Source organism: Rhea pennata, chromosome 11 (genome assembly GCF_028389875.1).
Source record: "Rhea pennata isolate bPtePen1 chromosome 11, bPtePen1.pri, whole genome shotgun sequence".
Taxonomy (NCBI): domain Eukaryota; kingdom Metazoa; phylum Chordata; class Aves; order Rheiformes; family Rheidae; genus Rhea; species Rhea pennata.
Genome location: NC_084673.1, coordinates 780,100 through 910,745, shown reverse-complemented (window position 1 = coordinate 910,745; position 130,646 = coordinate 780,100). Strand labels below are relative to the sequence as shown.

The 130,646-nt window shown below is 45.8% G+C and overlaps 2 protein-coding genes across 5 annotated transcripts; one reads left to right on the top strand and one right to left on the bottom strand.

Moving 5' to 3' along the window:
- Nucleotides 1-22,061: 22,061 nt before the first annotated feature.
- YIPF6 (Yip1 domain family member 6) lies at nucleotides 22,062-28,781 on the bottom strand (the record flags this gene model as incomplete). Its single annotated transcript, XM_062585022.1, has 7 exons — nucleotides 22,062-23,678; nucleotides 24,329-24,486; nucleotides 24,583-24,708; nucleotides 26,840-26,882; nucleotides 27,303-27,381; nucleotides 27,914-28,042; nucleotides 28,686-28,781. Coding segments are annotated over 7 exons (750 nt in total), but the record flags the coding sequence as incomplete, so codon positions are not given.
- Nucleotides 28,782-32,263: 3,482 nt separating this feature from the next.
- Nucleotides 32,264-120,687, top strand: OPHN1 (oligophrenin 1). Of its 4 annotated transcripts, none has more exons than XR_009959567.1 (24): nucleotides 32,264-32,456; nucleotides 67,708-67,803; nucleotides 73,873-73,934; nucleotides 76,531-76,602; nucleotides 84,525-84,626; nucleotides 85,677-85,787; nucleotides 86,554-86,658; nucleotides 87,721-87,850; nucleotides 90,138-90,238; nucleotides 92,344-92,435; nucleotides 94,592-94,670; nucleotides 96,704-96,737; nucleotides 99,142-99,204; nucleotides 100,437-100,511; nucleotides 103,873-103,957; nucleotides 104,315-104,373; nucleotides 106,272-106,377; nucleotides 107,969-108,128; nucleotides 113,351-113,498; nucleotides 114,920-115,228; nucleotides 117,491-117,656; nucleotides 118,708-118,788; nucleotides 119,602-119,652; nucleotides 120,065-120,687. XR_009959567.1 is itself a non-coding variant. In XM_062584557.1 (24 exons), the coding sequence occupies exons 1-23, from the start codon at nucleotides 32,303-32,305 to the stop codon at nucleotides 119,642-119,644; spliced, it is 2,403 nt and encodes an 800-aa protein (XP_062440541.1). In that variant the 5' UTR covers nucleotides 32,264-32,302; the 3' UTR covers nucleotides 119,645-119,652; nucleotides 120,065-120,687. The 4 variants fall into 4 exon arrangements, 3 of the variants coding, with proteins under 3 accessions (XP_062440541.1, XP_062440543.1, XP_062440544.1); XM_062584557.1 differs by having other exon boundaries at nucleotides 118,708-118,758; XM_062584559.1 differs by lacking the exon at nucleotides 67,708-67,803 and having other exon boundaries at nucleotides 118,708-118,758.
- Nucleotides 120,688-130,646: the final 9,959 nt, after the last annotated feature.

Sequence of the window (130,646 nt, the reverse complement as noted above, 5' to 3'; positions counted from 1 at the left end):
GCTGAACACCCCGACCGAGCCAGATGCAGAGCCCAGGCTGGAATAGCAAGGTTTTGTGTGTGAAAAATATGCTGATAGACCAGGAAGCAGGCAAAGGGATTTATGTGCATGAATGCTCAGGTGGGCCCCAGATCTCCTGTCCTCCAGTACAATCTCTGTACACTAGAGGCACATGAACTCATCATTTCTTTTTCAACCAATACTAGGGGTTAAGCTAATTTTCTAAAGGAAGGATTCCTTGCACAGAGCAGAGACAATTCTGAGCTGGCTTCCCTTCTGGTTTCCTCTTGGTCTGGTCACTTTTTCCATTTGGGGTTATCTGGTTAGCAGCTGCACTATGCTTCAGGAGGCAAAGTGCTAGCAAGTCAGGTAGTCACACTTCCCAGACAGCTCATGCAACCCATCAGGTGCCGACAGGCATTCACAAATTAACTGTGATAGACTGATAGAGATATCTCTGTGCCAGCTAAAAATAAATAAATAAATCCCTCCTGAAAGGGTGAGAGCCACAAAACTTTAAGCACAACCGTACTGGTCCACTAGAAAGGCACGAACAGAGAAGTGACACAGCAAGCACTTGGTTTCATAGATTGCTCGGATGGGAAGAAGTCCTATTCCCATTTTCTAATAAATAAATAAATAATCAGTGTAAATATAAGCAAGTTGTCTCCTTCCCAGGGCCTGGGAGATAAACCACAAAGACTTCTGCATATTTTTGTAGCTTCTTCCTATCTAGTCATCCCAAAAGCATTCAAGTAGTTTTAAATCTAGGATCTATCTTCTGCATACCAGGGTATTATCCTCAGTAAGATTAGGTCTTGAGTACTGGATCCACTGCAGAGTGGCTGAAACATGTACACACAGCTTTCCAAAGTTGATATTTCCTGCAAAGTGATGTCAGGACACAGACTCCCTTGTTGCACCTCTCTTTACAACATTCCTAACGTACTTGCTCTTTAGGTATCTACCCTACTGAAAAGACAAAAGCAATTTCTGTGAAATAAATAAAAATACATATACACACATGTATATGTATATACACACATATATACACATACACACACATACCACCAACACCTTCAGATTTACGTAAGAGTCCTTTTGAGTCAATTTTAAATGGGACATTCTAAAAAACTGACATACTATACCAACTTAAGAAGGTTCCATGCAGTTAAATACCAGCTGTACTTCAACTGCTGCCCACACTGCCTGAACCCAACCTGGTCCACCAAACTGCTCACCAACTGAGCCTAATACTGCAAATTGATATCTTGCTTTCTCCTTTATCTATAGGACAGAGCTGGTATTTTGGAGGACAGGTACAGCATATTCTCACAGCGGGTCATCATCCAGGGGATCCGATGTCACCTTTGAACACGCCTGCAGCCAGCGAGCTATTCCTATCCCACTGATGAGCTATTATCATTGATATCGCTCAACAGCACTTAGGCATCATATTAATAACGATTAAAGGCTGGTAGCCTTCCAGATAATGTCCCTCTCTGGCAAGACAAGCAGCTGTCACTGCTGGTACTGCTCCCAAAGGTCAGCTCCACTTCTGCTGGTAAACATGGGATATCTGAAGGTGTGAGCATTAGGCACGCTGTTCCTTAGAAGCAAACAGTTCCAGCAAATTATTAACATGCAGTGATTTTCCACTTTCTGCTATGAACAGGCATTTTCCAGAGGTCAGGAAGAGAGCAGCTACTTGCAGAGCAAGCATTTGCCATATTAGCATAGCAGGAACAGTAACCCTTTTATTTTAATAATGCTGAATTGATAGGCGGGTGCTGAAAGACTCCAGCACTAGAAGCACAGAACATGAGGGTGTGACATGGGATGGCGAGAGAAAAAGGGGGTGGAGACATGTAAAACTCACTGCCCACATGAAGCATCACCCCCATGGAGTTGGTAGAGAACATGCCTTTCCAACAACAGCGCTTAACTCTTCCTGTGCTGGATAACTACTCCCTCTATCACAGCAGATGAAGTAAGATGCTTTGCAGACCCTTCTCTTTTCAGCAGGAAGATCTGGTGTGGGGTACACCTTACTCCTTGCTAGTCAGGTGGTGAAGCCGATTCAGGATTGAGCTGCAGTGCCATTCCCAGCACTGACCAGAAGATGCTGGCTTCCTGGCCAGAAAGGCCAAAGTTCTCCATTTAAACTTCACAAGAGCAGTAATGGTTTTCACACAGATACACATACCCCAATGGAGATGTCTCTGGGGCCACCAGCAGTTTAAATTGGTCTCTTATAACTTTGGCCTCTTCTCTGAGTCTGCAGACAAGGCAGTTAGCAGTGGTTTCTGTGATGAAGGCACTGGGAACATGACTGAGCTCCTCTTTAAGACAGTCAAAGTCTTCTCAATGTTAAGAGGAGGGAGATAGCCCATCACTTCACACAACTCCTTGAGTTTAAGGGAGAAAGGGGGAAAAAAAAGGCAAACCTCCCAACACTAGGATTTGCACACTAGTAGTATTGAAGAAGCATAAGACACCACAAAAAGCCTACTAAGATATGTGAAAGCTGAACAAAATCAAAAGATATTCCCTTGTTCCTTGCCATCTCACAACAGTCCTGCACCACTGGTGACTCAATGTGCTCCATCTATGCATGTCACAAGTGTTTCCAAGCTCAGTGTACCCTCTGCAGCCTGAGGAGCCAGCCTCAGCAAAATGGCCACCCCCTCGGAGGTGAGGCAGGAGTGAGTGTCATGCTACTCCATAAAATGCCAGGCACTAACTCACAGCCACGTACTGTTGATTTTCTAATTGACTTCTTGGAAATAAATATCCTCCCTAAGAGGCAGATCATCTTGCCAAGTCCTTGAACCTTGTCTGTAGACTAGAACTGACTTAGCTCTCCATCCCCATAGCCTTGGGCTATCCTGGGCTTTCTGTAACATGGTAGAAGAGGAACAGAGTTCTCCAACTTGTGAGTGTTTTTGTAGACGATACTTGGCCAAGAAAAGTTAAGCATAGCATCAGAGAAACCTCAACTCCCTTGAGACCCAGTGCCAGAAAGGAAGTGAACCACAGAATTCATGCTTAGCATCTTTAACATCCATCTTAATTCCTCCCTCTCCTGATGATCCATAGCAAGGACAAAGTTTCATAACCATCCATCATGAAGGACTTGCTAGAAAGCCAGAATTGCTCTGGACACCATCTAGCCTTCTTGCAGGAATAAGTCTGGGTGCAGGGTAGCCACTCAAACAAGTTACCCAAGTTTGCACTTAACAGCTACCCTTATGTGCAGAGAGGCCAAGCAAGATACCAGAGGAAACAGATGAGGAAAACAGTGGCAGAAAGTTAACTGCAGTTCCACAAGGGTTTTTTCTCAACTCTATGTGCCATAGTCTTTCTGGATATTATTTTTATTTGTACGTACCAAGGTAGGCAAGAAGTTAAGCAGATTAAACACACACTCAACTTTCTGGCAGAGATTTGCAAAGCTGTTTACAAGATACAGCCAAAATGCTCTAGTTTCCTCAAGTCCAGCTCCATCTGTCCAGGCATTTAGCTAAGATGCCTGGCCACAGTTCATCATGACAGGCATGAGTAGCACAGCTGCATAGTATGCAGCACCACTTCCAAATGCGAGATCTGCACTCACTCACTGAGGGGGTTTCACCCTTCCTCATATTTTAGTTTTTGTTTTGAAACAAACACAGGCCTCTTTCTCCACAGAGGCCTCCTCATCTTCATGGGGATGCACAGATCTTTACCATAGAATAATAGAAGTTTAAGATCATGAATTTTAGATTCAGCTTATTAGGTTGATTTACCAAAACCTAATTTACCTAAAATATATTAAATAAGCAGTTTGCCCATCAGATTTTCCATTTCACTCTAATCCTTTTCTTTTAAAGTTGCTCATTAAAAATAATCCCAACATACATGCTTCAGTCTCCAACACTGCATTTCAGAAACACAAATAAACCATTTGGGGGGTGGGGGGGGATTAGATGACAGTCTAAACTGTTTGGTTTTGATTATGTGACCAAACAGCAAAAATGAAAGTGTTATTTCTTGGAATAGGTATATACCTAATCTTGTCAATCATAAGGGGCGCTCTGCTTTTGTGGCTCAGTTAGAATTTTTTTTCTACCGCGATCACTGGTTCCTTAACCCAAGCAAATAGTACCTCCACAGCTTTCTTTTTCTGGGACAACCACTTTTCTAGAGGAGCAGTTAAACCGTTGGTCACCAGTTAGTACCTCCCTGAAAGAGAACATGCAGCATCAAAAGAGAACCATGAAACGACGATAGTAAAGAAACGGCTTTGGCAAATCGAGGGTCCATTATAAAAGATTATGATCCAGTGAAATCAAGCATGACATACATTCACGTACAAACAAAAAGGCCATTTATTGATAAATGAATGTTATTTCCAGCGCAGCAGTTGCTGCTCCTACTTTGAAGGATGATGGGCAAGCTATTAATACACCATGGGGCTTGTGCCATGATCAAAACAAGGGAAAATACCCTGGCCTTTGCCAATGGGGCACAGCGAATCCCTCCAGCGAGTGACCCAGGCCTGTATTCGGCCACTGCTGTACACAACAGTCTTTTGTGCCAGGCGACCGCAGGGGGAAGCGGGAGAGTGCGGGCGCCCAAGGGGGCACGTTCGCCCCCGCGGCCCCGGGAGCCGGCAACGAGAGCGTCAGGCTGAACTTCGCCGGCTCCTTCCCACCCCCCAGGAGCTGCCACCCCTGCAGCTTTTCAGGTGCTTTCCCCCCACAGCAGAAACCAGAATCCGCGCCCCTCCACCGCTGCAGGCTAGCCCAGCGCGTTACGCGGGGCCCAGCGCGGCTGGGGGCTCCCCGCGGGTGGCTCTTGCCGGGGCAGGAAGCCACGTGCAGCCCCCCAGCAAAAGCATCCCTCACCAGGGACCGCTGCCTAACCCCCAGGAGCCTGCTCCTGCGGCAACTCCGCTTGGGGGACGACTCCACTTTGCATTAACCCCCTCCAGGTGAAACGCAACCCCGAGGCAGCAGAGAAAATGAGTCCCGAAGGACCGTCCTCAACGGAATAAGCCTATTTTTAAAGGCTGAGGCAAACAAGCGAAAAGCAGGACCTTATAGACTCACAATATTTTATCTGTAGCATTAACGTTCCCCTGATAACTTCAGTTTCAAATGCTGATAACATTTTCTCTCAACTCTAAAATGCCAAATACCAGATTAATGCTGAACTTGATTGGGGAAAAAAAAAAAAAAAAAAAAAAATGCAATTGGGATTTTTCAGAGTCTCGGCGAGAACTATTCCTCTGCAAAGTTTACTTGGCAGTAAAAAGATAAATAAAGCAGTATTTTATTTGTAAATAATGATGTATGTATTTATAATTTTTTGAGGAGAAAAATACAGATTTAGCCTTTGGCAGCACCTTTGTGGGGACTGTTCAGTGTAGGATGTCTTTTTGCAAACTTCAATTCAAAAAGAGGCCATAGACTTTACATTTAAAAAAAAAATCTAAGACTGAAGATGACATTACTGAAAGTTTTAGTCAGTGAGATTCCTGTGGAATTTATGATGTACAGTTTGGCAGGTGCTCTTGCTCCATTGCCCCAAGACTTCTATGAAACTATAAGCCTGTAGGTAATACTCAGAAACTTGGGGACTCAATAGCTTGAGTTTTGAATCCGCAAATTCTGTTGAAGTAAAAATTGTAGCCTTGTTAATGAGATTCTTCTGTCTTTCCCCCTTAAATGACTAGCCTTAGCCTTCTCCCCAGCCTCGGCCATCCCCATTTCTGCCTTCAGTGGGCAGCACAGAAGAGGAGCAGCACCAGGGGCAAAAATAACACCCCGGAGCCACCGGGCGAAGCAAGAAACAGAGGGAAAACAGTGCACGCCGCCGGCCCCACGAGCAGGGTCCGAGCAACCTCCAGCCTTTTTCCACCCGGCGGGTTTCAGTGTGCCCGCCCAGCCACCAGCGCCAACAGCTTGCCTTTCTGCAAGCTCTGTCCTTGTCACCCCAGGGAGACCTTCCTTCTCCCTCCTTTGCAGCACCCTCCCCCCAGGAAGGAATCTGCATTTTACTCACATTATTGGTTTGTTCAAGTTTATGTTTGACAAACACTAGCAGAGTGTGATTTGAAGATGACAGTTTCTAAAAGCCATACATAACACCTTTCTTTTCCAAATTATCACATATAAAACTGTCAGAGTATAATTTCCAGAATGGTACAATATCAGAAGCCTAGGATTTAGGACTATCCTAAATAGATATATAGTGACCACAGGTTTAATTTTTAGAAGAGGAAAAGCTGAGTTCTCCCTCTTCCTTCCCACAATGATATCCCCAGAAATGTCATTAGGAAAGCTAAGAGTCCCAGGCTTTCTTCCTCCTCCTCTTTACTAAAAAAAAAAAGAAAAAAGAAAAAAAAAGCAACGCATTTTTCCCAAAACCTCTACAGTACTGAGTAGAATAGATCTGTTTGGAAAACAGAAGTTCAGTGAAACAAGCATTTGCAGTGAAAAACTGTATTTGCAGGTTCAGAGCAAGTCAGATAAAGCCACTATCAAAACTGTTCCTTTGCTCCGAGCAAACATGAGCAGCACTTACTTACACTGCCATAAACTTATTAGAAAGCATTAAACTACCAGGAGAAATGCTTCCTTCTGAGAAATACGCACGTGTTGCTGCTGAGGCAGACGTGGGCAGCTGCCACGCCAGCACACGTTGCGGGAAGCGCACTTGACTTACAGCCCTGACGAGCATTGCCATGAAGCTCTTCTCCAGCTTCTCATGTCACAAACATGGACATCTTGCGCAATATTCAGTGGCAGGAGCTTTTCAACCATATTAAGCAACTTGTTTTCATCATCTCATTTCTCATTGAGAGGCTGTGTGCTTGACAACTGCAGTAGCTAATACTTACAGGAGGACATTTGGTCTCAGCCTTTAAATTATTTGCAAACCAACTGCACACGACCTCCGGCAAATCATTCGTCTTTATGCACGCCTCAATTGGTCTATATTTGAAGTTGACCGGTTTAAGTTTGTGATCTTGCAGTAATTTGAGGCTTTTGATTGGGCTTTTGATGTGGGGGCGTCATTATTTAAATACATTTAAAAGAACATAACTGGTGTGGCGACTTTTGCAGGAAATTACAGACAAGTTAAAGAAATCAAAGAGAGCTAAGTGATACAGAAGGGAAACAGCTTTTAAGACTGCTTAACATGCATAGCCATAAATCATTTTAAGTTCGTTTAAATTCAAGCACCCAAGACTACGTAGCCGAGAAGAGAGTCTACAACGATTTGTACCCCAAGCGGACCTGCAGCGAAACACTGCTATTATACTATAATTAGGTAGAGACATCTTTAACGTACACCTATATATATATATATATATAAAAAACACAGGCCTGCGCTATTAACGGCCAAACGACGGCCGAGCCCCGGGGCCGAGCCCGCGACCCGAGCTCGAGCGGCCGCGCTCCACGCCGGAGCTCGGGCGCGCGCTGCCTTAGCGGGAGGCTCCGCGGCGCCTGGGGCTCGCAGCCCGCCCGTCCGGACCGCCGGGGCGGGCGAAGCGGCGGGCAGAGCTCCGTGCCGCAGGAACGGGACGCTGCCGCGGGGCCGTTAACGCCGTGGGGCCGGCGCCGCGCGCGGGAGGGGCCGAAAGGCGGGCGCCGCGCGCGAGGGGCCGGCCGCCGCCGGCCGGGGCGCAGTCACCGTCGGCGGGAATTAAAAACCCCACAAAACGAAAGGAATCCCACGCAGGTGGTGGAGACGTTTGTCTTTCAGGTTTTCACGACTAAATACCACTTAATAAACCAAATTTGACCTGCTCGTGTATTTTATCACGCAGTTCCAGCGACGGCGGCCCTGCCCGGGGAAGATCCCGGCCGCGGTTTCGGCCTAAGGCGAGGCGCGGCGCCCCGTCCCGCAACGCCGCGGGGCTCGCCCCGCGCGCCGGGCCCGGCGCCGGCCGGGGGCCGCTCCCGTGCTGCGAGCCGGCTGGGGAAGCGCCGGCGAAACCCAGAGGCAGCTTCAGAGAACGGTCCCTGCAAACGCTCACACACACACACAAAAGCGTCGTTATTTAACGGCAGGTTCCTCTCGCCCCCGGCCCCCCGCCGCCGCCGGGGCTCCGGCTGCCGGGCTCGGCCCGATGAGAACGCGCGGCCCGGGACCCGCGACGGCCCGGGACCCGCGACGGCCCGATGAGAACGCGCGGCCCGGGACCCGCGACGGCCCGGGACCCGCGACGGCCCGATGAGAACGCGCGGCCCGGGACCCGCGACGGCCCGGGACCCGCGACGGCCCGATGAGAACGCGCGGCCCGGGACCCGCGACGGCCCGGGACCCGCGACGGCCCGGGACCCGCGACGGCCCGGGACCCGCGACGGCCCGGGACCCGCGACGGCCCGGGACCCGCGACGGCCCGGGACCCGCGACGGCCCGGGACCCGCGACGGCCCGGGACCCGCGACGGCGCCTTCTAGCTCCCCGGCCAAAAAAAATCCAGAGCTACACGAGGAAAAGCAAAGGAATTGGAGATATAAATAGTCAGAATAGAAATTCTGCTCTTTAAAGACTGAATTAGCAACCCAGCTTCAAAGAGGGAAGAACGCTGAGCCTCGCAGTTCTGCATTTGTTATTTGCCCTTCTGCTCGGCAAAGGAAAGGATCCCAGTGACATTTACATGACGAGTAACAGCAACATGAACTTGTTTCTCAGATTCACACCCACCAGCTTGGAAACATCCAGACCTGACCGTGAAGGTTTGGGTTACAAGTCTCTTAAAATACATCATCAAAACAAAAGCACCTTTCCTTTTCTAATTGTAAAGATGCCTTGAGGCACTGAAGTGTGAACCATCTGCTAGCACCGAGCGAACTCCTGCTCCATCTTAGCACCCCCGTCTGGTTCCTATTCCTGTCTCAGCGCCTTTTTCCCCCAGGACTCTTCCACACTGAGGGCAGGATGCCAGACCACGCCGGTTACAGTGCTGTTGCAAGTCTGCACTGCTGTGGGCTTCTGTCGCTGCTGCTGCAAAGAATTCAGAAGCCCTGGGAAAGAAAGAGGCAGCAACCACGGCCCAGCTCGCAGATGCATTTGTTTCTCTAAAGAAAGACAGAATTATGGGGAGAGGGGAGTTTTAAGTGCGTGGTATAAATAATTGCAACGTCTGTTTATGATCCTAAGACAGCGATGCAACATGCCAAAATAAGACTTGAAAAGAATCAGAAAACACAAATCAAGTGAAATCCAGCAGTTCTTGCTGAGCTCTGAAATTTACTTTCAGCCTTTTGCTTATAGAAGCTGATGAGATCATTACAGATTCTTGCCTTGTGTTGGGTGATTCCAGTTATTACGGGAGAAACACAGGGGGGGACTAGTAACCTAGTCCCTCCAGGCAGGAGTGGCATCTGAGAGAAAATCAAATATGGAACATGATATCAAGGAAAGGATTCTTCATCTCTTGGGTTGCATGGAAAAAGCAAGGACCCGTCATAGGATAGGGGAGGGAGTTTGGCACCACTGCTGGGAGCCTGTCCAGGAAGGACAGCACCAAAGCGACAGCCGCCTTTCAGCCGGGCCGCGCGGAGCACCGCGTGGTGGCCGCACGCCGGCACGGAGCTGCTTCTGCCCGGAGAGCCGTAAGGGACGGCGCGCGGCCTCCCGCTGCCCGCTCGACCAGTCTAGTCCCCTCACCACTGCCGTCCTCTCCAGTGGCGGCAGCACCGAGAAACGGCCCCGTCGTTTGCCAAGGGGCCCAGCCCTTCACGTGACATCTTTACCAGCATTAACACAAAGGCTCAGAAGTCCATAAAGAAGCTGAGGAGATCAGCTGGGGCCAAGCGAGAGAAGCACTTAACGTGGAGCAGGCAGCGACGACGACAGCAGCGGCTGAAGTATCTTACCAAAGCAACAGCACCTTCCTGCGCGCGCTCTGCGGTACGCATGGGTAACCACCTTCTTCCCACTCTCTCCGCACCCGCCTCCTGCGTACCTTTGCTCTCTCAACTGCTTCCCCCCCTCAAATCACCTCACCAAGCATTTGGGATGGAGTCCTCACTATCACTCTCATCCAGATGCAGGTCACTCTGCACTCTGCACCAGCCTCCCCAGAACCAACCCCCTTCAAAAGCTCTCCTCTGGACCAGGCCAGGCCCTCGCCACAGTGGAAGTTCTGGGAACCTCAAAGCAGGCATTTCATGGCCAGCTTGCCTGTAGCAAAAAGACATCATCCTGAAGTCTTTCCCTTGCAACAAGTCAGATCACTATCAACAAATACACAGAAGAGGCATTGGACCCAAGTGTCTGCAGGCAGATCTTTTAGGATGCCGCTGCAGCCTTTGAGGCAAAAAGCACAGCAGCCAAGCAAGTGGTCAGGAAAAAGAAAAGCAAACCTAGCAGAAAGTCATACTGCAGTGCTCAGAAATTCAGCTTGAAACACACCTGTTCCTCACAGCTCAGTCTGTACTCGCATGAGTGAGATAAGTACTGTGAAAGCAATCACCTGCACCACACTGAAGAGACACTCACTATTAAAATGGAAACCTATTCAGATCTCCTTGCAAAGGGTCTTCTACACCACTAGAACCAAAAACATGGTCACCTAGAGTTTGTGAAAACTAAGTATCCAAGAATTACAGGTCTGAAGCTCAGAATTCCCCACAGATTGCATTTATTCCCTACCAGAGATATTTCTTCAGCCTAGATTCATGCACTGACAGCAGCGCTTTGCAGCCAAAGATGAAAGTCCAACGCCTTGGTGGAACAGAGAAAATAAAATATTCAGTGGGCTAAGAAATTTCCACAGGGGAAGGAGAGAGGGAAAAAAGTTGGCTTCTGTAAGCAAGGCAGTTAGATATGTACCTTAGGATAACAAGAAAATGCTTGTGTTGGGAGACCCAGCGTTGTCATTCCACTCTCCCTCCTCAAAGGGGGAACAGAGCTTCAAAGAGCCACCTGCTATGGGAGAGGCTGCAGGGAGGAGAGGCTGCAAACACTGCAGGTGAATCAGATCAAGCAGATCCTGGATCATCAGCCTTTTGCAGCCACTTCAGTCACTGTAAGCTGCCCTTGCTGGTCCTCTCAACTGAACCAGCTGCGGTACCAACGAGCAGTCGGAATGGGAATGCTCTGCACACTTGTCCAGCCTGGAGTCTGAGAAGTCAACTATTGTATTACGTTGTCAGTCACACATGGGCCTGAGCCCATGCTCACCCCCAAATTCAGCTATCATTTTCATGAAGATGCAAACATACACACAGGCATGGACAAACTCCAAAATACTCTTGGGGGAGAAAAGGATATATGTTCTTGGCTTCTTAGCCAAGCTTCTCACAGGACAAAAAAAGGACATGCGCTTCTTAGCTTGGTCCGAGCATTTGGGGCATCGTGGGGAGAACACAGATGGGGTTCTACACAAGGTGGATGCATCAGAGCCTCTTGGGACTAAGCATGTCACATAGTGCTCTGGCTGTGTCAAGTCAAACACACTCTGTATGCTTTGAGCACAGCCTAGAAGCCTTGAGTCAGCAAATGCAATCAGGTTACAGTGATTGGTATATTTAAAGCCACACAGGCTGAAGCTTAAAGTGGCTTGCAGGGGCCCCAGGAATCATGCAAGGCACCACAGTGACACCCGCTAGCAGGAGGAGATGAGGAAATTGCTAGAAATATTATAGTAAGAATCCATGGCAAACCACCTCTCAACAGCTAAATGCTTTTGATTTCTCCTGGCTATATCAGGAAGCTGCTCTGAGGCTGAACGCAGCACGATTCTAACACGAAGACTGACGGCATGCAGTGCTAGCACCAGAGTTCATGCTGCTATGCTCCACCAGCATCGTTCTCTTAACAGTGGTGTTCTTTTACAAGGACTCTCGGGTCACTTGAAACCTCATTAAATCCTTTAAGAGATAGCTATTATTATTAATTTTCTCCTCAGTGAAACGAGAAAGTATGAACACTGATAAGCAATTTGTTCTGGGCAAGGAAAAGAAACAACAGCTCTAGAGATCTATAAATTTAAACTCTCTTTATCCCTGTAAGTTTTCCTTAGCAGCACCCATCTTGCTTGAGCAAGAAACGGAGCAGAGCATGTACACATAATTATTTTAATAGCAGGAAAAAGCATCAGATGCTAGAGAGCTCAGCTTGTTTTCAGAAATTACTTTTCTGCAAGTTGTTTAGCCAATCTAAGGCAGGTTCATACGAAGTCCACCATATCTGTACAAACAAAAAGATCTAGCACCATGCTGATTCCTGGTTGCCCACTGCAATAGACCCAAACACAGGGAAGAGAAACAGACAGTCTGAAAATCAGTGCAAATTAACTCCTGGCCATATACAAGTGAGGAGTGAAACTATAACCAGTTCCCTGACCATTACTAAAACCGATTGACTCGGCTCACGAACAGACACCTCAACATAATCACGGCACAGGAAGACACGCTGCTGCCGAACAGTAATGCTACAAAGGAGCAAAAGGTGAAACAAGGGCAAGGCTGAGAAGAAAAACTGCACAACGCTCAAGTAGAGTGGCTGGCTCAGCAATGAAAGAATAGTCCTAAAATCAGCAGAGTCCAACAACGACATCATAGTTTGTTACAAGAGAAACAAAAGTGTTTTTTCATACCCAGAAAGTACACCAAAACTCAGTCTGGAATACAACCAAATCCAGTAGTGGCTGGGTTGGGAACTCCTTTCGCAGAGACCCTGACCCCTTCTACGCATTATCTGCATAGGAGCTGTTCTTAGCTTGGAAAACAGCTATAGAAACAAGGCGGGGGCTGTCAGTGCACGTGGCTTTAAGAGCTCCGGAGCCCATCAACCACTTTCAAGCAAACAGTAGTTACAAGTTTATTGTGAACAGGGATTTAAAGAAGGGGGGGCAGAGATCTCATCAGGACCCCAACAGACAGAAATGCTGCAGCAGGAGCACAAATGTTACAAGTCAGAGAGTCCAATCGAGGGTTCGCTGGTCCTACAACCACAGGAAAAGCTTTAAGTGAAGCAAAAGACACAAATGTGTAGGAAGCCAGTCTTAAGCTCTGTGAACTTAAGGGGCACATATTTTGCCCACAGACCCTTGATACACCTCTGGTCCACTTGAACCACCTCTGCATGGTTAGCAGGAAGCTAATCCCTGTTTTGCAATGAGAAGTAGAAATCCTGCAGGGCTTAAAACAGATTATAAAAGGGTATGGAGTCAACTCCATACACTGGATTTGAACTGCACACCTTCACTGGCCTGAAATGGGTGTTAAGGATATAGAGAAGATAAAAGACACTCAAGAGTCTGCCAGAGTGCCCAAATTTCAGGAGCAATCAAACGTCTCGAGTGAGCCTTTCAAACATTTTTGGTACACAGATGAGAGGCACCCACAATCACCAGCCCCTCTGGAATGCCTCAGTTCTAGTTGCAAGTACACCATAAAGATAGATAAACTTACCAGACAGCCAGGTTGTATATTCATTTCTCCAGGAGAGAGATAACAAATGTTAACTTCTGCTTCTTCCCTGTCCAGGCTATAGCAGTCTCTCCTCAGGTCTGCCCAGAGTGACTCAACCTGACACCTTGGATCTTTTTCAACCTGTTCAAGCAGATGCCTATGTTTTGGCTGAGAAAGTTCATTAAAGACCAACACTTCCTCACTGCCAAAAAATTTGTTCTTGTTCGTGACATCACCTTGGTGCCACACACAGTCCTCTCTGAAGCTGATAACACTAGGGTGGTGCTCCAAGAGTCTGATGGGGAAAGGTGAGGAGTCATCTTCTATTGATGCACAGTTGGGTTCCTCCATGGGATTAGGCTCACTGCACTTCAGACAGGAAAAGCCACAAACAGCCTCTTCTTCATTGTGAACTGAAGAATATAATGTCAGAAACTCATCCTGCTGGCCTGGAATAAAAGGCAGCTTTCTTCTGTATTCATCATTCTTGGTATCCATTGTCCATGAACAGAAATCACTGCCTGATGAAAAAACTGGTGATGCAAAGAACAACTTCAATTAGTTCTTCCTTAGGAAAAAACATTTAGTAGAGGCATTTATTTTGTTTTTCCTTATTTTCTTGCTCCCTGTCGCCATTCCATTCAATTGTTCCCTGTGTGTTTTCTACACTAACACTTCTTGCAAAAGATGACATACATGCAGTTTCACTAGGACCACTGTTTAGCGTATCACCCATAATTTTACTTTACCTTGCTCACTTCTCTCAAAAATAGGGAACCATTCACCATTTTAGAATGAGCTTGTCTTCCAAACCATACTCTTTATCCTGCCAGTGTCACAGAGCTGAGGGAATAGATAGGGTCTGGAAAAGTCTCACTGAGATGTTTCACTTGGATACTGTCTGAAATTTTGTTTCATGGCAGCGCAGCACGGGAGGCTTCACATGATGAGCTGGGGCAATGTCTTCTACATGTGCAAAAGACAAGTTCAGCTGAGATAGGTATCGATTGCTCCATTTTATCCTCTCCCAGGTATGAGTAAGATTAGCAACGCTGCATTAAAAATAGTCTCTCCCATCGTGAGTCCTATGGCAAGAAGGAAGTATTAGTGTGGCAGAAGTTTGCCCAGATGCTGCCCTCCTGCATCTGTCTTACTGAAAGAAGATTTCAATCCCTAAGGCTCTTATTGACATTCAGTTCCCTTCCTTCAGTGTAAAATACAAACAGCAGATTTATCAGAAACAGATGGCTTTGAAAGCCCCGATGTATAAATGTGCCAGGCACAGTAAGGCTGTAACAAACTGAACAAAACTCTCCCTATTCATTTTCCTGTGTAATTGAATAGCTTTGAACTCTGAAATACACATATGCAGAGGGTGACAAGGTTCAAGGAAAATAACCAAGGTGATAATAATGAAGCCATATTTCCCACATTGGCAAGTACATTTTTATAGCTTCTTATTAGGGCTGAGAACAACATCTAGAATAAATCCTACAAACAAGGGTCTCCTTTCTTCCACCTCTCAAGGTGGTGTCCCTTGGCACATGCACACAGCCTCCCACACAGCACTCCAAGTTCTGCCAATCCCTGCCTCCAAGACAAAGACGACGGCAAAGCAATGCAGTGTCTCTTAGTTCAGTCAAAGAGGGACAGCCACAGATATATTAGCTCCCTATCACATTGTTCTCTTCTGTGATTTTATTCTATGATGTCTCTATTCAAATACCTACTTTGCTTAATGCAGTTTGCCAGGTCCAGCTTACCTTTGCTGCCCTGCAGAAAAACTCTCCCTGCCAGCACTGTCCAGTGGTTTCCGAAGTGAACACCAAAGAACACAAAACCTTCGCACAGAAGAGGGCATGCAGTCTTTCCCCTAGGCTGAATAGGGACAGCATGAAGATGTAGCAGTCTCAGGCTTGGCTTCAAACTCCTGCAGCCATTTCATCAATCACCTGTCAAGAAAGCCAAAGGTCAGAAATTATGGGTTTGCTGTGCCAACAGGCAGTGATCTTACTGGAAAAGTCATCTGTCATTCCTCAGTTTTCAATTGTTACTAGAATCATTCATGTGCCCTAACATACAACTCAGCACACAAAGTATTAGCCTTAAAAGTTAGCTTTCAGGAGAAGAGAATGCTGAATCTAAGCTTTATCCAGGTAGAGCGTAATCACTAACCACCAAGCTACATATATGAATGCCTTCTTTTGGAAGGAAGAATTGCATTTTCAGTGCGGGGTTGCACTGCAGCACGCAGAAGGACCCAGAGGCTAGATCCGCTACCCTGGACAACAGCCACGCCACTATTCAGAGCTGTGTGCATCAACAGCCGCCAAAGGCGAAACCGCACTCCTGTCTGCCAGCCTGCAAGCAGGCTGCCGCTCCGATCCGCTAACACCAACCTGCCACGAGGCACCCCACGAGCACAGAATCCTCTCCCTAAGCACCAGCAGCAGCATCTCTGAGCAGGGATTGCAGCTTTGCCCTCTCCTGCCAGCCTGGAGCGCCCAGAGTTTCCTTGCCCAGCTGCTTTCCCATGGAAGGGCTCTAACTGGAACCTTTCAACTTTGCCCAGGTTGTGAGCTTGCTCTGTCTGATAGCAAGGGCTTATCGGGGTCAGGGGGAGGGGAATAAGAATACCCACGCACACACCTTTCGTTTCCAGTCTGTGGAGCTGCATTTCATAATGTCTGGATACATCGGTCAGCAAAAAACAAGAGAAAACACACATCACCCCTCCCAACCACCCTGAACATGTCAGTAAGAACTGAAGCCTCCAGCTTCTGGGGCTGCAGAAGGTACCCAGATTTGCTAAGAGGCTTCAACTACCACTGCACGCTGCCCCAAACACTTACCCCCTTGGAGCAGCTGCTGAGCCAAAGGAAGCAGGATGTTTCCAGCCTTGCCAAGGCCCAGCTGCCCCAAGCAGCTTTGGCAAGCAGAGGACCTCCCTCCCCTGCAGCACAGCTGGGGTCTCCTCCTCCTCCCCCCCACAGCAGCCCACCCACGCACCACCCTCCTGGGCTCCGCAGCCTACCTGTGGAAGAGCTGCGCCTGCAGGCGGGCGGACCACTGAGCAGGGAAGTCACACAGCCTCCGTCACCTGGCCCCAGAGATGAGGGCTTGGGCTGCCTCAGTTTCCCTGTCTGCTACGGTGTGTATGCAACACGGAAGGCTTTCCGTGCACTCATCTCCCCACTGTGCTGGAGGAGGGCAGAGTCATTCTTAAGCCTTCATCGCTGGGTGTAGGAGTGCAAACTTGACTTCTTCCCAGTAGCAGACAGTTAAGCACATTTGACTGCTTTTGGCATCAGGTAGAAACTAATTTTCAGCTGCATTTTTCTCTGCTGCTGCTGTTTTGCAGGACGATAAAGCTGGTTTAAGAAACCAAACATAATTCTTGTAAGGGGAAAGGTAGAAAAAAAGAGAGGAAGGATTCACTATGGAACAGATTTCCCCCACTTTCACAATCTACTTGCTACCCTCAGAGCTTTTTACTAGATACCTCCACTTTAGGCTAGGATAAGGCCAGAAGAAAAGACCACTTTTGATGTGACGAGGCTGAACAAGTTTTGAAATACCTCCTGTTAATAGCTAGAAAATTATATGAAGTTCTCTTCAATTGTCATCTTATCACTACACAAATACTGATGCTGGTGAACCCATACACTCAGTGCTCAGCAGATCTACGTTAAAGAGGATTTTGATGCTGATGTCAACCGCATTTCTGTTCTCCCGGCTGCAGCTGCCATGACTGACTTGATGAGGATTTGCCAACTTCAAAATCCACTGGCATCTTCCTGTTGTCACTGGCACTGATGGATTAAAGTTACCAACTCGTTTCATTTGTTTGATCTCCAGAAAAGATAAAACTCAACCCACACCAGCAGCTTTTAGCAGCTTTAGACTAAAGCTGAATTTGAAACAGTAACCTAGAAGCAAACTTTCAGTTTTGGGATGGGATAGGAGATAAAACCCTAACACATTCTTTGTTAAATTTGAGCATCATATTCCTCTGCATAATGAAGATCTTCTCAGAACAGTTCTTTTTGGAAGCAAAAATGTTGCACCTAAGGTAAAGCTACATAGATAGCAAACACTACTTTTTGCAAAAAGTCAAGTTTTTGACACTTTTGATACCCTTGATAACATCTCTTTTATTAATATGCAAGACAAGTTGCTTGGATTACTCTAACATTGCTCCAGAAACAAAATTTACTATGCATTTATGTAAGACTAATTTTAAAGCACTGAGGATCTAGAAGTATCTAATAACACCTGCTTCTGGGTATTTTAAAATTTTGCTCAGTTGGTCACCTAAAAATAACTTAGGCAAGGGTAAAACTCAATTGCACTGAGCAATTTTTTCAAGATTTGCAGAACAGGCCACTGTGATTTATAGCATAAACACACTAATTGACTAATAAATGTCAATAATGCAAAAAGCCTTAGTGATTTCCTACGCACAATTCTAAATGAAGTTATTCAAATGCATATGTTGATAGATATCATCCTAGGGAAGATATTAAATAATTTCCCCATTGCCACAGTAAACAGCCCTTAAAAAAATGCCTTGTTAAATGAAAAGCAATAGTCTTGCTAAAAATGCCTTGTTAAATGAAAAGCAATATTCTTGCTAAAAATACAATAAGTATTACAAAAAAGGCAAACTCAATAGAGACTTTATAGCATAAAACAAATCAGACTCACAATTGTGAGTATCGTCTAAGAAGTTGGCTATGCCCCAACTCGGAACTTCAAAATTCATTTCCTTGAGACTAACTAAAAGCAATTATTCTCACTAGGGAGAAAAAAACTAAAAAGCAGGTTGTCACATCTTAAGTCTCTTTCTATGGAAATAGAAAGAGTAAGGAAGAGGAGGAAGGAATCCCTTTTTCCTAGATTAGTTTAGTATTTTTAAGAGACTGCAAGGTCCTGCTGCCCTCTTGTGACCAACAGGAGATTTTTTTTTCAGCTGAAAAACTGACAGCATTTAAAGGTGTAGTTAGTTATGTACCTTTTGCTTCTTTGAGTGACAATCCATCTGCAACTACAGAATATTTTTGGCACATTAAAAAGTGAGTGAAGAGGGCCCCCTGAAATGCTGCCACCTTCTTCAAGCAGGAAGTTCTCCAGCAAGTATGCCAAGTTTCTGGAGAAGAAAATGCCCTTAGTAGCATGAGGGAGCAATGGAAGATTACGAACATACCTTTAGGTTACTGCCTCAGATTCCAGTACTAGTCATTAATATTTTTAAATCGACATTTATTAAGCTACCTTCCCATCAAGTTTGTTCCCTCTTTATCCATACACCTTTAATTTAGTTCCCTCACCTTTAATCACCTAATCACTTTAGTCACTTAATATCAGTAAGAATCTTTCATTTTTATGCGGTTTGGAGACCTTCCTCCCCTGAGGCAGCAGGCAATCGTAGCAAGGGACTGCCTGCATGAACAGAAGTTTAATTTAAGGGCAAGCCAGCTCAGTGATTTATTCAGCCAGCAGTCTGGGTAATCAGAAAGGAGCAAGACTTAAGCATGAGCAAACTGCTGCCACTGCTCAACCTCACAAAATTCTGGAGTACCTGTCTGCCTGCTGTATTCTGCTCTAGGTCTACAGGCTGCTAGATACTGGACCAGGAAGAAACAGCGGGCAGGGACTTGGAGAAATTTTCACCCTTCTATCTTGTTGGGCTTACCAACACAAAGCTCTTCAGAGGCTTGTCTTTGCAGAACCTGAGCATCACTGACACTCCGGCATACCTTGTCATGCACCTGTAATAAGCATTTTAAGGTGCAATTTTCTCCCCCCCCCCCCCCCCCCGAATGCTAAAATGCTGGATTCCCTACTGCACATCAAGGTGTATTGCAAAAGCCCAATATATACAGATAAAAATAACGGTCTCATCTCCTAAAAACATTACTACAACTGTGTAAACCATAAGAGCATCAAATACACGTATGTCTGTAACAACAGCTATGTTCTAGGAGAGGGGGGAAATAAGGATTTCCACCTTGTATTGGTGCTTCTAGTAACAGCTAACACCAATGTGCATACACACAATTTAAATGCTTAAAAAGCACTCCGTAAGTACAAGAGTAGAGAATCCAGCAGGTTTTCTACGCTATCTTTTAATTCACCTCACATTGCTCAAAGGGCACATGAAATGCCTTCCTGTGGATCAACTACTCATAGGAGTCCTTTTAGAGTGTCTCAATTCCTTGGAGGAGGGAAGCTCTGAACCCTAGAACTGCCTCCCACACAACACAGCTAGACCTTGGTAACTCAGGATACATAATGGACAATGATTTTAAAACTGATTTTGAAGATTAACACCAACATAGGCTGCCAGAAGTACAGCATACACAGTACTTTCAATCCACACATAGGATTGTCCACATCCTTTTCAGAGTATTTTAACTTATCAATACTGAAGTTAAAACAAGTTATTTGCTTTTTCATTGGTCTTCAACAGGTCCAAATGAAGCTCAAACACATACAGCAACTGCAAATAATAAATTGCATCAAAATCTCAGTGGGAAAGAAAACCTGGTTTATGAATCGTAAGATCATCTGCTTACCCTAGAGAAAACACTTGAATACTTCATTAAGGCAAGAAATCTGCTTTTCCCCTTCCTACTCTTCCCTCAGGCAGCTTTAAAACAAAAACATTTACCTTGGAAAGTATGACAACTGAATTATCACATACGCTTTTAAAACATAAATTAAAATATGGTTGTGGTTGTAAGGATGCATTTTGGAGAAATACTAAAAAAGTAGTCATATAGTGGATATGATTTACATTATGTAACCAGCTGAGCAAAATAAAGCACCATTCAGGGAACAGGCACTCTCAGCTCTTGCATACAATATCATTACTTTAAAGGAATATCATAAACATGAATTCTAAGCAGTCTGAATATCAAATGGGCTTCAGGTTTAGGCAAGTGAAGTACCTCAAGTTTTTCAATCATTTTTTAATGTGCCTATATCTAGTTTGCTGTGGGAACTACCTGTTTGCTAAGGGGCAAGGTGATTCAATAAAAGCAGCGGCTCTACAGAACATCAAAGTTTGGGTGAGGAACAAATTCCAGTTTTGGCTTCTTAAATAAAGTCACACAAGACAGTCAATCCTCAGTCAATTTGCACTCATCACCAGAGACACTTGCTCTCTTAGTCTTTTTAAATAGTAAGACTTTATCTACAAGACAGGGTAAAGTTTTAAATAAAAATGTTCTCTTCTTCCTCAAGTGGAAAGGCCAAGCCAGTTTTAGTGAAGCTTCACCAGAACTGATTATACCACTGTAGTGGGAAAATTATTTTCAACAAGATATACTTCACTTTTTAAGCTTATTGACATCAAGCACATTCCACAAAATGCAAAGTTCAGAGAAGCATGGTGAATCTGACAATGAACTACAGCAATTAGAATTCCTGGCTGAGAACATAAACATTATCTTCTCTAGAAAAGTGAGTAGAGAAAGAAAAACAAATAAACAAAAACTCCACACAAGACACGTAACTTTATTCCTCTGGAGGCATGAAGGCTCAGGGAAAAAAAAAAAAAAAAAATCTAGTTCCCTATTTGCATCCTGCCAGCTAAAACTTTACGACAAGTTGTCTCTAGCAATATAAATCTATTTGAAGATTTTACTGCTTTAGAAAGTGATGTTTTCCAAACTAAAGGACTGGCTTGAGCCAAAAAAAATCAAACCTTCACTATCCAACTGGTATATTTCTACCTACTCTTTCACATTTAAAACACCTCTCAACTAAAAAAAAAAAAAAAACTCAACAGCCAGTTTAAAAATAAATCTAGTAAATATAAAAATAATTCCCTCCCCTCAACATAAGCCAAGAGCAGCACATTACAAAAAAAGCCATCATGAGGCTTGGTTATAAGTCAAAAAGAAGCAAAGAAAAAGCTGATTATTTTTGTTAATTCCTCCTTCAAAATCCTCTTCCTCCTTTTCAAAAGGATGTTGGATCAATTAAGTGTTACTCCAATCACATCTTTCAGATAAAACATCAGCTTAAGTCACAAGACGTGCTGGAAATTACATACTACAGAAATGGAATTCCAAGGGCACTTACAGAGGCAGGGTTCAGTTCTTGTACTGCAGCAGAAAAGAAGAATTTGGCTCAAAGAATCCAACTGTATTAGCAAACAGCTTTTCTATCCTCCTTTTTCCCTTGACTATTTCTTTTCAGCTTCATGAAGTTAAATGAATGTTTAGATGAACTGACAACTGCACACTTAAATTCACATTCCGTACTAGTAATAATTTATGCAAGTTCAAAAATTCCCCATTTCCATTTTATATCTAAGTATATGAAAGGCTACAGCTCCTCTTGCAGCAGCGAAGAACAGATACATCTCAAGGTGTAAGGACAGCAGCTAAACCAGCTTTCAGCTTCACACACTCACTGATAACAACTGTTTGACATTAAACAATGGTCCCTGCAGAGAATAACTCTTTTTTTCCTTTCCTTCTTCTTCTCACTCCCAGAAATGTAAAATGTACTTTTAAATCTACACATTTAGCAATTTTCATCCCAGCTAAAGCATCTGTAGCGTTTACAGCAGAAACTGCACTTTTATATTTAAATACAAATCAAACATATTTACATCTCAACAGGATCCACTTAATTTCAGGTCTATTTGCACTACAACAAGAGAAAGGAAATACGATGCTCATTTTCAGAAAAAGTGACATTTTAACAGCAGCTTTTTCACCTTCAGATATTCCAAAGCTCTTTCCTTGTATTGCTTAGTGAAAATAATAGGTGAGAAATAACTTCTGCACAGTCTTTAAAGAATAGCTCTCCAGGTCTCAATTTCTAGGTTTGAACACAAACAGCACACATGTACACGGTTTTCCAGGCGGGTTACATAGGTGTACCTACAGTGTCACAGAAGAAAGCTTCCTCTCATTTTATAAAAAGTATTAGACAAAAAGTTCATAGTAAAGTTTCTTATTTCTCTCTAGAGAGAAGAAACAATTTGAAAATTGTATAATTTATGTGAAACACTGTCCATGTTTTAAAAAAAGTCACATATAAGTAGTTAAGACCAGAATTTATATCCTACTTCATAGCAGCCACTACCTTCAAACTAACTTATTTTCTGTCTGCAAGTCTGTTTTTAAAACTTCTGGGCTTAAGTTCTTGTTTGGTATGTTACCATCCAAAGATGTCATGTTTCAAAACCTAAACTCACTTCACAAAAAAAAAAAAAAAAAACTTTTTGTATACATACTACTTTATACTCTCCAGATGCTCAATTTTCCATTGTAAATATGCAGAGCAATAGCTATGCCCCTGTTGCAGAACAGTCTTGAGTGCTCCTCTAGGACTTTGACTCTCTAATCTAGGGTCACAAGAAAAAATCTGCAACTATCCAGTGTAAACACACTCCCTTCTCAGAAGACATATAGACCAGTTAGTTTAACTACAGTGTTCAAGGCATTTGGTTAAAACACTATCTTGACCTGTGAAGTGGCTGAAACATAAATATACAATACATTAATATAAGCAAAGGCAGTTCCCTTCTGCCTAGCTCCAGTTAAGTGCAAAATGGACCCAACTTACTCTTTAGTAAAATCCGATCTCAAAGTTTATGGTCCTATGATGCACTTAATATACATCCCACCATTCTATACATGAATGAAGAAAAAAGAACAGGAGTCAAACACACATCTTACCCACCCCAACACATAACAGCAATTAAGTTATATTATTTCATAAGGCATATTCGTCTTCAGTGAGAATCCAAGCACAAGCAAGAATTCTGTTAAGTCATGTGATCCTATAACTTCATCTTCACCTATGAAACTTCAAGAAGTTTCAAGGTCTCCCCCTTCTATTCTTCAGGCAGAACAGTCCCCTGTCATAGTGGGTATTTTTTATTTAAAACTTAACTACAGAACAGGGTGAAATAAAAATCTCAGTAGCTGGATTTCTGTATCTTTCAAGAAGAGGGACAAATGACCAATTTTGCAGTTCTCAGGCTTTATCCCATAACCTGTCTTTTTTTAATAGCTATCTATACATATATATAAATTAGAGATAAAGCCACGATTAACCTGCAGCATTCATGAAAACCTTCAGTCTGTATTACAGTCTCTTTTGATCTGATGTCACTGAGGTGTAAAGGTGAGAATCATCCAGCTGATAACAAAGTAGAAGAGGAAGATGGGGTAAACAACAAGAGCTTTGCGGTTTGGAGGCTGACTGTCTGCCAGGAAAGCCGTAGATGCTGATGACAAAGAAAACGAAAAATACTTGAAATGTGAACAACACAAAACTTGAAATATACAATTCACTACAGATCTTAACAATTTTAAATTAGCATCTGCATTACAATACTAAGTTTAAAGACAAAAAATAAAATTGAGTAATCCATTGCTCAGTTCCAATGGTCTCTAATGACCAGTTAAAACTTCCTTTATCATATAGGAAGATAAATGCTAACTGACACTAACAAGGTTAAAATTTACAAATTAAGAACAAGAAATAATGCAAATGTACCTGTATCAACCTAGTGTTTTCTAATGGTATTTATAATACAGATTATGGAATAAGATCATCACTAGGTTCACACAGAGTTGAATATTAAATTACTGTCTTTCCTCCAAGGGCAATTTGCATATGACCCTCCCCCCTTGAAAAAAGAAAAATGAAAGAGAGGAAGAAAGAAAGAAAAACAAAAATCAGTGAAAGCAGAGGCTGAATCTCTGCCAATGCAAGCACTGGAAGAACTATTTCTACAATACTTTGCCAACCTAGGAAACAGTCTTTCAACAACATCATCCTCTGGCTTTATATAGCAGAATGCATGCAGATCTACCTCTAATCATCACACTACTCAATGCACATCACAGTGTTACAATGCTAATAGGTACTTACCTAACGTTGACCAGCCAAACATAGCTAGTACTACAATAAGACGTACAATGAAGCTGACAGTCCCAGAACCTGCTAGCAGTACCAGCCTGCACACCAGCATCGCAACTGTCAGGGGCAGGACACAGTAACCCAGCACACACAGGCTCTGAAAAAAAGAACTAGAAACAAGCAACAAGAAAAAAAAGTCAAACCAAAGCACCGCAAAAGTTCCATGAACTAAATAATTTTAACTGCTACTATAAACCAGCACTCACATAGTTCCTCCAAGTAGCTTTGAGTTTAGTGTGATAACAACTGCACCGAACCAGATGATGACAAAGACCTCAGCAAACTGGGGCCCTCCATCTTCTTTGCTATCTGCTGATCCACCCTGAAGCATCCTGTTGAAGGTAATAGAAACAAAAAGTCAACTACAGCTGATGACTGGGTTTTTGCAGACTAAGAATAGGTGACAGAATAGGAATCTGATATATTGATTCCCAGGTAAGTTGCCAAACAGTTATTTTTCATCCGTTTTCTAATTTTTGGTAGCATCTTCTATTTTGCATAGAAAAGAAAAAAATGTTTTTGCTCAATTGAGGGCATTTCAGTCCACTTGTTTTTGTGGACTCTAAAGGAATATAAAGGAGAATAAAATCAGAGACAACAGGCTAGACAATAAAAACTAAGTACAAAGATTGATAAACTCTCAAAGCCGCCAGTACACTGCATAATAAAACACGTAAACCTTACAGAAAGCTTAACATAACCCCAGGTTATATGCAGCATGTATAACCTATAAAAGTGAGCATGTGCTGATTTGAAGATTTAAATTACATTGTACACTGCAGATACTGCTACAGCATTTTGCTAGATGTTTTTTGTTATGTTGAGTATGTATGCAGGATGCAGATTTATTGACAGATGTAATAACATTTGCTAGATGAACTGGCATAGCTGAAGTACTAAACATGCTTTTAACCATGCCAACTTGACAGCACATCCTTTCACAGCTTAGCAAAAACCAGCCTTGAGAGGCTAATTCCCTTTTGCTTCCCCTGTAATCAGGGGGAAGACAGAGGGGCTGACAGGCAGACACACCTCTTCAGAGGTGCTATTCAGAATGCCTTAAATGACTCCTTCGGCTGGTCTCAGACTTTCCTCTTCTTCGGGAGGGTAACAAACTTTGCAAGAAGTACAAGAAATAGCAGTAAAAACTTTGGACCTCATTCATTTATGAATATGCTATCACTTAAGCATTGGGAAAAAAGAGAAAAAAAAACTTTTGTACCTATTTATTAATCCCACAAAATATATTTTTTTCCAAGTGCAATGACAATAGTTCCATGTGTCACTCAAACTCCTCCACTCTCCATCCTGAGCAAAACTACTGCACTGAAAAATTTATTTTAAACCGTTCCCCAATGTTCAGTTTCTCCATATGTGAAGAAAGAATTCAAGGTATTGAAGAGGAATCTCCCTTGCATGCTTCCAGGCTTTGCCCCCCCTCCCCCCCCCCCAAAAACACACACACACTTCTTTCCCTCCCAGGTCCTTACCATCTCTGTAAACATTTCGCATATAAAAATTGTAAACAACAGGAAGAACTTAAAGCTCAATGCAAAGAAAGAAGGAAAAGAGCAATGTGTACCTTTTTAAAAATATATTTCTCCTAAGGCAAAGTAAATATTTACTCTTATGTTTTAAGATCTGAACATACCCTACATCTTTTCTCTCTGGATGATGCAAGAGCTAAGTAAGCAGATAAGCTTACCTGAGTTAATTCAAATTTTGAAATTTTTATGATTGCAAAAGTATCAGACAAATGGTTTTGCTTTTTTTTCCCTGAACATTGCATATGAAGCATAAAACATTTCATTTGAATACAGTAAGGAACAAATATTGGAATACGATGTCCAATCTGTAGCTCTTTAGGAGTTCACATGCACCTCCCATGTGCAAGTTAAACCTCATGCTGGGCAGACACCAACACAGCCTCACTGCACAGAGGCCAGTGGGTAACCTGAACCTCTGCTGCAGCTGCAGTGACAGCACATGTACTGAGATCCTGCCCTATCCTCCTACACATCTGCCCAGCAACCCCAGGGTCACAGTCACCTTCCACCTATGAACTACTCCAACAGCCTCTCTTCTTACATCAGTTTCCCAGGGTACCTGGTACCTACACTGCAGCTCCTAGTTAAATGAACGCTTTGGTACACAGCTCAGGATCAAGGAAGTTGGCCAAATGTGTTAGAATCAATAACAACACGAATCAGGAAAGCTTTCAATAAAGTCATTCCTAACATAGAGGATTAAGAAGAGTTCACCCTTAAATTCTTATATTTAAAGGAGGAAGGTCTTATTGGGATTTAAGTATCAGAAATGCATTTTGTAAGAAGATCTGTTTGTAGAAGATCAGACATGCATCAGAAAAATTTAACTTCAACACATGCAATCAGAAACCTTTAAATTCTCATTTCCCCAATGTAAAAGACTATAAAACCAAATCCACCCACTGCAGGTACTTACAGTGCAAGTGAGACACAAAGCACCAAGGGCCCCCAAAGATCCCCTGTAGGTAAAGTGGAAAAAAAATATATATATATATATAATGACATCATAGAATGACATTCAGTTGTATTTTCCTTGGAGTGAAAAAAGCATCCTTTTCCAACTCCTGATACATCATTTTCCATACTAAACTTCCTTATAATTTTCTTATTTAGCATCTTACATCATATTCTGTATATAGTATATATATTAATTTATTCACAACCTGCTAACATTTAAAGGCTGTTCTATATATTGATACATGTCCCCTTTTAAAAGATCCTCAATAGTCCAATTTTTCATTATTCATCACTCCAAAACAACAGAAAGAACATAAAACGGACACTTGATTTCCCATTCTAGTGAATTCTTCCTTTTCAACACATGCAAAGCCTATAGACAATAAACGCTTTCAAGATTATGAAAATCTTCTAATACATACAGTCTCTAAGAAGTGCACTGCTCTTTTTTGGATACATGACATGCACAAATTTCTTCCCAACAGCCTTTAAATCTCTCATCTGAAATAAAGGAGAGGCAGTTTTAATATATCACTTAATTAAAAAAAAAAAAAACAAACACAGATCACACCTTAAAACAAACCAGAAAGAAGTGATGCAGTATCAACTTTAAATCAAGATAGGATCTAACCCCAAATTTTCCATAGCATCCCCTGCAGCAAACAATGCCTGCATTTTCTACACTCCTTAAAAACCACAATAATACACTATCCTTTAATAACACCTAATTAAGAACAATAACTTGTTTGCTCCTCTGGGAAAAGAAAAATCACCAAGAAAAATCCTAGTAAGGCAGTTTTCTCCCAAGCACCATCTAAGACATCTACATCTGCAATCATTTTCAGATCACAGAGAAACCTGGGGTTTGTAATTTAGATCTTTTTTTATTCACAAGAATTTGTTTTTCAATGGCACCCCTCCAAAAAAAGTAAAAGTCAAGGGAAAAAAAAGACAATTTTTATGTAACATTTAGCACATAAGATCAGTAAAACACATGTGTTACTACAGATACATGCAAAGAATACAAACTCACAATGGTATCCCTAACGGGTTCATCCAGAGTGGAGTAGTCTTCATCAGGAGAGTGAGATCCAACAGGAACAGTAATTTCCCCTTCCACTGGAATATCTTCAGATATTGACACATCTGAGAGACCTGCAAACTAAATGTTTATGAAATCCTTAAAAAAAAAAACAGCTCATACTTACTTCAGGTGTTTTTCAATGGCATTTAAGATAAAAACGACTGGTCAGAATTATAAGATACAACATTTCAACATCAAGCTGAACAACAGAGCCCAGCCACAGTCTGGCTCACAGTCTAAAACAGCGTTCTGTAACATGCAAACCGTTTCTGTTTTCTTCAGCAACTCCTGTGTCTTTGCAACTTGGCCTTCCCTCATTTATTTAGATAGCAATAACTGAGGGAAACTGGAGAGCTTGCACGTGTGTTACCGTAACAGAATTAATGCAATGCCAGAGAGTTGTACAACAACAGCGACACGTCGAAAACACCTGGCACCTTCACGGCCTCCAAGGGAAACCACTCAACGAGGAGCTGCACGCATTCGCCCTCGCAGCACAAGCCGACACTGTGCGGCGCCGCTTTCCTCCAGCCGAGCCCCGGCGTGAACGGAGAGCAGCCGGGCCGCTCGGGGACGGCGGAGCCTCCGGGGGAGCGAGCCCCTGCCGCGGGCCCAGGCGCCGCCTCCGCTCTGCACCCTCTCCTCTCCCCGGCCCGGCCCCAGGCCTTGCCCCCCACCCCCGCCGGAGCCCGGAGGGCCCGGCCCGGCCCGCGGCGCTCACCAGCGGCTTCGCGGCCCCGCCAGCCCCAGCCGCGGCCCCGCTCCCCTCCGCCACCGCCGCCGCCATCTTGGCCCCGCCGCCGCGGCCGCCGTCCGGGCGACGTGGAGACGGGGGCCGACGTCATCAGCAAGCGCGCGGCGCGTCACCGACGCGCAGAGCGTCCATGGCAACGCGCGGGCACCGCCCCGGCGGGGGGGGGAGGGCCCAGGCCGCCGCCGCCGCCGCCGCCGCTCCGGTCCGGTCAGGTCCGGGGCGGGCTGCGGCGGCCCCGCGGCGCCTCCCTGCGCCGCCCCGGCCGGGGGGCCCAGGGGGGCGGTGCCGCCGCCGCCGCTCCGCTCCGCTCCGGTCCGCTCCGGGGCGGGCTGCGGCGGCCCCGCGGCGCCTCCCTGCGCCGCCCCGGCCGGGGGCCCAGGGGGGCGGTGCCGCCGCCGCCGCCATTCCAGTCCGCTCCGCTCCGGTCCGCTCCGCGGCTCCTCCCTGCGCCGCCCCGGCCGGGGGCCCATGGGGGCGGTGCCGCCGCCGCCGCCATTCCAGTCCGCTCCGCTCCGCTCCGCGGCGGGCTGCGGCGGCCCCGCGGCGCCTCCCTGCGCCGCCCCGGGCGCCCCGGCTCCGCAGCGCCCCCCGCCGGCGGCCGGCAGCGCGGGGCAGCGCGCGGAGAGGCGCGAGGCTACGTGGCGGGGCCCGGGAGCCGCTGCGGCCTCGCTGGGCCTCCGCGCCCGGAGCAGCAGGACGAGCCGCCGCCGCGGCGTCACTGCGGGCGGGCGGCGGCCCCAGGCCGCCCTCCGCTCCCGCAGTAATGCTGTGGAACCGAGCGGCGTGTGCTGAGCAGGAAGCGGGCAGAAGCTGACACGGCAGCCCGCAGCGAGGCTGGAGGAGCCCGAGGCCCCGGCGGTTTGAAGGCAAAGCAGGAGCGCGAGGCCCGGCACCGGGGCGGCTCCGCGCGCGCCGTCCCCGTGCGCCGTTGCGGCGGGGAGCCCGCTGCGGCGCGGCGGGGGCTGCGCGGCTTGGCGCTGCTGGGACGCGCACGGTTCCTGCGGCGCCAGCCCTCGAGTTCCCCAGGCGCCCTGGCTGCAGCTCCGCCGTGTGCTGTGCCAGCTGCGCCCTCGGGTAGCACGGCCGCAGCGGAGGGTGCGCCCGCTGAGACCAGGCACCGCGTTAACGAAGTGCGCCGTGCAACCACAGGCTGAGTCACTTGTCAATACCTTTCTTCTGGGAATCCTGCCATTTTTCAGGGCTGTTCTTCAAACCCTTGTTTCCTCAATTCTGTGGGAAATGATAGGAAGAAACTTCAGAAGTTAAGCTATATTGCCTCCAGCTCTAAACCATCTTCTGCAGATACTGCATCATCAATCATGTTGGACAAGCAACATAATAGCTGAAGAACTGAAAATGAGAAGGGTAGCCCAGGCCGTCAGTTCATTAGTTTTCATAAACCAGACCCCACCCTCACTCTGATCACTAGGCGATCGTGGCTAGCTCTGAGCCTAATTGTTCAGCTGAAAGGCAAGAAGACACTGGTTAATTGGGGAATAGCCCCACCTCCAGCTTGGTAAGCAGGACAATTTGTAAAAGTCTCCTAAACATCTCACTCTGGTTTTCCCACCCGTAATCCTGGCCTCTCCCAACACTTCCAGGTCAACCAGAGGATGGAGAAAGATACTGCGCACGACCAAAGCAAGAGGAGCCCTCATCCCAGGCCTTGCAGTGGATTACCTACAGAAGTCCCCTGGGTGCTGTAGTTCTTGGTTTTCCCAGTGCCAGCCGAACCTCCATCTTACACAAGCCTCAGCTATCTCTTGCAGGTGTGCTTCTTTCAGGTCGTTTAAAAGAGTTTTTCTATTGCTATTATAGGGCATGACTAATCTTTGCATAGCTATGATAAAAGGCCACAGCAGGGAGCAAAACTCAGATACATGAGGCAAAAATACATGTGACTAAGTTTCTTGGGAACAACCTGCACTATTCCATTCCCTTTTCGGAAATGGAAGTTGATTTAGGTTACAGCAACATGCTATTTTCCATTTCATGTTTTTCCAGCTTGACCAAATCCTGCAGTTTCAAATACTATTTCTTCATCTCCAGCCAAACTGATAGCAGCTATATTTGATTCTGAGTTCAAAAGGGAATTTTCTTGTAGAGCCAAAGATTATTAAAGTTACTGTGCAGAAAGTTGATTTTGGAGATGTCTGCTGCACTGGAAGGGTTGGAGATGATGTTTTTCTTTACTAAAATTAATCCTTGGGAATAAGTGTTTTTGAGAAATCAATTATTTTGATTTTATTTTCTGCTATGTGGAGCACACCAATGATTACAAAACCCGAGCCACCGACACTGTGCTTTCAATTTGCTTCCTTGGGCTTCTCTTGAGTTTAACTTTCTGAAAAAAAACCCTTCCACATTTGATCTGAAAGTTTTTGTTCCTGACTGTAGCTGGCAGAATTCAGGCCAAAACCCAGGCTTTGCTAGACTGTTTCCATGTGTTGAAATGAAGCCACCCTTGGGGCTGCTCGTTCGCAGCCAGGGCTGGGAGGAGGAGGGGGCAGGCCGCCCCAGGCCCTGCAGAGGGGTTCGGACGCGGACTGAGGGGTGGGGGCTCGCCCGGCCTGGCCGCGGGCACCGCTGGGGGCGGCCCAGGCCTGAGGGCGGCCGCGGGGTGGTCTTGGGTACCTTGTGGAGAGAAAGCGGCGGTAATTACTGTGGAAAGGTGAGTGATGACAGAGGGCAGCAGAGCAGGCGACAACCTTAATGACTTGATTGTTATCACATTAATGTACTGAGTCTCAGGCTCCACAGCAACTCTTATTAAACACGCAAAAATGCAACACATCTGCGAGCTTTGTAGTGATAAATAAATAAAAATTGCCTTTTCATGACCTCTGAGAGCATTTTAAAGCGATCTGTTATCTACTAATACACTTTATGTAATAAAACCTTTAAGAAAGTCTCTTTCAGAAACTCTGTTTTTGCCTAAAAAAGACAAAATTAAATATATGTATTTTTAAATTTCTACGTTAAGCCTGAATTACAGGCCCCGGGGAGAAACGCGGCGGCTGTAAAAGGGGAGGCAGGGAAGCGGCCCGCGAGCGGTGCCCGCCGGCGGCGGGGCCGAGCTGCCGGCGGCGCGGGCTGCCGCGAAGGACGGCGGCGGCGGGCGGCCTGCTCCCGCCCGCCCCGGCCAGCCGCGTCCCCCGCGCCGGGCGGAGCCGCCGCGCTCGGCGGAGGCGGCGCGCCGCGGGCGGGACGACACCGTCCCCGTCCGCGCCCGCGCCCGCGCAGCGGCCCCCGAGCGGGCCGGCCCGCAGCGCGCCGCGGCTCGCCCGGCCGAGCACGGCGGGGCCGCGGTTGCCGGGCGACGGCGGCGCGGCTGCCGGGCGCGGGGGCGGCGGCGGCGGCGGCGGCGGGGGCGGGGCCGCGCCGGGCCGGGCCGCCCCGGCTGGGCGCGGCGGGAGGGAGGGGCCGCGCCGAACCGCGCCGAACCGGACCGGCCGGGGGCGGGCGCGGCGCGGGGCCCCGCGGCGGCAGCGCGCCATAACCCGCCCCGCCGCAGCCCGCTGCGCTCCGCTCCGCGCCGCGCCGCCGCTGCCGGCCCGAGCCGCGGCGCCCGGGGCCGCGGCGCCATGGGGCACCCGCCGCTGGAGTTCAGCGACTGCTACCTGGACAGCCCCGACTTCCGCGAGCGGCTCAAGTGCTACGAGCAGGAGCTGGAGCGCACCAACAAGTTCATCAAGGAGGTCATCAAGGACGGCAACGCGCTCATCGCCGCCATCCGCGGTGAGGGCCGGGGGCGGCGGTGGCGGGGCCGGGGGCGGCGGTGGCGGGGCCGGGGCGGCGGGGCCGGGGCTGGGGCCGGGGCCGGGGCCGGGGCCGGTGCGGCCGCCCGCGCCCCGCCGCCGCCGCCGCCGCCGCGAACAATGGCGCGGGGGAGCAGCGGGCCGCTCCGCCGCCCCGGCCCCGGCCGCCCCTCGGGACGCGGCGGCCCGGCGGGCTTGCGGCGCGGGGCGGCCGCCTGCGGGCCGTGTCCGCGGGCGGTGGCCGCCGTGGGCGCCGTGGGCGCGGGCGGGGGGACCGCGCGCGGCAGGTGCCGCCGGCGGGAGCGCGGGTGCGGGACGGGCCCTGCCGCGGGCGCAGTCGTTTGCGGGGCGCTGCGCGCTGCCGCGCGGGCTGCCCCGGGCCGGTCCCGGCGGCCTGGGCTCTGCGAGGGGCAGCGGAGCGGGGCCGGCCGGCGCGGCGCGCACCCCTCCTCCCGCGGGGAGGCAGGAGCTCCCAGTCCAGAAACGCTCTTCAGCCCTCCAGTTAAACATACGTGTTTCTGCCTATTGACCAGATCTGCCGGTTAAATGCGAAGGGACTCGCTGGTTTGGAAGTACCGACTGAGACCGTCAGGTCTTTCTGGACTGGATTCTGCTGTCCCCTGAGGCTGCGCAGCCCCGTGCGGTTTAACAGTTCACCAAACTGCCGCTCTTTCCTAAGAGCTGCAGATACTCCTTCCCTGTGTCACTTCTTGTATCTTTTCAACTTTTACACATGTACCTTAAAATATGGTCAAAAACGTTAGCTAGCACACTAGTGATAAGTGCTATGATTGCATCAGCCTAAGCAAAGACAAAAAAAAATGTTGTGCAGGGTCTAATCATTTACGCTAGTTTTGTTGGCAGCTGGTTGATTTAGATGGTATTAATGGGTTTAGCTTCTTTGTTGCCGAAGCCAATGACTGGAATAGCCTCATCTGGATGACTGTAATGACGAAAACTAATATGAATGAAATGGTAGGCACCACATACCTCCAAGATGTGAATAGTCTACAAAAAGATGAAAAATTCTGCCAAGTCTAGCCAAAAAAAAAAAGGCAAAAGAGATTTTAACAAGCTCCCTTCTTAACATAAATGCTTTCTCTTTATTCATCACTTTGGTCAAAACCATTTCCCTTTTCTAATCAGTATGAATTCTCGTGTAAGCGCTGCAAATACAGGAGGTAATGGGATTTTGCTGGCTCAGCAGACCTTTCCTAGAAAAACTAGCTGGCAAAGGAGGAAGGGAAGAAGTAACCAGAAATTGCGTAAACTTCCAAAAGCACAGATAACTCCCCAGGAAGCTACGGAAACACAGAGTATCTTGTCTGCAGTGAAGGGTTTTCCTTGTGTTTTGTTTAAGACCAGGGCTGTCAGCACCCTCTTGTAGGAACCAACGAAAACGGAGCCTGATGGGCTGAGCGCTTCCTCTGGCAGCCGAGGTCTGGAGCTGTGCGGGGCAGCGTGCGCCTTGCCAGCGTGCCCACCAGCGAGTCCTCGGGGTGCTGACCGGCTCGGGCACCACGCTGCCTCCCGGGTCCCGTTGGCGCTCCCCAAAGTGGCCATTATGCCCCTGCACGAGGTAGCTCTTGATTCAGTTCTTGTGGGTGTACTCAGTCTGTTTTTGTCGTTGAAGAACCTAAAACTCTAGGCCTTCCTCTCCAACTCCTATTCATACCGGAATGTAGATAGGAAATTGGGACAACTATCTATCTAGTTGCCTAAATACCTTTAATTTACATCATCTAGGTGGCCCTGCACCATCACTGGTACAGCAACAGCTGATGAATCATTTCTGTGGCTCAGCAGTGTTGTGGGATGTGCCTGAAGCAGCTGAGAAGTGAAGGTGATGGGGGCTTTACCAGGAGAGGGAATTTCCTTGAGTGCGAACCATTCGTTATGGTGATTGTCTGTTTAGATCTTGTCTGTTATCTAGCAGCTCAAAGTTGTAAAGTCTCATCTTGGAATAATCATTAACAGTCACCATGGGCTCACAGTTTGTAATTGCTGTAGATGCAATGGGTTTTCTCTTGTCTATAATCGACAAAACAACTTGAGAATATAGAAGAGGAAGTGATAGTATGGGGTTCAGATAAAAGGGAGAGCACGCTCGCGAGAGGAACGCGGTGGTGCGGGTGACTCGACTGCTGAGGCCGCCCCGGCCGCGCTGGGCCAGACCTCTGATCCGCAGGTGCGGTCTTGCACATTCATCTTCTTGGTGGGTGAGGCACCCTGGCAAAAATCAGCACAGGCAGCAGGACTTCAGACTTAACTCTCAGCCGTGAAACCACTGAGCCTGGGCCTGTCTTCTTGTGCCGTGGAAATTAGAAGTGTTCTTGTTCATTTCCACAGTATCAGCTAACCCTTGTCAAGGCAAAAGTCAGAAAAGTGAGGGGTTGGATAGGCTTTTGCAAGTGGTCTTTTGCTTGTGCCATGTGGCAGTTACCTCTGCTGAAATTTCCCTTGTGTCCTTTCAGAATAATCCCCCATTTCAGAGCCTGCCTGATACATCCTGTCTGGAATATTCCTGAAATGCCTCTTGGAGCATGTTGGGGGATAGAGTTAATTGCCAAGCAAGGCCACAGGTATCTGGGCGGTTTTGAACTGTCCCTATGGAAAACTACCTGGTCAAGCTGGATCAGTGTAAAGCTGGAGGAAAAGTTGTGGAACAAGAGCTCCCTGCTTTGAACTGCTCGCACTGAATAATGCTCCTGATTCAGCTCGGCTACTGCATTGCAGGGGCGCAGCTTTACCAGGGTAAAATCAGCTGCTCGGGCTCCAGCACCGCCCGGCGTCAACACAAAATTTGCTAGCTGTGCTGGTAGGAAGGTTGGGCTGGAACTGGAAAATCCAGTGTAATGATGCAGTGATTTCATAGAAAAATTGGGATATTCTGACGTTATTTCCTTTTATATTAGTGAGCAGTGTAAATCTTGCAAACCCAAAGTTAGCCAGCATTAGCTAAATAGCATAGTTCTGTAACTAGTCTTTTTGTGATTCTCCACTGCCTTTTATCATTTATCTTGTGCAAATGTTTAGAAAGCTTTCTGGACACACGGTAGAGAACTCTCCAATTCAGGAGCCTGGGTATAAATAACAACAGAAGGGGGAAGACTGTAGAGAATCCTAGAGTATCCTTCCTGGACTTATCAAAATTTTGTTTAATACTCTCAAGTTCTTGGCATTTTGAACTACTGAAATGTGTGGAAGGTTAACATTGAAGAGTTTGCTGAATAGGTACACTAATGTAAGTAGATACTAACATTTTTGAGGAGCAGGTATAAATGGGAGAATAGTGCCTTCTGACTTTAGTCTATTGTGGTGAAGCTCAGTCCTTGACTGGTTACTTTGGTTTTATGCTAAAACATAATTCGTCTCTAAAAGTAGATACGTATAATGCATTCCTCAGCCAAATTGTGGCATTTAGTAACTTTGGTAGATGCAGATGTTTAAAAAATATACAAGTAGACATGCTGTATTTTGGTGTTTAAACCTTTGGCTCCAGGATACTGATTCACTGTACTGAGTATAGTATTCTGGTGGCTTTATATTTTTCTATATTGGCTATGTGTTTGTTGATCTGTAATTGAGTAACAAATAAACTGAAACATAAGGTTTAAAGCAAATCAATTTAATTCCCTGTTTGTGCACAGACTGTAGAAATGCCAAGCACCTGCTTTCTCAAAATGACAGACTGTTCAGCCTGATACAGTGGTGGGAAACTGCAGAAGGCTTGGATGCAACACAGTACATCTAGAAATAAATACATGTAGCCTTTTAATTTATGCAAGCACAGCATATTTGTGCAACTACCAACAAAAGAAGTGCAGTTCCTTATTAAGGGGAAATAGGATCTGCTAGGCTTCTACGTGATCTACCATAAACAAATACCAGGTTTAGACTTAAAAACCTGAACTACCCTGAAGTTGTCTTTTATTTTCCATTTGTCAAACAGTGATAATAATAATAAAATTGTAAAGCATGACTTTATATACATAAAGTTTATGCAACTATCGGTTCATGTGTTGGGTGAAACCTTGTCGTTTTGAGTTAGAAGTCCATGATGCAAAGTATATATATGTTGTTTTTTCTCTGATAGTGTTTTTTCAAATGTCCAGACAGTTGAAGTGGTCCAGACCTGCCTTTTAGCCAGTAACATCTTGAGAGAATTCTAGCAGAATCTCTGGAGAGTTGGTTTTTTTTTAAGACAAGAAAATCCCCCTTGGTAGCAGCACAAGCAAGGCACTTGGTGTTTAGTAAGTACCATTTCAATGACTTCCATTTGGAGATTTTTGGATGTGCTTTCAGCTTTTTATAGCCTGTTTACCAGTAGACCAGTTCACCATTATCTATTTGTAGTAGTTTAATGTGTGGATTTGACTGCCTTTTTTTTTTTTTTTTTTTTTTAAGAAAGTCATGCAAGTAAATAGAATTGTAAATGGATAATACTGAATGCTGCCATTAACACTGGCCTGGCTGGTGAGTGTGCCGTTTTAGTTCAAATGGATTGCTTGTTTTACAAATACACACACTCCTTTTCATTTCCCAGTTTTAAGACTGACTGCTACATTATACTCGTTAAAATGGCTGTAGGATGTAAAAGTGCCTCTCATGTCAATACAGTTAGCAGTGAATCATTGTGAATTTGTGATCCTGCCTGTAGTGTGTTGCAATGAGCAGCATTTCAGCTGCATATTTACTTGAGACTTGTTGACTCGCTTCTATATCCCTGTCTTGAGACTTTTTGTGATTTGAGTCTTCCCTGTCAGAATTTCTTTAGATCTTGACAACTTTTAGTTTAATTCAATCCCTTAAATAATTTCCATGTGTGGCATGCAGGGCACATGCCCAGGATTTTCTCTAGGACGTGAGTAATGGGCCAGAAGGGAGAGAAGGCTCAGGGAGATTCGACTTGTCGTTTCCCACAGATTATCCTAGAGAGGAGGAGGGGGAGGAGAAGGCCTCTGACCGGAGATGTGCTGGAGGTTATCCCTGTCGGAGATTCGGTCTTTGACGCTAGCCGGGAGCTCGCTTGGGGCTGTTCTCGTCAGCCCGGCTGGAGCAGAAGTGCCGCCTCTGCAGGCGGCTGCTCCTGCGCTTCCTGGTGCTGCAGCAGGTACGCAAGGGGAGCCCACAATGAGGCGAGCTTTGGCCAGAAACCTTCTGCTTCCAAGCTGCATGAACTCTTCTCCGGGATCCTCATTGCAGTCTTGTGCAACTCAGGAGAAGGACGTGCGCCCCTTGTGCTGCTGCGCGCTCGGAGCGAGGGAAGAGGCCGTGTGGGAACAGTGCGGTGGCAAACCCTGACGGAGACAGTTTCTCACTTGGGTGTTCCCTTTCACGGCATGCATCCGTGGGGTTAGATCTGGCTTGGAGTGTTAGTTTAGTTGTGGGTTTTCTTGGCTTGAGGTCGGTGGAGGACAGCTTGATAAATTGAACCTGAGAGCAGCTAAACAGGTTGATGAATGCAAATTTCAGCTTCCTTTCACTTTCCTAATGAGGAGCAGAATCCCACCACTTCCCTTCTCATCTTGTACCTGTTTCTTCAGTCTGTCCCTTGAAGGAGAGACTGCAAACTTCTAAAAGAGTCTGCAAGGGTAAATGCTTTCCAAGGGTATCGGCGCTCTTCCCTTGTTTGGAGGCCAACACTGGAAACCCTTCTTGGAAAAATCCTGCCTTACTTGGCTCAACTTGCGTGTGTGAAGGCAGAGCGAGGAGGAACTCCCGTGTTGGTTAAGGGTGGTTTGATGATTTTGTAGCGAGTGTTACTTGTAATGGAGGGAGCTGCACTAAAAGATTGCTGTCAGCAGCATTCGTGACTTGTGACTTTTCTGAAGTGCTTCTGTTGGAGGAGGATCGTTTGGGTGCTAGAGAAGATCCTTGCTTCAGTGCTTTGCTTGAAGCACAGTATGGCTGTTAACTAAATACAAAGTGTTCTTAGGTGCTAAGTGTCTTAAAATCCTGTTGCTTTTCAAGAGATTAAGAGAAATTGATTATTTTCCCCTACTGACTCTGAAATGTTACCAGCTGAAGGAAGTAAAATACGGTTGGAAAAACTTGGTCTTGAGAACTGTGCAAGCCCTTGTGTCGCGATTTGGCTTGTTGTGCTCTTACGGCCACATTGCTGCCTTTGAAAGTGGTGTTTTCCTCTGGCTGCCTGAAGGGGGAAAAAAAGTTCCTTGACTATGCATAGGACAGCATAAGATGACTAAGTATAAAATCGAGCCCAGTGAGAAATAAAACTGACAAAAGCAAGGAAAAGTATTGTTAATTTGTAGTTGTTAATTTGGGCTTAAAAATCCATGATAGCAAGTAAGTTATTTTGGGACAGAAATATGAGATATTTTTGTTGTAAAGTTGGCTGTATCCTTTCTTTTTAGTGCCAAAAGTATTCAGAATCACTAGAAGTGCCAAATTACAATTTTAGTTCTATATATATTGTACTGACATCACCAAAATATACTTGCAGCCTGACTCTGATTAAGGAAAGGAAAAGAGACTTAGAGGTTAAATTTGCTTCCCTGCCGAGTCCTCCCCCTCTCCCCTCACAAATCCGCAGTTTGGGTAGTCTGCCAGCTCAGCCGCACAGCCGTATGGCCGTGTTTTCATCTGCTGCTCAATTGTTCTTTCTCTCTGTAAGTCAACAGTGTTCTCGAGCTGCTTTATTTAGCCCTGAAAAGTGCGATACCTTTGCCTCTCGGCTGCGAGCGCACGGGAAGATCTGCAGAACGTCTGGGAAGCCTGCAGGCGCTCGGGACCTTCGGGAGGCTCTTCGCAGCCGCGTTCAGCGTCGCCGCGTGGCACGAGGGCCCCGTGCCTGGCCTTGCAAGGCCCGGGAGCGAGGCGCTGGGCAGTGCCGGGCAGCGCTTGTCGGTGGTGGCTTCCCTCGTTGTACTAGTCCCGGTTCTGCGTGATGCCCTCCAGGCCTGGGGAGCTCAGAAAGGAAGAGCCCAGACTGGAGGAGGCGCTGGGTGGGTCAGGGCGCCCATGAAGCGTTTGGACCATGTCTGCATTTCAAAATGATGTTCTGGAGTAAGTCGCGTGGAAGGAAAGCTTAGGTCGCAGTGCCTTAATCTTACCTCCGCTGAGGGGATTCGCCAGTTATGATATCTGACAGGGCTGAGGTGTAATCCTTGCCCATCTTAGAAAGGCAAAAGAACGCGTGTTCAGGTTGCCTATATTATAGCACCACATTCAATATCTATCTTGTAGTGCTGGTCACTAATACCTAACGGACAAACTTCATCTTTTTGAAGTCTTATACTTTCTCTAAACTCACAGATCAAAAGGAAAAAAAAAAATCTAGTCCTGTTTGTACATGTCTCCAGGCTGAGATATTTCTGTTATTGCAGAATTTTCCGTATCAAGAGATTGTTCGTGAAACTGGGATGCAGTATCCGTAAATGCATTCTGACTCGGACAGGTTAGACACACAAGCATGTAGCCATATGGCAAGTCTGGCACGTACCAGCTCACCCGTAATGACTCTGTAGGCACATTAATAACCTAACCCAAAAGGTAAGGTAATTTTAATTTTCGTAGCCCTTGGTAAAAGCAGACTGGGCTAATATTTCTTATCCTTGATTGGGTAAGAGTTTCACACAGGCAGTTATCATGGATCAGCCAGTGGGCAGTAACTTGTTTGTGTTTCTAAGCTCTCAGCCCCATGCTGCAGTGGCCTTTGTATTAGCATTATGTAGACAAAATTTGAAGCAGACAGCATATTTCAGTCAATAAACAAGTATCAGGAAGTAGATGACTGTGGCATCGTAGTCATTATAAGAATGGTGTATTTATATTATTTTCTCTCTCTGGCTCAGTATTTTGATTTTTTTTCTTAATCTGCTTGCTGTGTTCTTCTGTATGTGGGATAATGCAAAAACATCTATTTTTTCAAGTGATCTTCTCTTGCAGTTATATATCAAATTTTAAGTTGATGTTCTTTACTAATTTGAGTGTTGCAGTGGTGTAAACTATCTTTTGAATCTGAAAGAGTTTTGGGTTCTCATGCAAATGTTGCATATGCAGTTTAGAACTTTATTCCTGTAGTCCTTGAAGTTTTGTGAATTGCTTCTGGATTTGTGTGTCAGTTAACCAGCCTTTCTGCGCAGCTCAGATCTTATCCTGGAAAGAAAACGTTCCAATAGCACGTTTGGTGGTGTCTGTATCTGCAGGGGTTAAAAAAAAGAGAGAGAATCTATAGCGAGGAGGACCAGATGAACTTTTCTTCCTAGAATGCAGTTACTTACAAGGAAAATTCTGCTTTCATGTGCATCCCCCATAACTCAGGTGCAGAAGAGAATCAGATTATTAGTGCTGTACATGGAAGTTTGCTTGTCAAACTGGGGAGCTGTGCAGTTGTCTGCATGGCCAGATCTGCTCTCCACAGATTTCTAAGCTGTTGTCAGAGATGGTGTTTGAGGATTTAATGCTTTTGAATGTAAGCTCAGTGTCAACAAAATCTAATATTGTAATGAGATTAAGGCAGACCTGGACTGACCTGCCCTGGTTCCTGCCAAGACCACATGTGCTATTTCGTGAAAATTCTGTAGAGACAAAGGCTTGACTGTATAGCATTAAGATTTGTGGCTGTTACTACAGTTTAGATCCAGATACCTAAACAAAACTTAAATTTCTGTAGAAATGGGAGAAGGAATGAGGTCTGTCACACACTTGCCTTTTTCACTGCTGGTGCACTAAATGCTGGAGTTCTCCATGCAAACATTAGTTCTGCACCCCCCAACAGAATTTGGCATCTAGGTACTTCCATTAAAAATATTCTGTCCTACAGCGACAGCTTAGCTGTGAGCTGGCATACTGTATATTAGTGAAGATGTGCATAGAAGGCTTCCATGTGGATACACAGGGGCCTTCTGTCTCATGAAAAGCCACTCAATAAATTACTCGGTATACTTAAGGAATCTAGTATCCAAATAAGAGTTATATAAAAGCTCCTCTGATACCACTGGTTAAAGCAAGTGTGAAGAAACTACTCTTCTTTCCAAGATCATTAGTACAGCTAGTACTAAATTGATCTGACTTAAAAATTGATCCATTTATTTTGTTTTTTCCTGTGATGCTGTCCTTGCACTTTGCTGATCTCGTGCCTGATGCAGTAGTTGGTGCATGAGCCTTGACTTTAACGGATGCAGGATCAGACCATCTACCAACAGGCATAGCTCTTAAAACAAAGAATTGGCACTGGCTAGGTATGATCAACTGAATAAGGTCTCAGTGGCCTCATTGGCTTGGCCAGTTTGCCATTCCCGCATTTGGAGAAGGCATTCTCCATTACGCCAGCTTAGTGATGTGTTAACAGGAAAAAATAGCTTGTTTGCTGTTTTGCCAGAATCTTTTTTTCGGTTGGAAAGCACCACAGGGAACCTGAGCTTCGAGTTATGGACAGAACAAGGGACTCTCTGAACTGTCCTACCCAAAGAGTTGGTTGACGAGTTCAGCCAAATAACAACCCTCTGCCTCTCCTCTAGTCCCAGAAGGTTTCACAGAAAATAAACACACACAAATCTACTGTTCATCACCCAAAACACTTTCCCTCTGAAGCATTATGAAAGTCTCTTGCTTCTCCGTGGATCTTGTTTTCTACCTGTGCTAGCAGCACTGAAATGTCTTGAGATGACCCTCAGGAGGGAATGGCTCACTGCTATAGGGAAACTTCCCTCCTTTTTCCTAAAGCATGTTATGTTATAGCAGTTAGTGTTAAGCTGTTTCTGGACTTCAGCAGAGGAAAAATGACTTACTGGAAAATATGCTGCTCTCCTCTAGCAATAGTATCTCCTTGTATTCGTCCATTCCTTGCTGATCTTCTCCATCCTCACTGGGAATTTCATCCAGTAATGGCACCAGGCTGGCAAGATGCTTGCTTAAGTGTGCAACAACTTGCTTGCTGTGAGCCTTTGTCCTAATTATTATAGGAAGATTTTCAAAACTGCTTTTTTTACCCTAACTGCTCAGCCCTATTTGTCTGAAAAGATAACAAACCTATGTCCAGATTAAGAACAGTCAGTTGCTTTAAAAAATGTTATTTAGACCACTTCCTAGGCCTAAACCAATTACACTCTGCAAACATAAGGTGCGGAGCACGTGCTAATTCTGCCAGGATCCTTTGCAAAAAAGAAGTATATGGTAATAGGATGAAAACTTGTTAAGGACTTGAAGAGGCCCATGGGTGCTTGAGTATTGCTATGCTACAGCACTAGGGAATGTGATTTACACCATCCTATTACAAAGCTGATAACAGGAACACCTGGAAGCTCTTAGCTCAAAGACCTTGATAGTTCCTTGCTCTAGGAGATTGGCTCTGTGTGTGTATGTGCATGTGCCCATATGTGGGAGAGACCACAGTATTCTGCAGTAATGGTATCCAACAGTACCGTTTATGGCAGTGATACTGCTTTGGCTTTTGGGTCACTGCTGTAATAGGCTGTGCATAATGATGTCCAATAAATATGATTCCCTGTACAAAAGAGTTTTTTAAATGGGCTTGTCTCTGCCTTTCTGGGTAGAATGGGAGTTTGAATTCCCCACCCCCTAGAGCAGTTCTGAAGCAATGCTCAACTTGCAAGAAAGCTTCTGTGCTTGTATGTAAATGCAGTAATTTCATTTCTTGTGCCATTAATGCACATTTTCTCTGACAATCACTTGCCTTGTTGAGGGTTATATTCAGAACAGGTAGGAAGAAGAGAGTCTCTTCCTCAGCAAGGTAGAGGATAGAAAAGCTCATTTTCCAGGGCTTTTAGTCAGTCTGCATAGAATCTAAAGCCTAAGTTACTGCAAATCTAAACCAGATGTGCTTTAAGTAGAAACTTTAAAAAAGTGAGAGGAAGAAGGAAAAGAAAACCCTAAAAAACCCCAAACTTTATCTTCAAATGCAGACAAGAAAGACTAGGAACATATGTGGTATCTGCATACTCCAGTTTCAAGGCATATCCTACTCCTTGTGTCAGGGCTGCTTGGTATGTTTGTTAGACTGAGCTCCTTGCTAATGCAGTTCCCTCCTCCTGCACTTTGGTACTGTAGTATTTGCTTTGCTTTGTGGCTGAAATTAAAAGCTCGTTGTTGCTGAGCCCTGTAGTAGGACAGCTTCCAAGAGGCGCCTGTGAGGTCAGGGATCCCGGCGTGAACTGTTGTACCAGACTCTGCTGACTTGGGAAATGCTGAAGCTGTTTCACTCCCTCTCCACGTATTTGCTCGTGTGTGTGGCAGCCTTGGGAGCCATCTGGTTAGGTACAAACCCTTATCCGCCACTCCAGCAGGACCTGCGGGAATCCTAACATCCTCCTAGGGAACTGCCTGGTTTTTACTGATTACATGCACCGCTTAGTTCATATGCTTGTCTTCTGCACAACAGGAATGCTCAGGGCATGGCTTCATGATACAAAGCATTGAGCAGAAATACTGCCTTATTTCCTGCCTCTCCCCATCCCCAGTTGCTCATTGCAGTGCAGTGCAGCAGGCCCTGCTCCGTGCTTAGACAGATGCTGGTGAAACATGTTGTGGGCTAACATTGGCCCAGCTTTAAAAAAAAACAATACACAATATTTTGTGGGGGGTTTCCCAACCCGAATCAGCTCCTGATCTGTTTTCCCGTGATCTTGAGGGCAGTTGTGCCTTGTATAAGCAGAAGAGCTGTGCTCCTCCCACCGGGGAGTGAGCAAGGGAAGGTGTGAAGCCAAAGCTGCCCCTTCCTTTTAGTGTGAAGCCACAGCTTCCCCACAGGTGTGGAGCATCGTTGTCCTCCGAGAGCCCTGAGGATGTGACTGCATGCCTCATCACAAAGGACCAGGTCAAGAAATTAAATCATTTGATGTGTTTAATTATGTTTTTTCTCTTGCAATGCATGAGACGCGCATGCAGCTTTCCATCCTTCTTCTGTTGCCTTTCTTGGTTTCTTCCCTGAAAGGCTGTGGGTGTTATCCGTGTTTTGTGATGTGACTGAAAATGTATGGGCTTGCAGTAGTGATGCTGCAGACTGAAGCATTTCCTCTTGACTCACCATATGAAGACTCAGCTTTTCTGTCTCTTTTTTTAATGAGAATTTTCTTCCTTTATTTATTTTGTTAATCTGTTTGTTTTGTTACACTGGTAGGTACAGCGCTCTCAGGTGTGGCTGCTTTTCAGGGGTGGCTTCCGTGCTGTTCCGAGTCCCGTCTGGCTCGTGGATTTTGGCGTCGCCCCTTCTCGGTCCTGCTGCGGTGCTCTCCTGTCCCGCAGAGCCAGCGGCGCGCGACGGCAAGTCCTCCTGGAGCGCAGCCGCGTCACGTCGCGTCGGCATCTCCCGTAGAAAACGGCGTTGGTTGCGCGTTGCCCTGGCGGGTGCCTCAGGCTCCCGAGGTGTCCGAGGAGCGCTGGCGGGAGCCGCCGGCCGCCCTGGCAGCGGGCCGCGCGGGCGCTCGGCGCGGCGCTGAGCTCCCCTGGGGCAGGGCGGGCGCCAGCACCCGCGCGCCCGGAACGCGCTGCCGTGGTGGGACGCGTTCCGGGCCGCGCCGCCCGTCAGCACCGGCCCTGCGGCACGTGAAGCTGCTGCGTACTTGGAAGTATGACCTTCGTAGGAAGGGATACGGGTTTTTCTTTTCCTTCCAACAGGCAGCTCTGTTTTGCAGATAGTAACACTTCAGAATGAAAGCTGCCTTGAAACTGCTGGTGAAGTTCAACAGGCAGCAGTTACTATTACTATTATTACTAAGTATTAAACAATCTGAGTCTCTGATCTTTATGAAGAAAAAGCTTCTGGAAATTTCTCATTTTTGTTTTGGCGATGGTGGACTTCAAGCTGTTTTTTATTTTGACTTACTCTACACTCTATCAGGCGGAACCTGTCTTTTGGAAAGTTGCAGTCCTCTGAGGAGTGCTGGATTTTCCATTTTTGGGCATGTCCACACAGTTATTTTGGAACTGATGAAGTTCTTTTTTGTCACTGAATTATCTGTTAGGTAAACGTGCATTCTCAACTGCATATTGCTTAACTGCTGGTCAGAGCAGCTGAATAGCCTGAGAGATTGTATAAATATAAGTAGAAAATAGAGTTCGTACCACCCATTAAGTTGCTCTCTGTAGTATGTGTTCTCTCTCCCCCCCCTTTTTTTTTTTTTTTTTAAATAAGGTTTCTACTTCTTCAGCCAAGACTGATTATGAATTGCTGAGGCAAGATATTTTTAAAAATAATAATTTTATTAATCTTAAACCTTGCAGCTGTGAAAATGAAGAACAATGAACACTACTTGTTCCTGTAGCATCAAATTATAAACCAGGGACCTACAGGGCTAAAGGGGAATGTCTCTCCCTCTCTCCTCATGTTTCTCAGTGTAGTTTATAGAACTGCTTAGAGAAAATTGTTGCTTTTCTAAGAAACATTCGGTGTTTCCTTGCTTTGTGAGGAGGTATTGCAAAGCCCATGTGCTGGGTTTTTTTTGATCCAGCATAGCAGAGGCATAGGATCAGGAGACCCATTTAAAATGGGGTATGCAGAGATACCGGGTAATTCTGAATGACCGTAGAAGCTGGCTTTGGACAGAAAGCAGGACTCTCCTCCTCTCTGGGAGAGAGCAGCTGGCTGGCCAACTTTTGCTGCTGCGTCTCGATTTGGCTACACGAGATCTGCCCCTCTGAAGTCCCTTGCAGAGGGATTTTCCGTCAAGGTTTCAATGCGCTGGCAACTGGCAGCTTTCGTGACGTGACATGTGTTGGACTGTTACAGGTGGCAGTTACACGTATGCTTTAAGTTGAGGAAAGACAAGAGAAATTGCAGAGCTGAGGGTGCCATCAGCTGAGCTGGTCTGAGTGGCTGCTGGCGGGGGCCTGCCCCATGCCTTTGGCACCGGCTCCACTCCCACCCCACAGCAGCAAAGCTGGTTTGGCAAGCTGGCGGCGGAGGACGCTGCAAAGGATGGGCTCGTGGGGAGGAGGGAGCCAGCTGTCTCGGTACAACCCGTGCACTGGCTCTGGGATTCATCTGCCTCCTCCGCGAGCTACATGAGCTCTCAGAAGTGCCAGAACACTGTCCCAGGGCGAGAAAGGAGGAGGAGGAGGCTGCAGCAAGCTTCAGTAGTTCCTGTATCTCCAGTAAACTCAGGTCAAGCCTTGTGCTTTCTGATCCCTTCATTCACGCTCTAATATCAATGACAGCGTGAAATCTGCACTCTAAAAAAAGCGGTGTTGGGCAACATCTATCTGCACCCTGCAGTAGCTCAGTAGCTCTGTGCTGCCAAGGGCTGTTAGCACACCTTGCTGCTATCACACTGAGCTCTCTTCCTTGGGAGTTTGGTTAGCACTAGGCGTTCTGGTGTTCCTGGCCTGAGTCCTTCTCCATCTCTCTCTCTCTCTCACACATTAGCTGCATAGGTAGTCCTTTTCATCTTGAGTCTCTCTGATGGGCGCCAGGATTACTCTGCATCTTTAGCCTTAGGGTGATCCATCAGTGAAATTCCCAAAAGTGCCTGACTGATGCTGGGCAACCACAAAATAAAGATTCTGTCTAGCTTGTAGATGGGGCCAGTTCTAGCAACGTGGTCCAAAACGTCTCAGCACCTTATTTTTCTCGTTTGAAGAATATTGGCTACTCTAAATACTGGTTGGTGATGGGGTAGCTCTCTGTGAAGCCTAGCATAACATCTCCTCTGCAGAGTGCGCTGGACTTGGGCTCTGTGCATGTGAGTCAATTAAACGTGCCCATGAAGGCCCCCAGGCTCTGCTGCCAGCTGGCACAGGACAGTTTGTGTCTATGCTGGCAGATTCCTTTGGCCTCCAGAACAGGATGGAGAATCCAGCCTGCGTGTTACAAATAGTTCCTGGCATGTACCAGGCTCAAACCAGGCCTGAGAATTGCCTATCCTGTTCCAGCTGCTGCTCTACCAAAGCGAGGTCTAACAGAGAGGTTATGCGCACACCGACAGAGACTCTCCTGAGTGTGCAGCGTAGTGCAGCTGCACTTTGGGTGTTTTGTGGCCTGCAGTAGCAGGGAGCAGGACTTGGTGCTGAGGAGTGCAGGAAAGGCGGCTGACTGGGTCCATATTCCATCTGTCTCTGTGCTAACGCAATGCACTTGGTGCATGTGGCATCTTGGCTTTTAACAGCCTTCTACCAGCGTGTTTCAAGCCCAGCTTGATGAGCTCCAGCTGCCACTGGCTGCAGGACGAAGCACTGCTGTGATATCTGCAGGAGCACCCTGGGGCAGGGTGGTGGTTGCGGCTGGTACGTCGTAGCTCGCCTTTTGGCTTCAGACCGCAGCATCACGAGTGTGGAAATGGGAGGATGATGTGAGGTTAATTTCTTGACCCCTGGAAGGGGCGCAGATGGGTGCTCCCTTCAGGTTCCTTGCTCTGTGACTCAAGCAGGGCCAGCAGAAGTTCTGGCTCTGCTGAAGCAGGCAATTGTATGTGCTCCAAAAGTTGGCCGCTGTGAAGGCGGGAAGGGGGAGGAAGCCTGTGGAGCGAGGAAGATGCACGTTCTTTTCCAGCGCAGAGCTGCTTTAGATCACTCATAAATTGCTTGTAAGTTTTCCCCTCGTGTTGTGTGTGACTAACTTGGCCTCCTGCCTGGACTTCTCTGTGATGTTATCGAAGGGAAACTCTGAAATCATCACATGCCAGGCAGCCTCATCAAGGGATTGAGCTGCTTGCTCTGCTCGTTTTCTGAAGCATTCTGAAAAATGCGTTTGGCTTTTCCTTGTCTTCCTTCTGCTTTGGAGGATTAGCTTCTGAAAAGCTGAGAGGAGATGCCTCTTAGGATGTACAGACCCGTCAGATGCCTCTGCAGGGTTGCTAATGCGCTAGCCGGAGCAGAGCTGTTGTTTTTGTGTGTCTCTGTGTGCTCGTGCCGCTCGTGCAGCGGGAGCTGAGGCTCTTGGAGCACACCGTCTCCCTAGCTGCTCGCTCCAGACCAGTCATGCCAAAAGCTTGCTTGTGTCTGCTAAGAGCTGAGAGTCTCTAGGTGGCCTGAAACAGTGTAAGATTTTAAGTAACCCTGTTCTATCTTTAGTGATTAGCTACTTTGCATTGGGTCGGCTGGTCAGCGCAGTGTCTCCTGGGCGCTTTCTTCCCAGGAGGGGAGAAAAACCCCTGCTTTCTGTATTTCATCAGCGCTTTGAATCAAGGAGACTGTCTGCTCAGTGTCCCGTAGCCCTGTCCCCAGGGTGAGGGAAGGCCCTTGGAAAAGGAGAATGCCCTTGCTGTGGTCTTTCAAGGTGCGGTAGAGTGAACCACCTGCTAGCCTCAGCTTATTCCCATCTGCTTGCGTGACTTACACCACAGGTCACCAAACTGACGTCTAACTGTAGTAGCAGTGACTCACCTGGCATACCAGTCATTGCGAAAAACAGCAAGGTGCTTTTGTTTGCAGCTTTATCATATTCTGCTACAGGGAGGAGTCGGTTGGGACTCTCTGTATCTTAAGTCATGACAAAAGCAATCCAGCTGCCGCCACGGGCGAGCGGCCGTCCTTGGCGCCCTGCCGTAGCGCGTCCGCAGCTTGCTGATCGCCTCCGTGCGGAAACGCTGGCCGCCTTCGTCGCTAATGTTCATGCCTGCAGACTAAGAAAACCAGGCAGTGTCCTCTCATGTTTAGGCTCTCAAAAGACTTTCTATAGTTTACTAAAGTCTAATATATTCCAGAGAAGTGCTGAATAATTTGCAGTGGTAATGGTGGTTTGAATTAGAAGCCAAGTAGTCTGAAACTTATTCAAGTTTACAGGCAGTCAGACCCAACTGGTGGGTGTTGGTCGATGGTGTGAAACTGGGGACTGTGGCAGTATTTCCTTTTCAGTAAGTATTCTCTGCCTTTGAAACCTTATCTCTGAGCAATGCCTTGTTTGTTCTTTCCAAGTAAAATAATAAGTACTTGCCTAAAAATATTTAATTCTGTTAGAGTTAGTGTAACTGATTAAATTGAGTCTTATATTGGAAATAGTGTGTGATATTCGTATATAAATTGCAAAATATGAGGCACGTAGCCCTACCATTTGATACATTAAATTTTTGCTGAAGCTGTGCTGAGCACGGTATTCAAATACATCACTCTCCTGATTACTCTCGTGTACTGTGCTCAAATAGTCTTTGTGAAACGTCAGCCAAACCTATTACCCTATTCAGACTCTCTGAACAAGAACCAGGTGTGGAAAAACAGAGAAGCATGTAGGGACTTAAAAATACTGTGTCACCATTACCAATTCTCAGTAAGACCATGCTATCTATATCTGTTCCTTCCTTGGTCTAGTCTTTTTGCCTCTTATTTGGCAAACTTTTAATGCTCCATGAGACTTAATGATGGATTTCCCAACTGCGGTAGCAGAACAGATTAGCAGGCAGTGAATATGAAAAACATACCATAGATTTGGCATGGAACTGGAATTATCTTTAGTCAGCAGGCTTCATGTAGGTTGCAGCCTACATAGAACAGCAGCTCTGCCTTTGGCACAAGTTTTGTAGACAAAGATGTCAGAGATGCAGCAGAGATGATGAATCTCTTTTTTGTTACACTGCTACCAGTGTCTCACTAGCTACTGGCTATCATCACAAGCTGGAAGTAAAGTAGCAGATACAAACTCTGTTCTTGTTTTGTTGTGAGTCAAGTGCAGATAAAATTGTAAAAAGATAAACCTCCACATCTCCAATTTCTGATACAGGAGAGAAGAAGGTTGCTAGCAAGTGCAGAACTAAAAGTTCTCCATGAATTCTGAATTTAAAACTCAGTAAGTCCATACAGCCTGTTTATCTGCCAGAAAGTGTTTGGTATCATATTTGGCTGTCAAAAAAGACACAGTGTCTGGGAAGGATTATAATATCAAAGCAAATCTGCAAAGACTGCTAGTTTAAATGAAGAGAAAGCATTCTTCAGAGAGAATAGAGCTTTCTTCAATTTAAATTTTGCTTTTCTGTTTCCATCAAAGATCTTAGGCTGGGTGAACTACTTCTGTAGCCAGCAAATAATTAAAAAAAAGCTTAGAAAAACCTTGACTTCAAGTACCTAAATCGCGGGCAAAGGCGTTATTAGGCATAGCTTCCTTCCATAGCTCCTGTGCTGTGGTGGAAAAAACTGGCAGGGAAGTAAGGGAAGACTTCTGAAAGCTGGATGTTCATTCATACCACCATAACTGAATTTTATTTTGAAATTAAATTTGAATTTCAAATGAAATTCAATTAAAATAGCAAAAATATTCATTTCCTAAGCTGTCAGGCTTTGCCAGGAGCTGAATTGTTGGCTTAGGAATTGATGTTGTGGGAGTCTGGGATGAAATAACATATGAAAGCAGGCTTACTACAAAAGTACTCCCAATAGAAGGCTCATTTGCTAGCTCCTTTTATCTTCTGTGGATGTACAAAGTTTTTGATATGCAACTTGTATAAATCTAGTGTGAGATGGTTATTTCTCCTCTGGCTTACTGCATAAGTGTCATGACAGACCTAGTTGAAATAAACTATAGTTGTATTATTTCTTAATGTGCATTTTAGCAGTTTTGCTGATTTCTAATGCTGTTTTTTTAAACTACTTTGCAACTGAAATGGAAATGTTTTCTGTCCTATCTGCCAGGTATCTTCTTTACAGTTTTGCTGGAATATGAGTATAAGCCCTACCAGTTTGAGAGGCCAGGAAAACGCCAGAGCAGAGAAGTTGTTCTTTGAGGAGTTCAAGCCTCTGAGCTCTAGTTCTACTTGCTCTTCATGAGGAGCATTTGCATTGGTGCCAGCTGTAATTTTGTAATTTTGCTATTGTGGGGAAAGTACACACGTACTCCATGTGCACAGCATTCCAGCCCTCTCTGGAGAGCCTGGCCTGCACAAGGGGAGGGCTGTGCTGAAGTGTGGGGCAATTTATTTGAAAGTCATGCCTGTCCTGAAATTTAAGAAGCAAAGTCATAAAAAATAAATCTGTACTTTGTCCGTTAAAAAACATTAAAAATCAAGCATTGCTCTCCTTGGAAACCAATACAACTCATCTTCAGCCAGCGGGTGTCATTGGGAGTATAGTCTGCTCCGTATCTTTATTTTGAAATGTGGCTTTGCTCAGTGCCTGTATTCCTGATCAGCTTTATCTATCACTGTGAACAAAACTAGGAGAACAGAAGTTGTATTGGATAATCACTTAGAGATAGAGGACGCCTCTATTTTTCCTCCGTCTCCGATCAGGTGAATGCTGATTATCCAGCCAGGTAGACTTGTCTTCTCAGAGCAGCACTCGTTTTCTAAGAAAAGATGAGTGCGGCAAAACGCCTTGAGCCCCTTGAGCAGGAGGAGAGGCAGGTAAGAGGAGGGACTTTCTCCCTGAAATGACATCTGCTTAGAGGTAAAACCCGTGACTTCCCATCAGTTCCAGGCAGAGCACTAAGTTAAAGGTAGCGCCGCGTTGCTGCCTTGCTCTGGCGTCCTCGCGGGGCAGCCCGGTCCGTGCAGCAGAACCCCCACCGTCTGTCCAGCTCGCCCGCCACGGCTCTGCGAGGCCGATCCGGGGGCAGGGTTGAACTGGAGAGGAGCGATGGCCAGCGAGAGACAGACTTGCGCGCTTTGTCCTTTCCTCAGACCAGAGAAGAGTCTGAGGAAACGGTACTGAGGTTTTGGCAGGCATTTGCCCGCTACGCAGTAGCATGGGGCGAAAGGTAGCTGGGACGGGTGCTGGGAGCATCCTGGGCACCACGCTGTCCCCAGAGCTGCAGCGAGGCTTGTGCCAGCACCACCGCCTCTCCGCAAGGACTCAGCGAGGCCGCTCGTCGGCACCTGTGGCCAGCCCATTCCTTATCTAATGCCCTTCCAAGGTTTTACTGCAGTTGTGCAGGTAGGGTTTCTATTTTTTCCTTCTTTCTAAGCTAACATGTTGCGTTGGAAGGCTCCTGGCGCTGGAAGAGAGGGAAGCCCTGCAAGGAGGGGATGGGTGACGGGTGCCCGCCTGTGCTCGCTCCTCTGCTGCAGTGGATTAGGCACAGTTCAGCTTCGCAGCAGACCCGCAATCTCATTCTGGTAGTGCTCCCCTATATAATCCACAGCGGCAAAGCCTGTCTCTGCTTTGAACTTCCTCGATCTTTGGTCAAGCATAATAAAGCTTGCCAGCCTGAAGTGCTTTGGTAGATGTAACAGGTACAATATAGCAAATTTCCTTCTGCTAATGAAGTAGATAAGCATAAGGAGCATATGATGAATACAAAGAATTGCTGTTACTCTCCTTTTTTAATTAATCAGTAAACAAATAAGATAAACCTGTCAAACAGGCTTTGCACACTTATCACACGATTGCCTGGGCAAGAAGGAGAAATTTGAGACTGAGAAATTAGATTCAAGGTAAGAAAAAGAAAGTAAGAGAGGGGAGAAGAGGGGAATGTGTAAATTTAGATGATGATAGAGAGAGCAAATAAGCAGCCTGTAAAGCAAAAGGCTGTTATGCAGGAAGAGTTACTGAAAGATGTATTCATACTTGAGCTGCAGTAGTGCTTTCCTCCTCTGAATCTGTCCTAGACAGACTGTAGTAGTGAGATGGCAGTTTGCTGTTCAATAAGGGACTGATTAAAGGATAAATCTATAACAGAAATCATAGAATCAGTAAGGTAGGAAGGGACCTCTGGAGATCATCTAGTCCAACCTCCCTGCTCAGCAGGGTCACCTAGAGCATGTTAGACAGGGTTGCATCCAAGCAGGCCTTGAATATCTCCAGAGAAGGAGACTCCGCAACACAACCAGAGAAGGAGATTCCACAACTATTAGATGTTCAACAAAATTCTTCACAAGAGATATGTAAAACACAGCTAAATGTAGCAAATTACTTTTAGAGGATCATGCTAGCTGTTTAGTTCTGACAAATGGAAAATCCATTGCAGCATGTGAAAAACAGCCTCTGTAAAATGTGTCCATATTTCTGAATCTTCAAAGTGTCCAGAAAGCCTTCATAGCAACTTGCAATCAGTTTGCCATGGATTAATGTAAAACAATGTCTACTCTGTAATGATCCATTTTTTAATTACCCAATGATAAGTATCTATGATTTTTTGAACAACAGGAATGTTATTTTTCTTGCAAGATGCTCCTCTAAATTTGGAACTATCTAGAACATTAACCGCAAGATTTCTTTTCCTTGTCTGACAGAGTCAACATGTTTTTGTGTTTAAGCAGCTGTAGTGTATTTAGGACTGTTCTGTGACTCACTTTGTTAATGACACATCTGTGCTCATTCAGAGCTCATTCATTGATTTCAGAGTTAAGGTATTTTGGTGGGACAATGTTTGGGGACTTCATGGAGTTAGTACATACTATATAAATATAAAAACTCTGAGCAGAATCTAGCCCCTTGGCCAAATACTTTGACTGTAGGCTCATCATGCTTCACAGCAAATACAGAGAATCCTTTTGAAAGTGGTAGGGTTGGGTGTGTGTATACAAAACTCATCTCCTGGAGAGCAGCATTCATGAATTATGTTTTTTTCATAATACAACTCCTTGAAAAGGTTTTAGTGGGAGCTGTTAACAATGGACATTCTTGTTTCTTTAGGGATTACAGCCCTCTCATGGTGGAGGAATAAAAAGGTATTTCTCATGTTCTGCATCTCCCATTGCACAACCCTCCACCAGCAAGTAGAAAATGTACTCTAAGGAGAGAAAGTTCTGAAACGACCAACCATCACAAAGAAATCTAGGCTTCTCTGCTGCCGTAGATCAGGGTCTTGCAACATTCCCCAGAGAAACTGGATTTCCAGAGTTCAGATCTTACCCCTAAAAGTTTGTTCTTAAATTAAAATACTCTTATTTAAGTACAGAATGATTTTTCTGACTGCATTTTTTTTTGAAAGAAAAAACTGACTGCTTTTGTATTTTTGTTTTTAAGCTGGAGAAGAGCAAAACAAATACAAAAATAATGCTTCTGAGATGTTTGATCTGTTTATTGCCAAAACTCAGAAATGTTTTCAGATTTTGCTTTTCTTTCTTTTTAATTTTAAATAAAATATTAGACATTATGAATAGCTGCAGGGTGGGTTGTTTAAACTATTCTGTTGTTCCGAATGCTGCTGTGTCGGTAGAGATGCTCCCCTAAGTACATAAATATGAACGCAGTCTTATGTGGAGGTCTTTGTCATGACAGCTGGGGCAGCAAGAGGGTCACCAGTGCCACAGTGGGATTTGGGACTGGGGGCCACGAAGAGGACGACAGCCCGTGTCAGCTTAGGTGCACGGTAGGCTGCCATGCACAGGCGTGCGTGTCCTGCAGTCTTGCAGCCGTGGAAGACTTCTGAGCTTAAAAGAACTTGGTTTCAGGTAGTCTTTTCTGGCCGTACTTCCGTTATCTGTCAGCAAAGAAAGCAAAAGGGTTTAAAGTCACTTCTCGCTTTTTGTTTTTCCATGTGGACCACTGGTACCTTGGAAGAGCACGTTGTGTTTACAGGAGAAGCAGGGGAGAGCGCTGGCAAGGTGCAGATGCTCTGCGAAGCTCTGTCCTGTGGGGGTGGCGGAGGTGACTGGTGTAGAGCCTGCAGAAGCAGGGACATTTCATTTCCTGGGTCAATTTATTATGTATCTTATGTTTTTGTCTTTTGATATTTACCTCCAGCTGGACTGGTGTTAAATAAAGACTGTATTTTCTCCTGAAATACACTGTCCAATGACTGCTACAATAATGAGGTTTTTTTTTGTTGTTTGTTTAACAGCTAAATTTCTGTTGCAGTAAGTATGGAGCAATGCGTAACTAGAGGATTAGGTAAAAAAGATTCCTGACTCCTGGTGCCATTTCAGCCCCATAGCTATTCTTGGAATAGGGGCACCTCCCACATACCTTTCTCCTAGGGAAACGTAAAGATGGTCCTGGCTTTAGCGAGTGCTGTACAGCTAATGAATGTGAAATAATTGGATCACAAAGGGGATATTTATGTATTAACAAGCCTCTGCGAGGGTGTTGGCAGCCTGATCCCAACAGATTTGAAGTGTATACTCTGCAACTACTTTTCTGCAAGGTAGACTTTTTTTTTTTTTTTCCCTAGCATAAAATTTAGTTCTAAAAATAATGCTGCTTTCTCTATGCATCTGTAGTGCACTGACCATCGTGTTGTGTGTCTGTCTCTGTGGTGCTAAATGAGGCAGTCCAAACCAGGCCTGCGTTTTCCAGTGGACAGAGGGATACTGGTGTTCCTGTAGCTCTCGCTAGCCGGTTATCACTGGCATGTCTATACGCTTAGAGAAGTGTTTAATTCTCTCAGCAACAGGGGGACTAAGGTAGGAACTTAAATAAGTTTGACCTTTCTCTGAGGAATGCTGAATTAGTATAAATTTTGCTGCTGTCACTTCTCAAGCATCATCCACAGTTGCGTTGTCTCTGTGACACCCCGTCTCTGCGCTCCAGGAAGGGGCTCGCTGTGAGCGTCAGAAGAACATACCGAGGTGCCGGGTCCATCGCGTTGAAGGGGCTCTGGCAGCGCCAGGTTGGCCCTGCTCCAGGGAGCCACGTCGTGGTGGAAGCGGCTGACGTTCCCCCTTGGAGCCTGCCCGCTGTTTTCTTCACCAAGTGTAAAATGTAGCCTGGGGAATGCTTGGTCACAGGCTTTCTTGCCAACGAAAAATTGACCAAAAGCCAGGAAACTAAGTCCGTTATGGCTAAGAGTGTAAACACACACATTGGGTCAGGAGATTTTAAAGTCACAGCTGCAGATCTGCAGGAGGGTTCGTGGTGGTCTGCGGTCTCTAGCAGGCATTGGCAGGCAGCAGCGCTGGGCGCCAGTGCAGCACGTTTGCTGGCTGCTGCAGCAAAACTGTCAATAACCAGAAAGTCTGAATTTTTCTTAGCTGTATCCACTTATTTATGCATAATGTTTCTCTCTTCTTTTATGCTGGTGGAAGTTGAACTGAGTCACTTTATCGCATTCTGCAGAGCTGATCCGTTCCTAGTCGTCTCTGTTGAGCCGGCATCTTCACGCTCCCCCGTCAGCGTAGCTGCCGGACGCGGCTGGAAGGGCAGTTGTGTTCCTGCTCCGTGTGCAGCGTCCGGGAGCTCTGCAGCCATGGGGTGAGCCGGGGTGGCTCGTGGAGCTGACACAAGAGTAATTTAACAACTAGAAAAGCATTGTTTTCTGTTAGATCAGCCCGCTGATCAGATTCCCCATGTCATCATCCTGCCGTGGGATCTGTTACGAAAACCTAATGACAGAGAGCAGAGGAACTTCTGCAGCAGGCTGTGCTTGTGCTGTGCCTTCACAGTGTGTCTCTTGCTGCACGGTCATAGAACCATAGAATCAGTAAGGTTGGAAGGGACCTCTGGAGATCATCTAGTCCAACCTCCCTGCTCAGCAGGGTCACCTGCAGCATGTTAGACAGGGTTGCATCCAGGCGGGCCTTGAAGATCTCCAGAGAAGGAGACTCCACAACCTCTCTGGGCAACCTGTTCCAGTGCTCTGTCACTCTCAGTGAAGAAATTCCCCCTCGCGTTCAGGTGGAACTTCCTGTGGTTCATTTTTTGCCTATTTCCTCTTGTCCTGTTGCATGGACAACTGAAGAGTTTGTCCCCGTCCCCTTGATGCCCTCCCTTCAGGTACTTACAGACACAGACAAGATCCTCTCCTCAGTCTTCTCTTCGCCAGGCTGAAGAGGCCCAGCTCTTGCTGCCATTCCTCATAGGGCAGATGCTCCAGCCCTCTGATCATCTTAAGCTGCATCCTCTGTTGGTTCCATGCAAATCTATCATCCATCTCACAAGTTCCTATTGAAAAGTTATGTTTTAGAGCAGAGGAATCCCATCCTGAGAGGATGAACTACAGATCTAGACACTAACATAGCTGTAAAAGCATAACTGAAATGGGGACTAGTATATTTGAGCCTGAGACATTTGTCTGTTTAGGTTGGTTCTCATTAAATACTTCTTTTTGGTGGAGCTGGAGGCAGGGCATAGATAGGTTGGAATCATCGTTTAGACTACTGTTGTTTCCTTCTCTTAAATCCTAAGCACTGGGGGAGAAAAACCTACAGGCTTTCTTAGAACTTCTGGCTGTAACCTGGGCTTTTTTCAGAAAGCTATGGGTTTTGCAAAGACACCAACTTTTTTGTTCAAATTCTTAGGTCACCTTAGAGTTGCGCTGAACTAAGAATCCACGCTCACTCCTTGTATTAGAGGCTATGTGACAGACACGTCCTTGAATAGATGCAATCTATGGAGGAGTGGTTTTTTTTTATGTATGTGCATATAAACATAACTAACAAGTTCTTCAGGTATCTTGTAGGACTGTATCTGGCACTCGTTCCCTTCTTCTCAGATGGAGTTTAGTTAACTTAGTTAATTAGACTATTCTATGCAGAAAGACTGGACTTATTTTTTACTAAAAGACTATTACTGTGACCTCAAATAGTGAAATAGTTTGCGTCGTGTATTGGACATTCAAGGAAAAGAGTCCTAAAGGATTGCTGATCAAATTCATCTCGATGTAAATCTACTGAAGCAAGCTGTGCCGTACCACGAATGAGCTGGAGTCCTTTAAGATTGAAATAAAGCCATCAAACATTTCCTGTGTTAGGGCAGTAATGAGACTTTGCATGCTTTTAGAGGTAATATGCCTGGCTTGAAAAAAAGAATATTATTCCATCTGTGACTGTTAGGCTCTCCACATAAATTTATGGTATCATGTGAGCAAGGCAGAGATCCTGGAATAGTCTTTTTCCAGCCTACATTGTCTTTGTACTGCCAGGCTGCTAGGGTGTGAAACGAAGGAGAGAGGGAAGGAATCATACGTTTGGCAACCCTGTGTGTGTATCAAAGTGGGAAAAACTTCTGAGTTTATGTTAAAATGAGGAAAAATATGAACTTAACTTTCCCAGTGTAGAGATAATAGTCCCATGCGGCTGCTTTCCTCCTGTTGAGCTCCAGATGATATTTGCAGTGGCCCCTTCCTGCTTTAAAGCAGCTTTCCTGCAATAGTGATGGCTGTCTGACCTCCTGTGCGCTGGCCTCCTACCTCCTCCCTTCGCCTCCCTGCCCCATCCTCTCCCATGCCGCTGCCCGCTCGGCTGTGCAGCACGCCACCATTCAGGAGTCACCCAGTGGGCCTTGTAACCTCCCACCAAGGGTCCCCCAGAAGCTTTTGGTGGTGCTGTGCCTCAGGGCTATTAGACGCACTGCAAAAATCCCTCTGGGGTCCAGCCCTCCCTGCAGAAATACCTGCTGTTCTGTTTTTTGTAGTGATGTTAGGGAACACCTCTGCAGCAGGGGATGGTGCCAAAGTTGTTCCTATTTCAATTTGCCAGTAAACATCCTGATCGTAATAATAAAACCCATAATAAAATAATACCCACTGCTGTTTTTTCTGTGCATGTATAGAATTTGTCAGAAATCGGTGTTCAGCCAAGGCTCTGTACGTGTACAAGGACAAGTAGCATTGGTCTGCTAGGAGTCTGGTTTCCATTAAGTGATCTCCAAGAGCCTTGACAGACATTAGCAGCAGTGCTTCTTTCTCCAAATTTCTTTCCTGGTCCTCCATCTCTTATAATTATTTTGCTATAAAGAACGTATTTTAAAATACTGGATTCCACTTCCTACCCTATTTTTTTGACATGGTGGGTGGAATTCATGGTAAGGTCAGAGTTGTAGCCACCAAAACTAGCCCTTCTCCTTCCTGCTTTCCTTTCAGGAAACTTTCTTCTTGAGCTTTTGCATGCTGTCCTTGCTGAGCAGTATCTTCCAAACGCTCAGTGGTTCTTTGCCTTCACAAGGAGACTTACCCTGTTGATGGCCTCCTTCAGTCATGCAACCATCTGGGAATAAAGCCAAAATACCCTTCCTCACTCCTTGTACCTTCTCTTTTGCTTTTACTACCTTCATTCTGAGCAGTCTGAGGCAGCAAGTTGACTTTAATGCAATTTGGGAAGTTTTATATAAAAATGGGAAGCTACTGAGGGTTTGTTTGTGTTTTGGGGGTTATTTTGAAGTGGAGCTCTTTGAGGATGATTTACCACTATCTATTATCACAAAGAAAGAGAGAGGTAGTGAAATACTTTGTTCATAGTCAACCAAAAGGAGGTGTGGCCACGCTGAAAAGGACTAAGGCTTTTGAAGGCACAAACTTTATGCTCTAGGATGTGCAATCAAATAAAATGCAGTGTGTTTTCCTGTTTCCTTACCTAAAGTCCTCTAAACCAATTGTGTCTTGGAAGAGTAACTGCTATCAACTCTCTCTGCTATAGTGCATAATTTCTCCTGCACTACCAAGTATTTTTCAGATAACCGGTTTAATGCTGTGATTTAGTTTAGAAATAACCAGTAAATTCTGCTGGTAACATCAAGAGTGGGTAATAAGCGCCTGACTTTAGATTTTACAATATAGTCTGAGATAGTCACTTCGTCTCTGTTTAGAGTTGATGGAGATAAATGGGCACTTTTAGATGGTGCCTGTTGTGACTGTGTTTTCGGGTGGTGTCAGTCAGGCCCTGCAAATGCCGGCTGTGTGTGAGCCATCAGGGGAGTCTAGCTCGTGTGTAGCCTTGTGCACTGCGAACATCTGAAATCAGAGCAGAAAGGCTTCACCCCACGTCCCGTCCTCTGTGCTTGCTTTTGTTCTCTTTTCTGTGTGAATGTGTCTGTAGGTCAGTCGTATTTGAAAACCAGGATGTCTTCACAGTGTAAGACAGTGTAATTTTTTTTTTCTTTTTGCTTGTTACAAATGGCAAGTTTATAATTAATAGGCTTTTCCATCTGAATATTAAGAAAAGATACCAAGGAGCTGAGACAATCAGTTGTTCTTGAGATGTATAATCTATTATTGCTCAAAAGAGAGCAACTCAGTTGTAAGTCTGTAAAAGCTTTATATACCATAACAATTGCAAGAGTCAAATTCACCCGTAGAATAATGCCAATTTCATGAATGCAGCTAAAAGGTGAGAGCACACCTGGAAAATCCCTATAAGTTACTGTACAATATTGGGAATACTTTTCAGTGCTTTTTGGTTTGTAAGTTGTACATGAGGAGGGTCTGGTTCGAAGTTGTTCTGACATTCATCCAGGGTCTAATTTAATACACTAAAAATCACTGGAAGGAATGACTTCAGTGTGCCTGGGATGTGTGCAGCAATGCCAAGGTGCTGTCCTTGTCCCTGCAAGGGACGCCTTCAGTAATGGTCACACTGAGCATTATTCTCACAAATTTCTGTTCGTTTTGCAGTGACCATTAACTACCGAGGAAAAGCTGGATTTTCCGCATCTGCAGTGTTGATATAAATGTGGACATGTCCACAGTATTATTTGTACTCACCAAGTTGAAAGAGATTAATGTTTTGGCTGATTATGATTCAATACATGTTGTGAGCGTCCTCGCAGTGTTACAGCAAGAACAGACATAGGTTCCCCCTGTCAGGACTTCGAGAAGGGTCTCAAGGTGACATTTTAGAAAACGGCAGAAGATTCTTGACCAATTAATGAGGAAGAGACTTGCATTAAAGCAGTCTTACAACTTGCTAACCAGGCGTTTAAAGGATCTGTTGAGCATAAAAATGATTTAAAATTTTACCTATTGACTCAGAATGGGAGGAGGTGGCAGGAGCAGAGGTTCTTCTCCTGGTGTCTCTCGCAGCAGCAGGAGCGAGTCTCTGCAGACCGAAAGCTGTGACGTTCCTTATAACACGCAGCGACAGGAGAGGATGGTGCCCGGAGCTGGTGCCGTCTAGGAAAGCTTTCCACCTAAACTGGTAGTGATTTTACAACAGTCCCTTTTATTAGCCCGTGTCCTTATTTTCCTACTGTTCATTCTTCCACTTGCTAGAAATGAAGCTCCAGTTTTGAATAGCTGCCTCTAGACGACCCTTGCTTTTCCACCCGGGGTGTAAGGGAGACAAGGCCACTTGAGGGAACCTGCCTGAAAAATAGGAGGGAAAAACCTGCCTCAGAGGAGGTACCGCAGATGTGGAACATCTTCATCTTATAAAAGCAGTATGGAGTGGCAAATTGGGAGAGTGGCTGTACAAACTCACTTCAAGTTACCACCAGGAAAGCCTGGGTTTCCCAGACACCAACTTTGCTGAAGAGATTGTCTCTCCAAAAGAAAAAAAATCCTTGTCTCAAACAAAACAAAATCTGGTAGTGCTAGACTTTACAGGGCTCCTATCTTTCTTCTTTTTTTCACCATTAAGCTAATATGGGATGTGGCTTATAGCATGTCCACCTGGATTAACTTCAGCTAGAAACTTGGCAAATAAAGTTTCTGGCCAGACAACTTTTTAAAAGGAAAATGTTACTTAAATAAGTTATACTGTTTTCTCTTCTGGTAAAAAAAAAAATATATATATATATTGTGTTTGGCTTTCTCAGATCCTTCTTTGCTATTGCCTTATCCCATTTCTATAAGAAAAAAAAACAACAACAAAAAAGGAGAACAGCTAGCCAAGGACCATTCCTCTGATACTGGGACTAGATCCTGTACTAACACACAAGATAGAAAAATGGTATATGCAACCTCTCAGTCCCTGTCAAGCTGTCATGAGTATGATTTCCATGTTCAACCAGAGTTTTCCCTGGCTCACAGGAACTGAACCTGGCTGCGTGTCCTGGCCCACTCCCCAGCCAGAACACATGGAGAGGGACTAGCACGCGGAGCATGACTGGGATCGAAGGGAGTGTAGGTCTGCAAAACAGCATGACGCCTTGTTACCTGCTCAGACTGGTGAGGACGCGCGCTTGGTATCTGTTGGGGAGGTTAGCAGAGACATGCATGGAGAATTATCAGATTGAAGGCCGCTCTGGAGAAAAAAAAAAAAAAAAAAAAGAATGATATGTGTTTGATTAGGGAGAAGTAGCTGGAAGATGTGGTGAAGATAACTGCGTCTTAGGTTAAAGGTACGTGTCCAGTCAAGTTTGTTGAAGTTGGCTATTTCCCAGATGCTGAGAGGGGGCAGTGATGTCCAGGTCTGGGAAGTTTTTGCTGTTTCTGCTCAGCCAGGTGTATTCAGCCATTTCTTTCCCATGACAATTGTGGTGTTGCTGCTGAGTTTGTCGCCTCCAGCACAGGTGACCACTGAAAGTGACCTAGAGCAGAAGGCCTCAGTACTTAAGGAGTAACATCAGATGTCTGTTGACTTTCAGGAATTCATCAAAGACATGTCGCTTGGTCAGGACAGGGGCACAGACCTGTTAAGCATTTAACTGAACTGATTTGAAATTCATCCACTAATAAACTTAATCAAGGTATGAAGACTGGTGGTGAGAGACTGAATAGCAGGCAATGAAAAGCTTGCAGCAAAGGAGACAGTTTGCAGGGCGAAAAACAAAGGTTTGTCTGAGTAAGAACTGAATAAGAGCCTCCGAGTTTAGCCTTGAGTATGTGAATAAAGTGAATTATTTGAGGACTGAAAGTGAGTTATTTGCTGAGGGTTTCCATCAAATTAATGACATCATTCTGTGCTAGAGTTCACCCATTTATACTCTCTCTCTCAGGCTTTCCTAGCAGCTGGTAGTTAAATAGCTACATTCAAGCTTTGAATCTATCCATTCAAGAAGAAAGTTTTGACCCTTCTGAGGAAACTGCTGAACAAGGCTTTTCACTGGAAAGACGAAATTCTGTGCATTTTTAGATTCCACTTCTCTTATTGCTTGGGACTCTATCTTGGCAATATGAAGCAGGCCTTTCTTTTCTGTCCTGGGTCAAATTTTCACTGTTGTCACCAAATGCTGCAATTTGCTCTGAAGTTTTGAGAAGTGTTTGGTGTGGACCTTTAGCACTTGAAGCCTGGGGACAGATTGCTTAGGAATCAGCGAAGCCACACAGATCACTTTCTTTTTCTTTTCTGAACTTCCAGCCTTTTTACTCATCCTCTGAGGATGTTAGAGCTGCAACACCCTCTTGGAAATAATTATTTTACTGGCCTCTGCCCTCTTGTTTTGCATGTGGAGGGTGGGAATTTTCCAGGGAAGAGCGAGTTCTTCTTATGGCTGCTATTATCCAAAAGGCTCTTGTGGCCCAAAGGGCTCTAGTTAGAAGTCGAGGGGAATAAGAACAATTAAGTAACTGCTTTGGCCTTCAAGCATAGAAAAGGCTTATGAGAAACATTAAAATACCAAGAATTTCTTGGTCTGTGACACTGCTGATGGCCGTGTTATTATCTCTTCAGTGCTTCTTAATTTCACAATAGAATGAAGTAAAATCCCTTTCACTTTACCAAAATTAGTGAAACATCAGAACTGATAAAAATGTTCTCCATGTCCTGGAGGGACTTGCTCTGGCTGTGTTCTGCTTAAGGTCTTGCACCTCCTTAGACAAATCTGCGTGTGCAGCTGAAGGTTGCAATAGCCTTCCTTCTTCTCTTGCATTTTTCAGTTCAGGACTGGGATTTCCCATGAGGGGAAGAGCGTTTTGCTTTCAGAGGGAGCTGCAGTCTTGGCAAAGATGTACTGCTGTCTTGTCAAGTCTCTGCTGCTGTTTCCCACCACCTTGCTTTGCCATAAGTAAGTACATGTGAATTTTTGATTCAGAGGGCAAGACCACCGCTCTGGCCAGTCTGCATGAAGAACAGCAAAGGAACTGTCGGAGGGCAGAGGGGACACATGTCCTAGCTCTCCCTGTGCTGTCTGCATCATGGCTAGGAGAGAGCAGCCTTGCTTTACTATTTGTTCTTTGGGAAGACTCATTTCCAACTGATTTTGTTCAATTCAATGCCATCACTTTTTTCTTTTGTCTTAATAGCAGCAGTGTTTCAGAAAATACTATTTGCAGCCATGCTGATAAATTCTTTTGTCACTGGCATTGCAATAGAGAAGAGCAAATAAACATATACCCAAATCACTTATCTTCATGAAAGGGTCTAGGTTTATTGGAAAAAGTGAAGGAGAAACTGTTGGGAAGTCAGCTGACTAGAAGTGATGGTTTTGGAGTCATACGAAGGCCTCGCACTCTTCCTCAGTGGCAGCGGAAATGCAAGCGGCGTCTGCAGCCCACTGAGGAGCAGTGCTTTCGGGAGCCGGGGGCTCGTGCCCGTCCTCAGCTGGCCGAGAGCTGGCGCGGCCTCGTGGGCTCCCAGGGCTGAACGGGGGCAGGACGTGGGAGGCCGCTGAAGAGGATGGCTCTGGAGACATCTCACGGAAGGAAACGAGCCACGAACTCCTCAAAATCTCTCATCCTTCACCCCGGTCATGCAAAGTTTCACGTTAATTTTCTCCCTCTGCAAATGCAGCCTGCTGTCTTTGATGCATCAGTGTGGCTCTCCTCGTTTCACACGTGGGTAAACAGAAGATAAAGGGATTGTGCAGTCCACCTACACGATAAACGGCGCCTGCACCAGTGCCAGCTCTGAAGTCCTACGGGGTCACACCAGTGAGGTTGGAGTTTTGTCTCCTGCTGTTGCACTCCAGAATGTTTAGATGATCACAGTCCCAATTCACAAGATGACTGCTCCCAGTTTGCTAGGAGAAATAATACAGCGTGCAACACACAAAACTGAGGTGGAGAAAGTGGAGGTATTGTACAACAAGAATATTCTAAAGGTTTCTGAGCTATGCCTTACTCTTAAGAAAAACACTTCCTTTGCACCTCTTTTTTCTTCATGACTGTAGACTAAACAGAAACAACGCAAACTAGCACCACGGTGAAGGCTAAATTTCCAGATAAGCAGCTGGCTCGCAGGATGGCACAGGGGAAGGAGCTCAGCAGGGAAGGAGCTGAGAGGGAAAGCGGTCCTGTCTTCAGCTCGCATAAGGGTCTGGGGGAGACAGGAAAGCAAGTAATTTGTTCTGATTTGGATCCCTGACAAGGACAAGAGGGATGTGATTGTGTCAGCCGTGCAGCTCAGGCCAGCACAGCGAAGGAGCCAGGCTCTGCTTTAATTACTGCATCATTTTCTGCAAATTTCGTGTACGGTTAAAGCCAAGTGAAGTGAATGTCCCTGGCAAAGCTGCCGTAGGTGGAACCAAGGGTGTCTGCTGAGCTCTGTTTTCTTTCCCCTCATCAGTTAGCCTGACCATTGGCTTGTGAAGCTGCAGGCAGCATTTTCTTCTGATCATAGACAGGGGAAATTTCTTAATCTTTTGCTTTCTGATGAAACATAGAGAAGCAGGTTGGATGAACATACTCAGTGTGTTCCCTGCTGTCTCCTGTTCAGGGTGAAACGTGTGTCCAGGGAAGATTACAGGGCAAAGAACGTGCACTTTCTCACTGAAGGGTTTCAGAGCAGGAGGTTTGTCTTTTCGTTGCCCCAGGATCCTCCATCCCAAATGAGAGATGCTTTGGAGACTTCAGTTCTTTGTGCAAAGAAAAATGTTTAAAAATTAATCATCTCGTTCTCTTTTCAGGCTAGAAATGCACCTGTTGGTCTCCATTTGTGCAAACATAATTCCTCACTGTTAGGTCACTTCTGTGCTTACCCCTCATTTTTTGGCTATTATTTTCCTCCAGAATTTAACAACTGGTAGAACTGCAAAGTTTTTTTTTTTTTTTTTATGTCTTATGTTTTTTAAAAAACAGATCTACACACAGGTGCTATCCTAGAGCAATCTTTGCTTTGGTTTTGTAAAGTAGGGGAGCAGGATCTAGCTGCTTGTTAAGATCTGCTCCTTCACATTGTGCGCATCTGCAGCTTCCAACATTTCGGAGAGCTTAAAGTCCAGTGCACCTCCACAAGGGATCCAGTCTGGGACTCTCTACAGCTGCAGCCCAAAATTAGGGAAAATGGCAAAGTAAATCGAAGTCTAAAATTGCTCTTAAGCTTTGTTTTACTGTCTACATTCTATTCCCTGTAGTTTGGGAAAGTTCAGTCTTTCTGTCTCACACATTTGCTTTTGGAGAAAGACTACCATCCAAAATAAAGTTGTAACTTTGTATAGGAAGATGTGATTGGTTGGAGGCTTTTTATTTTATTTTTTAATCCCATGGAACAGTACCAAGGCCTGCTACAGAGCCCTGTCATTCTCAGACTTCTCCTGTCCCTTGCTTATTTTAGGGCTTGATGGCATGAAAGACAAACCACAGAAGTAGTTGTGCTCCTGTGCAGGTACATGGTCTTTCCTTATGTTCCCATATAACCAGACTGTGTCTTTAGCAAGACATTGGTATGTTTTGCTTTGTTTCTCGTCCTCCAGCTGCCATCCCAATACCTCCTGTGTCCACACAAAGTGCAGGGTTTTCTGCCCTCCTCCTCCGCTCCTGGAGTCTGGTGCCCACGGTAGGTCTGATCTGGGCATTTCTAGTGCGTAGCACGGGGGGCCAGGCGCGTTGCACCCCGGCGGGGACCGCGGCGGGCACCCGTGGGGGCGGCGGGTCTCGTGCCTGGCAGCACAGTGGAGGTTAGATAGCTGTGCTTTGCGCTTTGCTGGTGGGAGAAGGATTTGATCTTTCTTCAACTAAGTGTTACTTGTAGCTTTCACAGCTTTAATTGAGCTGGATTATTTTGTTGCTTGGTTCTGTTCGGTGTTTTTATTGCCCTGTCTCTGTTTAAAGTCCTCTGCCAACATAATCAGACAAATTTACAACAAAGGAGCCACTGACAAAGATATAAAGCAGCCACACAGGATGCAAAGAGACAAAGGATTCTTTTGGCTAGAAGACTCTCTGGAAAGTCCAAAAATAATTTGGGCTGAACTACCAACCACCATCAGGAAGCTTCTTTGCTTCGAGACTAAAAGTTTCTTCACCAATGGGACAGAAACAGGTCCAAGGACCATCTGCAAATGCTCTGAAGAGCACAGCTTGAGTCCTCAGGCTTATTACATTCAGCTGTTTCACTGTCTCTTCTTAAAGCCTATCTGCTGATGTCTGTGACCCCCTTGAAGAGGGACAGTTATTATGAATCTTGATTTTTGTCATGTTTTCTGACTCTATGGATTTTTTCCGCTATATAATAAATAAAAAAAACCCTGAGAATACCAATAAGCCTGTCAGTCTCCATGCTGAAATGAGACACACTAATGCATGAGCAATATTCAGTATATTTACTTCTCCAAAACGTCTCAAAAGTGGTGCTGGATACTGCATTAGAAACTGGAAGTTTTCTTGCAGGGAAGGTCCGTCTCTTCCAGCGCTTAGCAGGACATTAGATGATTTGATCAGTTGCTTTAGAATATGGTGCATCCATCAATACTGCAGTAGCAATTTCAACAACACTGAGGAAAAAACCCTCTCTGTGTCCTCTGTTGGTTATTAGCATTGCACCATTTTTGGAAGTGCTTGAAATTAATGATGACCCTGGATTTTTTTTTTAACCATGTCAGTATATTTTTTCCATTCAAGCTATATTTCCTTAAACATGCCACTTCTTTATAACAGTTGCAAAAATACACAGCCTTTTCGCTCTGTCCTTTTCCAGGTTATTCATCGGCAGTACAGAAATTCTCCCAGACTTTGCAGTCCTTTCAGTTTGACTTTATTGGTGACACATTAACAGATGATGAGATTAATATTGGTAAGTGTTCTGCTTTTTATGTAAACTTTCAGTTACTGAGAAAACTTCTCCTTCTTAAGAGTTTGCCTGTGTTGATGTTTCTTAAAGAGAATCAGGAGCCACCTTTCTCACATGCCAGTCAGTATGCATCATATATTGCATGTAGTAAAAAATGCTATTTTGTAGCGTATTTTAAAAAGTTGAAGTTTTCATGGGTAGCATGGAACATACCCAGTTCAGCAGTTAGTTTTGCTGAGCTTTTCCATGGCTCTGACTCTCCTCTGTACTGCCAGACCCTGGAGAGGATGTGCAGCGTGTCAGCAGTAAGCTTTTCGTTCGCACTGTCCCCTGGGTGACCTCCTCAGTGAAATCGCATCTCTTCTCTCTGCCGCAGGTAGAGTGGGAGTAAGTATGAGTCAGAGGGTTTGGCCATGTGTCCCGAACCAGATGCCAGATGGACAGTGCTCCCAAAGCTAAACTTGCTGCACTCAAAGTGTATTATGTATGTGTGTGTATATATACATATACATACATATATATATAAAAGCAGCCCCCACGCTATACTGAAAAAGATACCAGGCTGCAAATTGTCGGGAAAAACAAATTGCTGGGTGTGTCATTATATGGAAAATTACTCTAAATCTCCACCTCCATAGATTGGGAATTCTGTGGCACATGGATCCTTCCTGCTCTCCACGCATGTTTTGGGTTAGAAATGTATGTATTTTACTTCCCTGCCAGTCCAGTAGATTCTGTATGGGTTAAACATCTGCCAGCTGCATCCCAGGAGTGAAATCTGATGGACAAAACATCCTAAACTAAACATCCTAAATCCTTCAGATTAATCCTCCTTTTAGGATTAACTATTGCTGTTAAACTGTCAGCTTGAAGGGTGAGAACTGTTGTCGTAGTGACACTGATGGAAGCAGACTTTGAAAAATATGCAGGAATTCCCTTGTTCTGCTGGGCAAAAAGCAGGCTCCAGCAAGCAGGACAGCAGCTGCCCACCAGTCTGCATGAGTCATGCAGGAAAGCAGGATAACCTCTTTGGCTCTGGAAATGGTGTGACCAAGCCTGATTTTGCGAAGTGCTGGGAGGCTCCTACCCTTGGCTGAGGGTGACTGAGGCCCCGGCCGGTTAGCTGCGTAGACGGGACATGAGCTGTATTGCTCTTGCAGAATGAAATCAGAAAAATCTTTTCAGTCTTTTGTTCAACAGTGGCCAGAAGAGCAGAATTGCTGATGTCAGTTTTGTTAGCCATCATTGAAAGGGGAAGGAAGAAAAGCTTGCTCTTTTGGTTATTTTATTTAAAGCAATGTAAAGCAGTTTGTGGCTTTTCCTTCAAAAACCGATTTTCTTTATGGAAAGCTTCTAGGTGAAACCTACTGGAAATGAGTCAATCTCTAATTTTAACGGAAATTAGAATTTCCGTTAGTGTTGAGTTTCCAAACTCATCTGAATAATGGAGGGGAAAAACGTAGCACTGTAAATTAGCCTTACTGGGAGTGGAAGGATCCGAAGCAAATAGCCACCCGAAGAAACGAGCATCTCTTTTCTGCGAGCTGAAACGGACAAAGCTCCGCTTAAGAGCCCCGGGTGAACGTGCAGCCTGTTCGTCCGTGCCGCTGCAGTGGCCCCCGAGGAAGGGGGTCCCTCGGCCAGCCAGGAGGCTCGTGCCGCTGCTGCCTCCGCTCTCGCGGGTGCCCGTCGCACGGCCAGAGAGCCTCCGTCGCCCGAGAGGCTGCAGGGCGCCTTCCCCAGAGCTCCTCCGCTGCGGAAACGCACTTAGTTTGCAGGGGAAGACTGCTAAAAATGACGGATTTAATACGAGGGGATTGCGGGTAGAAGGTGGAGTCAGGACAGGCTACAGCAAATGTAAAAAACTGGCGAAACAAGTGTGTCCCAACTTCTGTTTTTGTTTGGGCATATTTGTTTTGTATTTTTGTGAAAAGATCCCTGATCACCCGATACGGAAAAAAACTGAGTGGTGTTCCTCCTCCTTTATCACATCCTGTAGTATCTTGCAGGGCCTGTGCTGCTCTGGGAGTCTCTTTTATTCCTAGAATAGGAGCAGGGTGTTGACATCTCAGTAGCAGCTTTCATCTCTTACAAGACTTTTTTAAAAAAAAAAGAAAATCAAGATGCTTGAAATCTGTGTGCGCGTAGGAGCAAATTTGATGCACAGGATATGGGAATGAAGTATAAACATCTACAGAGCGCTTCTCACCATACTTCAGGGAACGTGTTTGATCTGTAAATATAATCAAGAGCACGCCTTTTTGCTTAGGCAGACAGCAAACTGACGCTCCTGCACATAACGTGGTGACTTTGAATGCCTTAAGTGTGAGTCAGGAAGCCAACGCTCCCTTGATGTTGTCTCTTCAAGCAGCACTTTCCCATGGGGACGTTTGAGTGTTTGAGACGCATCCGTGTTGCATAATATCTACAGCGTAGGCAAACGATCCATTGCCATGGGGCTCCGGAGCAGACTGCCGGGGGAGGAGTGGAACATGCAGCAGCTACCTCCCACCTGTGACAACTTTCCGTTTTGGAGCGTGTCCCTGCGTCTCCCCCGAACACACGTCTGCGTCGGCTGACGGTGGTGAGCTCTTCGTGGGTTGCTCGTGCAGGATCCAAATAAGCAGTTCCTGCAGAGGTGAACTGAGAAGGGAGATCAGATGGCCTGCGTGTCTCTCCCAGGCGCTGGAACGAAGCCTGCGCTTCGAGTCCGCCCGTGCGCCTGGTGCGCTCAGCGGCGCGCTGCTTTGGGGAGCAGCCTGCCTGCGGCCTCCGTTCCGTGGAGCAGGAGCTCGCGGCTTCAGGCCGTCCCGCGCTAGTCGGCCCTGTGCTCCCGGGCACTTTGGTTCTGCGGCACGGACAGAGTCTGCATCGCCCGCTTGCAGTGGGAGGACACGTTCAGTGAGGAACTGCTGCTGCAGCCTGGCAGCGTGTGCCTGAATCCTTTCTGCAGAGCAAGAAAAAGCAATCTAGAGAGAATTGAAGGCACTGACATTTTTTCCTTTAGGAAAGCTTTAGAGGTGTATTCGTGATCTCTCAGTAATAACTCCCTTCCTGGCCCAGGCTTCGTGCACTTAGCTTCCCCGTGCCTGCGTGTGCACCTCGGATTTCGTGCAGGCATGGGTGAGCACGGGGAAAGTTAACGTATCAGCCCTGTGCGAGATTCTGGTAAACGACGAGGACCCTGCACGTTCAGGGCTCTAAAGCCCTTCCTCTGGGAAGAGAGCTCAAACATTACTGACTCATCAGGAAGGTTGTATTTTGGGGATGGCAGCCGAGGGACTGTATCACGGGGTTGTGGTTTCCCTTTTGTGTCTGCCTCGGCAGCTGCAGGGCGAGTCCCGCAACCCTGAAAGCTCGCGCGCGCTTGCAGCGCAGCAGCCGTTGCAGCTGCCTTTAGCAGGAGGACAGGTAGCTCTGCTAAGGTGCCGCGTGAGGGTACGCTTGCCTGGCACGTGGGGTCAGCTTGCAGCTGGGACAAAAAAAGCGTCCTGTCTGCTGTGACATAAGCTGTTGCTGTGTCCGCCTCTCTACGCACGATTTCTTCCTTCCCGTGTTATCCCTGCCAAACCACATTAATCAGAGCTCTTGATCTTGCCCTTCTAAGAGCTCTGGTGTGAGCCAGGCTCTTCTGAACGTTCTTTAGTTAATTCTCAAATATTCTTTAAATTGCTCAAGAATGGATTGAGTGCTGCTGCATAGTTTGCTGTAAGTGTGGAGCTTGAACCTGAACCGCAAACAGAAGAAAGAGTAGGAATTCCTGTAAATCTTACAGAGAAAGCCCTCCGTATTTTATATATGGGAATGTAAGGCTGAGAGACCCATAGGCTCGAGGCTACGCGGCTGCTCTGAACAGGATCAGCTACAAAACAGGCACAGGATCAGCTACGAAACAAGCAGGTTGCTCGTTCCCAGGAACTGGAATGTGTTAATTTATATTGTTAAACTGTGAGAACATTTTACAGCAAACTTCTGGCTTGTGCCAACTACGTCTCTCCCAGATAGTTCCCAGCGCCCTTAGGCAATTAGATTATGCCTGGTAGGTGTTTTGTACACAGCCACGTTATATGCATAGACAGATGTTTGTCCAGCCTGTTTTTCAAACCTCATGAACTGATTTCTGCAGTTCTCTAAAATACTGTGTTTGAGTGCTCTTTGTGCTCTTATGATGAGAAAGGTTTTCTCCTGACAGCAAACCTAAACTGCTCTGCTACAAATGCAGCCTGTTTTTTTGTGTTGTGTCCTTTGATAGGCAGAGAGAGCAGCTGATCACTCCCTTATATAATAATCCTTTTTTTGTATGGGAAGATTATCAACTCCTATTCAGTCTCTTTTTCTTGCAGGCTAAACAAACCTTACGGTTTCAGTTAGTTTAAGGAAAGGTTTCATAAATTTATTTTTTGTTGTCTCCTGGACTCCAGTAACAATGTAGACACACGAGATTTTTGTGTTTTGTTTTTTAACCTTATTGGAGTGCTGTTGCTTTCTGTAACCTTTTCTGTGGCTGCTGCTTTTCCTTCCTGCTTACAGCATTTCACAGTTCTTACTGCTGAATGTAATGTTTATCATTCCAAGCTATTTTCTCATTTTACGTTTTGTCTAGGCACTAAAACGCACCTGTGACTCTCGGCTTGCTGTCCCCTGCAGATCTTGGGAGTGCCTCCTGCAGTCCTTGGGGGCGCTGGTGGCAGCGCGGAGCAGAAGCGGGCGGCCTGCGAGCCGCTCCGGGGCCTCTCCTCGGCACAGCTCTAGGGCATTTCCTGTGGCCGCTCAGCTCCTGTCTAAACAGAGCATTTTCTCAAATCTTGCTGTGTTGTTTTTTTTTTTTTTTTTTTTTTTTTTTTTTTTTACTGTAATAATAATTCAGATCAAGAATTCACACTGATGGGGCAAATCTGAACCTGAACCAACAAGATTTCGAAACTTTTTCAAGTATCACTGCATCTGTGCCGGTCGCCAGAATAACGTGCCGCCTCTCGCGCTGCCCGGTGTGCCGCCCCGTTTCAGCCTCGGGGAGGGACGAGGCGCCGGGGCCCGGACCTCTCGGCAGCTGCCTCCCAAGTCCCGGGAAGCTCCGGCCGGCGGAGGCGGTGGCGGGACGTGCGGGTGACGGAGCCCTGCTTCTCGCACCCGGGCACTGCCTGCGCCCCTCTCGCTCGCCCAGCCCCTTCTCCTCACTTTGCCGCCGTTCCGGTAACGCCCACGCCAGGCACGAGGCGTTCGGGCTGACTTCTTTGCTGTGTCGCAGCTCCCTCTGGAAGGAGGAAGCCAGTGCAAGCCGTCTCGGAGGCTTTCCCAGCCCTGCTGGGAGGGGGTCGAGACCCCCTCGTCATTTCTGTTGAGTCCCCTACGTGATTGTCTGAAAGGAGGGAGTAATCACCGCCGTCTCCTCGGATATTGAAATGGTCAGGCCTGCCCATTAAAGTTCATTACGACGACTAATTAATGTCATCCTCCCTTCTCAGTGCTCTTACCTTAGCTCCCTTATTGCTCAGGGTATGTAGGCTGAATTTCCCTTCTCTTAAGTAAATAAATCCCGCTCATAGCCAGCCTTTAATGGTGACTTTGCTGTAGCCATTTAAAAGATCAAACTTGTGCTGCTTTTCCAATGGCTAGTGAAAACAGTGCTTTCTAACTCAGTTTCTGCCAAAAGGTACTACTTACTCTCCTTTTTTTTTTTTTTTTGGCAAATTTTCAGAACAGCATTTCTGTGCAATCTGACAGGGATAATTCATCACGCTGATCTTGTGTTGGGGTGAGCAAAAGACCTACAAGGTATGACTCAGTTGCTGTGAGGTTTTATAGTTTATTAAGCTGCTTTTATGAGAGTATCAATCTTTCAGCATTCTGCCTAAGCCAAAATACAGATTTCAAATATGGTTTTGTTTTGTACAGGGGATGAAAACAAGGGAAAGCCTGCTGAGGGCAGGTTATAGAAATATCTAACCCAGTTGCAGCAAAAACGCATGGTTCTTGAATGGCCGTGCTTGGAAGCTGTTCTTGGTGTATCAGCAAGGTTCAATGCTGAACTGTTAAGTTCATCACTCATTTAACTTTTTCTTCTCTTTATAGCTGAATCCTTTAAGGAGTTTGCAGAGTTGCTCCACGAAGTAGAACTTGAGAGATCAATGATGGTAAGATGATCTTAACTGTGCTCTGGTCATGAGTCTTGTTATAAAGTTTAATTGCTAAATCGTAGATGAAATGTACCAAATAACTTTATAATATGATTTTCATTATCTGGAAGCTGGGAGCCCTGCAGACATTGTGCTTTATATTATATCTGATCTGCTGTGTGATCACAGTGTGCCTTCAACAGCCCTGGTGAAGATGCTGGAAGGGAAGTGGAGAGATTGTCCCGTGTGAGTGTCCAAGGCCTCTCCCACGTGTCAGGCAGTCATTTCACTAGTAGGGTCCCAGTAATGGTGGGGCTCCCTCGAGGTGCCCCCGCAATCCACAACAGATTTCCTCAGTAGCCAGTTTGATCTGCAGAGTCAGGTGTGTGTTAGCTGGTAACAAACTGCTTTTGTAGGGAAACAAAATGCTGACAAATCTGAAGTAACATGTGTTTTTGTCTTCATTTTTTTTCTGTACAAGTGAGCAGTTGTCCCTCTGTGTTCCTGCCCTTCCTGGCATGCAGTTCCTGCAGAGCGATTCACTCCCTTCTGTCTCCCTTTACATTGTGCCCTCCTTGCCTCCAAAACTCCTCGATACGTAGTGAATGTTGGCTTCTCGTTTCACTCTTTAATTCCAGGAAAAACATGAAGGTTAGACTCGGTAGAGACCTTTTACAGCATGCCAGGAATTCGCTGCTTGGCTCTGCTTTCTTCTGCCTTAATACAGCATGGAAAGAGCCCCTGCTAGGCTGTTTAGCTGAGCCAGAGCAGTAGGGACAGCCACACCTGATGGGAGTTGTCTGCAGTGCACAGTGCATCTCCCCTTCCCCTTTTCTAAAGCATCGAGGGAACCCTGTTGTAATGGGAATTGCAACGGGGACAGACAGCAAGGCCAAGTCCCAGGCCAGGGTCGAGCTGTGAGGAGCCAGTGAGGGAAACAGAGGAACCCCAAGGGGTTTCAGAGCAAGAGCACAGAGCATGCCTGCGGAAAATGTCTGTCAGGCACTGGAAGAGGCAAGGTCAGACTTTCCTTTCTTGTTAGCAGTTATGTGCAGCAACATGGTTCACAGCAGTTTTGCTGTACCGATTACCTGCTATCATTCCTCTTCTGACTTATCTCAGTTAAAAGGGAAGTCTTTCATTTATTTTAGAGCCATCAAGCCCAATACTTTCTATCGTCAGAAATGCCAGATTCTGAGACTGCGGTTATGGAAAGTCATGCCACAGATACCAGCCTCCAGCCTTCCCCCAGCCTGCCCTTTACATGCATGAGCTTGGGATGGTCATGTTGCTGCTTCTGTGAGAAACAGCTCACGCATATTGGGGCCTTGCTGAGTTGAGGTCCTAGACATGAATTCTTATGGATTGTTTAGCTTTGAAAAGCAGCTCGTTTCAGGATTATTGCAGTTATTTCTAGTGGATTCACTAAATGTGAGTGTCTGCTGTCCTCACTTGGAAATGCTAGGAACTGATCCTGTTCTTGGCTTTGGGATCGTATTTTCCTGTTATAGCTTTGCATTAAAGAAAGGATGGGGCTATCACGGAAAGCAGGACTAGTGCAGGAACTAGCTGAGTGGCAGTGCAGCAGAGTTGTCCCAAGCAGAGGAATTGGTAGGAGATGCAGAGGGGAAACAGCTGCTGAAATGCATCTTTCTGCTACTCTGTTCCTTCCTGTTAGATCAGCCAGGATAATTCTGTGTAGGCTGAGAACCAACTGAGGTAAAAAGTAAGTAGCAGTCTCCAAAGCATTTTTAAAATATCTGTTCTACTTTGTGCTTCTCAGAGAGATAAACAAAAAGCTTTGCCTCCTTGGAGACACTTATAATCAGTACTCACACAGCGTCCTGCATACTTTGAATATCTGTTAGCCCTTCCCATGTCAGTTATGGCAACAGTCCTCCTGAAACAGGATGAGTTATAGATACATTCACGGTAGGCAAAAGCTAAGGGGATTCTTCAGCCAGCCCCTAGGCCCAGGTGTAGCACGGTGGTGATGATGCTCAGAGCGCACCAGCAGTGTCATCTGTGCTTGCAAGAGGGCTGACTCCAGAGAGCTAGTGGCAATGCAAGCACTGCAACTCAGATACTAGCCCTGTGCAATGAAAACACTTATTGTGGTCCTCTGAGGGTTTGCCACTAGCTTTATTGTAGTGCTTCAGTTGGCAAGGTCCAGTGGAGGCAGAGCCTTCCTTGGCTGTGTGCGTGCTGTGTGATGGGATGCAGGCAGGAACCACGGGTGGTACTGCTGGTCGCACAGGTAGGTACCAGGGATTTTGGAGAAGGAACACAGCATTTTAGGCAGAGAGATTTCCCTCACCTTGCAAATGTACAAATGAAGATAGTGGGTAGGAGGAAGTCCACTAGTAACTCTGACCATTCTGCTACTTAGGAGGTGTCCTCAAAGCCTCGTGTGATGGCAGTTCATGTTTTCCCTGTATTATAAATGGGTGAAGGAAGATACAGAAAGTTAAGTGGCTTAATGTAATGACAGAGCATAAACTGCAGTTAAAGTGACATGATTTAAGATTCTTGGCTTTTAGTCATAGTCAGCCTCTATTTAGGAGAAAATTATTGTGTGTCCTGTAGTTAAACTGATTCCTTGTCTGTACTGCAGGTGCAAAATGCTAGTGATTTGCTGATCAAACCTTTGGAAAATTTTCGGAAGGAGCAAATAGGATTCACCAAGGTAAACATTATTATTTTTTTTTAATTCTATTACTGTGTGTGGATGTTCTCCTGTGTTTTTATTGTTTTTAAAAAGTGCAAAAGTGTTGTATTGCATCTAGACTTCATTCTTTTAAAACCTTCCCTATCCAATGCTAGCGTTCAGCTACTGGAGTGAAAGAGTCTAAGCTGTGACTTTTAGTCTGACTTTTCAATCATGAAGCACTCCAAAACCTTTTCCTTAATTCTTTGGATTCTGTTCTGGTATAATTCCAGCGCTCTCTCTTTCCTGAAGAAATATGCTTGTTTCTGCAGGTGATCAAGAAATACTCCTTGCTGCTTTCACTCAGAATTGTCTCCCTTGTTCATTCAAGGTTACACATATCTAACTTGAGAATAAAATACCTTTCCCTGACAAACGTATGTGGGAGGGAGAAAGAATTTTAGAGGCCAGTAGTCAGGACTTGATTGTAGTCATAGGTCTTGTGTTATGAAATATCTAAATAAAGTCTCTAGTAAGCCTTTCAGATTGACCAAGCTTCTAAAGCAACAAACTATAAAAAGCAAGTCCTGTACATGTTGAGCAGAAAAGATTTATTTTTTCCCTTGTCTGCTGTCAAAAAGTCAAGGTTCCACGTTACTCTATCTCCAGGCTTGAAAATGGGCCTGGCTTTGAACCAGCTCAGAAATGGAGATGTTTTGGAGAACACTTAGAGCTTGGATTCAGCCCAGCCCATCTGGAGTCTTTGACGTTCAATAAATACTGGATTGAAGAAATGAAGAAATTTGATCACCATCTCTCCCTTCAAAATTTCCCTATACAACTCTGATGCAAAATGTATCTCTGAAAAAACGTAGCTCTGTGAATGTCATGACAGCAATGGTCCACTGTAAATGGTTTTGGATTTGCAAAGCACTAACTGTGCGTTTCCTGAACCAGGCACAGAATGAAAGTAGCCTCACCTGTGAGCCAGCTGGTTTGCAGGCATCTGTGCTGCAAACACAGCACACATGCCCAGGGCAGAAACAAAACTCCTTCCTGATTGATCTGTCAGTATTAACAATAGAACCAATAAATATTTAGGTAAGAGTCATGGGGACAAGGTCAAGCTTTTTTTTTCCTATTCTGTGTTTATAGAATGCTTAAGAGGACAATGAGCTGCAGTTGTTAAGATGACAACATGCAGATGTCCTTCAGGCTGCTTTCTTCTTGAGCTAGCCCTTGAGGTCTGTAAGGATTAATTTTTCTGCAAACTAGATCTCTCCTCAGAAAGGCATGCCCACCTTCTGTCTTTGAGTGGAATAATAAGCCACCTGCGCTAGAGCCTACTGATACCTCAGCTTCTAGATATGTTTCTTAGCACAGTTGGCATCGGCAGTCCTGATCAGCTTTGAGCACTGACTTGATTGCAAAGACATGGATTCACTTGGAAACATACAATCCTTCCTCAGTATCTGTTGACAGGATAAGGTAGTTCTGGTGGAGGTTATTGGTCAATGAATTTGCAGTCTGCTTCTCAGAAGCAGTTAAAACAGGTAGTAGAGAGTAGGATTTGACTGTAGGCTTCTTGGAGATTTTTTTTTTCTTTTCCTGCTATGAGAAACGTGAATTGCAAAGGTGTTAAGGAACACTTCAGTGAACAGAGGGCTCCAACATGGATTAACAAAAGCACTTGGCACCTAGGAGGATGCAGAAAAGTGTTTTGCACTCCACCACATTTACTGATGCGCACGCACTGAAATGTAATAGGAGATAACTGATACAATGAGATAGGAGATTGCGTGGTGAATATAACACTTTCTCTCTAATGCTGTTCTGAAACCTTGAATGGATGTGAATGTTTTCAGGTGAGTTTGAGCCAGTTCCAAACACTTGCCCTTACTTCTGATGCTTTCCTGACTGAAGTCTGTGTTTATTCCACTGGCCCAAATTCTACAAGCTAGGCTGAGTTCTTTGAGTGTTGACTCAGTCACAAAGACATTCATTCATTTACCAACTTAGAGATTTCCTTCAGGTCATTTGCATCTATGATAGCAGAAGGCACGAAACACAAATGAGGACTTCTACTAACTGTGCATTGTTGTGATGAGGTCTGACTGACTCCATTTCTGCCTTTCCTCTGTTGATTTGCATGACCTGAGTAAAGTTCTTTCTGATTCTCACCAGTGTGAAAGGGGCCAGGGCCAGGCTGTCATGCAGACCAGAGACATGGCATAGAGAATTTATACTCTCTGATTTCTTTCCCATATTTTGCCAGAGTTGCCTTCTGTAAGATGTTTTCTCTTCTTTTTGCAAGTTGCTGAAGCCAGATAGGAAGAGCATTTCAATTGGGTCTTTATGACTCTGGCTGGAAAGAAGCCAGATAGTCTGAGTAAGACATCTGAGACTGCATTGACCCATTTTCCTGGGCAGTGAATGGAGTCTCTTCTGTGACGTGGTGCATGCCAACACAGGGAGCCTCTGCGGGGCATCACTGGGATCCGCCGGAGGCTCCTTCTTCAGCTACTGTCTTCTGCTAGCAGCACATCCTTTGGATTTTTGCTGTTTTCTATTGACTTGTCCAAATCTCTGCAATGTGTTTGGAGTCTGAAAAGACTCCTGGCGTGCAAAATGTATTTTGTTTTTGTTTTGTCTTTTCCTTTAGAAAAAAAGAGCCACTAGAGCTAGACTCCTCACTTACTGGGTCAGTCTGCCTCTTCTAGGATGGAAACTTCAGAGGATCCTAGTTAGAAATTGAGAGAAAGTTTTGTTCAAGTCAGTTTGCCCCTCTTACCCCTCAGGCCTTGACAGCTTCATCTCTCAGTTCAAACTGGGAACTGAAGCACTTTCTAATGGGCACTGCGTTCTGTTCAAGCTCTCATCAGTGGTAGGTGATATGCAAGGGAATGCTGAGCACATTGTAGACTTTCAGCTGCACCTATCCAAAGTTGCTGTTGGGTTGACAGCTAGCCTAGGCGGTTAATTTCTAGAACTGCTGTTCCTTTCTGATCAAACTGGCATCTGCTGAAGTTTAGAGAGCGAAGCTTTCGAAGAGCACCCTCCTTTGTGAGTGTGCATAAATGTATGCTGGTTGTGCTGCTCTGTTTGCATTAGGTTGCAATCCCCTTGGTTCCTCTTCATGAATGAGAGTTGGGTGGCTTCTTGGACTTGAACACTGGCAGATCTTAATAGGAAGATAATGCTGTCCTTTGCTGAATATTCATGAGGAACTAATTTGTGCTTGTGTTTGCAGATTGTGCTTTGGTTTGTTTCCCTCTCTCCACGTACACCCTCCCCCCAGTCTTGCTCTGTTCTTTAGCCAGCAAGCTCTTAGAAACCTTGGCTCCAAAGTCATGAGGGATTTGTAATTCATCCTTCTGCTTTTCAGTTATATGTTAATGAGGCAGAGTGCAAAATGACTGGCAAACTCTCTTCTTAGTTGCCAAAAATTCAGTTTTTTGCTGCATTCATTTTCACATGGCACCAATTATTTTGTATAAGTGAGCTGTGCTCTGTATATGTGATGTTTGTATCGGTAGTTGTTCCTGATCCTCCTAAGCCACTGTGAAGAGCTCATCCTCTTCCTTTCCCCGATGCAGCGTCCCCAGGCTGCACGCTGGGTGCTCTGCCAGAGAAGAAAGCTATTTCTGAAGGATTTCCTGTCTCCAGCTTCTGAGTTCCTGTTAAAGAAGTTCTTCCATTGCTCTCTCATTATTCGATCTATATTTTTAATTATAGAGCTAATGCTCTACCACAAAAAGGTGGTAGAGCCACCCTCCATGCCCTCCAGGAAAGGGCTGCCCACCTGTGAGCTAGTGGCTAAACGCCAGGGGGTCAGTAGCGCATGATGTCCTCCATGGCCACAGGCATCAAAGCTTTGCAGCATCTGCAACGGTATCATTGCTGTCCAGACCCACGTCTGCTTCTCCTGAGGACAAGATGTGCTTAGCTCACTGTGAGTTGAACAGGAGGGAGCCACGTTGTTCCAGAGTACCTTGACAGTCATCTCGCTCTTACATGTCAGCACAGGCTCTATAGATATTTCACCATGGGCAGTTGCAGTGAGTTGGCAGGTTGGGCAGCTGCCACATGTTCCCTCAGTTTTCACTTTCCACTCAGCTTTCCAGGGAAAAAATACAGTATTCTAGCGTGAGAATAGATAGCACAGAGCTGAGGAGATTCATCTCTGTCCTAGGCTCATGTGGAGAACATCACTCATGACAGCTTCGTGGCATGGGACAGCTGAGTCCCTTGCAGTTTCCTTCTAGTGGCAAGAGGGGCTCCCCACTTGTTGTCTGCATGTCACACTTGCCCTTGTAGAAAGGCAGGACTTCCTGAAACTGCACCACGAGCACAGGGAGATCCTGAGTCCTGAGCTCTTTCTGACCCCTTAGCTACTAGTCTGTATTTTCTTAAGGAGTAGGGCTGGGGCCCTTTCATGTCATGTTGAAAGAAACCAATTTTGCATGTCATCTCCATGGAGACAGTCGGGCTTTTGTTTGTTTGTTTTTGGAGCTAGCTTTTCCTCACCAGAGGACTTGCTGACATGCTGTAAGCATCCTCTTCTATTTGTGACATGCAGGCAGCAAGAGATGTAAGCTGCAAACCTGTAATGCTGCTTCAGCCGTAGCTGGCTCCCCATGCAGCTTTGTTTTAATATGCTTCTGTGGCACGTAGTACAAAAAACTTTGTGGTTTTGTAACTCCTTGTTGTAAAAATTAATCTATGATTAGGGTTCCTGGCTTTGTTACATATGGCATCTAATGGCACAGAGAGGCAATTCAAAGCGTGACTTTATAGAAACGATAACTGCTCCTTAGTAAATGTTTTTTTGCTTCTTTGGATGTGGATTTGCTCATCACCGGTACTAGTCACAAGGGTTTTGGTTTGTTTTGACAGTTCTTCTTGGCATCAGTTCTTCAGCTGCAGCTTCTTCAATTAGGTTTCACTCTCAGAGGACTTTGATGACTAGGCCTCTTTATTCTGAGGCATGAATTTGCTAACATGGAGTTACAGCAGCCCTGATACTGCAAAGGGTGACACCAAAAAATATACTTACTTATTCACGTTCAGGGAACTTACCATTACAGCATCTCTGCAATGGGGTAATTGTAATACCAGGGTAAATAGGTTTGCTGTTCTAAGCCTGGACTACTCTTTCTGTTAAATACAAGCAGCTGAACAGAAGGGTTATTAGAGCGCTTCTGCAAGCGTTACTGCGTTTTTCTGAAGTAATTGTCCTCTGACAATAGCAATGGACAAGGATTACAGAAGCAGCTTTTTTGAGAGGTCAGAAATACTTTTCACAGGGAGGCAGCCAGTAGCAGCACTATTCCACCGTTTGTCTAAGGTTCCTCTAAGGAGCCAGTGTCCGATGACATGAGCCAGAGTACTAGGGATCAGTTGCTCCTCCAGAAGAGGCTGAAATAGCTACTGCCTGGTGGAGATCTGATCTAGCCGTTAGATTGGAGTTCCTCTGCCCTTTTCTGGTGGATGCTGTCCAGGATGGATAACATGGGGGACTGTGTATGTTGGCCATCCCAAAATGTACAAACTTTATACACCACAAGTATTTCCCTGTATGTGCCCACTGGAAGATAACCTGTCTTCTTTCAGAGAGAATACAGCAGCAGCCACTATGAATGTGCTTTCTGGGAGTATTGAAAAGCTATTGGTATTTGAAGAAGAGAGCATTTTTCCTGAAACCTTCATCCTTAGCTATCAGACTGCCCTTAGTAGCCTCTGTTTCTTTATGCCCCAGAAGTGAACCTCTGAAACTTCTGGGACCAGCTGGCTATTCTCTGCACCCTTCATTGCCATTCATCTCTCAGAATTAAGGAGAAAAATGAATGTTTGCAAGCACAAACTTCACTGAGCCAAACTGCAAGTTTTGAGAGGCCCCCCCCCCTCATATCCTGCTGTGTAGAACATCCTGTTAGACAGACTGTGTAACCCGTGGAAGTGGAACAGGGAAATGAAACTTTACAGAAAGAGAACTAACTAAAGAAACAGAAAAGACCTTATTTAAGAAACACAGGCTCAAACACAGTCACTATTGAATTCATTATCAAATTAACCAGTATATGATAGTGTGCTGATTCTATCTGGTCTGTTATTTTTAGTGTTTCTGGTGCATGTTTGCTTATTCAGAAATTTCTGTGATATTTAGTGGTGTTGACAGCTCCATGCAACATAGATTTTAGGTTCCCTGCTACATTTGTTGTTAAGTTTGTTTTGGTGATGTGCAGAAATGTGAAGGCTTATACCATCAGTAGGAGCAGAGCTGCCTTTCCACCTTTTGCTGTCAGGAGGTGGATACTCTCAGCCCTCTTCACTGAACATCGAGAACAGGGATTTCTTATCCACAGCCTTCTCCAGCTTTATCTCTACCTCTTCATGAAGACTTTCGGCTATTGATATTCCCTCACTTCACCCTGTAGCTTATTGCGTGTAGCAGGTTCCAGATGGTGGTCGCATTGCAAGCGCAGACACGGAAGAGCGGCTTTTACATTTTTCATGCACTGATCAAGACAAAATCCTTGTTTTGGACAACTAGCCTATCGTCTGATATGAATAGTCCACTCTTAGAGGCTTAGGTCAATGTAAAATGTTCTTCTGTGAAAACAAGCAATAGGCCAGTGTTTTCTTGTGAATGAGTGGGAGCAAGAGAACATAGTTGCAGGGCTTTTAGGAGCTATTTTTTAGAAGATGTCATTAATTCCACAGTATCTTGGGACTTCTTAGCTTTGCATTCCACTTGCTTGAGTCTTCAAAAGCTAGACACTGGAGATTTTGGCATCCTATACATACCCTGTAATACGTATGCACTCATCCTCAGCTGCTTGGAGCTGGTCTCTGTCAAGAATTTTCCTTACTCTGTTAACAGAACTAACTCTCAGCAATCACAGATGGCTCAGTTACCCTCTGTCGGGAGTATTTGCCTACTTGGCTTGTACAGATGATAGTTGATTGATTGTCATAGTCCTTTGTGGTTTCTCAGCCGTTGTAAGGATGAGCAAAACGGGCAGGTTCTGAGCTCAGCTTCTTCCTGGGTTTTCTCTTAATGTTTCATTCTCAAATGTATCTTTTTACTTTCATTCTATGTATTTTCCCTCTCAGACTTACCAAGACAAAAAAAAAAAAAAAAAAAAAAAAAGATTAGAGTGGTTCCTTCGCAATCAGAGTCGGTCTTGCTTCACAAATCAGTCCATATATCATGTTTGTGTGCCTCTCTTAGGCATGTTTGAGGTATAGAATAGATCAGTGTGAACCATCATCAGTGTGTGCCGTTGTCTGTTGCCTAACAAGTATTATTATGTCTGATTAAACATTCCCCTGGTCCATATTCAGACTGAACACTGCATGGTGTAATTTATACATATTTTGACTGCAAGGTTTGTGATCTCGCTTTTTACCACCGCTGTTAAAGAGATGGTGAGTTTCTTCCCATGTATCACCATTACAGTCTTTTGCTTTCATTCCAATACATTTCAGAAACAAACAGTAAAGCTTCGAAACAGAAAAGCTGCCAAACTCCTAATAAATCTTTTCTTATCCTGCACATATCTTTGGCATTATTTCTGAACTATGTGAACAGCACATTAGAAAATGGCGAGTGTTTTATTCATGTTTTAGTATATGTCAGGTTTACTTGACGTTGAAGAGGTTGAGAGGTAGAACAACACCTCTTCTGCAGGACTTATGCTGCAGTGGAGATAGGAGGAAATATTTAGAATTCCCATGCCGTGAAGTGTTGCTAGATTTTGCTCTCTAAGAGTAATGCAATCCCAGTGTAAGAAATTGACTGGTGAAAGTGGAGCAAATGAAAAACGGTCTTCTGTTTTGATGGCTCCAACATAATTTTTCCATGAGAATACTGAATTACACAGTATCATAGTATTGCTACATTGTTCTTATCTTGAAGAAACCAGTAATTGGTTCTGTTTCAACTGGTTAATCTACAGGAAAGGAAGAAAAAGTTTGAGAAGGATGGTGAGAAGTTTTATTCCATGTTGGATCGCCATTTACATTTGTCTTCTAAAAAGAAGGAATCCCAACTACAAGAGGTATGTTTGGAATTTTCTTCAGAGTGGGGTCCAGAAGCAACAATATTGGCTGCTTTATTTTTTAAAAAACAGCAGGGAAGGTCATCCCTTTCAGTCACCAGTTGAAAGTGATACAATTACCTCTACCTACAGCCTGCTCACAGGGCTGAGACCAGAGGTGGTAGTTCATACTACAGCATTGAGCAGCAGTATGGACTTAATATATCGTCTTCCTCTCTCCCAGCACCTGCTCTCATCCTTTTAATACAGGATAGTGACCAGTTGTACTGGCATACCTTGGGGTTGACCACACTGAGAACTGGCTTGGGGAACTGATCTGTCTGAAAAATAACTAGTTGTTGTTATTTAGCCAGCACAGTTTCCTATCTAGCTCGCAGTGCTTGCAAGGGTGGCTGTGGCAGCAGGCCCAAGGTAGCTGTGCGTGACAAGGAGGGGAGGAATGGTGCCCTTTGAGCTGATACTGCCACTGAACACTTTGCAGTTGCAAAGGAGAGCCTCAGCCCTCCCTTCAGGCCCACATCAGAGAGGAGTTGGTTCAGCACAGATCCATCAAATCAGTTGTCACATCAAGTTAAAAGCATCTTTGCAAGGCAAAATTTCTGTAACCTGTGGTAATGAAGGATGTCATGTTGTCCTACATAGTCACGTGAATCTGGAAGTGCTGGTGTCAGGTCACAACAGGGTCAGGTGAGAGGATCATGATGCTGGCCTTGTCTTCACCTATGCAGGGCTGTTGGGAGAAAGTAGAGAGGAACTTAAGTTTTTGGTAGATACCTTTCAATTAAAAATGTGCTTAAAGAAAGCCTCGTCCTTGCAGAATGGTATGAAGTTCTGAATTGGTAAATGAAAGGGAGCCCCCCCCCCCCCAAAAAAAAGGATAGATCTGAGAAAAATGGTCACTCTTTCTTTTTGTTCTGTGTGGAGAGTTCAAAACCTGTGTTGGACAGATTTGTCAGGCTTTTTCTGAAGTGAGAACTATTTTGACAGACATGCTACTCAAATATTGTCAAGCTAGATGTAATTTTTTTCACCTCTCCCTTTTTTTTCCAGGCTGACCTCCAGGTTGACAGAGAGAGACACAATTTCTTTGAGTCCTCTCTTGAGTATGTGTACCAGATCCAGGAAGTACAAGAAAGCAAGAAATTCAGTATCGTTGAACCGGTAGGAGCTCCTTTTTTTTTGGTTCTTACCTGTTTCGTACTGGGATATATTGACTTGCTGACAGTGGCAGGAAGGGGTGGATTCAGTCTTGAGAAGGATTCTTGAATTCCGATGAAGTGGAAGGTAACCCTGCGTGTTTGGATTGCTGCTACTCGAACAACCTTTAGTGGTGCTTCCTGGAGCACAAGGAAGCCGCAGACTTGTTTCTCATCTCTGTAAGTTGATCCGGAGGAACAAGTCAGGCTATAGGTAGCTGCAGATCTTGTTATGAATTATCCTGGACACCTTGCATTTGGTAAGCAGTAGTTGTCCTCAAAAGGAGAGAGCTGTTATCTGGTCTGCTCACCTGTCGTGGCACAGGTTATAGCAGTTGCAGTTCGTGACAGTGTAAAAGGAGCCTGTGAATCTGTGCGCTGCACTGATGAGTGAATGGCTCTGCCCTGGCATTGTACGTAGTAAAGCACGGGGGGCGAGGAGAGCTCCTGGGTGAACTATCCAGAAGTCCGTCCTTGTTCCCCCACTTGGGCCTTTCATCCCAGGAAGTGTTTTACTAAGGCAGATAGTATATTTGTGAGAGATAGACCAGGGCTTTATGGGGCATTACGATCAGCAAGTCATGCTAAAACTCACGTCACTCATCTCCAGAATTGTAAGAAAAGAAAGATAGTTTCATATGTAATTTTCGAAATCCTGCTCCATGCCTATCTTTTCTCTGACTATAAATTTAGAAGAGGATTTTAATCCATAACCTTTCCCTCCTTTGCAGGTATTGGCTTTTCTCCACAGCCTCTTTACTTATAACAACCTGACAGTTGAACTCACACAGGATTTCCTTCCTTATAAACAGCAGCTTCAGCTCAGTCTGCAGAATGTAAGTTCCTGCTCAGCTCAGACATTTTTTTGCATGTGATTTCTATTCTCGTTTATATTTAAATGCATCTGGTGGAGAGGCTTTTCCATGTGGAACGGACTGGTCATGTCCGTAGAGGGAGATGGAGAGGAAGTTATTTTTTCATTAATTTGAATATGCATTTTTTTCCTCCTGCAGAGGAGAGACTGCAGGCACTACTAGACTGTTTTTCAAAAACCATGGATTCCAACCAGAAGGGGCTATTATGATCGTGTCATTTAACCTTATGCATAAACAAGCATATGTATTTCTTCCATTAGTTCTTCCATCACTTTTCATGTGGTAGAAACTGTACATGGCTTTGAAAAAAGCATCCAGTCTTGATGTTAACAGTATCAGCTTACTACATGCTTTGGTAAGCTGTTCTACTGGCTAAATATACTCACGGGAAAAAATATCCTGTTTTGAGAGGTTTTTGTCTGTTTTTTACCTTCATTGTCCTTCCAGGCTGACCTTCATTTCTGTGGAGCAGCAGCTATAAATCTGTGCTAAGCCAAGTTTGCTGCTGACTCATTAATTGGTCTAAGTAGTGTTCCATAAAAATGCCCTGACTTTATACTATGTGTTGACATAACTCTGTTTAAAAATGATTCCATGCCAATCATTGTAGCATGTTTTTTAAAGGAATTGACACCATAAGTTTATAGGAGAATACACCTATTATCTAAATAATAATGCAAACAGGAATTCAGGTGCTTCCTCCTCCACCTAGCCTTAAAAGTGCTGTATTTCTGTTATTTAAAGAACAAAGGTCTCTTCCCAGTCACGGGAACTCCTCAACATCGTTTCTGTGTACAGTATGTTAAACCTAGTCTCTTCAATGACCTTTAAAAGTCTAGTTCTCTTACAGCTTGCATTTTCATGTGAATTTTTGGGACGACTTCCAGGTTTTGTACACTGAAGATCGATACATTTCTGCCAGAGCACCTAAAACCTGAGGCTGAAATTTTGGTTAGGAATATTTGAAGCTCCTCTTTGCTCATGTTCAGATATATTTCTTTTTTTTTTCTTTTCTCCTAACAGACAAGAAATCACTTTACCAGCACAAGAGAGGAGTTGGAAGACCTGAAGAAGAGGATGAAAGAAGCCCCTCTAACCTGCAAACTACCTGGGCAGCCAACCATAGAGGGTTATCTGTACACTCAAGAGAAATGTAATGGCTTTTGTATGCACTGAATGTTTTATAGAAGCACAAGCCTCAGCTGTAGGCTGTAGGTTTGCAAAGCTCGTTAGCCCTGCTCAGGCTGTGCCTGACTTTCAGTTAGAAATGGTCAGACCTGCCTAGACGAGGCATAACTGTGGGTTGCAAGTACCCTGGGCACTTACCTCCTGTCAACCCAGTGCCTCTAGCTGTACACAGGAGGTTTCGCGTGAATTACTGGTAGCTTTAAATGTAATGCAGCTAACAGCTTTCTGCATGGTGGGACGAAGTATTCTCAAGATTATGTGAACCATACAAGCAAGGAGGTAGTTGTCCTGTGTTTGAATTAGATGAGATTTATTACTCTGTTTTAGAGATGGAGAGACCAGAACTCTGACAGATTGCACCTTGGCTACATTTTGTCAGAATAAATCTGGTGACCTGCCCAATATTCCCTTCTTTGATAAGGATTTCATTTTTAACCCACCTCTGTGTATGCAGTTTCTGGATGATTGCAGTACTGCTATTTGTACCTCTTGCTTCATCCAGTGCCAAGGGTTTCCTTTGGGATGAAGTGTTGGTGCCAAATCTTTATTGTCTATTTGTTTTCATGTAGCTAGTTCACTTCTAGTTAAATGCACATTTTGTTCAGCAAATCAATGCTCTTGATGCTGGTTTCATAGAGGGACTGTGAGTGTTCAGTCTCCATGTTCACTCCAGATGTCCTTTCTCCCCACTTTTGGCAAAGATAAGGGTCTGAGTGAGTGTTGGTATTTGAGATTGTCCAAGTAAATTAATTTTATATTAGAAAGATTCCAAGAATGGATGTCCATGGCAGGCCCGTAGATGAAAGAAACCCTAACTGTAGCTTGCCTGTGGAGTTAGCTATCTCAAGTCACTATGTAGAGAACTACAGTTTAGTTCCGAAAACCTCCTCAGGCAAAAATAAGTCAGAAAAGCTGTTCTTTGTCCTCCTGTGAAACTGTGGCATTTTATGTCCTAAAAGTGATTATTCTTGTACTCCCACCAGCTGGGAGCTATTACAGCTGTCATGCTAAGTTAAGCATGTTTCTGCCTTTCATTTTAAGAGATAGTCTTCTTTTCAGCTTTCCAGTTACCAGTTACACATTACTACACACAGTGCAGGCAGCTCATTCTTCTGGCTACTTCATAGTTTGGCAGAGAAAATTATTATTTACATTATTTCCCTCATTACTTTCACATCTTCTGTGTTGCATGTCATTTATGCAGTGGCTCTGCCTTGCAGAGTCTCTGATGCTCCCATGCTCTGTGTATATGAGCGTAAGCCAAGTTTTAACTGATGATGAAATCCTGCTGATAGCAAAAGTTGTTTTGATTCTTTGCTGAATCAAATCAAATCAAATTCAGTCTCTTACAAATACTGTTTGTAGTTTTACGTGGTCATATGAACATGAATGGTCAAGGGACAAAAGCCTATATACAGAGGATAAAGCCAGAGCTCTGGCCTCTGAGTCTACAGACAACTTTACGAGCAGTTAATTTTTGGATTATATATACGTATGTGTATGTATATGTATACTTGTATGTCTGTTTATCCTAAAACATATATGCTCTAATTTTAGATTACAAATAAATGTTGCATGTTCCTGCATGATAATGACTGTATTTCCTGCCTTTTGTTAAATAAGGAAAAGAATTATTCCTGACAAGTGCAACTTAAAAATATAAATATATATATATCAATTGGAGCATTTCATACAAAGTGGTTTGGATAAGACAACAAAGAAGAGTGAAAATAAATCTTTGTGTGATGTAAATATGCACTTTAGGGTGTTTTAAAGATGCTGTTGTCTTTCCTGCCAGCTTTTCATTGACAGGAAAAAATAGTGGCATCCATTTGAAACAAACATTCAAGACACGTAGGATCCTGCTGGTGTATTTCTTGGCTAGACTTTGCCAAACTATTCTGGCTTGCAAACAGAGTCTCACAAATGTCTTTTCATCAGCAGCTTTTTCTGAGGGTATTGGATGTGGTTGCTGCCCTGTGCTCATTTTCCTCACTTCTAGCTTTTGCAAAATTGTAAATAGACATACTATTGAACGAGACATCTCTGTGTACCCTGCTGCAGGGCATACTCATACACTTTGGTGTTACTGTTTATGGTGGGTCACAGCTAAGATCCCCAGTCATGATCAGACTGCCTTTGTTACCAGAGAAATACAACCTTGCAGCAAAATACGACCTCTGCTCCTGCAAGCTTCTGATCAAGCTAATGCTCTGTCTCTATTGACTTCAGCTTTTCTTGTATTTCTGCAGGGGCATTGGGCATTTCTTGGGTGAAATATTATTGTCAATATGAAAAGGAGGCAAAAACATTAAGGATGACTCCCATGGACCAGAAGCCTGGAGCTAAGCAAGTGAGTTGATTTCATGGAGCAATGTCTGCAAAGACTGACCCCATCATCATTTTTGAACTTTACTCATTCTATTTTTCTCCTTATATGAGCAAATACAAGTGCAAATACCACGTCTGGAGCACAGGTAGGCCACTCCCACTGCAGGAAACCATAATTTGAATGGTGCTGGTTTGAAAGAGTGTTGGTAGTGAACTGAATACTGAACTGGCAACTGTGGGTATAGAAGGGCTCTTGCTAGCCACAGAGCAGACAGAAGGACTTTGTGTCCGCTTTTCCTGACAGCCACTTGTATTTGTGGTGCCAACGTGAATGAAACATTTCTGTGAGGAAGAAGTTTCATCTCCCCCTGCTCCATAGAAACTTAAGTTATTCTGATTTTGTCAGTGGAAATTCCAGTTAATATCACTTGGCCATGGCTCAAGACAAGCTAACCTGTATGTTTCTCCCTGCAAACGAGTGGTGAACCTGCAGCCTGATTTGCATGTGCCTCTGAGAGTAATTGCAAGTATTTGAATTACTGGAGGTATCTGAATGCTTCCATTAGCTCTATCTCTTTCTTTGCATTTACCTGTTCATACAGTCGCTGGTTTGTGATTTTGATTTCTGTTCTTCAGAATTATTTACTTACAAGTGGGAGCAGTGTTAGGAAAGGAGATGGAAGAAGTTGCAGCTCTAAACTGTGCAGTAAAGCAACAATTTGGGGACCTGTTTCTTTTACAAAGTGCTTTGTTTTTTTCCAGTAAGCGATTTATCTGAGAGTTCCTATTGTTCCTCAGTTTGATAGAAAAGGGGCAGGATACAGTGTTAGATGACAGACTGTGGCTCAGAATACAGCAAATGAGTCCAGCTGAGTCCACCCGTCCTCATTTCTGCCATGCAGCGACATCCCCTGGGGACTTCCAAGTCATGCATGCTGTTTTCCAATTTGTGATCTCATGATCTGTGTTCTTTGGCAGCCCCTGCACATTGCAGCAATAAAATAAAATGTGTTTTTTGGGAGCCCTTGGCAGAGCAGTGTCCAGTGTATTGACTAGAGAGATCTATTGTCATCTACTTTGTAAAGCTGTCTAGTAAAACACTTTAATGCAGGTAGGGGCTTGTAAAAATATAAGTTAATATCCCTCCCAAACTTCTGCAGTCGGGTAGTGTGCACCTTCAGGCCACAAATGGCCATACAACTTTAAATGTAGCAATTATAAAGAGTGCTCTTAAGTTTGAAAAAAAAAAGGGGGGAGGGGGGAAGGGGGCAGGGAATTATCATCACAGTGTACAAATCAGGCATAATCTTGCAGAGGACTGGTGTCTTGTCCTGTATCTGCTTGATCCACTCTTGACAAGAGCCGTGCAGACTACAGCGACATGGCAGTCAAAGTCTTTAACGCATTGCAGGTTGCACATTCAGGGCCAAGGCCTAGTTGGTTTGTAAAATTTCCTAGAGTGTCTCTTCAGTTTCTGCAAAGTAATGTAGACCTTACAGAAGTGTTATAAATTAACTGCTATTCACATTTGCTGTAAAATAAAGGTCCATTAAAACATATGGCCAAACCTCTGCCCTACAATATTTTTCATCAGTATACATCTACACTGGTCAGGTAACATTCTTCTTTTTAACAAGGTTTGGGCCATGGATGTGGATATTGATAGCACTGATTAACCCCAATAAAAATTAGGACCCAACTATGTCATATGATAGACAAGCATGATCCTGGTTTCTGGTCTCAGAGAATAAGTGATTTCCAAAAGGTTTGTTTTAAGCAATCTTTCTGCCCTGGGGAGGCACATTGCTTGTTGCTGAGATATTTAGCACTTGTTTGCAGGGTAATCCCATGAAATCTAGAACATTTTGCTACTGTGGAGAGGAAGCCTAGTTTACAAAGCCTTTGATCTCTGTCTTAGTTGCAGCTTTGCTGAATAGTGAGAAGGACCATCTGTGGTCTCTGCAAATGCCATCTAATTAGCAGGACACCTGCTGAGAGCATGCAGTCATGGCTGATGTCTCTGTGGACAGTGCCATGCTTGTTTGCAGCTTAAGAGTGCTGGAAAACCTTAAACTCTCTTTCACATTTCTTTCCTCTAATCTTGACTTTAATCTTTTTATTTTCTAGGGCACCTTAGACTTGACACTGAAATCCTGTGTAAGGAGAAAGACTGATTCTATAGACAAAAGGTTTTGTTTTGACATTGAAACTAATGAAAGGTGAGTCAGAAGGATAACTGCATTTTGATTGTAGTACTGCAGCAACAGAAGGGTGTCCTAGGATGAGATTCATCTCATGACATCTACTTTTAGACATCTCCGTACGTTAGACTTTCTTCTTAGGATATGTGAATCACATCTTGAAGTGCCCTTTTCTCTCCATGAACTGCAAAAGAGTAGTACCTCATCTTGCTCAGAGGAAGGTGTCTGAATTTGAACAGATGAATCCTGCTATAGGGATCTGTGCAAGGAATGTTTGCTTTGAGTAGCCAGTAATCCCTTCTGCGTGGGCAGCAGTATTGTGCTGGGGTAGAGATAGTGTTCTCTTCTCCTCTGTACTCCAGGTTCTCTGTCTGTTGGGTGTTTTATCATGTCTTTCCAGTCCTGTGAAAGCATGAATAGCTTCTGTGGGCCATCAAGAAACTTGCAGTACCGTTGCTGGCACTGGGTGGCATCCTTGCCCATATATATTTAACCTCATATGTATATGTGTTTATAGATAACCATGTTGTGAAAGATTCTCCATGTAGGTTAGTTTTGCCTTCCACACTAGCAGTGTGATTCTGTTCCCACTGAATTTGATATTTTAGGTATTATGGGACAAGAGTAAGAGTCACAAGAGAATGAATGTCATCAAATACATGCACTGTGAAAGCCTTGTTATGTGCTGAAATCATGGAAAAGTAACAGGAGATAAATTATGGATAATCATACCCTGTTTTATCATAAAAGAATACACAACAGAAACACTGTTTGGTCTCTTATTGCCTTGGACATCCCACTGACTTCTGCAGTTTATCTTGTGTTTTCTCCTTTCTGTTCCATATCTACTTTCCTTGCACCAGCCTATGGTTCAGTGTTAGGGCATTTCTTTCTTCCCACTAGCAGACTTAAAATGATCTTGGATTTTTAAAAGTTACCTTGAGCACTGGAAGTGGGATAGACATGACTCAGAAGTAAGTTTCAGCACTTTTTGTCTGTATTTAATGCCATTAATTTGCAGTGTTTTGAGTTACATAACAATGCATCAGAATACACCTTTTGCAGCATCTTAGAGATGCTTGCATGTGTAAGACTGGTAGAAAAAAGAGAAGGATCGGCCCACTAATCACAACATAGTGTGGTTAATGACAGTAGCTAAGGTCTCCATCAGATGTATGCTGAACTGATGGTGTCGTATCCTTGTAGTTTACGTTGGCCAGGCAGCTTGAATCTCTAGACAATTTCTTTACTCAAAGTGAGATCAGGTGACAGAACAAGCACAGAAAACCGAAGTCAGCTGAGTACATAAATGTGTAGAGCTGGAGTTCATTAGCACAAAATGGCATGCAATATAACCCCAGCCTTAGGTTTCACTTAGCCCTTTCTCTTTCTATATTAAGTGTCTTTACCTGCTGCTGCTAGAATCCTTGGTCTGCAAATCTGAAAATAAAGAAGTAGGATTTGGTCTGTTCAGTCATATTTAATTGTCTCCAATGGCATTGACTCTAGTGGGTTACTGGAATAGAGCAGGATATAACGTGGCTCAGTCTGCTTTGCACAGACTTTAACCATTTGAGTCCTACATCATTTATTTGACTAAACTGCACATCGTGATCTCTTGAGGTATATGCTGTGATGGATTTGATCCCATTACCAGGCCACATGATCCTGCTACTTGCTGCATTTCTTTCTTTTGGCTTTATCTATCACTCAAGAGGATCATTCTGCTTACAAGCAATGGGAATCCCTCACATGAGGTTGTAAAGGTTTCCAGAATGCTTGGATCCAAAGAAGCAGCCAGCCCAATACTCTGTCACTAAGGCCTTTAATTGTGTGGAAGATAACAGATTGCATTTCTACCTTGTGGTGAGCAGAACAAGGTGGGGCAATTGTGGGCACTATGACTAATTTGTTGAAGATTATGTGTGTGAAGATGAACTGTGGATTTCTTGGGGGTTTTGTCTGGCAAGAACAGAAGTATGTATGCAACCCATTTATCTGCGTTGTTTCAGTGCTTCCTTGATAGGACTGAGAGAAGATTTCTTTGGGATACTGCTGATAAATGGAGTAACGAGTGTGTATTTCCCTCTGCTAGTATTACCATCATTTCTCTGCCCTTTTAAAAATAACCTTTGCTTTATTTTCCTGTCTTGCACTGAACAAACTCTACATAGATCTGGTACCATCACGCTGCAAGCACTTTCCGAAGCTAATCGAAGGCTATGGATGGAAGCCATGGATGGAAAAGAGCCAGTAAGTATTCAAGGAATTGTTATACTCCCCATGATTTTCCTGTGAGACAGTGTCCTCTACTGGTGGGTTTTGAGAAAGGTAAATAATACAACTGGCAAGCTCATTTTTGCAGTTTTCACTTCCCTGCTACAGGTTACCTGTAATTTAGGGCATCAATTCAGTTACACAGGGAAAAACTAGATTTCAGACTGTTTTGTTGTAGGCAGGGTTTGTAATGGGGGGATTGTTTTGTCCCTTTTAATAGAGGACAAAAGAGAGGTTGTGGAGTCTCCTTCTCTGGAGATCTTCAAGGCCCGCCTGGATGCAACCCTGTCTAACCTGCTTTAGGTGACCCTGCTGAGCGAGGAGGTTGGACTAGATGATCTCCAGAGGTCCCTTCCAACCTTACTGATTCTGTGATTCTATGATTCTAATAGCTGTGGAACTAGTCACCCTGCGTGAGTGTTTGCCTTCAGCTGCTGTTGTTGATTTTCTTCCTTTAACCTGAGCAAAGCACAAGCTTCTCCAGGCAACATGATATGCAATGTGGGAAAATGTTTCTTGCTGCTTACCCTTGTGTCTTGAGAGCTCCACATCCCTAAGCAGCATCTGCAGAGAGGGTGAATGGTGCCTACACTTGCTGAGCTGCTGCTGGTCAGAATCACACAGAATCACAGAATGGTTGAGGTTGGAAGAGACCTCTGGAGATCAGCTAGTCCAACCCCCCTGCTCAAGCAGGGTCACCTAGAGCATGTTGCACAAGATCACGTCCAAGCAGGTTTTGAATAGCTCCAGAGAAGGAAGCTCCACCACCTCTCTGGGCACCCTGTTTTGGTGCTCTGTCATGCTCACAGCAAAGAAGTTTTCCCTCATATTCAGGTGAAACTTCCTGAGTTTCAGTCCGTGCCCTTTGCCTCTAGTCCTGTCACATGGCACCACTGAAAAGAGTCTGGCCCCATATTCTTGACCCTTAAGGTATTTGTATACATTGATAAGATCCCCCCTCAGTCTTCTCTTCCCCAGGCTGAAGAGGCCCAGCTCTCACAGCCTTTCCTCGTAGGGCAGGTGCTCCAGTCCTCTGATCATCTTTGTAGCCCTATGGAGGACTCTGTCCAGTAGCTCCATGTCCAGCTGTGGCCTCACAAGGGCTGAGTAGAGGGGCCTCGACCTGCTGGCAACACACTTCCTAATGCATCCCAGGAGACCATTGGCCTTCTTGGCTACAAGGGCACATTGCTGGCTCATGGTTAATTTGTTGTCCACCAGCACTCCTAGGTCCTCTGCAGAGCTGCTTTCCAGCAGGTCAGCCCCCAGCCTGTACTGGTGCTTGGGAATATTCCTCCCTAGGGGCAGGAGTCTGCACTTGTCTTTGTTGAATGGATATTTGATGGAGCAGCTCTGGGCTGTGCACCTCATGCGAGGTTGGGGGTGAGGAGTGGCCAGTGGGATGTGGGACCCTCAACAGGATCTTCTCAGTAGTTTAAACAGGAGGCAGTTTGGAAGAACATGGAGCGTCAGTATGTTCAGACTGGAGAGCCATTCACTTACGTAGTATCTGCTGTTCACTGGATGTTATATATTGTGCTACTATTCATAAGGGATTTGGGATTTTTCTAACAAGAATAGCACCCACCATTTATTATTATTAAAAATACAAGAAGTATTTTTGGTATTGGGTGGAGATATAATTTTTTGGACATTTTGTGTTTAAACCAGAGAAAACACCTTTGGGCCTGACTGTCCTGCTTCCAGCTACCATTTTTACAGTTTACCTATAAAACGAACAGAAGTTCTTGCTCTGCTTTTGGAAAATCCCTTTTCTAGAAACAGATACACAAATTAAATGTAGGAAGTCAGCAATCTCATTTTTTATATAGACAATGATATCTTGCTTATATTATAAGCTGACGTTCTTTGGGACATTGTTTTACCGGCTGTGTATGATTGGTGTTAGGTGATTTATGAGAGCCTGCATTTTCTTTGGAAAATAAATATCAAATCATGTTGCATTATGTTCTTGTTTCTTCTTCCTCCATTCCCTCCCCTTTCTTTAGATCTACCACAGTCCCATCACGAAACAGGAGGAAAGTGAGTCCTTTAAGTTTCTGTTCCTCTAAAATATTGAAGCTGTGTTGAAGTGGGGTAATATATTTGCTCATAGGTATACTCATCTTTGGTCTCTGCTGAATGGGCTGTGTATTCCCTCCATGGGATTGACAGGGAGCTACGGATATCATTAAAAACTTGTGCGAGTCCTGGGGGAGCAGGTTGTACTACGGGAAAGGCGTTCGTCACCTTGCAAGGAAGACCTGTAACTCCCTGACAAGGAGGGGCTATCTGAGCAGGCGTGAGAGGCTTTATCCCAGGAATCTAGAAAAGAGTTCATTGTGGTTTTTAAACTCCCGACCTTTGAGATTAAGGTGCTTGCTGGTCCTTCTCAAAGAAGGACTCGTGGTAGTGGGGTAACTTGTTTCCTTTTTATTGCAGTGAGGCCTTACTTGAGTGAACTTCCAGCTGCAAAAGTTATTGATCGTAATGTGCAGCTTTTAGGTAGCAAAAACTAGAGAGATACAAAGTTAAATTTGCAGCTAAACTCCAAAACAGCAGAAGGCAAGATCATCAATGGAAGATTTTGAGGACATTTCACGTATCAGACATTAAAGGAGGAGAGGTTGTGTTTCGTTTCCAGAAGCTCCAGTTCCTACCACGTTGTTCCATCTCCCTCTCAGCTCCGCGCTCCGCAAGCGGGCTGTAAGCTACCCGCCGCCCCTTGCAGCGGTCCGATTGGGGCTGACCCCTCTTAGCTTTCCCCTCTTTTACAATCAGTGGCTTGCACTGTCTGGGTAGGCGGGATCGGAAGACTGTGGATTCGTTAGCTGGGTGAAGGTTTGCATTCTGTGTCACGGAAATGACTGGCTAGTCAACACTGTAAGTCGCTCGCTGTAGTTAGCATACACACGCTATTACCAGGTGCGTAAGCCTAGAGCAGGTTAGTGTACTATGTTTGTATTACATACCTGGAAAGAAGGTAACTAAACACGTCTCAAAAGCAAATACACTCTATTTTTAATAGATTAGAACTGGAAAGACTTCAAGTCATATTATACATTACAGTATTAAGCATTAAGTGGATCTTTACGTATTCCTCTTTTAAAGCCAAGATACATTTGAGCTTTCCGTCACCGTCACTCAGAGAAGAGAGAATCTTTATAAATGAATTGTGGAAAATGTGATTTTGTAAGATTCACCAGTACAGCCTCTACTGTGAGTGGAGATGGTCCAAACGTGTCCTGTGGATATTTATTCCAGGAAAATGTTGATTTTTTTTTTTTAAGTGGAAGAAATATTGACTTTCCCACAGGAGTTTTAAAATAAAAATGGTACTATGTTTTAAAATGGGAAAAAAGAAATGGTACTTAAGTCTGAATTTAAGAAATATTTTACTTTAATTATAAAATGTTAACTCAAAGTCAACATTTTCAGCCAAAATTCAGTTTGAAACCCAAATAAAGTAGTACTGACTTATGAACCACAAATGTTTAAATGCAAAGTTTGCAATTAAAATTTCGTATTCTAGTAAATTGTTTTTCCAGTCAACTAGATTACGCAAATAAGAACCTTTGAAAAAGTCTGTCTCTTAATCTCATCTGAAGGCCACTGTGAATAAAAAGATTACAGCGATCTATTCCTCTCTGAAATAAAAACATATTTAGCGTTGTCATTTAGGAGAAGTTTAACATATATATTTCCACTGGACAGAAAGTTACTTCATGGTATAAGTTACACCTGTAAATTACAGTGCAATCCTGTACTATCCCAGATCCTGCAATACTTTATTTTACTAAAAATTCTGGAAAAATCACGAGAAGTATTAGTGTGAGTAAGGAAGTTGAAATAGGTATTAAAAAAAAAATCTTAAGTTTCTACTTACTTCATGTTGCCTCTAAGACAGGCATGGTGATAGTCTGTGGTTAACTAGCTGGAACAAAACCCTGTGTTCTGGTTTGTTTATGCAGCGTATAAAGCTATAATTTTACTTTTTAATCTAGTCAAGTAGATAAGTAGAAATTGTATGATCCACTGATGTGGAAGAACTCTAACTGCAGATATTGCAGTGCTCTGGAAATGATTGATTAATTCCTTGTCAGACACACATTCACATGTGACTAAACTCTGATTTCCATTATTATTATTAAAAACAGAAGGGGGTGGGGAGCCCGGAACTCATATTCAAGAAAAACAGAGGGCATATGATACAAATAATTCCTTATCATATGTTTTCAAATGCTTGTGTTTTCTTAGAGACATGTACATAATCTGTATAAAACAAATACCCAGATGCATACGTGAAGCCTGCAGTGCACTAAGTCATTGCGGGTTTTTTGTGCAAAGTAGTGCCTGTGTATTTGGTCGTCTTAATAGTTTTCCACTGCATGTTTAACTGCATGTTGATGCCCAGGTAGCTAACAATACTTTCCTTTATTTGAAATAGTGGAGTTGAACGAGGTTGGCTTCAAGTTTGTAAGGAAGTGCATCAACGCAGTAGAAACGAAAGGTAAGGTTCCAGCAGTGGCATCCAGGTATTACTGGCTTCCTGTCACTCATTTGTTCGAATGGCCTTGAATTACATTGTATTTTCCTTAATATAGCACAGTTAATAGTCAGTGCTGTTTCATTGACTAAAGAATACATGTCAAAAGAGCAGAAGTCATGTGCTGTATTCATTATATCTGTGAATTTTCCCTTTTTTCATTCATCAATTTTTCATCTTTGACTTAGAAAAACTCATTATTAGGCAGGTGAACTGTTTTGAAAATACGTTCTGGGTTGGAGGAAGAGGCAGAGGTCAGCTTAAGTAAGGAGTTACTCAGATCCATGTAGTGAAGAACACTAAGATAAAAGCAGGCTAGTGGATGACACTTCACCGTTCTGGCTTTTCCATGAAGTATCCAGCTGGTACCGGCTTGTATCATCTGTTTGGGCAATGGGACAAAGATATTGCTTCGTAACATCTGAATTTCCCAGTTGGCCACAGGAAAAGATACAAGTGCTTTCATTTCCAAAACCTTTTAGGACATAGCCACTCAAGTGCCACTGAAATGGAGGGTAGCAGACTAATGCTCCCCTCTAATCCTTAACACAGCAAAGACAAAGGCAAAAAAAAGCAGTTCTGTTTTCCTAATTTTGGTTAATATTTTCAAAGAATCTGCTTTAATGTGTTTGCTTTCTGTTATAATTTGAACACATTCATTTTAAAGCAGTAATGTTTCCAGATACGGTGTATTAAGTGGATATTGCTTGCCAGCTCTGGTATGTATTGCACGTGTTGACTGTAATTGCCCAACACTGACACAATGTAGGCAAAGAGTGCGTTTCAAAGTAGTGATTGTGAATAGTAAGCTGTTAAGGCTAGCTATGTCGTGTTTTTAATCAAAGAGTAGAACTTCTGTCTCAGTAATTGCATTTAGACTTCTGTACGGTTGCCGCCAATTACCATTTATTAGAAGAATAAGAGTAATAAGAGAATAATAAGAGAGTAGCAACTTGCAGATGTTATTGAAGAATAAACCTGCCCAACAGTTTTATTCGGAGGTAGCATGTACAAATTTGTAGAAGGTCTGGGTTCAGAATAAGTTAGTGCTTCCCATAATAGAAATCCTTACATAAGCACTTTGACACATGTGAGACTTTTCAATGAATAATATTGTTCCACTAGATGGTGCTTTTGAACTTCCGATAAGCTTGAAAAAACACTTGCCTAATGCTTTTTGGCTTTGTTATGCATAGGGATTACTACAGAGGGTGTCTACCGAACTGTCGGCAGCAATATTCAGGTGCAGAAGTTGCTGAATGCCTTTTTTGGTAAGAATTAATTATCCTGTGTGACTAGATTGTCTTATTTTTATGTTTTTAAGGACAAAGAGGATTAGATTTCAAAATGAGATGAATCTGTCAAGCACAGAATTCCCTCAGGCAGCTGTTCATCTCTAACAGTCCATCTGAGGCACATCTGACCCTTCTTTTCTGATTTTTTTTTACTCTTTTATCTTTGTTTAAGCCGTATTTGCTGCTGTTGTAACTTGTATTTTAAGTTAGGTGAGATGTTTTGACAGAAAGGAAAACAAGGACACTAGAGCAACAGGGACAAGCCCTTTCTCATGGTGTGCTAAAAATACTTAAGTATTTTGGAGTCACATGCTGGGGGCATGCTCCTGCCACAGGCCCAAAGTGTGAGACATCCACCATGGAGAGATGAGTCCTTACCCACTGATAAGCCTTTATCTTCCACTGTATCAGAAAGCACTGCAGTTCCCAAACCTTTGATGTATGGCTTGATGCCCTGGATACAGGCTAAAGTGTGGCATTGAGGGTGCAGGAGTTCTTAGTCAAGCCAAGACAGTAAGAGATGTCCCATGGATAACAGCATTTCTTGCTAATTGTGGTGCACATGTCACATATTTGTCATCATTTCCCAAAAGTCAAAAGCAAGATTTATTGCTCATATGGCTATCTCAACTCTTTGTCCTCCGTAGAACCATATGTCCTGATTTTTATTTAGACAGTGCAAATGAGGACCTAACATGAAGGCTAATGCTCATTGATATGCTTTCTCTAGAGTATCTTGGCGTATCTAGAGTATCTAGAGTATCTAGAGTATCTAGACTGTCTCCTAACATGCTGCTGCCAGTGAACTTGCCTGGCTAATTACATTCACAAGAAGACACTTTTTACCACAGGTCTCCACCTCTTAAATCAGCCCACACAAATTCAGGAGGACTCTTTCCCTCTTTGGGTTATCATGGAGAAGCATACTAGGAATCTGCCCTCAGTGAAGATATGCCATTACTCTGATTTAAGGTGTGCTACCCAGAAGGATTAGGATACCTTGCTGTTAAATTGAAATCAGTCTTCATAAATGTCGGATTAAGGCAAAAGCCAGTGAAAGTATTTGCAAAATCCTAAACTGGCAAGTAGCTGTGAAGGCTTAAGAGGACTAGAAGTGGTAGAAATGTAAAAGAACCAATATGTCTGTCTCCACAATGCATCTACAAAGCCTGTAGATGTGTATCACTCCAGTGTTGTCAAAGCAGAGAGCGCAGCCTGCATCATCAGCCTGCTTTCGCCAGGGAGAGCTTTTCTTGGGGGGTTCTTTTCACTGAATCTTCACTTTCCCAAGGATGTGTCTTCCCATGTCCAGTAGGAGATAATCTTGATGCTCCTGCTCCAGGACTATGTCCCTTCTTCCCTCCCATTGCTGCTCAGAAACATATTTGACCCTCTAGAGGGACTTGTCCCTCTGAATATTTGCAAATTTTTAATCCACTGAGGGGATGGAATGTTCTTTCTGTAGAGAAGCCAATGTATAGATTTCTGTAGTAAGCCTTTCTGTACAGTGGATCTTGTGTTTTGTACTAATGTGTAAATTTGTAGGCAGTCATACAAAGCATAGGTTAGTGTTGATGAGCTGTGTGGCTTGTTATTGACTAAGAACATAACAGTAATGGGTCATTTAGGGGTTCACAATGGGTTTGAGAGGGGTCTGCAATCTGGTATTTGATAATTCCATTATTTCCAGTGGTGTTGTTCAGTGTAACTTCACTGACTTCAGTGCAGTGTCTCCTAAATTTACATGAGAATTACAAAGAAAATGAAAATGTGCCCTTCAGAGAAAAATCTACCACTGTGTATTCTAACACCATTTAACACTGTAGTTCAGTGTTGTTTCCATTTATAAGATGCATCTATTGTCAACTTCTCAGGTCATGTCCAAGAAAGGGCAGTCACCAAATACCTCAACTTATCCATTGTAGAGCAAACAGAGTAACTGCCCTCAAATGGAATATCATGTGTACCTGAAAGAGGTTTGGGGTGAACTCTCTGCAACACACTGTGGAGGTCAGAGCGTTGTTCCTCAGCAGGAAATGCCCACAAGGGCTAAGGTTTGCCATGCAGCTGCGATGTTCCTGCGCCCAGATGTGCAGCGAACGGGCAGGGGGTGGCTGTGCGATCGGCCGCCAAACCCACAGGCGGGGGCAGGCCTGTCAAATACCCGAAGGCCAAACCATTCTCAATGTCTTGGCCGGGAGAACCGGAGTACAGGGCAAAAAGTATGTTTATATGGGTATCTGCATGGCTTGGGCGTAAGCCAGCTTCCTTCAGCTCCCTGTGTAGACATCTGATATTGATGTACCATTCAAGGGCTGTTACTGCTTTTACTATTGTTGTTTATTAAAAACGGTCGATTTGTGCTGACATATAGCTGTACCAGATTCCCAGGGAGTTGCAGCTTCAGACAGCTATCCAGTTACTCTTGCCCGATGACTAATTACTTAGCCTAAGTTTCTATTGCTTCTTGATTCTCACCCTCCTGTGAGTAGCTGTATTTTTCTCTTCTGAACCCCAGCAGTGGGTGGCTTTTCATTCATTAACATGTGCTGGTTTGGTTGACCACTTGCCATCCCACTATGTACAGATTCTTCATGGTGGAAAGTCCAACAACACTGAGTAAAATATCTGATGTACAAGAATTCCTTCCTGAACCTTATTGAAGAGCTAGATTTTTGTCTCTAGCCCTATTTCTATTTTAAAAATAAATCATGCAGTTTGTTTCTTTAGTCTAACTCCCCCTTCACCTCCCCCCCCCAAACCATGTCCTTTTTTTCGTTGTACCACAAAAACGATGTGGTTATTCAGTGAGGGTAAATGTGAGCAAGATATTATTCCATATTGCTTTACCTTCTCATCCATGCTCCTGCCTTTCCTTGCGCTAAGAAGGAATGCTTCCAGCATAGCCTTAAAGGGAATAACCAAGAATAAGAGTTTGGAGCTGGACAGTTGAAAAATTATTTTGAATATCAGGAAGCTTATCTTACCTCTGTTGGAATGTGTGGTTTCTACCACTTCCCCTGAGAGCAGTCTTGAATATGCTGGGGAAAAGTAGAGAATATGCCTGCACTAACTTTCAACTGCTACTTAAATATTATGTTCTGCTTCTTCCTTTGCCCTTAGTTAGTATTGCTGTCCTCATCCCCAAATACCAGCCCTTCTGAAATGTTAATGCTGTTACTGTTACTCTTCTTTTCCTGACCATGAGGAATGATCAGCTATCTTCAGGTACTACTGTAGCTTCTTTTGCCACCAGAGAATAACCTGCCTGTTGAGTTTGCTATTTATAACGACCTCAAAACTGACCTATTTTAAAGCCATTTTGTTCTTTCTCGAGATCCAAAATGTCCAGGGGATGTAGATCTCCAGAGCAGTGACTGGGACATCAAGACAATTACCAGCTCACTGAAGTTTTATCTCAGGTAACGTATCGGATTGCAGGTGCTCAGAGTAGGCAAAGGGGCTTGAGACTGATGGTGAAGAGCTGAGTAAAGCGCCAGATTTTAACATACGGCTGCTGGAAATGGAAAGGAAGTGACAAAAGGCTTTAGAAAGGGATATCACTTTGGTTTTTTATGGGAGGAAGTGTGGGGGGGATATACCTGTTGTACAAATGCTGCGTCTCATGGGAAAGGCATTATTTAATCTGATTTGGGAGGAGATGCTGCTTGGAATCACTAGAACTGGAGGGCAAACAGATTTCCTTTCAGTTCTTCAGGCGTAATCACGCCCAGTCGCTGCAGTGCCTTCTAGCAATCACTATTCTTTGTTTCTTGCAGGAACCTGTCTGAGCCTGTCATGACGTACAAACTCCACAAGGAGCTGGTCTCGGCTGCCAGTAAGTTGCACAGTTTCTCTGCTGATAGCCCCTCACACTGCCCTTCCTTACAAACACATGAGCTACATGAGTTTTGATTTTTTGTTTGGTGTCAATGGCTCCTTAGAGCACAGAGGAAATTTTGAAGGTGGCATCTGGGCCCACCCAAGCTACAAGTGTAGCAGGGGATGTGATCTTCCCTGGCAGGCATCTCCTCTTTGTGCAGAGACTGTCAGGCCAGCTGGATGACCCTAAGGCCATTCTGCCACTTGGGATTCCCAAAGTTTGCTCGGAAGCTAGTGGGGAAGGAAAACGATGCGATTCACCTGCGAGGAGGAAGAGTAGCAAGAATGTGATTAGAGAGGCCAAGAGGCAAAATGGCAATGTCGTGGTCGCTTGTGCTCGGAGCCACGGGGCCTGAAGCACGGCTGGCCAGTAGTGCTGTGCGTGGAGGAAGCATATGCTGAAGTCACCTATCAGCCTGCCCCAGGGGTATCCAACTGCTTTCTGGCATAGGAACAGAAGAGACCCTCTCTTCTGGTGTCTTGATTTTGAAAGGAAGGTGATGATCTTTCTTCCTGTCTTCCCTTTGATACTCCAGTGCACTTCCCTATAACAGGGTTTCATGCTTTGAGAGGTTTTGGCTACCCAGGGGATATTAATAAACATAAAAGCAAATCGGCCCAAGAATTCTAGGAGAATCGTTTTTCAATAGTATCAATATATTTATTTTTAAATCTGTGAGGTAATATGATGTAGATTAGTAGATAGTTAGGTGTTCCCTTTGAATTGTGAAATTTGTCCTGGGATGTTGAATCCAAAGTATCTGCTGGTACATAAAATGCATTTCTCTGCTGCAGCTCTTGGGATGGAGTCACAGCCAGTATGAGTAAGCAAAGTAACATGGCTCTCCTAATAGGGCATGATCAGTGCTAAGCTAGCCCAGCAGTGCTGTTGTTATGGCTCTTTGTGAATAACCATAATAAGTTTAAACTAGCTGCATCTTCAGACTGTGTTGAGAGCCAGCATGTTAAGATGGAGACAATGGCAATACAGGGAGTTAGTAATCTTCCTATGAAGATTACCCACGAGAGTGCTGGTATTTGGAAATTTATGGCACATACTGCCATAAACTGTTTTGGATGAAAACATCCTTCATACCCCCATGTGCTCAGCCTCTCCTTTAGTTGGAGCCTTGGAAAATTAGTAACACTTGTTCTTTCTTGTAAAGGAAAATTTTCCATCAGCCTATGATTGTGCTCGAGACCAAGATTTATTAGTTTCAGGACTGATTAAATCAATGATGGCTGAGTATGTGTAAAACCATAATCCTTTCCTTACCCTCCCTCAGCAACTTTGCACCTTTAGGCTTTCCAGCTACCAAGGTCCCACATTATTCTTTTCACACCGAGTATTTTATTGTTTCTTGATTATTTATGCTTCCTAGGGTGACCTCTTTGGGTCAGGGACTCCATTTTTTTCAGGCAGTACATTTTACCGTGTTGTTCAGCACTATGGCTATCTGGGCTGATAAGAGATTCATTAAACAGGCCAGAGAGAATGAACTGGTCTTACTCCCCTGGAACTGCCCTGGGCATGTTACAGCTGAGGTGTGGATGGGAAGTACACACCTGTGCCCATCGTATCTCCCTAGCCCTATACTCAGAGGAAGAATCCAGCCCTGAGCTCTCTTTCAAGTGTGATTTCTCCCTCTTTCCACTTCATTTTGTTTTTCACAGTGCTTACCCTGTTGCTGTGTAATATCATGTTCCTTCTGCTTCCTATCACTGGATTTGGCAAGCCAACCTCACATTCTAGAAGGAACAGCATCCACAGATTTCCTTCATTTTTACCTTTCTTTTAGGTATTTACTTTAAAAGTGACAGGTACAATCTTTTCTTTGTGTTACTTCTTTCCAGAATCTGAGAACCTGGATTACAGGCTGGGAGCCATTCATGCTCTGGTCTATAAACTACCTGACAAAAACAGAGAGATGTTAGAGCTCCTCATACGACACCTAGTCAAGTAAGCAGAAAATTTTCGCTAAAGCCAAACTAAGAACAATAATGGAGTCAGCAAAACAAGCCTAACCTTTTCTTTAGTAGGTTTGTAAAATTCTATCCAACACTGTCCTCCTAGGAATTTATATTTAGGCTGCACAAATGGTGTGATTGTCCTTGCTGTCCACTGCATTAACTAATGTTTCTCCTTCTACCTGCCAGTTTCATCCCCTTTCTGACAAGTGCCAAGCAGGAAATAATTTTGAAATGAAAATACAGTCTGGCAGAGCAGAGCTATACACACATCGCCCCTCAGTCCAGTGAACAAGAACATTAGGTCTGGGGTTTGGAAACAATTGTAAGACCTGTGACCGTGGGCTGAACGTGGGTTCAGCATATTTGGGTTTCATCTCCAGTTCTGGGGATTCAATATTGAGTCCCTACAGTAGCATGAAGGACTGAGTAGTTCAGGTCTTCAGAGCTTGCTTACAGACCTGATGGTACTGGACTCCTAGCGGCACTGCGGAACTGCATGTGCGCTGGCTTCCGCTTGTGAGTCACCAAAAAAATCGGTTACTTGATGACTATGGCACCAGCACTGCTTTGGGAAATAATATTTTCCTGCCTTCTTGTCTTGCCAGTTATGAAGGCTCAATGTGGAGAATCTGCTCTTCCCACCCCACCCAGGTGTGTGTGTGTGTGTAGGGCGGGGGGCGATGGAGAGAGAGGCTTCTTGCCATTAGCTGCCCTGAAGATCCTGGCTGGGATACATTTCTAGCCTTTGCTCATTATGTTATATATATTTTTAAAAATTTCTGCCAAGTGGCAGAATTGAGCATGTTTGGCTTACAGTTTGATGAAGCTAACAATGTTCTTGTGGTTATGATGTTTATTCCTTAAAGTGTTTACACTTAAATTCTGTCCCCAGTCCCCTTCATGCTAAAATAAACCACTTTAATACCAGAGCCACAGGGCAAACCCAGAATTCATTAGATTTCAGCACCAGAGTCACTCTCCTCTGGTCCCAGAGATCAGATTTTATTCAATTTTGAAAACATATAGAGTCCATGTTTAACTCAACAGTTGGTGCTGCTCCACAGGTCTGCATATTACTCCCAGATTTGAAGTCCATTGAATAAAGACTTCTCTGTTCGCTGAAAACTATGGTTCTTTCAGAAGGAATGTGGTGTGGAGATTTCTTGAAACCCTTCAAATGTGTACTCCTTACATTTGGTTCTCCTCCTTAGAAGAGAGGAAAATTAAAGCCAAAAGTCAGTTTTGAGTAAATAGGATATTCCAAATTAAATGATTCCTTTTGTGTATGTTGCACAGATGGCTTTTATTGGTGCAATTAAAAGAGGAGTTAGAAGTTTGAAGGGATAAAGTAACAACGCTGTCAGCATGTTGCACTCTCAGACTGTTGTCCCAGCCAAAGAAGGTGCATGTTGTAGTCAGAAACATGTTTTATCTCTGGTAGGGTTATGAAACAAGTTCTATTGGAACAAAATGAAGATAATTGAATGAATGACTCTCGTCGTCACTTTTAAATTGCTTAGAACAAGATATATCTTTTAAAAAAACCCTGAAACTATTCCTTCTTTCCCTCCTCTCCACAGCATATGTGAGCACAGCCGAGAGAATCTGATGTCACCGTCTAATATGGGGGTAATATTTGGACCTACCCTCATGCGAGCACAGGAGGACACTGTAGCAGCAATGATGAACATCAAGTTCCAAAACATTGTAGTTGAGATCCTCATCGAGCATTTTGCAAAGGTATAGATGGCAGTCTGAAGGAGCTCATCCATAGAGCTCCTAGATGTTCTGTCATGTTGATGCAAATTGTTGCTCTGGCAATAATTTAAGAAATTTGGCTCCTTTTTCTGGATTCTTCTTAGAGGGGTGGAATTTTTTTAATAATATACTGTAATATACTGAAATGCATCAGAAGGAAACAAAAAGTATAACAGATATGTGTTCCTTACTGTTGCCATTAGTTAGTTCCAAAGGAAACCCTGAGTCCAAGATTTTTTTGTTTTTAAAGAAGAAAAGGAAAGTTTTTATGTAACATTTTATGCCTGGGCATTACAAGAGTTTATACTTTACTTTGCTGAAGAGTGGAATCCAAACTAGAGAGTAACTTTTTCATCTGGTGTCATCCAAGATGAGACACTGTAGAACTATTAAGGCAGGAAGAAAACACAAAGCAGACAGGTTTCAATAGACTGATAAAAATAATTCAGCTGGGCATAAGATCTGGTAAAATAGGAAGTATTAGATGGGAGAATGGCTTAAATTAAGTCTGTGAGGAGAGGGATGGCCCTGTGTGTGGGGTTGAGCTGGTAGAGAAGGCTTTAGCCTATGGCTGGCACTGTCTTTTCTGTTTACTGTAGTGCTCTGCCATATGGCAGTGGCATCATATTTAGGACTACATCAGAATTTTTCCTTTCATGAGATCTGTACTGAATATTTCTGTGTGAGAGCGATGCCTAGACTCACAGTTGGGCCTAGGTCTGCTGTGGTCAGTGCTGAGCATACACGCATTTATTCATGTGTAGGGGATAGATCTTGTGTTGTGGCTTTTTGTTTCCTGATGGAATGCAGAATATTCCACAACCACCTGCATTATCAGTTTCTGCTAGTGATGTCTGATACAGTTGCTTAGATTTTGGGGAATGACTAAAGAATGATGGAGTTTAACCCAATAACCATTTGCATTGAGTTTTAAACTGCAGAATTTTCAAAGGGTCTCTTAGAAGAAAGGGGAGTTTGAAGACATCCTTTAAAGCAGGAGTTAGTTGCTGTCAGGGAGGTGGGGTGGAGTTCTCAGCAGACAGGGCAGCATAGATGAAAAAATGAACCTCCTTTTCAGGAGAGGAGAAGGAAGAAAAAGCCAGAAAAGCAGATATTGCAGAAGTGAATGTGTGGTGAGAACAATTCTCAGATGCTGGGATTGGTGGCATGAGCAGTAGATCGTGGTGTTGAGGGTTACAACCAGAGAAACCGGAGGAAAAAGCTCTGAGAGGCTTTTGAATATCTACACAACAAGCTCATGAAAATAACATGCCAGTTTCTTTGTAAGTCACTGTGAACACTTTTACGTAAGTTCTCACAGCAAAACAGCTCATTTGTACGTTGGCTTCTCAGAGAAAATGCTCTAGAACAGGATCTCTTTCTTCCCATATTATAAAGCCAACAGTTCAGGCTGTAGCCAGCAGAGAGAAGCCAGAGTGAACATATAACTTGCACTGCCACCTCTAAGACCTGGAATTAAATCTTTAATTAAGCCAGACATCTCTTTGCTTGCTTTTAATTTCTTCAGTGATAAGGTTAAGTTAGTAATGTTTATTAGATTGAGCTAGTAAGATCAGCTTCAGAGTTTATATGTCTTCAGCTCACACATAAGCAAACACTTGAAATGAGTCTGAAGGAAGAGAAAGATATTATTTGTCTGGTGCAATATGCAGAATCTAAGGACAAAGTAACTATTCATGAAGTCTTTGGATAATTACTGCTTCTACAACTTACATTTCAGTGCCATAGTTAAATTAAATAACTTGATCCCTCTGGAAATACTTTCTTCACTGTACAAACCTTCTAAATAAGAGATTTGGTCAATATCTTTGTACCTTCAAATTGTTTAACTTGGATTTTAATTTAAAAGGTAGAATGAAAGCAGAGGCTACACCCACATCTTAAAAACAATAGTGTGGTGGTGCATTTTAGTGTGGTTTTCCAATGTTGTTGAAAGGCACCTTATGCAAACAACATTCTGTGGTACCTGTAGAAGAATTAATGGAGAACTTTACACTTTTTCTTCCTCTTTTAAAAACAGCGTCGAACTTCTGTGTATGTATATATATACAAATGAGGTTGACATTTCAAAAAAATTGCCCTGATACAGATGACATGTTGCTATTTTAATAATCCATTAGCTGCTGATTTTAAATCACAGCCTATTCATGTCTCAGCAAATTCCTCTCAAGCAAGCTCAAGGAACACACTGGACTTCTGTATTCTAGGATGGAGAAAATGTACTTGCCCTGCAAAGGACAGAACCTCTGGTGCCATTAAGCATCAACAGCCAGTCTGGGTCACAGGATCCTGAAAGAAAAGTAGCTGAAATGATCAGATCAGAGTTTGGAGATGGTCTTGAATTTTTTGCTTAAACTTCCCAAGGGGAACCACAGACATAATGGCAAACTGTCTTGTTCCTTGTTTCTTCAAGCAGAATAAGGGGACAAAGAGAGGAGCAGAGGCTGAGTACCGGTAGATAGCATTTATACCAAGCTTGCTGAATTAGAAACCTGGAAGAATTAGTCTAGGTAGAGTTCAGATGCTTCAGAGGCCCATGTGCTGGCCTGGTAAGTTAGGTTTTGGGAAGTCTGGCTGAAGAAATGACTCACACCCATTCTCACTTTCATACATTCTATCTAGTCTTTTTGATAAAGAAGTTAGTCGCAGTGTGCTTTTTACTCTCCCATCTTAATTTTCCAGAATTTCACTTGACTAGGAGAAGAAAGAACATACTTTTTTAATTACAAAAGTGATATATGTAATCAAATCAAAATAATTTCTTTCTTTTAAAATATATCTGGGTAACAGTATAGAACTGCTCTTATAACAAAACATGTATCAAAGGAGCAGTGACCCTTCAAGTCAGCTATCTCTCTAGTGTGATCTCTTATTCTCTGGAGTTGAGTCATTTCCTGTGTTTTTTGCGAATATCCTCCATGAAGGTGTCAGTTCTGCCATTCTCTCAGGACTGGGATTCCAGCCTCAGGTATCAGCGGCCCATCCCGCATGGTCCATAGTAATTTACTGTTTAAAGCCTGATACACCTTCAGTTAATATCCAGGGGAAGAATGCAAAAGCATTTGAATTGGGACCTTAATGTGGTGTTTCAGATCTTCAAAAAACTGTCCAAATGTTTAATTCTTTTTCAACTATTAAAGAAGCACTGTCATAAATAAGAAAATCTAAATTAAACCCAATCAAATAGGGGTCATATGACCAATATGAAAAGGAGACAGAACTCTAACCAGCAATTGTTTTTATGCCAATATTTCATCCAAGAAAATTTTACAATGCCATGTACTCCAGTGTATGCGAAGACATGAAGAGGTTTTTTTAGTGTTAGGTCTAAAATAAAGCAATGTTTCGTTTTGGTGCTTTCTTTAGATTAAAATGCCATACTAGTGTGGAAAGCTTGATGTTTCCCAGAAACCACCAGATTCAAAGCATGCTTAGGCTACTCAGAGATAATTCAATCCTGCAGATTTTGTCTGTATTTGTAATTTTGTTTTAATTAGCTTAACACATGAGTTGTTGAAGTGGATGTGCAGGGGTGTGTAGCAGGAAATTTGCCCATAAAAAGGCCCGTGTGAAGACACAGAGCAGCCCACAGTAGGCTTTTGCAGGATTTCTGTAATGAACATAAATAAATCATTTGGCAGAACATCAGCTCTGCCCCAGTACCTTCCTGTGGCCTTACAGACGCACACAGCTGGGGATTTCCTGGACGCTGCTAACCTCTGGTTAGTGGCTCATGCACCATCCCAATCCCCTCCCAAGGGAGCAGGGGTTTTGGCCCTATGCTGAAAGAGGCCCTGACCATAGCGTTACTGAGGGCGAATGCCTGCGAGGTCCCCACCACGCTCTTGTGGGCCACAGCTGGCCAGGCCAGTTTGAAGCTGCAGTGGCTTTCCGGGCAGTTTGGGCTTGGGCGCTCTGTTTGTCAGAACCACAGAGCCACGAGCTTCTGTGCAGTCCCACATCCCCTGCCTGCAACTGTCCAGGCTAGGCGAGTCCCTCAGGTCCTTCTGGAAGCAGCAGAAACCTCTGCTCTTGGGACCCTGCAGCTGCAGAGATGTAGCCATGAGGTGGTTAATTAATCTGCTGAAGCCAGTGAAACACCTTTCACTTAAAGCATTAGGAGCGCCTGGGAGGGGAGTTGGGTCCTGTTTTGTTCCCCTCCCCTTGCAAATGAAGGTGTTGGTCCCCAGGGGGGTATGCCCTTTCCTGGTGGCAGGGGGAGGTTAGCGATTCCAAGCCCCGAGGAAGAGCCAGCCTGGCTGGCTGTGCGAACATCGCTGAACTGCTAGAAAGGTGCGACCTCTGGATGGGGGGTAGCCAAAACTGGCTTCAGAAGCTGTTGTTTGTGTACCATGCAGCCACCTTAAATAAGCTTTAGCTACCGTGAGTGAAAGCTGTGAGGTGTACCTCTTTCCAGTGGAGAACTTGGTGTGGGAGGACCCAGACTTCAGAGTGGCAGCATGATTAGCGAGTGGAGGCAGCAAATTGTACCAGCCAATCCCTTGCAAAGGAGTAGATGGCTCCTCAGGGCTCAACAGAAGATTCGCAGGTAGTCTCAAAGCTCATCCTGGGACTGCAGTGATTAACAGCATGTGTGAGAGATGGTTTTTCACTCTTTGCATGGCAAACTACTTTCGAGAGTCAAAAAACTTAATGGATTCAGGCACGGATTTGACAAACTATCAGAAGAGAAATCTTTGGAGAGTTACTGGAGGCACAGACACTGCATCTGGTACAGGAGGGTTTCTGAACCACAAGCTGTTGGAGGTTGGGAAGGGCCATCAGGGAAAGCATCATCTGTGTGGGTAGCCCCATCCGCTTTTGCCTATTTTCAGAGACAGGTTGCAGCCTGGATGAGCTTTAGCAAGACCTGAGGCAGCAGCTTATTTGTGTGCTAGTGGTAAGGGAGAAAATACCACTGATTCTCTGCAGATGGAGAATCTAGTGCAGAACAGAGGAAGAGGAGTCTCCCGCAGTGTGTTCATCCCGACTTGAGAAGTGGGATCTAGTTCTGCTGCTGTGCTTAATCCTTCCTGTTCTGAGCTCTTTGTGTTTTTAAGTGCAAACATAGTCTGTTATAAATATGCCTTTTAGTGAAACCAGATTAATGAGAAAAGCCCTTGAAAATGTCATTTGGTCTGGTAACACAGAGGAACCAACTGAAAACAGATATATCTCTGCAGATCTACTCTGGTCCTCCAGAAGACAACACTGCCCCACCAATCCCTCCTCCGAGGGTGACTGCCCGGAGGCACAAACCGATCACCATTTCCAAACGTCCTCTGAGGGAAAGGCCTGTCTTTTTCGGTGCTTCTGTGGGAGAAAGTGAAGGTCAGTTAAGCGGTTCACTGACACTTTATCTGTGTCTCACCCCATCTGTTTTTCTTATCACCTTTCCAGGAGCAATGGAAAGCAGTAATAGCAGCATTGTGTTTCCAAGGGCATGAACATGTCAGACAGTAAAATCTCTTGCTCATAGGGAGAAAGGAAAGCAAAGAAGTACTCTCATTCGTGCATCATCTCACAACTCAAACTCCGCGGGGATGCTTTTGTCATTTGCAACATTCTCAGCTAAACTAAAATATCTTGTTCTTGCATATGAAAAGCCCATAGAAAAGGTTTTACAGTGTTAGAGGTAGAAGCGCAAAGTAATGCAAATAGAACTGAGAAACAGAGGATGAGATGGGGGCAAACATCTGTGCACTAGGGGTGTGCTAAGTGCTGTTTGAGTTTTGTCCAGCCAAAGTACATTAGTCCCGAGAGAATCCGAAAGGTAACTGAGCCATTAATAATTTTACATTCCAAATAAGAACACTGAAGCACTATTTTTCAGGACCTAGTGATAGTATTTTCTAGACCAAGTACAAATCTGCTATTAAATTCATTCAGCTGTAAGGAAATGGTAAAGCCTTATTATCATGTTGAAGGACACATCAGTATAAAACCATGTTTCGCTCTGCACCTGGTTTGCTCTAATTGTTGTTGCAAGCTGTGCCCTCGAGTACGTCATCACCAAAAGAGATTAGAAGTCTTTTTCTCTGTTATATTTTTTAGAGCTTTGATGATGTTTTAGGCTTAAACCTGCAAGTGTACCTTTTGGCATTGGTGCATCGTAAGTGATACAAATAGTTCTTTAAAATCACAAGATTGCTCATGTTGTTAAAGATGACCTTGCATTTAAATGTTTTTCTGAGTTGGGAGCAGAAGTGTTAGCGTTTGGCGGCACTGAGTCTGCAGAGTAGAATCAATTGCGTAGCAGTGGTTGTGCACGTGGGTCACGAACACAGCAAGAAGGATGAGACGAGTGCTTTTTGGAGGAGCATAAATGCATGGTACTAAAGTGCAGTGTGAGACTCATGAGCTGGAGTTTAAAAATTATGTATGCTGGAATAAAAAAAATATATACATATATTATATTTATATATATATATATATACATATATATATATATAAAAAAGTAAGTGTCCTTTCTGAACTTGCTGATTGTTACTATATTCAGTGCTGTTTCAGCTTGCTTTATTCCTCAGCACTGGTGTAAGCACTTACTGTTTGCAGTTTGCTCAATGTGAGGACCTGTCACTGACAAAGTGGCCAGTTCTTACTGTTACGCGCGCTGTGAGCCGGGTTTGGGGATTATAGCGTGAAAGCTGGGCCATCTGGAGCAGAGCCAGGGGCTCTGTCAGCTGCATGAGATGAAGGCGCCTCTGTGCTAGTTTGTCTGGAGCTCTGTCCCCTCTCCGTCGGTTCCGCAGGGGACGGCCGCAGCCAGACCCCGAACGGCGCCGCTGTCCCCGTGGGCGCCGAGGCCCCCAGGCCGCTGCTCCGGAGCCGGGTGCCGGCGCCGCGGGCCCTGGAGGCGGACGCCGGCCGGCCGCCCCCCGAGAGCCAGCCGGAGCAGCGTGCCGAGGGCGACGTGGGCAAGCTGGTGTCCCGGCGGCAGGACGCGGGCGCGAAGGTGGCCGGCAGGCCCGCCAACGGGGTGGTGGCCGGCCCCGCGCTGAAGACCTCCACGCTGCACGCCAAGCGTCCGGCGCCTCGGCCCCTGATTTACGGCAGGGAGGGTGAGTTTGCCTCTCGGGATGAGAGCCCCGGCCATGGCGAGTTCGGCCCCTTGTGCCGGGGAGCGGCGCCGGGCCAGGCCCCGCCGTGCTCCGCTCTTCTGACGTCACGTAGCTGCCGCGGGCACCAGGCGAAGTAGATTTTAAACGCTGGAGCTCCGCCTCCGGCTCTGGACCTACAGAGCTGGACTCACCTCGGTGGGTTCGTCAAACTAAAATTCAGGCTTGAGTAATTTGTGCCCAGTCTAAACAGCCATAAGTACTCTGATTTTTCCACACGTTTAGCTCTTTTTTCCGGCAGAGACAAGGAAAATAGCAAAAACCACTTCCACATTTTAATTTCTGTTGGGTCCTTTAGACCAACAGACATAATGTCTGGCTTATTAAGGCTCTCAAGGGAACATTTACTTCAATAGTTTGTTCTTTTGTATTAAATACAATGATTATTATTTTCATTTTGATAAGCTTCGTACAGAAATTGATTATACCTAAAAATAATTAATTCCTTAGGAGCCAATAATTAGGAGCCAAATTTGAGTTGACACATCCTCCATTTCAGTGGAGGATGCATATATGTATTTGTGTGTTTATAGAAATTCTCCTTTGCAGGGCCAGGAAACAGTTTGCTAGATAATATGCATTGCTGTAACATCATGTATTTGGTGCTGAGTTTTATAAAGTACTTAAGACCATGGTCGTAAAAAAGATGTATTTTTTTCTGGAATTTGCCAGCTTTTCCTGTGCTCTTTCCAGTGCTTTTTACATGCTTTCATACTCTAACAGGATTCATGGTCCTGTGTTCAGAAAATAAAAACTGGGCTGCATTCTTGACAAATGACTCTTGGGTACAATAAAGAGAAAGAATAAAAGGCTTGGCTAAGTAGTACAAACATAAAATTCATAAAATTCTGACTAATACTACTGGCTTAATTTAAAATTTTCACATAAATTGTAAGTAGAAATTTTCTTTTGGAATAGTAAGATAGCTTTTAAAGTTGGCTGATACATCAACCACATTTAGCACTTAAAATTTTATGTTTTTGTATTATAACATGCTGACTACATGTCCTGGAGACATATTGTAATAAAATTGGCTGTGATGATCTTGGACATACAAGTAAGTGAACACTGAATTAGTAATAAAGATATATTACGTCTATATTGATACTTGCAAATCAGTGCTAGAACACTGTATTGAGCTCTAGTGTCCACAATTTGGGAATAATTTTGAAAAACTGGAGAAACTAAGAAAATCCATAGGATGAAGGATTAGAAAACAGGGCTTTTACTGAGAAATTCAAGCATCGGCTTATCAAAGAGAAAACTTAGAGTCAAAGAGAAAATTTAGGAAAACTTACAAATACAAGGATTGAAGAGATTTAGGTAAGGACTGCTCTTTAAGCTAACAGACCGAAGTACAGTAAAGTTCAGTGACTAAAGGATTGATATGGTCTTGCTTAATTTTTTTTGCAGCAATTAATTATCTTACCACTTAAAACAATTTTTGACTTATCAGAAGTCAAAAATATAGATAGAAGACTATCAGAAACAGGACTCCCTAGCAGTGGAAGTGTCTAAGTCAGGAGAGAAGTAACCCAAACCTTAAGACATTTCTGGATTGTATGAAGGGTCATACTAGAAGATCACAATAATTGCTCTCATATGGAAACACTCTCTGGAGTACTGGGCAGTGGAGGAAAAGTGAGGTCATTAGAGATGTCAGAGCGTGAATGATCAAAGTCATCAAGAGTTAAGAGACTAACGAGGTCAGCTGGATCTTGAGGAGGAAAGGCAGCCAAGCCACGTACTCCTGAGAGAAGAGCCGAAAGCCAGGAAAGGACAGGAGAAAAGTGCAGTCCTACTCCCTGAAATAAAAGCTTAGAGAAGCAGCGATTCAGGCACTGCAGTAATCTCTGATTTGTGCCATTTCTCTTGCAAGAGTAGCACTGCGCAAGTTTTGATCTAGAAAACTTGTAGTTCCCACACAGTATCTTTACAATCAGTAAATATAGCAAGTTTTTTGTTAATATGATCCAATATCAGCCTCTTTTTCTACTGGTAGGAATGGCTGTGCTGGGATAGGTAGAGTGAGAATTACCTTCTTCCTCTGTGTCTTTCCCTAAATTTTGACTAGTGGCCACTGTCAGAAGGAGGATATTGGAAGAGCAGGCTTCTAACTCCACTAACTTGTTTAATGCATTCTCACAAGCTTTTAGTCATCTAACAAAGCTTCAGACATAGCGTTTGTAATCTTCGACCCTGCAGGTGAGTATGATGGCGTTCCTAAACCACGATCCCACAGCGAGAAGCCTATAATAACGCGTCCCCCAGTGAGACCTCCAGACCCACCGTGCAGGACCCCTGTCCCTCAGAAGCTGGAGCAGAAGCCAGACCTGATAGCGGGAGCAGCAGAGGAAACGCCTTCGTCTGTGTGAGTGAGCAGCCTTTCTCGGGCAATGCAGATACCGGGGGGTAAGCCCGAGGAAGCTACAAGTAGCCAAGGGCTTTGGAAAGTGTGCAGTAGGAGCGAAGGTCAGCCTGGGAGATGGTGTTGGGGGCAAGAATGTTTGAAAGAGGAGAAGGAGAAATACCATGTTTGTTTCCAGAGCCATTTGCTGATGTGGCTGGAGCCTGTGAACTGGTTCGAAAGCAATTTCAGAAGAGCTGTGTAACAGCTACATGCTAGCCCTTCCCCGGGGGCACAGCCTGAGGGGGGGGGTAGCTGTAACAAAAGTGAATACACTTTAAAACAGATACACTGCAGGAAAAACAAAATTCTCAATTTATTTTTTTCAAGTGTAGCCTGAACTCAGTTTTGTTCCCATCACTTTCTCTGTTGCTTCCAGTGTCAGTGAAATTGAAAAGTCCCTCACTGCTTGGCTCTGAACAAGCCTCAAATGAAATGTTTCCCAAGAAAGGCCTGATCCACCTTGAATCTCTTTTAAGGAAGTTGGATGGAAATCAGCTTCATCATCAATTTTTTTCTGTTCTTAAACACATAAAAAAAATTCTGTTGGCTGCAATGGGAGTAAAAAAAGGAGACTAAATATACCAGGTTATCAGCCACAGAGTCTAGGACAGGTTTGGGAGGCTGGAGCCTGGGTCTTGTCACAGAGCTTACTGCTCAATGCATTAACCATGGATAGGATTTTCGTTCCCATGTCGTTCATGTGGGGCTGCTGAAGGCTGTAGCTGCTGGTTGCCTGATATGACTGCTGCAAACTTTTGCTAGTGTTCCTCCATCAGTCAGCAATCAAGTACCATCTTTGATCTGAATTGGGCGAGGGAGGAGTAAAATGGAATTGAGAGCAAGAGGAGCATGGTTGCTGCATCAGACTGAAAATACATTGTTAGAAAGTGATGGGCAAATGTTTTCAACATTTTCTAATGGTAGTGCTCTTTTCTTCAACACAAATAATGTCTAACTAGCAAATTACCTTATCATCAGACAACTGAAATGACTTTCCTGTTTCTGTTCACAGAGTGGCCTCTAGGACAAAGTTCTTCGAGACAGCTTCCCGAAGAACCAGCAAGTAAGAAGCCTGAAACTAAGAAGCTAACATGTAAATAAAAACAAGTCGTCTGTATAGGACGATCCTTCCTCTAAAGCAGAACTAGTCATTTCAGAAAGCCCCATGCTGTTCCCTCCTTGTCTGTAGCATTCTTAGGTAGAAGATAGGGCTCAGCTAAAACCCTGGAGCTAAACAAAGAGCACAAGGTACAAAATCTAAATTCAGATACAGATTCTGTAATTTGAATATGAATCTGCTAAGTAATATACATATATATGGATTCATCCTACCATGTGTGTGGATCCGAGTTAGTGTGGTGCGTATTGTACTTATTTCTCAGCCTTTGTGAAGGACAAAGATGAGAAAGATTATAGAAAAGACAAGAAAGGCTGGTTAGATCACAGCAGTTTCCTTCTTGCAAGTTCAGGGCAGTCTCCAGACACAAAAACAGATCTACACATACTCTATTTGCAGGTCGCAGCTCCACCACAAATAGATTTGATGTAATAGGGTGATAGGTTTGGCATCAATGCCAGCCCTTCAGGCTAGACTAGAATGACACACACTATGGTAACAAAAATTCATTTATGATACTGTCTGCTTGAATAAGCTTCAGTGTCCAGCTCCCAAAGATCAGTGACCTCTGCCAAAAGTGCAAGCAGGTTTGTATGCAAGTCTTTGAAAAGCTGATAAATATTGAGTATCTCCTAGTGCTGGCAGTGATTTATTCTCCTGACATACTGAAAAACATGTCACTGACCTTGACTGGTTACCCCTCCCTCTATTTAGATTCTCAAATTTGAATTTAGGCTTGCTTTTTGTATTGATTTCTTTTTATCTGTTCTTCTGCTACCTTTTCCATAGTTCTTCATCACCACAAGGCAGGCCCCCAGGTGATGACAGCTGAGGTTAAAGGTATGTATTTAAGACCATAATCAACCAAAAGCACACATTTAGCATAAGTTCAACAAATTGGGTGGTGGGAGTTGAGTGGCAGCATTGTGCATCTCAAAAAAGAGTGTAGGAGAAATGCGCTTCCTGTAGGAGAGCTTTGCAGGAGGAGAGATAATGACCAGAAGTGGTCCGTTCTCTCCATGTGTGGGTGGTGGTTTGGCAGGGCAGGCAGAGTAGATCAGCCCATTCTCCCGCTGGAGAAGGCACCGTTCTCCTGTTCTCTGAGCCGCTTCGTGGTGGAACTATGGCAGCTGGGGCTAAACACGAGCACTATGAAAATGCAGGTGCTGAAATTCAGTTTCGCTCTGGCTGTGGTTTTACTGTTACTGAAGAATTTACACTGTTGCATGCTACAATGCTTGTTTCCTTTCAGACTTTTTAACCACCGAAGCTTGGCTGGACCCAGGAGACTTTCTGTGCCTGTGAAATGGACATCTCACAGCTAAGATTTTTCCAGTTCATATGACCCTGGAGAGCAGCTATCTTACCGGACGAAAATTTCAGAGCATACTGTCATAAGTAGCTCAAGAAATTAGAAGAGGGAGATAAAAATGGAGAGGACACCCTACCTACTCATTTGTTTCGAATTGTCCACAGTCCTTCCATCATTCTTCTCTACACAGGCCATGTGTAAAGGGTGCTCGTTGTTTGCCCTCCCAGATGACCAGCAGGATTTGCATTCTTGGGTGAAAGCCAACAGGACATCTGACGGGGCATGGAAGGGACAGCAGAGGACGAGAGCAGCTATTTATCTGCTCATTTTCTGTGAAATCTGCCTTGGCAAGGAGGAGCTTGGAGAGACACTGCAGATAAATGCACGGAACTGATTCCCAGTGCTTGGATACAGGGACAGAATGGGCTGAAGTTTGGGTTGGCCCTCCACGTCATGACAAACTCCTTCCAATATGTTACGTTTTCTTTGCTAAGTAAGCTATAATGTGTTTTTCAGTGTTTAAGAGAGTAGTATGTATTACTGAAAATACAGCTTGTGCTAAGGCAGGCGGGGGAGGAATTGGGGGAATGGGGGAAGGGATTGTCATGCTTAGCTTTACGGGAGTTCTCTTCATCTCCTAACTTCATCAGCATGCCTCTGTCCTCAGAAACAGGTATCCGGTGTGCTGGGAAGCACGGTTGTCCAGGGGGTTTCATGTGAATTACAAACGGGGAGCTACCCCCTGCCTGAAGCGAGCGCTCAGGAAGGCACCGGTGAGGTCGGCCGTCTTCGGTGAGCGCGACTGGGAGAAGTGGGCCAGCCCCTCCAGTCCTGGGGCCAGTTCCCCACGAGGAGCCACTTCTGCAGACCCGGCAGGGAGCATGGCTTTCCTTCCAGACAAGCGTGGGGAGTGGGGAGCAACCAAAACTCAGTCAGCATGGGTCAAAACCCAGCGTTTTTCTAAGGGGCACCCTCTTTCTTACTTGCTGCAATCCCTTTTCCTCAACAGCAGTCTTCTGGATTGTGCCCTTCGTGGTCTGGAAGGGTTTGTGTGTCTCCTCACCAGGACCATTCCCAGCGCCTCTGTTAGCAGAGGAGGCTTGTTCGGTGGTTCCCATTAACATCACGCTCTGTTCCTGAGCTGTAGTGTTTACTGTAAATAGGCAACAAACTGCTCTCTGCTTTCTGTCACTAGCCCGCGGGCAGCTTCCCTGTTTTGAACCGTTTTCCTCGGGCGCTGGGAGCGTTCCTGACTCCGTCCCAGAGCCGGCGGTGCAAGCAGCCCGGGTGCTGCATCGCCCTGCGAGCGCCGCGCTCTGCCCGGCGCAGCTTTGCCGGCAGGACGCGGCGGCGGCGCCTCCAGCGCCGTCTCCTGCTGCTTGCTTGTGTGGGCGTCTAGTGTGCAGCTGCTTTAGTACTGAGTGCAGTTCTGGCGCTGTGCACGCGCAAGCGTTGTGCAGACGGTGCCCCCAACTGCGGCTGTGCCCCGGCTGTTCGCCCCTGCGCTCGCACTTCGAACACGGGCACGTAAAGGTGGATTTAAAATAAAAGGGTAAGTAAGTGCTGTCAACATCTAGACTGTCTTACACACTGGCATGTTGGAGCTTTCTGGAGCTAAGATCAGCGTTTTTGGTTGCTCTGCTGCCCCCCTCACGAGGAGGAGGGGGTGCAAACAGCATCAGGACGGGGCCTGTTAGTGTTTTACGATCAGATCGCTAAAACGACAGAGATAAGGTAGAGCTGTAAAATAACGCGTCTCAAAGAGACGGGGCGACGTTCAGGATTGCTGTATCCTGCTGGGGCATCTTCTCCACCGGAAAGAAATCGATGTGCAGCTGGGGAGCCGTGTTTCTACTCCGAGGCCGGGATTCAGCCCCGCGTCTCCCGCGCGGGCAGGAGCAGGGACCTCCCACCCTGCCCTGAGCCAAGCGCGGTCCTCGCGCACGTCGGTGGGTGTCAGCCACTGGCTCTTCCACAGAAGGTCGAAATTCCCCCAACCGCCTTCTCGTTTCAGGGGTGCCCCTTGAGGACGCTTGGCTCTGGATTTGCAGAAGAGCCGAGCACCTGGGTGACGAAGGGGTAGGACTGGTACGTGGCACCCTTCAGAGCGGGCCGTAGACATGCAAATGTTTAGCTGTGGAGGCACCAAAATTACAGGTTTTGTATGAAATTGTATCTGTTAAATGTTTTCTGCCCCTGCCTCCCCCAAACCCTGCTTACTGCTCGTGGGCAGAGTCCGTCCCTTGTTCTCTGCCTGGCTCAGACGTGGGATCGAGCTGGAGTCGGCGCGGAAGGAAGAAGCAGAGGGATTTTGGTTTTCAAGTTGGACGTTGTAAACAATGGGAGGAAGCAGCTTATTAAAAACACGTTTCGCTGCGTCCCGGGCGCGTTTGTGGCGCGGGCGCCGGGGGCTCGCGGGGCGGCGGGGGGCCGGGCCCCGGCGGCGCGGAGCAGGCGCCCGGGGGCCGCTCGGCCCGCGGGAGAGCGGCCGGCAGAGCCCTTCTGCCGCGTGAAAACGCGGCTTGCGAGTGATTCTGAAATTCCCATGAAGTTCAAAACAAAACCAAAAAAAAGAGCAAAGGGTCCCTGCGCTTTTTTTTTTCTCTAAGCATTGGCTAAACATCGCTCAAAGAGCCGGCGCTCTCGCAACGTGCAGCCCACGCCGGTCGGGCCGTGCCGGCGCTGCAGAGCCCCGCGGGGAGCGGGGGGAGGCCGCGTCTGCGGTGCGGGGGCTTTCGGGGCCCTCCGGGGCGAGGGCAGGGCAGCCGGGCCGGGGTCGCTCCGCGCGCTGGCGCCTCCTGCCCAGACGGGCTCTTGCATCCCGGAGAAGGCGGGCCGGGCCGGGCCGGGCCGGGCTGGGCTCCGTCCGGGGCGCCGCGACCCGGGCGCCGGCTCGGTCGGCGCGGGAAGCGCAGCCGCTCCCCGGAGCTTTGGGCTTTTTTTAAGCAAAACCGCTTCCGACCCACAGGCCTCCTGCTTGGCAGACCCAGCACGGCGAGAGCGCTTCGTCCCAGGGCTTTTGCCACGGTGCGGAAACGGGCTCCCTGCCCTCGATGGGAGCCTGGGGGGCTGCTGCGGGCGCGGGCGGGGGGCGAAGGCCCAGGGGCCGGAGGGGAAGGCGGTTACGGGGCGCCGCGGGCCGGGGCCGGGGCCGGGGCTGCGGCAGCGCCCGCCCCAGCACGGTCCGCACGCGGCCGCCCCGCGAGCGGCTCCGGACGGCGCCGGCGCCCTGCCGGGACCGGGTTCGCGCGGGGCTTCCCCACGCCGCGCAGCCGAGCGGCAGCGGGGCGCCGGGGCAGGCGCCGGGGCGGCCGCGGCCCCGCTCGGCCCTGCGCTCCACCGAGGGGTCTGCGAGCCGCGGCCGGGGCTGGAGCGGGGAGCGGGGAGCAGGGAGGGGAGCAGGACGCCGCGGAGCGGCACGTGGGTCCGTGCGGGGCCTTGCCGCCGCGATAGCAAAGGTTCGTTCGCGACGGTGCCGGGAGCCGCCGAGGGAAGCCGGACGCCAGAGCGACGGTGCGGCCGAGCCGGGCCAGGCCGGGTGCGTTGCACACACTTCCAGCAGCGCGGGAGCAAAGCCCCTCGGCTCGGACTCAGCTAAATATTATTAACTTCCCGGCGGCACAAGCTGAAGCAAACTAATTTTTTTTTTCCTAGCTCCCTTTTTCTACTTTCTTATTTTGCCCAGGAAAGTTAAGTTCTGGGGCTGCGATCTTGCTGCGGGCGCCCTCCACGCAGCGCTCTTTGCACCAGCCCTCCCGGCTGCACCGATGCGACGACGCCGGCCCCCAGCCCCGGTGCCCAGCGCTTGGCCTCCTGTCTTCAGTTAATCCGAGCAAAAAACGGAGTTTCCAGAATAGCTGAAACCTTGTACGTTCTTAGACAAAGAAAAACACATCAGCTTAAGAGCTTGCAGAGCCGGGCGCCGCGACGGCTGCCCGGAGGTGGTCGCGGAGGGCTGACAGCGGCGGACGCAGCTACGCGATAGATTTAGACCTGAAATTTGCTTCGTGCAGGGCCAACGTCTCGCACGTACACGCTGCAGCGAGACCCAGGCCGGCTCCGCTCCGGGCGCCTCCGGGGCCGCGGCCGAGCAGCGCCCCGCCGGGCACGGCCGTCCGGCCGCGGCAGCAGCCGTCGCGCGCCGAGGCCTCGGTGAACCGGGAGCTGCTCCGCGCCAAGAGCCTCTGCGGCGGTTTCTGCTCCCCTGGTGCCTGCGGGACCGGGGGCGGCTCTGCCCCGGCGGCGCCGGTGCCCGGCCACAGGGCTTTGGGCGGGGGCGACCCGGGAGCCACAGCCGCAGCCGCCGGGTCAGCGCGACCCGGGGAAGCCGCCGCTGCCGGCCCCGAAGCCGCCCGGGGGCTCCGGCGGCGCCGCGGGGGCTGCGCTGCCCCGTGCCGCGGGCGCCTCCGCCCCCCCCCCGGCCTCTCCTGCCCCCGGCAGCCCCGGCTGCGCAGCAGGAGCCAGCGGGGCGAAGGGGCAGCGCGCTCCTCCCGGGAAACGCGCCGGCGTGCCTGGTCCGGATCAGGCGGCGCCGCAAAGCGCTCTGCTAGCGAACGGGAAAACGCCCGCGGCCGGGGCTCCTTCCCGCGCCTGCGGCAGCAGCGGGCGCCGCGCGGGCAGCGCTCGGTACCCGTCCCGCGCGGGCCAGCGTGCCGCGCCGGCGAGCGCCGCGCGTCGGCCAAGGCCCCGCGCTCACCTCTGGGTTTGGTGGGGGTAAGGACGAGCTACGAACTGCTGCTGGGTCACGCTGCGGCGCGGCGCAGCTTGGCAGAGGGTCCAGCTGCGAGAGTCTGAGACACAGGCAGAGCCATGAGCAGGGTCACGCAGGAACCCAGGAGTGTGAGAGGCAGGTACACACACGTGTGTGTGTGTGTGCGCACACATGCATGTCTGTGCATGTGTGCGTGCACATGTACACATGTCTGTGTGCATGTGCATGCATGCACATGTGTGTGTGTGCGCGCACCTGTGTGTGTGTGTGCGTACCTGTGCACACGCATTTGTGTGCGAGCGTGCACCCGCGTGCGCACAAGCCTCGGCATGCGTGCCAGTCCCTGCCGCACCCAGCTTCAGCCTTGAGCCTTACTGCACCCAAGCAGGGAGGAGCAGCCCCGCCGGGCTCCAGGCCGAGGCTGCGAGGCTGCGGCCCCCAGAGCGTCGGAGCCGGTGCTGCCGGCGGCCCCCAGGCCCCGCGGGCGCGAGCCGCGGCGCTCGCTGCCGCAGGGGAGCGCGCCGGAGCCGCGCCGGCACTGGGGGCTGCTCCCGGTGACGGGCGCGCTGGGGGCCCGGGCGGGCGGCGAGGGCTGGATTACGCCGCCGAGCGAGGCGCACGCGTGTCCTGCACTAAGCCAACGTGCAGGAACCATCCCGCCGACAGCTCATTCTAATGCAATCTTAAGAGCACTAGTGCAGTCCAAAATGTGGATGTAGCTGGAAGGTGCACGGGGAAACGGCTGCCAGCACAGCTGTGTCAGCGTGCGGCGCTCCAAGAGCCCCTCGGGAGGTAAACGCTGTTGAAGGGGATGTTTAAATCAAGTCATTCCCAGCTCGTGAAATGGAAAGATTTTTTTTCTGTTTTCAAAAAGTCTCCCCCGGCCGGGCTAAGGACAAGTACTAGCAAAGCGCTTTCAAGCATGGAGCCATTTTAGGGCTGGCCAGCGAGCGAAGTTTGCAGCAAGGGGTGAGACCGAGTCCCCCCCCCTCGCCTCCCGCGGCTCCTCCACCCCAGCTCAGCACGTGGGGAGGGGTCCGGGGAGGGGTCCCCTTCGGGGCGGCGCGGGGCACCGCCGGGCTCCTGCCCGCGTTGGGGCAGAGCCGGGCGGCGGCGGCGTCCCGGGACGGCGGCGTCCGGGGGAGGGCGGCAGGTAGCGGGGCCGCCGACGCAGCCCGGGGCCGGCTGCGGTCTTGGTGTGGAAACGCCAGCGAAGGGTGAATGTTGAAAATAACATCTTTAATTTTAGCTGTGACTCAAAGGCCTGGGACCAGATTCTCTGCAGATGACTAACCATGACACTAACTCACTTGGAAGGTTTTGTACTGCTAAGTACATTTTGCTTTCAGTTTGCAAGGAATCGGTACATGTACGAGTGCCATGCAATTATACACGAGGCATTTCCAGTTACTGGTGGATCGATTAGTTTCGTGTTTCTTTTTTTTTTTCTTTTTTTTTTTTCTCTTCCCCCCCCCCCCCAGGGTCTTTGGTTTGTCTCATTTAAGAGTGAACAAATTTGACCTTGTGCAGTATTCACATCTGTGCTTTGAATTAAAAAGTGAGCTGATAAGCATAGGCTTTTTTATTACTTGTAGAGCAGAGGTCGATTTTATAACAAAGCTACAACAGAGCAGATTTACAATTGCTCATAAAGACACTGAACAACACCAACACGAGGAGGAGGAGGACACTGGCCTTTATTAGCTCCTTGCTTTGAGAAATACATTAATCAAATGAAATTCAATTTTAAAAGACTCAAAGAGGCATATTTGAAAGGATTAGTCGATTGATGTGTAAATGAATTAACAGTTCAGATAAGTGATTAATAGCAAAATCTGACTGTGAAAAATAACCTATGAATAACCCAACATACAGCCTTGTCCACTGAAAAATGACCCAATTATTCCTGGCATCTCCAATAGCTAATATTTGTCACACTGGATAACATTTTTCATGCACGTAAGTGAAATAAAAGCCAAATACACGCATACAGCAGGGCTCCAACAAACGAGATTCTGCCTTTTACTGTACTTAGAACAACAACAGATTTAAGATTACAGAAGGAGCTGAACACCAAGCATGAAGGTCTGTCCTGCACGCAGGGCAAGCGCTTGCATGGGACCCAAGCATGGACTAAAGTAGTCAAAGCTGAATATTTAACCTCCCCTCGTGTAGCATGACTGGTTTTCTCTTTCTCCTGGGTGCCAGATAGGCTGCTTTTTTGGCTAGTTACGAGAACAGATGTGTAGTGATTTCTGAGTCATGGTCTCTGCTGGGCATGTTCAACCATATCCCTTCGGCCAAGGCAGCGTGATGCCACTTACTCTCCAGTTTCAACAGTATTTTAACATTATAGGTCTCCATTTTCCTTCATTCACTGCATTTAGGGCCAGATCACGGCTCCAAAAGAAAAACAAAACGTCTCTGCCATAATCCATCTAATGGCGTGCTCTAGGAGCAGAATTTGGCCTCAGACGCTACTAATTTGGGCAAAATACTGCCATTTATGAAAGGAGCCTGCAAAGCTCGCGCTGCAGCAGCTGCGCTGGAAGGGGCTGCGCGGCGGGTGCAGGCTCACCAGCAGGAGCAGGGTCCCGGGGACGGGGCGACGGGAAAATACCGATTCAGAGACCGCTTTCATTACAGAGGCGTGTTAACGCACACAAGCAGCTCGTGGGCGCTCTGCCGAGCGCGAGGCTCCGACGGCGACGCGCGCCCCAGGTCTGACCAGCTCTGCACGTAACCCGAACAGAAACTGCATCGTTTTACCACGCTCATTTCTGGCGTTACAGGTTACCAAGGAGAAATCCTTCCCGTGCCCCGTTTCGCCCCCTCCCCTCGTGAGCCTGCGCCCTTCCTCGCGGAAACGCTGCTCCTGGGCCAGCAGCCGTGCGCGTCCCCCTCCGCCATCCGCGGCCTTCGAAGGGAGCCGAGGGGCTGCGCGGGACCCGGGCCGGCCCAGCGCAGCGCCCGCTGCCGGGCAGGGCAGAGCCGAGCCCGGGAGGCCGCGGGACGCCCGGACGGCGTCTGCCCCCGCGGCTCGGGCTGGCGGCTTCGCTCTGCCTGGCGCTAGCGTCACCCTACGCGCTGGCCTGCCACGGGGGGGTCTCGGAGGCAACCGCTACATGGCTGCGTGGGTGGTGAGATGCTCTTTGCTTTATCAAAGCAAAAGTAGGCAAGAAAATGCAAAAGAAAACACAAAGTACAAAGAAACATGGCAGGATCTGGACTTTGGTGTTTCTTAAGTTTTTTTTTTCCCAGTTCCTGCAGAAGTCCATGAAAATAAACAGAAAGAGTTAACCTCCCTGCAGCAAATACACAGAGGTGCTACTGAGCCTGGCCCCCACATCTGCCAGTAATTCCTCTAATAATGTCATAAAAAGCCAGCATTTAAATTAAAAAAATGCAAGAATTCACTGTGATACTGAAGAGAAAGGGAACACAACCCCAATTCCCCACGACAGTTCCCAGGGCACAGCAGCTTTGGGGCACGGCTGCTCCACCGGACGGGTGGTACTTCGGGGGAGTACGTGCGTCCTTCTTAATGCATGCGTGGCCGGAGAGGCATCGTGTTCATGACCTGCATACACCAGGCAGGTGCTACCTAAGCAGCATCCTCCTCCTAAACCATTTTTCTTTTGCATTATGCATTCACCAGCAAATTAGTGTTTGCAAACCTCTATTAAATTTGATTTCTTTGCCGTCTCCCAGCAGGGGTACCCAGCAGGCTACCTCCACTCTCACAAACTACTGAAAACTTTATTGACATGAGCTTGTGCAAAATACAAAGCTCTCCAAAGGAGCTATTCAGCCTGATCATAAACGTCCTCCTGTTGATGACAGACATTTGGGCATTATCCACCCAGTTCTTCACTGCACTCTTCTGCTAAAAGCCTGCAAATCCTCAAGAAGAGAGGAACATATGTTGGCACTGCGAGGTCTTTTAACTGATTCACTTGCAAATATTAGTAGATCTTATCGCCATTTAACATGCCTACAGTCCTCTGAAACAGGAAAAGCTACTAACAGCAGTGTGCTGGCTGGGGTTCAAGAAAGTTATCTGCCGATTCTGCTGACACTTCCACGAAGGGATTTCAGGACGAAGAGCATGATCAGAGCTGTGTATGGCAGCAGGGGAAAACTCACAGCTCGAAGAAGAGACTTCCCCTTCAATTTGTTTTCTTTGCCCTCCACACACCCCTTCTTTTAATGACATTCCCATAGCATGATTGAAAAGCATCAAGAAAATTAAATGCTCGTATTCTTACTGAGACTTTGCACAGAACCCAGGTGTACCGTAACGGCCTTTGCCTGAAGAGCTGGATTGCTAGGCTCAACTCACGAGACGTCCACGAAGCAGAAGAGTTTGCAGTTCCCTGCATGGCAGAGCTGGGAGACCACATATGTGGCGGTCAGCTGGCTTAAATCTCCGAATTCTCCTCATTTTCACAAACATTTGACAAACAGGATTAGTTGGGATCACACGAAGGGAGCACAACGCACCGGGACGCGTTTGTCCCACCGGGGTCGGCCTGGACTTGGGTGGGCATTTGCAGCGCTTCCGTGCCGGAGGACCCCGGCGCCCGGTGCAAGGGGCAGCGGCAGGACCGCGCGGCCCGGCGCAGCCGCAGCAGGGCCCCTCGCGGCCAGCCCGCGGCCCCGGCGCAGACCTCCTCCCAGCCCGGAGCAGCAGCGGGACCCGGCCCCCGCCGCCCCGGCCCCCGCCGCCGGCCAGGGCTGGCGACTGCGGGAGCGGGAGGACCGAGGTGCCGGGGGGACGCACGTTAGAGCCCCGCGAAGCGGAGCCGAACACACGAAGACGTCCAAACGCAGCCGCCGGGTGGGCTTGCGTCGCCCTTGAGGTATAAAACGCAGTCGAGCCCACGTCTACCTGCCTTGAGGGGTCGGGCTCCCTCTCGCTGCCGTCCCTGACCATGAAGGAGCCCTGACCTTGGATCTTCTCTGCTTTGCCCAAACGCCCGTGCTTGCCCCAGGGACCCCGGGCGCGGGGAGGCGCCGGCCGTCCCCACGCAGCCCCAGCGCCCACGCAACGGCAGCCGCGTGCGCCACCGAGAAGGGGAAGAAGCCTCTCGGGCTTCCAGTTCCCTGAAACGCCACGGAAACACTACGCCGTTCGCCCCAACTAGCTCCCACAGGGCGAGATTAATTACAGAAGTCCCACGGCCTCCCAGGTCCCGAAGAGCCCGTCCCAGCTGCTTCCGCTCCCGGGTGCTCGTCCGCCGGCCCCGGGAGGGCTCTGCGGACGCGCGGGACGAGAGCCGCCCAGCCGGGAAGTCTGGATCTGCAGAGACCCGACGCGAACAGCGCGGGCGAGGGGCACAGGGCGCTGGGGCACCAGGTGCCCAAGGGGGCAGGGCAGCGCTGGAGGCTTCAGAGACTTCAGGCACTTGTGAAAAAGTGGGAGACGGTCGTGGCTGAGCAGGGCAAAGCGGTTCAGAACTGGAATGTGACTGCTGAGCGTCCCGACTCCGCGGCAGACCGAGCCCGGGTTGCCTGACGGTCCTCGGGAGGAGCACCCCAGCGGGAGAGCAGCCAGCGGCAACCCTTGGGGGCTCCCAGGGGTCACGGTCCTCTCCGGCCCTTCTCCCGACACTCCAGATACACTCCTGTGAACGCGGCTTTCCTCGGGTAACCTAACGCCCGGCGCCCCTCGAAGCTGCCGAGAGCGCGCAGGCGCACGGGGCTGAGCGGTGGCAAGCAGCACGCTTCGGAGCAGACCTGCACGACGGCTACGAGCTGGCGCTCCAGCTCAGAAGCAGATTCTGTACATTAATCAGGTTGTAAGTTCAC

Coding starts and splice junctions, on each gene's coding strand:
- OPHN1 (XM_062584557.1), top strand. CDS start 32,303: ATGGGGCACCCGCCGCTGGAGTTCAGCGACTGCTACCTGGACAGCCCC. Junction 67,804..73,872: donor AGATGATGAGATTAATATTG/GTAAGTGTTCTG, acceptor TTCTCTTTATAG/CTGAATCCTTTAAGGAGTTT. Junction 117,657..118,707: donor GAGGAAACGCCTTCGTCTGT/GTGAGTGAGCAG, acceptor TTCTGTTCACAG/AGTGGCCTCTAGGACAAAGT.